This window comes from Cricetulus griseus, chromosome 10 (genome assembly GCF_003668045.3).
Source record: "Cricetulus griseus strain 17A/GY chromosome 10, alternate assembly CriGri-PICRH-1.0, whole genome shotgun sequence".
NCBI lineage: Eukaryota > Metazoa > Chordata > Mammalia > Rodentia > Cricetidae > Cricetulus > Cricetulus griseus.
Genome location: NC_048603.1, coordinates 20,893,072 through 21,037,250, shown reverse-complemented (window position 1 = coordinate 21,037,250; position 144,179 = coordinate 20,893,072). Strand labels below are relative to the sequence as shown.

The 144,179-nt window shown below is 40.9% G+C and overlaps 1 long non-coding RNA gene and 1 pseudogene across 1 annotated transcript; both read right to left on the bottom strand.

The window, feature by feature from the left end:
* Positions 1 to 63,359: 63,359 nt before the first annotated feature.
* On the bottom strand, positions 63,360 to 124,079 carry LOC107977627. The gene is made up of 9 exons (XR_004771275.1): positions 122,116 to 124,079; positions 82,386 to 83,228; positions 81,288 to 81,432; positions 80,737 to 80,802; positions 79,055 to 79,196; positions 74,959 to 75,108; positions 72,086 to 72,167; positions 65,659 to 65,897; positions 63,360 to 63,419 (listed from the first exon to the last, which is right to left on the bottom strand). It is a non-coding gene; the product is annotated as an uncharacterized LOC107977627 (long non-coding RNA).
* Positions 124,080 to 137,572: 13,493 nt separating this feature from the next.
* LOC113837456 overlaps positions 137,573 to 144,179 on the bottom strand; it is a 244,937-nt pseudogene continuing 238,330 nt past the window's right edge.

The following is a 144,179-nucleotide window of genomic DNA, read 5'->3' as shown; positions in this document are numbered from 1 at the left end:
AGGCATGCCCCACAAGTTGGAGAACATGAATTTGGATCCCCAGAGCCCATGTGAACCCCAAAGCAAAGTAGAGATGCGGAATTCCTGGAGCAAGCTTTGCAGACAGACTAGCCACTGTAGTGTGTTCTGGGTTCAGAGTCTTCCTGTCCCAGATACAAGGTGAAGAGTTATTGGAAGACACCTGAAATCAACCTTGAGCATACACCCCCCCACACACACACACAGAAATAGAGAGAGAGAAACATGCAAACACACATACACACATGCATGCACACTACAAATGTATATTCATGCAAAAAATAATAGGATGTTGATGCCACAATGATAATCAGCATGGCATGGTAACCCTGAGGGTGCAGGGGTAGCATGCACACCTTGGTGGTCACCAGCAGCTCTCTAGCAGTACTTAAGGCCCAGTCAAGAAGAGGGAAATCACATCTGGTACTGGAAACCAGATGTGAAATCATGGGTCTTGGAGGAGAACTTACAACCACCACCTTATCAAACTGGTAACAATCCTCAACTACCTCTCACTCTGTGTCCTTATACCCACAGGTAAGAGTAGGTGTCTCCTCTTATAGGAAACTTTTCTTTGCAACAGACATAGATCATTACAGAAAATACAGCCAACCAAAATGCAGAGTTGTGGAGCCCATTCCAGATGGATACATCTACAAAATAATTTCCATTTCTAAGGCTCAGGGAACAGTGCGCAAGTGGTGATGGATCAGGGATTTATTGTGAGATTGTATTTCCTGGTGATGTGAGAAGCTGTACACACAAAGGCTCAGGAACATGACTGCCTAAACATGAGCTGAACACGGACATGCTAAGCATGACGACACGGATGAGGAAAAGCCCAGGAGACCTCAGCCCCACACGAAGAACTACAGGCGACTATGAAATGTTGAGATTGGGAGAAACAGTCTTGCTCAAGCAAGGGCACACCAATTGAAGGCATATGTATGTATGTATGTATGTATGTATGTATGTATGTATGTATGCATATAACTCTACACATGTAACAAACAGTGAAAAACCGAAGTTGTAAATTTGAGGGAGAACGGGGTGGGGGGGATAGAAGAGCTCTTGAAGGAAGGGAAGGAGAAAATTATGTAATTACACTGTAATCTCAAAAGTAAAAAGTGGAAAAATGAATTCTCCAGGAAATATCAGTGATTCCGTGTAGAACCAGGTATGCGTAAGCATGTGAACAAAGAGGGAACTCAAGCTTGTACTGGAAACTGAGCTGGCTTCTTGGGGCTTGTGAAAAAGTCTTTACAGCAAATGGAAACCAGCAAATCACAACTGGATACAATGCAGAGATCAATACATTACGGGGAACCCAGCCTTTCTTTCCAACTTTACCTGTTCTCCACCACCACCACCCCTTAAAAATACCCACTTAGTGTAGCCTCTGAGTACATGGATGTAGGAGCATGAGTGGCCCTTTGGGGGTTACATCCCTGAAAATAAATGTATTCCCCTTCTGCAGCAGCCTTGGGTACCAGAAATCAAACTCAGGTCCTTTTGCATGTGTGGAAGCGTTTTAGGAAAAAGCCTTCTCCCTAGACTTCAAGCATCATTTCTTACTGAGAGGAAATAAAACTCCTTGAAAATGTTCCAGATAAGCTATGTGCATAGTGCAAATGGGGGAACAAGAAAATTTTACTGGGCATGTCCACATGACAGAAACCCTAACTGATGGGGGTTATCACCAGGCAAAGATCAAGCGATCTAAGCAACAGAAACCTGAGCAGAAAGACATTGGCTGTTCAAACCATTTAGGATGACACCAGGAAAAACAACTCAATCAGCTACACTGACAGATGCCAAGAAAAAGAAGGCAACTTTCTTAGAGAAGTCCACAAATATATTGTCTAATGTGTCTGTATTTCTTCTCTCTTCTCCCTCTCTCCCTCCTCTCTTCCCTCCTTCCCTCCCTCCCTCCTCTCCTTCCTTCCTTCTTTCTATTTGTTCATTCCTTCCTTCCTTTCTTCCCCACCCACTGTATCTTCTTCTAACCCTCATGCCAGAAATCTTGGTTAAATATGTCTTTTTAATAAATCTCAACCCTGCTTCAAAACAATAACAACAAACCTTAATGGAAAACAATCCAACCATCTTCTTTTCCTTATGATGTTATCATCAGTGAGTTACTACATGTTTAATGAAAGTTTTCAATACAAAATTGTTTCAGGTAAAACAAGAAGAATAAATGATAAAATGGGATCCCATCATTGCTAAAGCTCATGGATATAGGAAAGAAATTTTTTTTTCGGCTGCTAAAATCATAAAAGAGGCCATCAGGCATTAAGTATCCACTAAAAATGGAGATATTCCATGTCTACAGTACACTACTCATGACACAGCCTTGATCAAACTGTGAAATTTGAATCTTATCAAGCTTTCATACATAAGGACACAGACAGATGGGAAATTCAGTGGGCATCCTGGGAACATAGCCAACGAATGGCTACAGGATAATTCCTCTGGTTCCTTCTAATATTCCTTGTCATGATGGGTGCAAGTAGGGATAGGTTATGGAGGATAAGCTTATAAGACACCAACCAACTGAAATGTATGGGCATCATTTATATACTGGTGTTTTAAAATGGTTGTTTTATTTATTTATTCATTCATGGTCTTATGTGTGCTAAGCAATTTTCTACCTCCTACCTTTACCAACCCTATAACTAATAATTGATATAATTTTATATCTGTAACATGAGTAATTCCCATCCTGCAGGTCCCGCCGCCCTTCTCTGCCCCAAATGAACATGAAGACACTATATTAGTCATGAAATTGTTGCCCAGTGACTAGGGTTTCTTATTGGATAGCTCTGTTTTATTTATTAACCCATAACTACTAATCTAAGTATTTCCATGTGGTCTTATCTTACCCAGAATGCCAGACCTGCAACTCCTCTGCCTGCTACATCTCGACTGCTTTGCATCTCTGTAGAGAAGAGAGCGATTTCCTGTTTGTCCCTGCTTATATTCTGATTCTGTCAGGATACATCACTTCCTGCCTATCTGTCCTTTATGGTTAGCTAGTGACAGTTTCTGCCCAACTAAGTCACTTTGTGGGATCACATGATGATTCCTCTCTGCCTACATTTCCTTACATATCTTAGTCCCACATAACTTGCTGCCCTATTGGGCAACAATGCTTTATTCACCAACCAATAAAACAAACATATACACAGAAGAACATTCCCCATCATATATCCAAGTATATATGATACATATGTGGATACAAGTTTTTATTTGCATATACTCAAAGCTGGAAATAACTGTATTTGATGATATAACACAATTCTATTTATTAGGTATCAGGAGTGTTCATTAATTATACCTTAGCAGGAGGGGCTCATGAAGCCACACTCCTCCATGAGGAACTACTGGCAGTTAATGGTTGCTGGGAGAGAGGGAGTCATTTGACTCGATGGAATAGTCACCAGCATCTTGCCCATGTAAATAACTCCCCACCCATGCTTTTGTGAGAAACACTAATTAAATTCAGTGGGTCACAGAACAAAACAATGGCACTAAGAGGCATCAAAGTCGGGGGTATACTTGTTGGGAAGAATAAGGGGTTCAGTGGGACTTTGAGGTAGATAAGACAGGTTAATGGGAGGTGAAAATGACCAAAATAATTATAGACACATATGAAATATTGAAAAATAAAATCTCAATTAAACTTTTAAAAAATATCCTTTAGCAAAACACATTATAAAATACAAAGTGAAAATATATACCTAGTCAAATACTTAAGCTATCACTTTTGAGAATAACAAGAACACATAAAACCAGGATACTGTTAGGAAAAATTCAGTGTGTGTGTGTGTGTGTGTGTGTGTGTGTGTGTGTGTGTGTGTGTGTGGTGTAGGCATGTGCAATTTTGGGTTATTGTCTTACAGAACAGATGAGATAAATGGAAGTTATGGGTGATGGTTTTGAACTTTCTCCCCTAAATTCTGCTTCTGAGAAGACAAAAGAAAACAGCAACAAAACCACAGACCTGATCTGACTAGCCCTTCCCCAACTTGACATGCCTTGACTCTAAGCCAAAAACTCGCCACCCAGGAGATTCAATTTACAAAGTGGAATCTGTGTGGCATTTTCTCCACTGTTACAATCAGAACCAAGTGAACTCTTTATTCTCATTCATGGTTGTGCTGCTCGGAATCCACAGGTGTCATTAAATCCATCTTTGTGGGTGGGGAAGCTACATGTGCTGCTCAGAATTGCTCAAATTGGAACCAGCTTTCCTAATCCTCTGAGTAGGCAATAACCTTGAGGCTGAGATAGCCACCGTGATCCACGACAAATATCCCTCCTCATTTTGATCAAAAAAAAAAAAAAATCCTCTGATGGGAGATACCAGTCAAGGTCCTTCTTGATCTATTCTAATCTTTCTTTTTGTCTGACAGGATTGCTGTGAAAACTGAAATAATCTCACAGTGAAGAAGATAGGGATAAATAAGGGATGAAGGGAGGAAGGAAGAAACAAAGAGGAGAGAATACTGAGGAAAGACGCCTTGGCAAATACTGCAATTTTCAAATATCAGCAGAGATCTGTGATGTGGGCAAGACTATCCCCGTTTTATAACTGGCAGAATTGAAGCTTAGTAACAAGCACATCACCAAATACTCCCATCCACAGTGATTGCAATCAGATTTGAATATTGAATTATCTACTTCAAATTCACACTGTGTCGTTCTACCACTAGTTTTCTCTCAAATTTCAATCCACCCTCCAGATCCTGCATCTCCCACCCACACCAGGGGGCTGTCTGAGTGTGGTCTCTCCATCCTTCTTCGGTTGTCATCCTCCTTCTAGTGTCCCTTCCACTGCTCCCATCAGTTCTGTTTTTAGAGACAGATCTGTCAAAGGCATCGTGTTGCTGGGATGATAGCTGAGAGAACTTCTGTTGACTTCCATCTGGGTACCAAGCAGTTACAGATGGGGAGACTTGCTGCAACCTTGAAGATTCAAATAAGAAGATTTCTGCTCCTCACAAGGTTAATGGAGAGAGAGAGAGAGAGAGAGAGAGAGAGAGAGAGAGAGAGAGAGAGAGCCAAGACTGTCAGGCAGTGACATACATCAAGGCCATTTAAGATGTGAGCCGTGTTCACCTAATGGGCTCTGCAATGCTCCTATTTCATGGCCCCTCACTCTTTTCCCTCCATGTCCGTGACACAGTAACTTCTATGTATCAGCTGTCTAATCACACTACTAAAGCTATAGATTTAAGCAAAACACTGTTGGACTGTGTTACAAGCTATTTCTCTCACAGATAGATACACACACATATACACACACACATACACAGACACACACACACACACACACACACACAAATACACACACACACAGAGAGAGAGAGAGAGAGAGAGAGAGAGAGAGAGAGAGAGAGAGGGAGCACAGAGACAGAGACAGGGAGAGAAGAGGGGGACCTAGAAGGGATATAAAAACTATTTATATTCAAAATCATAAAGTTTGCTAAAAGTTTTAAATAGTACACAGATGTAAAACCTGAAGCTGAGAGAGCCACATTGCTTTCATGCTATTAACACAAGTACATGACAGGCAGTTCTTTGGATATAAAGATTCGTGGATTGTGAGGAAACAAGAATTTCCACTCTATATTGGGGAAAAATGATCTTCTCTTTGCTAATAGCTGGTAACTCTATTTCAACTCAGTTTCCAAATTTGTGAATCAGACATAATTCTTATACATTAATGCCCCATTACTGATGGAAAATAAATGAGGTCATAAAGGTGTCTGTAAATATACTGAGCTCTTCAAGCTATAAGTTACACTGACATGCCAAAAAAAGAAAAATAAAGCAGAACAAATGGAAAATCAACAACTTTTCTTGTATCCACTAGAGAATAGAGGTCACAGGAAATCTAATGTCCACCCCCCCTAAGTGAAAACACAGAACAGCTGGTGCAAAGAATCAGTGTGTTGGGGTGGAATCAGAGTACAGAAGATACCATTGGAAAAAATAGGATCACATGGTCTGTAATTATTGGGTTACTTGGGGCTTAGTGAGGACAAGCCTGAAAGTAAAATATGACGGAGGTGACAAGAGAATGAGAAGATAAGCCAAAGGCTAGAAGAACGTATCTGCCAAAGATGAACTTACTAAAGAGATATCCAAAATATGCAAAGAAAACTCAACAGAAGAATTGATTAGCTCAACTAAAAAATGGCCAAAAAAGGCATGAACAAAGAAGACACACTGACACTGATGACAAATGAGTATATGCTCACTACTCACTGACGGTAGGGAGGCAAACACCAGAGCATCCTTGAGATAACACTGAAGAAATGTTAAGACTAGCACAGCCAAGAACAGCAGCCAGTGCTGGGGAGGTGAGCAACGGGAGCACTCAGCCACTGCCAGTAAATTCAGCCTTTTTGGAAGACATCTGGATGGTTTCATTAAAAAAAACACAACTAAATATACCCTTACCTTATGACAGTACAACCCTGCTTCCCCATACTCACTCAAGGAACTGAAATCTTGCATCCACACAAAAACCTGCACATGGATGCTTATGGCGACCCAAGAAGTAGAGGACAACACCAAAGGCACCCTTCAGCAGGTGAATAGAAAAATAAAATGTGAACCATCAGAATTGGTGGAATATTATTCAGAGTCATAAAACAGTGATCTGCCAAGACACGAAGGGATCTTGACTACAGATTGCTAAGAGAAGCCCTCCATTACAAAAAAAGATGCACACAGTATAATTTCAACCACATGTTATTCTGAAAAAGATACAATGACGATGAAGACAGAAAAAGGATCATATTATCTAAGGGTTAAGGAGACAATGTGACCAATAGGTGTAACTCGACAGATTTTTCAGGGCTATGAATGAATTTGTGTGGAGTTATCAAGGTAGATACACACCATTAATGTGTATTAAACACATATACAACACTGATGTAGACTATGGGCTTAAATGTACCATATCCAGGCCACAGCATTAGTCATGTGGGAACTCTCTACTTTCTGCTGAACTTTGCAACAAACCTAAAAGTGTGTGGAAAATAAAATACTAAAAGGCATCTCTGCTGGGGTTGGAGAGATGGCTCAGTGGTTAAGAATACATCCTGCTCTTCCAGAGGACACACATTTGCTTCCTAGCACCCATATCTAAGTGCTCATAACTACCTCTAACTCCAGCTCCAGGGAATCCCATGCCCTCTTCAGGATCCTGCAGGTACTACACACACACACACACACACACACACACACACACACACACACACACACACACACACGAGGCATACATTCACAGACACACTACTGTGTAGCCATTTCCTCTGAGATAAACCTTATATCCTCTGGAGAAGTTCATTCAAGCATGGTATATTCTAAATGGAGGTGAAAAATTATATCCTTCATGGAAGCTCTTAAGTTCAGGAAGGAAACAACTAAAAAGGTTTAAGAAATCCCTGAACCCTATCAGATCCCTAGGCCCTTCCCTCGTCAAGAATACATAAGCAGTAAAAACCGCTTAGAGAAACTCTCAAACTAGCCAACCTGCTTGCAAGAGGCTCAGATAAAGAAGCTACTTGGAAAAGACAATTACCAACCTGTTGATCTCCTTGCAAATCGTGCAGTGTGTTCCAGGTTTCAAGCCTTCATGAGCCATCTCTTGTGCTGGTGGATTTGGGGGTGATACAGCTGTCTTTGAGCCATTTAAAGTCCTGTAGGTAACCACTCACACACACTCTGGTACATAATACTCATAAAACTCATTTGTTCACCAGGACAGTCTTTGGTGGTGTCCTTACTTTAGTCTGTCACTTGCTCTTTGTTTGGAGCGAGTAGATGTTTGCTCATATCTACCGAGCACACACAGCACACACACATAAATAAAAGTAAAATATGAACCTTTTTTTTAAATCCCAGGGGGACCCCACATTTCATGGATATTTACCAATTAGAGCAAGGCTAGGCTACCACGTGAAGATTGGAGGAGAATAATCTCTTGGACCCTGGCAGCAGGAGGGAAAGTATCCAATTCTTACATGTCCTGAGACTATTCTGATTTTAAGAAGGTCTATCCCAAAGGAAAGCCATTTTATCAGAGTCTCAATTGCTGGATTTCATCAGAACTTAACTGCGCTGGGAGAATGGAAATATCAAATTGACCAAGTAGAAACAAATTAATACAACATGAAGGGCTTGTGAGGGTCACAGCCTGGGAGCACTATTCATAGGCTCATACAAGGCTTTCTTTCTCCCACACATCACTACCACATCATCTGCCGGGCTCCTGTTGACTGGGAGATAAGATCATACATGCAGACAGAGGTTGGGAGAATAAAAGTCACACAAATCAACATTTTAAATTCAACTGACGTTCTAGACACGGAGGTGAAAAGGTGAGGAATTCAGAATCCAATTTCCAAGACTCTGATTATTAGATGTTGGTGACTATGGTACACAAGTAACTATAACACCATACAATATAGAGCAATGTAGTACTTACCTGATGTGGAGAGTGTGCCAAGTACCCTTCGTGTGTCTATTGCTTTCTACAGGCTCCTTGTGGCATTGGTTATAATATTATCTCCATTTACCAATAAGAAAACTGGTTCAGAGAAGGCCCAAGGTCATAGAGTTAGTCAGTGGTAGGGCTAGAGTTTTAGTCCATGAGGTCTAACTCTGACTAGAGTCCTTAATGATCACCAACATTTATAAGATAGATAAGCTGATAGGTAAGACCAGAAGAGAGGTGATAAAAAGCAGAGCCCATAACCCATGCAGGAAAGAGATAAGCTTATATCACAGGATATATAGATGCTTGTCAATTTGCTTTTTTTTCCCCCTTTGGTTTTTCTAGACAAGGTTTCTCTGTGGCTTTGGAGGCTGTCCTGGAACTAGCTCTTGTAGACCAGGCTGGTCTCGAACTCATAGAGATCCACCTGTATCTGCCTCCCGAGTGCTGGGATTAAAGGTGTGTGCCACCAACACCCGGTGTCAATTTGCTTTTTAAAAACCATTTTTCATTCTGTATTTTAAATTTTTCTCTCATGCGTTATATCCTAACCACAGTTTCCCCTTTTTTCACCCCTCCCAGTCTCTCTTCCCACCTGCCATCTCTCCCAGATCCTCTCCTCCTCCATTTTCCTGAGAGAGAGAGAGAGAGAGAGAGAGAGAGAGAGAGAGAGAGAGGAGAGAGCATACCAGGATGAATGAGGCAACAGTAAGAGGAAGAGTCAGGCAAAAGAGTCAGAGACACCGGATGCCCCCAGTCCTACTGTTGGGAGTCCCACAAGAATATTAATAAGGTATATGCAAGTGACCTAGCTCAAGCCCATACAGGGTCCTTTTTTTTTTTTTTTTTTTTTTGTCTTTTCAGTCTCTATGAGCCCCTATGAGACCTGCTTAGTTGATTCTGTGGGCCATGTTTTTGTAGCCCGAACCTTCTGGCTCCAAAGATCCTTCCTCCCTCTCTTCTGTGGGGTTCCCCTGACTCCACCTAGTGTTTGGCTGTGGGTCTCACATCTGATCCCATCAGTTGCTAGATGACAACAATTGGGCTAGCGATCGCACCTTCAGGTATTAACTTAAGAGTTTTCATTTATCAGAAACTTTTAGTATTAAAAACTTAGTATTTTCTCTGTGCTAAATAAGAACTTGGCAGGAATGAGACAGCCTGAGACATGATAGGAGGGTCAGAATTGAACTCATTCTGTGGATTTCCACGTGCTCAGCTGGCATCTGCGACTAGGGACTTCTGAAGTGTCTCAGGACAGGCTACTGCATGGCTTAATCCAAAATTCACAAGGAGCCTTGCCAAGGAATCCAATCCTTGTTCCATTTTCTACCTCAAAATCACTGCCATATTGAACAGACATGCTGAGACAGAATCATGGCTCAAGAAGACATCCCAAATGGTAAGAGGCTTGACAAACAAATGACCCAGTTTAAGCCACGTTTAAGTCCTTCACTTGAGTTATGCAGGGCACTGTTGTTACTGTTGTAGAATATTAAAGTTCACAAGTTAAACCTACAGCCATCTAAAAGTGAAACTCCCATTAAACAAGAAAACTAAAACTACCCTTTTCTTAATTTCACAGTTGTTTTCTCTCCAAGCTGTACCTGTATGGTAGGAATAATGACCACGTTCCCTCCTAGAACCTGCTGTGGGAACTGAAATACTGCTGAGTGAAAGGAATGCTGCCTTTTCTCGAGGGTTTCTTCAGTCAGTGATAGGATTCATGACAGCTCTTAACATTTGAGCAGTGTTAGCCTTGGACCAAGTGATCTACCAACAGGCAGGGTACCCCATACCTGAGATCTAATACATATCTAGGGACAGAGATCCCAAGACCAGAATTCCACACACCCTGTGGTGAGAGTTGGGCTGATGGATCTCCCACATAGAGACTGAGGGCAAGATGGTATAACCTTCCTGGTATCTAGTTGTCTCCCTGAGCCCTGCCTAGGTTTCATATTCTGTAATTTTGGTCACCAGGAGCTGACCACAGTGCAGATGCATTAGATTAAAAATTCCAGGCCGGACGTTGGTGGCACACGCCTTTAATCCCAGCACTCCGGAGGCAGAGGCAGGAGGATCTCTGTGAGTTCGAGGCCAGCCTGGTCTCCAGAGCGAGTGCCAGGATAGGCTCCAAAGCCACACAGAGAAACCCTGTCTCGAAAAACCAAAAACAAACAAACAAACAAATGAATTCCATAAATAATCAGTTCGTAACTATTAAGTCAAGAACTGTTCTGAGTGTCATGATGAAATCTCATTTGGTCCTAACTCACTGTGTTCTCTGTCTCCACAGTGTATATGTGGACTTTCCGTTAACTACTTAATGTCCATCTTGGTTTTCAAATCAACTGTTGTGGCATGGCAGTTCTGTGTGAACTTTTATTTTATTTAACAGTGGTTCCGTATCCCAAGAGTAGAAGCTATAACATTTTTTTATTTTAAGGAAAAAGCAAAAGATCTTGACTCAACAAGGGAAAAAAAATTGTGCTGAGCTTGCAGACATCTGTATGAAGAATGAATCATCTATCTGAAATCCTGGAGAAAAGAGAAACTCATGCATATTTTTCTGTCACAGCACAATCTGTAAAACTTATGGCCACCGAATGTGATAAGGTTTTGGTTAAGATGCAAAAGGCATTGCATTTTAGGGTTTAATGGTATCTACATATAGTTTCCTGTTTCTACTCATGTCTTTGAATGAATAGCCTCGCTATGGGGGGTGACTGATGTGACAGAACAGGCTTAAAAGTCCAGAGATGGCTGAATAAAGACACGAACCGAGGGCCTACATCTTAACCTCTTTCTCCCTCCGGCAGTGGCAGTGACCGGCTGACTTGTGTGAAGCTGAATCGGTCTTGTGTAAGTCCAGTCTCCAAGCAGCAAAAAGAATTAAGCAGGCTTTGACAGTCTCTTCCTGTTGTTTTACCACCGGAAAGTAAGGCCTTTAAAAGTCAAAATGTTTCCAAAAGAAAAGCTTCTGTGCTCAATGAGCATTACAAAGCTTCTATACCACACGGTGTGTGGCCCCCAGGACCGAAGAACCTCTGTGTCGTGCCAGGAGGGAACAGAGATTGCAGCATCAGACTGCAGCTGCAGTAAATGGTGTTGAGTTTCCGGGAGCACGTGGCCCGCAGAAGCCTGGATGCTTGAATCGCTTTAAAGATATTTCCCACCTCCATGGGTCCTAAAACTTCTGCAGGGGGAAATAAAACAGGGTTGCACCATGAGCCTTTAAAGTACAGCCTGCTTTCTTTTCTTTCTTTCTTTCTTTCTTTTTTTTTTTTTTTTCATCTCGTTTGTGATATGTCCACACTGGAGTGTTTCCTTCCTCATACCAAAGTAACAAAGGCTTGAATTATTACCCTTCAGGAAAGAAGGCATTGTATCCAGCTTTATGTGCCTGACATGTTGGCTATTAATGAATTATTCTATAAGTAACTACATGGATAATCTAGTCTTCAGACCTCAGATCACATTCACTGTTCTGGATAACAGGAGTAGATCTATCTTGACCTTTTGGGGGCAGATCCAAGTAGGCCTTTTTCTTTTTTCCCCTATCCATGTCTGTTTCAAAATATGACCCATACTGTGCTTAAAGGAGGAAAGGAAAGAGACAGAAATGAAAGCAAGCATAAAGCAGAGGTCAGAAGATGCTGAGCAAGGCAGTGAGTGTCAGGGCTTTCATTACTGGGCTCCTATTTTTTTGCCAAGCACCTCCATGACCTGCATGCTAAAAGCTGTGAACAAGACCTCCTCCTGCCCGGATTCCCTTGGAAACCTATAAACAAATATTCTGACTTTGATATTGACATATTTCCTATAAACCAGAGAAATAATTGCGGGGTTGCCCTCGTTGGAGTAAAGGCAGCCAGCCATGCCAGAGCAGACAACATCTCATCAATATCAGGAGGGTTCCTATGAGAAGCCATGCTCCCCTGTCATCCCCCAATTTCAATTCCTTTTCTCTTTTCCATTTCCCCTACAAATGTCGGGGGACAGTACACCGCTTGAGTGCTTTGCAGTAAATCTTTTTCTCTTCTACTCCGACTGAATCTCACCGACTCTTCGTTGGTTCTTTGTCTTTCCTGAAGATCATTGTTACCTAGAATCTTGCCTGGAGAATTTATGGATCCTCGGCTTGTCACTTGTTCTTTTAATTGAGTTCTTCTCGGTCAGCATTTTAATCACATGGAATAAATGGGATCTTAAATGGGGGAAATCATAATGCCATTTTATAGTGGAGGTGAACTTAATGGTTCTTAGGTTCTCTATCATCCCAACATAATTTTTATAGTAAGGAGTGTTATGGTACTTGAACAAGGAGGAGATACCATACTGTATCTGAATTTATACCAATGGCCATTGGTACTTAAAAAACAGAAAGACAGGGTAGTTCTTCTGAATCTGTCACTCCCGTCATCTAGAACAGTGGATATGCTCTGGAATATAAAGGTCAGATTATTTATATACTTATTTAAATTTTTTATTTCATTTTATATCCCAAACACAGTGCTTCCTCCCACACCCCTCACCTCCTCCTACCCTTCCTCACGTTCCCCCCAAATCCACCCTGTCTCCACTCTTCCTCATGGGTGAGTGCTCCCCTGAGGAGTCATCACATTCTGACATAATAGGTTGAGGCCGGGCCAGTCCCCTGTCCCAGGCATTAAGGATGATCACGGCATTGCACTATAGGGAGTGAGCTCCAACAAGCCAGCTCATGTTCCAGGTTTGTATCCTGGTCCTATTGCCAGGACCCCTCTGATAGTCCAAGCTTCACAACTGTTTCCCACATAATGGAGGTCCTAGTTTAATCCCCTAAAGTCTTCACAGACACAGGTCTAAAGTTCATGAGTTTCCATCTTTTTTTTGTTTTGTTTTTGGCCAGTTAAAATTGGCAGTCTGTTTCTTCCACACAGATGGGCACAGAACAGCCCCAACACAAGAATTCAAGAGGAAAAAATATAGGAAGATCTCAGAGCTACCAAACAGTATAACACATACAGTCCCACTTTAATGGGAATTTAATGTAATTCTTAAAAGTTCTTATAAAGCTTTTAGTATATATCATACTAAACAAATTTGATTTTTTGATAAAGTTCTTTGAGATACGTGTTTTGTTTTTGTTTTTGTTTTTTAATTTTCTTTATAAACAAAACCAAAGCTGCAACCCAGGGAGGCTGGATTTGTGCAGTGCAGTAGAAATGACATAAGCTATGGAAGTGAGTGCAACAGGCCTTACTCCCAGGGATCTGCCCTACTGTGGAAGAAGATCCACAATCCTTATCAATTATATAGTCACTATTGGGAAGCAATTACTGAATTGGTTTCCTTAGAATTTCCTCCTTCCAAATTTCTCATTTTCCTTAAAAACAATATTAACTGAGCACTTTCTAAATTTCTCATTTTCCTAGAAAACAATTTTCAGTGAGCATTCTCTCTGACTTTGGCCATCTCGGCTGCTTCCCTTCGGCAGACTGCTTGACTTTCATTTAATAAGAGGGCGGGGACAAAAACAGAGGCAGGATAATGCAGTTTCCAAAGATGCAGACTTCTGAACCATAGAACCAAGAGGGTGGCACACCTCATCCCATATGCAGGTCTGTAACCAGGACAGGCTTGTCGTTTCCAGTGTGGTCAAGGAGATCTGTGAACACCACCATTTTACATAGGAATAGTGCTGCGATCTGATCCCAAACTGAGAATACTTATAAAACAAAGACCCGTGAACTTGACATCCCAAAAGAAAAATCAATGAACACGTATCCTTGGTTGTATAAAGTGGTCCAAAACAGTGGCTAGAGAGCATGTTTGTCAAGTGACAGAATGGACTTACACAGGACAAGGAGAAAACGAAGATTGTCTTAATAGAGACAGTTAGGCTACTTCCTACTCACTGATCTATTGTTTTGAAGAGACACTATGACCATGGCAACTCTAACAAAAGAAAGCATTTAGATGGGGGCTGCCTTACAGTCTCAGAGGCTTATTTCATTGTCCTCATGGCAGGCAGCATGGCATCAGGGAGCATAGCTGCAGACAGGCATGGTACTGGAGAAGGAGCTGGGACCTGCATCCTGGTCCATAAGCAAGGAGAGAGAGCTGGACACAGCATGGGCATTTGAAACCTCAAAACCACACCTAATCCTTCAAATCTTCCAAAGAGCCCTCTGCTTGATGACCAATCATTCAAATATATGAACATATGGGGGTTATTCCTATTCAAACCACGACAGTCACCAATCCCAAAGGGTCAGCCCTAAATACTTATACATATGAACAACAATAAGTGGAGTCAGAGGTTGTGTAGAGGTTATATATGTGTGCGTGTATGTGCATCCATCTATGTATACATATGTAACAATAGTAGTTAAAGAAGAGATCATGAATTTTAGGGGGATTGGGGGTTATGGAAGAAGTTAGAAGGAGAGGGGAGGTAGAAATGGTGGAAATACAGCACTTTGTATGAAAGTCTAAGAAATGGAACACAGGGAATGGAGAAACACATTTTAATTTAAATATATATATATATATTATATATATATATATAATATATATATATAATCTTCCTAGAAGCTGAGAAGATTCAGCCTGATTGATTAATTAATAATCAAATTGAATAAAGCCAAGCATATTCATATACCCCCAACTGTGGCAACTGAACCTAGAGTCTTACACTAGGCAGCCACTACATCAATGGTAAATGTTCCCAGCCTTCATTACTTTTTTCTATTTGTTTTATCACTAGGTTGTCCAGGCTGGCCTTCAACTCACTCTGTAGCCCAAGAAGTCATATAACTTATTGCCCTGCCTCAGAGTCTCTAGTACCACAGATTATCAGTCTGCTGGTTCAAAGTGGGAAAGCTTGATGAGAGCATAAGCCTTCTGAAGAAGCAATTTGGCAGCGTCTATTAACATTAAATGTTCAGTGTTTGGCTGACCTAGCAACTCTACTCAGCTCGTAAATTCTCTCATTTAATCAAAATTTATTTTAAAGTGCTATGTGCCAGGACTGTAGCGGATATTTGAAACGTAGATGTGAGTTAGATAAAGCCATTGCTTCTATTTTGCCTTCTACTTTTAAGCATGAGGATTTCTAACAAACATGAAGACACATGCTGTAATACCAGTGATAAGTACCCTGGTGAAAACAAAGCAGATTGGAAGGCAGATGTGTGTTCCTGGTCAGCAAAGACCTCCTTGGTGGTCATTTGGGGTCATGTGATTTGGAAGAATTTCCAAGACCTAGAAATAGTGCCTGGAAAGGTTCCGAGAGAGGAACACACTTGGTATGTTTGAGGCACATTAGGGTCAGTGGAGCTCCAGTACAGTGATATTTCCTTTTAGATAAAAATAAGTATAAAACTGTATTTGTGAAACATTTTACTTGGTTGTTGTCTTTAGTTCGTTTTTACATTGCCATAAAAAATGCCTTGAGTTAAGTTGCTTTATAAAGAAAAGACATTTACGTAGTCCATAGTTTGGGTGTCCGAAAGTCCAAGACGGACTAGCCATAGTGTCAGATGAGCATCACAGGTCAGAGTATGTATAACAGCATGTATGTTATACTATTATTTTTTTTCAGTTAGGAAAACTGAAGCTCAAAGCAATTACGACACTTGCATCTCTTCACCCTCTGATATATGCCCTGGAGGAGTTCCACCTATTTAACTCTGATGGTCAGATTTAGGTTCCTGGGAATAAACTCCAATTTCAGAATCGTTTCATAATGGCAAGAACACTTCCTCAGTATTGTATTTCGCCTTCGCCTTTTATGATAACTGAATAAGCTCATGGATGAGAAGCGTTTTGCAACATAAAACACAGTGTAAGATGAAGGTGCTCAACTGTGGTAGAAAGAACTCTGGAATTTGGTGGCCTGGGTAGAATTTATATTTTGACACTTGTCATTTATGAAACTCATCTTTCCTTTCCTCTCTCCTTGTCTCAGAGTTTTATTCCAGTAATAATTCAGATAATATAGTAATAATTCAGATAATATACTCTCCAAGTCACACATCAAAGTTCATTTCTATCCCAGCCATCACAATTGCTGTTTATTTTCATCTCTAGTTATTGTTGATATGGCTAAATATTTTGAGCTCAACGATTTATTTGGCTCAAATCTTATTTCATTCTGATTCCATTCCATTTTTTATTGCTACTATAATAAGTTTCTGACACTACCTAGAATTAGAAGCAATTTCACAGATAAAGAGCACATTCCTTGAGAAGTCTTCTCTACCTTCACAGAGCCGCTACTAGTCTAGGGTTCCTAGACTAGTCATGGCTCCTACCAACGGACTTCAAAAAGCTAATAGGATTTTTCTTATCCTTCAGGTTCAATAATTCAATAAAAATACTCAGTAACTTGAACAGTGACTATCTGTGAGATTATAGTCTTGTTACAGCACATGAGGCCATAAGCCAGGACCAGACACAAGAAGAGTCACATAGAAGATGACAGAAGCTCTCAAAAACAAACACTTCTTCCACAGAATCTGTGCAACTCAGCCAATATGCAGCAAGACATGCAGAACTGACTTATCCAAGAGTGCTTTTGCCCTTCAGCTCATGTCCTTGAAGCTCATGCTCAAGAGCTTCAGTGTCCAAAGATTTTTATTAAGGATCTATTATGTGAGCATGATTTATTGAGCCATTAGTCAAAGGTTGAACTTAATCTCCAGCCCCTTCCATGTTGGGCTGAATGTCAGGGTACATTGAGCTATATTAATCACATATTTCAATGCCATAATTCTCTACTCACAAATTGTGTTGCCATAAAGTGAACTGATTTCTTCCTTAGGAATGCTATTTTTCCCTTTGCCTAAAACTATTATTTTCTATACAAAAATCACAAAGATATTCATGTGTACCCTCTAATATTTCAAGTACTACATTTTGCTGGTTGACCTAGTTGGGGCTTATTATTTCTCATTACTTTTCTGGGCTCCTAGCATCTCCTGTGAAATTAATTTATTGGATTAGTTAACTGTTAAGATTATATCCAGCTTTAACTTCAGCAGTACAAAATACTTACCATTTATGTATTGCTTTTTTAGAGGCTGGGAATCACTCTAAGACCTTGACATTTTTCTCTCTATATAAATCAATTATCCATCCTTTATAGGCCAGTAACACAGGAAAGTTTCTAAGTGATAGAGATCAGTTTGAAGCCAAGAAACTTGGCTCCAAGGTTTGCCTTTAAGTGACATATTATGTTCATCTTCCGAACTCTAATATTCTACATTGAAACCATTAGAATCTTTACCCTTCCATTCTCCAGGGTTTAGTGTGTACTCATACTCAGGGGAACCTTGAGTTTAATGAGGCCAGCTACCTTAGGGCACAGTTTAGTAACCCAGGACCTTGGTTTTGGTTATGCTCACCCATCTCCTTGTAAGAATGCACTTGACATACTTGGTCCTTCATCATTTGCATCTACTTTGCACACACCACCCTCTTCAAACGATGCTCTTAAAAGCCTCAGAGCCTTCCCAACCCCCACCTGCATCAGGCTACACATTCTCCCATCTCTGAAAAAATAGTATAGATTTCCTCACCACTAGCAACAATCTAATTTAGACAATTTCGATTTAAGCATATTCCCAAAGTATCCGGGTCTGAAGAATAGAATGCTTGCTACAGCCTGAACTGGTTTTGGATGCATGCACAGTAAAGCAAAACTGTATAATCTACATGGGAAGTCCCCTATTTACCAGATGCATTATGGGAAAGAAAGTGGGCAAGAAGAGGAAGTGAATATATGACCTAGTCTGTCAATCAAAAGATAGAACCACCCAACTCTGACCTTTAGAAATCCATAAAAGGAAGCCCGAAACACTTCCTGGGTTTTGTTTGTTAGTTTGTTTGTTTATGGGTGCTCCAATTGGTGTAGCTGCTGTCATTCTTGGCAGTGTACACTTCTTTGACATTGCTTTGCTCCAAATAATGCTGTCTCACTTCTTTTACAAATCTGTATGAATCCATGTTTTCAATTCTCTAGGCCAAGAACCTTCAAACACCTGGCTGAGAGCCAGGAATTAATAAGATGTAACATTAATATATTTTTGATCAGTTAAATTAAGAACAAATATTATTAGCTACCCATGATGTTTATAACACTTTATAGGTGATCATCAGCTCTTGGATCCAATTTCAAATATATTCATTTGAGAAATAAATGATGATCTATCCATTCAGAGACTATATATCTAGCATCCTGTGGTCAGCAAGCAATGAACATTGTTTTTGTATATTAGTCCATTTTCTGGAGAGATGGAGACACTAGATTCATCTGGCTGGCATCCCACTTGGCCAACCTATCTATGGATAATTTTCTCCTACCAGTCTCCCCATAATAACAAAAATCGTGTGCCCTGCATGCAAAATCAAGAGGCAGTAAATTCATCAGAAACTCCAGGGATGAAGAATAACAATATTTGTCTAGAAGATTGAATTTAGAATTCAAATCCTATTTAATCTTCTACAGGAAACCCTAAGATGACCTGTCCTCTGAATAGGAGGTCTGTTTTGTTTTTATATGATATCTCAGTCATCACAGTGTGAGCATATTATGGCATTGTTCTTTCTCAGGAAGAGTACCCTAGAGGATGGCTGGAGAGAAGCTTTGGAAAATAAGAGAAACTTGATTCGCAGTAGTTATGACAGCGTTCCTTTATCAAGCACTTTCTACATGTCTCGTGTTCTCTTAGAGGTTAAAATTCATGATAACAAACCCTCAGCTCATTGCATGAGCCCCACTACATAGTTTAACTTGGTCTCAGAAAATATGATCAGTTCAGAGCTAATGGCTCCATCACCTCTTGAGAACTGGTAATTCTTCATTCTATGTCTGTTTGACTTTAGAATACCACTTCCTTTCTCAGTTTAATGCTGTCCAGTGGTAGAACTCACAAGGGTGCAGCTAGAAAGAAAGCCAAAACACAACCTGTGTCATGTGTGTGAGTCTGTAATAGAAGCATTTTAGGGGGAGAGGTTATTTCTTGTTTCTTTTTTTCCTTTTATTACCAGCACTTCAGAAATCTCTTCTAATTTAAGAATATGGGCTTTGGAATAGATGGACAGACATGGAGACTGAGGCAAGACACTTTGGCATTTAGACCTCAGTTTTCCCATCATAAACCAGGATCTATTTCTTATGGTGCCTTCGTCTTAATAATGGAATCTTGTATACTGAGACTAAGGGATTATAAAGAACTGAACGTGGTTAAACATGGGCAATGCAGAACTAGACAGCATCATGAAGGCTCCTTGTAAAATCCTTGTGATATGGCCCTAGACAATTTCTTCAGCTCTTTAAACCCCAGGCTCCAATTCCACAAACAGCAGGAGATTTCAGCATCATTTCACAAGGTCATCATAGGCATAAAGTAGTGCCGAGCAAAAGGCAGTAACAAAAAAAAATTAGTCACCTTTGGAACTATTGTCGCCTTAAAATACGTGAGCAAACCAGATATGGTGGTGCAATCTATTGCAGATCTCTGGGCTTAAGGCCAGCTGATCTACAGAGTAAGTTAGGGGCTATCCAAAGCTACATAGTTAAACTATGTCTCACATAAAGGGTAGGTGCCTTTCTTTTCCATCCAGGGAGCTTTCAGAAGACCACATCAGGACCTGACCTACCAACAATTCTTCAAAATGCTCTTTGTATTGCGGAAGCCTTTCCAGGTTCACCAGCTAGTCCTGTCTTCCAGAGTTGGTGCCAACTCTATGTAGTTCTTTGGACCCTTGCTTCCTGTTAAAAATTGCACAATTAACCCTTCCTTGATCCCTTTAGATGTGAGCTGTCCTTGCTTAATTCCTAGTCAGCAGATGATCATTAACTAAGATGTTCTTTTCATCTTAGGCTTTGTGTGGATGAGTTGTTTTGTGAGGCAACAAACCTCTAATTTAATCCTTCGAGAACCAGATCTCAGCAACTTTTATTTTTATTTTTAAAGAGCTTTACAAAGAAGGCTATTGCAGGATTAGAGATATTGATTTTATTTAAAACCGAATATGTATGGAAGCAGCCAGAGTGCTTCTGGCATAAATTACTTTGATATACTGAGTGCAAAGGCAAGAGCAATTTCTTTCTCTCTTTTAGCTTTCAGTGTTCAGCAGAGGGGTGTTGATTTATCGTTTTTTTCATTTCAACCAGACATAGGCTGCTTTTAACTCTAGAGAAGGGATGAACTTGTAAGAGATAGGAAGGAAGGAAAGAAGGAAAGAAGGAGAGAGGGAGGGAGGGAGGGAGGGAGGGAGGGAGGGAGGGAGGGAGGGAGGGAGGGAGGAGGGAGGGAGGGACGGATGCAGGGAGGGAGGGAGGGAGGGAAATATCCACTTTTCTAGCTTTTCCTTTTCCTTCCAATCTAATTTGGTACACTTGTGGAAGAAAATAAACAACAAAAAATAATGGAAAAGCATCTCAAATAGGAATCAATAGACAGTTTTCTAGGTAGTTAACTAAAGGACAATTTTATACAGCCAACTATAATTACAAAACACATCAAACCCTCCTCAGTGAGAAACAGGTAAAACAGGTACTATTGTAATCTAAGTTTCATTTCTCTTTTCCAGGTTCTGTGTATCTCTTTTATATCCATGAAATGGATACTGAAAAGTTCATTGTCAAATACCAGAAATCCTCATTACCTAGCCGCTGATTTGGGAAAGTTATAGGGGACCTGGACATTTACCTCTAAGTCCTGCCTCTAACGCCATCAATCCGAAGAAGCAGCTTGTTTCTTCCCACTGTGCTCTGTAAACTCTTGAGTATCACATAAAATAAACATTTGGAGTTCTGGATCAAAAAGAAATAAGATTTCATATTGCTGGGCTCCTCCGAGTTTTAACAATGATGCTTCTACGTGTAAATTTTTAATTGTGTACTATGATGCCCATTTGCAATCTTTTGTTGGGAGTTTTGGTTCTGTTGAGTGTCACTCAGTCCCCACGCTCAGTCAAATACACTTGGGAACAGCTCCAGCTCCTTGAAGAAAGTTGACCTGGTCTTGTCCACATCAGTCCAGCCCCTTTTGTTCCTTTCCCAGTTAGACTTACAAGCACACGGAATCCCCTCTCATCACTGAACACACTCGGATTTTAATCCCTTGTTCTCCCACATGCAGGGATTTTTTTTCTTCAAAGTCCACTTCTCCTGGTAGTACTCTTGGTAAATTCTGACATCTTTCAGAACCCATTTCTTAGCTCCTTCTTCAGCGCCTTCTTCCTCAGGCAGAGTTCTGATGGCTTCGTGAGATGCAGATGGCTCCTGGGGAGCCAGCTGGACACAGGCACAAGATCTGGCTGTCTAGAGGGGCAGATGGCATGCCGTTTCAGTAGTGGAGTATTGCTAGGATTTTAAAATTTTGTTTCTCACAAACTAAATGGCATCAGCTGTTTTGCTCCCCATCAGCAAAGATATTTTTCTGGGTTTAGAAAAATATTTTGGAAATATCCTGAAGAAAGAGGCATTTGAGAGATCCACAACTAGACAGCAAACAGGTTATCTGCAAAAGAAGTTGGTATGTTTCTTTGCTACAAAATTTTTTATTTGCTGGACAAACTCTGCAGGTTTGAGGTGACACACAGCTGAATTTTTTCAAGGGAGGGGATGCTTAAAACTAACTCCAGTAGCTTCTACATCAACCTTTTCCAGTGACCAGTCATTCTCAGAAATGGAAATTACACTTACTAATGTCTAACAGTGTTAAATTGTTTGTTTATCAGGAGCACCTTCCAAGGGTGAGTCAGTCTGGCCTCTCAAGCATCTCCCATTGAATGACATTGACTTGAAGCTGACTTCCAAAGCAGTGTGAGGAGGATACCATGCACAGAAATGAGACACTTAGGACATAGAAAATGCCCCAGAGCAGGATGGAGAGAAGCTTAAGAGAATGGACAGTAAAAGGAAGGAGTGAGATTCTGACTTTCCTGAATGGTGTGAATTTCCATTTCTACCCTTATAGGAAACAATTGACCTAGTTAATAAATTGTTTCCTCTCTAATTTAGCATGCTGCCAAACTATTGAATGTTTGTCCATTCAATAGACAAAAACTGCTGTAAAGTATGTAAAGCAAAACAGCTGATGCCATTTAGTTTGTGAGAAACAAAATTTTAAAATCCTAGCAATACTCCACTACTGAAACAGCATGCCATCTGCCCCTCTAGACAGCCAGATTACCTTTTATAGTCAAAACTAGAGACATATTTTGAGTAAGGTGTTTATGCTTTTATTTTTAAAACATCAGTAAATTCCTGTTCTTGGCTTGTATTTTTCCATTAGTTTTGTCCTTATCAATTTTACTCTTTCTGTATTAAAAAACTGATGTCTTGTTTCCTTAATTTCAATATTTTTCAGATTATTTTATTTCTTTCTGTATTGTTTGTCTGTCTCTGGTGCAGATGTATGTTTGTGTTATCAAATTCATCAAACTTTCAGAGTCTAGATTTCATGCAATGCTTATGCTTTGCTTTATACAGGATATAACCTCTCTGTCTGTCTGTCTGTCTGTCTGCCTGTCTGTCCATCTGTCCATCCCTTTCTCCTTCTCTCCCTCCCTCCCTCCCTTCCTCCCTCTCTTCCTCAAAGCAATCACAGGCCCTTAAAAATAAACCTTTGAGTCATCTGACCATCTAGACAGTTTGAGGTATCCTACTCCAAATCACTACCACTGAACATAATTAATCATAAAATCAGCTTTATTTTTTTTTCATTTGACTTATACCCTCAGTTTTGTCAAATGTCAAATGCTGATATTTATTTTTGGTATAACTTTTTGTTCCATCTCTTGTGTTGTTTATACTCTGTTTTGATGATGCTCTGCGATGAGTCAGGGTTTTTCTAGCCTGATCAATAGATTCTCTCTCTCTCTCTCTCTCTCTCTCTATATATATATATATATATATATATATAGTGCATAACTGTGTGCTCATCTTTAAAGTAATTGTGACAATTCTTTAGAGAATTTATAAACAAAAAACAAGAAAGAAAAGAATACCACTCAAAACATAAGTGAAACATTGAGATTGTTTTTTCTGTTTACTGATAATTTTAGGTGGTGTGGAGACATCTTTATTTTTGTGTGAAAATATTTTGACATACACTTTTTAATGGTCTTCATTTTTATTAATTATCACCTACCAAAATTAAGAAAAATATTTGGCAACAATTTTTTAATTTAATTTATTTCATTTTACTTTGTTTTTTTTTTTTCAAGACAGGGTCTCTCTGTGTAGCTTTGGAGCCTATCCTGGCACTGGCTCTGTAGACCAGGCTGGCCTCGAACTCACAGAGATCTGCCTGCCTCTGCCTCCCAAGTGCTGGGATTAAAGGCATGTGCCACCACCACCTGGCTACAATTTTTAAAAAGTTGTTGGCATATGTGTTCCTTAGAGGGTAGAGGAGAGATCTACAATTACATAGACTTGGGATCTTATAGCCCTGATCTTAGAATATTGGTATTTTCTTAATCACAACAATGGTGCTCAGGATAACTTAAGTTCTTAGTGTTGGAATACCATTCAAAAATAATAGTACTTATTGATCCGCATTTTAGATATAAGTTTCTAGATTTAAATGCTGATTTTGTGCTAAATATCTGTGGTTTTCATTTTTGTAAAAGGGAAATGAAAACCTATTATCTAGAAGATTCTTATCTATTATAAAATCAAACCCAAGTCTAGGCATTTTTGTGAACTTTAACAATTCCCCTAATTTTTTTGTCTTTTCCTACATCAATAAAGTAGAAGAGAATGCCTCATAATAATGAACTCCTTCTTATAAATCAGGCTGAAATGATTAATATTTGCAAGTGTTCTTCCTACTGCAAATGCAGAGTTCAAGAAGGCGCCAACCAAGAAAGAAGAGAAGAAAAAAGAGGAAAAACCTGTGGGGAAGATATTTAATTTTACATCTATTAAAGAAGGCAACCTTTTTGGAAAATCACGTGGAATGTTTCTTCTCTTATTCAGCCAGGCAATTGTGGCTCTCTTATTGTGCAGGCAATATTCGGCTTCATTTGACCCAGTCACGTCTTCAATCTTGTTAAACTACAGAGCACAACAAAACCAACTCCAAGGAAGGTTAACCGAGGCCTTCAGATTGATGGAAAGCTCTTGTCAAGGGTGCTGTCCCTCACGGTGTACAACGGGTTTTCATTAGAATTTTGTTGTCTGCCTTGGCGTACTTGGAAACATTCACATGATGGATTAATCAATTTCTGAACTAATGCATTCACATGTGGTAATGACTTGCTCAAATGCCTCTCTGGCTGGCTGAATGGGCTTAAAGGAATTAAGCAGGACCACGAAGGAAACAAACTTTCAATTAAGGAAGAAAGTTGCAAAGTATTCTTTTCTAACCTAGGAAATGAACCAAGCCTGATAATTTCCTTTTATTTCCCCATGACATATTACAAGGTTAAAAAAAAAGCTAAACCTATAAAAAAAATATAACGATCATTTACATCTTCAATTTGTAGTGCTGTTGGACGCACCATTAAGTATAAATGGACTGCAATAAAAACACATTAATTAGTATAAAAACAGCAAAAAGCAAAATTTCAAGTTCATTTCTGTTCTCAGAAAGAAAGGCATATATTTATTTATTTATGCATAATTAGAAATCGCTAACTCATTTTTTTTCTGTAACAAATGCAACAGGAAGAACTAAGCAGAGTGGTCATTTCCTTAAACCATGCACCTCAGGCAAGGGCAGCACTTCTCCTGGTTATTATCCTCATAAAGTACCTATAAAAATGACTTCCTGTAGCTCCGCATTTATTGTCTGTCATTGTCCCATGGATCAAGTTGGGTTTACAAGCCAGGAGATGGTTCTCTTCCCATTCCAGTGGCTATCCTTTTTGATGTCTTCTGGGCTCTTCTAGCACTGATCAACCTTTGGACACATTTTATAGCCTAGGCCTAATGACGAGTCTATGATTGAACTGGAGAGTTGGGGGGATGCGCACTGAAGCCTGAACCTCACCTGGTGCCACTGACACATCCTGTTTATAGTTCTGAGATCAGTGATTAACTAGGCTTCGGCTGAGGGACCAGCAGTTTTCATAGAAGGTGACACAGAAGGTCATTCCATTTGCAATTGCCATTGACTGGCCAGAGTTTTCAGATCAGTATCTTTGAGGGTGGATGTGAAAAGTCTTGGGCTCGTAAAGCTATTGAAGGGACCAGCTCCCCATTTTGGCAGCCAAGACAGTCTAACCCGTGTTTGCCTGACCTTGCCTTGGTCACTAGGAGGTCAGATGCCTGCCTTGTGGCAAAGAACCAACCAATTAGCTGGTGGTGCTATGCTTTACAGCTCTGGGTGTGCTTTACGGACAAGTACACAGCAATGATTCGCAGAGCATAGCAATCACCCTGGGAGGGCCTATGGGCCATAACAACCAGTTGACCAATCAACACGGGGCAAGCCCTTCAAGCCTGGAGGCACACCAATCCTGAGCCTGTTTGTACCCCTATGTCCCAACCTGCAGGACATCAACTTGGGGCAAGAGAATCAGGGATAGGGAATGGGGACAAGAGACGCAGAAAGAATGACCACAAGACAGGATTCTGATCAAGTGGCAAACTTTACTTTTTTCTCAGGCTAGCTTATATAGTTGGCAGAGCAGGATACGGGGAGGGTCAGAATGGGTTGTTTGCACACCAGGTGTTAGTGTAGGCAGGATATTAGGAAGCCACAAAGAGGATGTTTGGCAGGGTAAAGAGTTTATGAGTAAGAGGTCCAGGAAGGGTTGCTTAGGTGACTGAGCCTGTGGGTGGAGAACTGGGTCAGGTTGTTTCTTTTCTTGAGCTAAGGTTCTAAGAGGCTGCTATGTAAAGGTTAACTATGTGGCCTGCCAAGCATGGCCTAGGATCTCATGCCAAGCCCTGAGATTTGGCTCCCAACACCCCTAGACATTCCCCTTATGCTGCCCTGTAAGATCTCTATGCTGTGGCTTCTCGGTGTCTTTCCTACCCATCCGCCATGGTGGATGGATGAAAGGCCCGAGCTAACATGGGGTTAGCTCGTTAAACAACTGCAATAAAACCTCTTGCTGTTTGCAAGCTTGGGGTTTGGGGTCATAGCGGTCCTGGGCAGAGATCCTGGGGGCCTGAGCCTCTGGAGGTTTTTCACTATGCATACAGAATTCTACAGGTATTGAAAATTAAATGCCAATGTCCAGTTTATTTATTTATTTTTTTTAGCAGGAGATGGGGATTTGGCTAAGTCAAATTCTAAAAGAACTTGAAGAGGATGAGGCCTTTCAAGAGAGCCCTTCCCCAGGATAAAATTTTACGGGCGGTACATGCTCCAATGTTGTATGCGTCCTTCAAGGTTCCTGAAGGCTGCGTACTTAAGTTTTCCTGCTGTGAGGTGCTCAACCTCCCCCCTCGCCTGCCTATTCAAGGCTGAGACCACCACAGAGGCCAGGCTGCAGTGAGCTGTGGGAGATGGTGGCTGCCCACAGTGAAGGGATGCACCAAGATTTGTGCCTAATGTCCCTGATCCAAATGTGCTGTCCAGTTGGATATGTCTTTCCCTATGAACAGGGTAAATTTTTAAAATGGGTAAAGCATTTTAGAATTTGGGCTGTCAAGACATTGCGGTCTGAATTTTGGCCTGGATTGCAGTCCTTTGAAGTCCTGACTGGGACTAGGGGACCAGCTTCCAGTGTGACTCATGCTCTTCTTGACAAATTGTTGGCAGGAATTGAATGCTGGGTGTTGGCAGGAGTCTTCAGGTCCTCTCTTTGTGAGGATCCTTGAATGTCCTCCCAGCATGTGTCCAAGAACCTGACAGGTTATGTAATCCCAAAGAGAACAAGACAGAAGTCACTTGGAATTTGGGATCCACCTTCACAACCAGATTCTGCTGTCTCCATAATATTCCTTTTGTCATAGCTCTTTTGGAGAGCATGTAGAGAAGATAACTGGAGACTGGTTGCCATGACTAGGTTTAGATGATAAGGGATTATAAGGAGCCAGGAGCACACAAAAGTTAGTTCTATGGCTCAGAATGGACTAGTGGAATTAGGGAAGTATGTACCTTGTTCATAGAGATATGAACAAGGTACATATGACTGAGACCAGAATTTGTGTGGCAGACTTTGGTTAAAAAGCTGGAAGACACGATAGGTGATTCATCTCAGATGTACAGAGTGCAAGTGTTTTTCGAATTAAAGAAAAATCCTGCAGAATAGAGTCTAAAAGTTACTGCTCTGGTCAGCAAGTATACAAAATATGATAGCATCTAGACAATGCCAGTAACCGGCCTAATAGATGGTGTCGCCTGAATTGGATTTGTAATTTACGTGGAAATAAAAGGATAAAAGACATTGTGGTGATGAGAAAGCAATAAAACCCTGGTTCCAAAATCCAAAACCGATAGCAGCGGTATCTGTGGGGAGGGGAGGGGGAAATAATAGCAGGCAGATCAACAAATCTGGGTGAAACGTATCCCAGGAAGCTCACAAGCCCCATGTCCTTTGTAAGTGGAAAAGGAGGAAGGAGTGTGAATAAATCGAGAAGGATTTCAAGCAATAAATGTTGCAAAGAAGTTGTATTGTTTTTACTATTTTTTCATCTCAAGCTCAGGTGGCTGCCCTGTGGTCCTTTGCAAACATCCAAACACTGGTCAGTACATGAACATCTCATCCAGTTTCAACTCTGAGTGCAGAATCACGTGGGCTTCTCCTCCCAGCATTCATGCTGAGAAACAAATCTTAGTCTGCACTGCAGTATAATTTATTCTTCATTAGTCTAAGCCAGGGCTTGCTCACAATCACATTCAATTTCAATGTTTACAGATTCATTTTCATAATATTTCCTCTGGGCTTATTATTTCCATTTGTAAAAATGAACTAAATCTTCGGAGTCGGAGGGAGCTAAGATCATTTGCAAGGGGTTGCTGCTCCGACTCACACTTGGGCAAGAGCCTTGTGGCAGCAGAGGATGCTCCATTTGAGAGAACTTGAGTTTCAGGTCCTTGGGGGTCTCTTATTTTTAGCAAGCTGTTTTTTTTTTCTGCCCTGGCTGTCTATGGCATTTCATACATGACAGTGTTAAGAGCTATGACCGAATTTTGGGAAAAACGAGTGTTCTTTAGGTATGGCTCAGCTTCTTTGTGGATGGGTGTGTTTAGATCCTTCCAATGGCCTCTTTGACAGGATGCTGGCCCTTGTTAAGACCATCCTCACAGTAGCCAGGGGGAATATCCATGTAAATGTTAATACTTGTGTGGATGTTTTGGGTTACACAATATTTTATTTGCCTCCCTGTCCTTCTACTGCATTGAGTTCTAAATCTCTAGGACATGATCAGCTGTGCAGTATCTTTAGTCACTCATACATTCATCCAATAACATGTTCCAAGAGACTCTTGTACATTAGGCTTCTGGTTAGGATTCGTATAAACAGTGATGCTATTCTCCAGTTCTTGAGAGTCAGTCATTGATGCCTTTGTGTAGCATCTTGAGACCTCATATATTGGAAACAAAAGACTAAAGGATTTATATATTATATTAATGTCATGCCTTAAAAGTTTTCTTGGAAGCCACTTCAGAAAACCCATGTGGATTTCCTCTGATATAGGACATCCTTATACTGATAGAGCAAACAGGACTAGGAAATTACCTATAAACTTGATCAGAACCAAACCAAATAGTCTTAAGTATTCTTTCTCAAGTTCTCTACTGTACTGTAATCTTTTATTAATTGAGGTTTTTTACTGTAATGTATAATCTCTTATTAATAAGGGTTCTCAGTCTCAAAGAACAAAAACCTTGTTTGAAATTGACTTGTCCTTACAGGGGGTGTACTGTGACTCATACACCCTATATTCCATTTGACTACAGATATGTTTTTCAGAGGTGCAATATCCTGAGATCTGTTTCCTTTTCTTTGTATCTTGATTCTGCTTCTGCACTGACCCCATTTCCTAAGAACACTTGCCAGTCACCTGTTGGGTCACTAAGTTCTTAGGCTGTGCACTGGCTCATTTTATATCAACTTGACACAAGCTAGAGACAACTTCAATTGAGAAATGGCCCCACCAGACTGGACTGTGGGTAAGTCTGTGGTCCATCTTCTTGATTGATATGAATGTGGGCAGTGCCGTCCCTGCCCCTTGGCTGGGGGCCCTATCTGCTGTAAGGAACCAGGCTGATCAAACCATGGAGAACAAGGTGCTTCAATCTGCCTCTGTCTTCCTGCCTTTAGTCTTGCCCTAACTTCCCTGGACGGAGCACTGTAAGCTATAAGATGAAGTAAACCCTTTCCTCCCCAAGTTGCTTTTGGACACAGTGTTTTATCACAGCAAGAGAGATGCTTGCTAAGATAGGCTACCTCTGTCTTAGGTCAAAGTTCAGCATGGGAATGATGGTTCACTGTACATCCATCTGAAGTCTCACAGCTCATGGAATCTACCTGACTCAGATCAAAGTCTCGCTTACTGTGACCTGCTGGCAGGCTCTCAGACCCTCCTCTAGGTCTAAGCAAAGACCTCCTCAGACCACAAAGTTTATGACTGTATGGGGAAAGGGGCCATCTCCAAGTAACAACTGGGAGGTCAGTGCCTCCCAGCATGGGAAGGAATGTTTCCACCAGATACATTTATTCAATTTTAATTATTATTATTATTATTATTATTATTATTGTTGTTGTTGTTGTTACTACATCCTGACTGCAGTTTCCCCTCCAACCTCTCCCAGTCCTCCTCCCACCTTCCCTCTGCCCCTATCCACTCCTCCTCCTCTTTGGAAAAGGGCCGGCCTCCCATGGATATCAACCAGAACATGTGTATCAATGTGCAACAAGACTAGGCATCTCTTTTCATTCTAAGGCTGGACAAGGGACCCAGTACTGTGGAGCAGGGTCACAAAAGCTGGCACAAGAGTCAAAGACAGCCCCTTCTTCCACTGTTGGAAGTCTCACGAGAAGACCAACCTACACAGCTGTCACATATATGCAGAGGGTCTAGGTTAGTCCCATGCAGGCTCCCTGGCTGTTGGTTCAGTCTCTGTGAGCCCCTATGAGCCCAGGTTAGTTGATTTTGTGGGTATTCTTGTGGTGTCCTTGACCCCTCTGGCCCTTATCTTTTCTTTCTCTCTCTTCTGCAGGATTTTCGGAAGTCCACCTAATACTTGGCTATGGGTCTCTGTAACAATAAGTCTTTCCACCAAGCCACCTGGGTCCTGCCACCACGTGGGTGCTTTCTGCCAGGCCACCCAAGTTCCGCCCACTGCCACTTTATGGTTCCAAGTAACACACAGAGACTTATATTAGGTACAAATGCTGCTTGGCCAATGACTAGGATTTCTCATCTGCTAGCTCAGTCTTAATTATCACAAATCTATATATTTTATAAGACTTATCTTATATAGGACGCCTTCCACTGGCATCCTCACCTGGGATCACATGGCGGCTCAGAGCAGAGAGCAGGAGGAAGAGTGCAAGGGATGACTTCCTTCTTGCCCTTGCTTATATATGAGTCTGACTGCTATGTCACTTCCTGCCTGTATCTCGAGACTTCTTTACTACATTTCCCAGAATCCTCCTCGACTCCTAGTCCTGTCTAACTTGCTGCCTCATTGGCCAAACAGTACTTTATTCAACAATCAATAAGATGAACATATACAGAAGTACATTCCCCATCAGGTCTCTGCATTTATTTCCATCAGTTGCTGGATAAAACCTCTCTGATGACAATTGGGCTAGGCACCAATCTGTGAATATAGCAGAATAGCATTGGGTATCATAACATTGACATTTTTCTTGGCCAATTATGTTTGATTCTATCCTAGGTCTCTGAGCCTTCCAGCCTCTGGGCACTTAAGGCAGTGTCACTGGTAGGCTCTGTCTCATGGCATGGGTCTCAGACTGCACTGGTCATTGGTTGGTTACTTCCATAATTTCTACCCCACCTTTACCAAAGCACATTTTGTAGGCAGGGCAAACTGTAGGTTACAGGTTATTGGCTCGGTTGGTGTACCAATCCCACCACTGGAAGTCTTCCCTGGTTACAGGAGCTGACCATTTCAGGTTACATAGCCCCTAATGCTAGGAGTCTTAGCTCAGGTCATCCTTGTAGATTCCTGGGAGTTTCCAATGCACTAGTTTTCTGCCTTAACCTGAAATGCCCTCTTTTCCAGTCTTCTCTTCCAGTACTCTTGTCTTCCATCCTACCCCCTACCTGATCTCTCATGTTCCCACCTCCACCTGTCTCCATTCATTTGTTTCTTCCAAGGGAGATCCAAGTGCCCCCCTCCCCCTTGAGCAGTCCTTGTTACTTAGCATCTCTGGGTCTGTAGATGGTAGAATAGTTATTCTTTACAGCTAATATTCACTTATAAATAAGTACACACCATGCCACCATGCTTGTCTACCTTGCTCTTAGTTTCTAGTTCCATCCATTTTCCTGCAAATTTATTCAATTTCACCACTGATGGGGGAAGTGCTTCTGTGTGTATGTGTTTGTCTTACTGGATGATAAATAAAGTACTGTTTTGCCAATGAGGCAGCAAGTTAGTCAGGACTAGGAGTCAAAGAAGATTCTGGGAAATGTAGTAAAGAAGTGGTGATCCACACAGGAAGTGACATAGCAGGGAGACTCATAAGCAGGGACAAGAAGGAAATGGGCTCCTTCTCTCTTCCTCCTGGTCTCTGCTCTGGAGTCGCCATGTGATCCACTGGCAAGAGAGGGCGCCAGCAGAAGGCATCCTCTATAAGATAAGTCTTATAAAATATATAGATTTATGATTATTAAGACTGAGCTAACAGATGAGAAATCCCAGTCTTTGGCCAAGCAGCATTTGTACCTAATATAAGTCTCTGTGTATCATTTTGGTCATCCATGTGGCAGGCAGAACTCAAGCGGGTGACAGAAAGATTTATAGCAACACACCACATTAAATATTCCCTCCAAAAATGCAAATCGTCAAAGGAACCCGCAGGATGCAACTGGATAACTGTGTTTAACTGAGTGAGACCAATTTTGGAGTGAGTGACTCGAGCGTATTCATGGTCTGAAGAAACAGGAAAAATGTCTACTCCCCCTAAGTAGGACAACACCACCACCACCACCAACAACAACAAAAACCAAAGGAATGATTTTACCTAAGTCCAGCTTAGTAAGCCAATGGATTGATGGGTCTTATTTACAGAAATATGGGTAAGAAGTTAATTTCAGTAGTGTGGGTGATTCTGAAGCAGCTGTGTCACTGTAAGTCCCACCTAGAGATGGATAATTACCTCTTGAAAATTGCATGATTCATTTCGGTTTAGTTAATCTTTTACTTCCCATAAACCCTAGCACCACTTGAAACTGAGGCAGGCAAGCATAGGGAAAATTTAGCATCTGGGATTCCACTTGGTTTGGGCTATACGTACTTCCTTCTTCTAACAATGGACTCAGCAACCTATGACCCTCATCTACAAGGACTATGTGCACACACCCCTCTCCTAAGAACATGCCTAATATCCCATCCCCCCTCCAAGATGAACTATATGTCCATCTCACTCAAAACTATGGAATAAGGATACCTTCCCCTGGCAGGCATGAGTGGCTCCCCTGTGATGGACGGTTTCTATTCAAATATATTCCTGGATATATCTGGCTATGGGATTGAAGGACCCTATTCAGCCTGGATTGGTTGGTGTGAGGTGCATGAAAACTGTGTCCTCTGGATGGACTTTTTACTTATCATCTCATGACTGTGCATAATTTAGCATGCATAGGATTAAAATCAGATGCATTTGCGGTAAAGGTCATGAGCAGTAGAGAAAAGCTTATTTAGCCTATATCTGTACTTCAAAGCAATGGATGATGTAAGCTGTGTCCTTAAGGAGTCAGCCCCTCCTCACTTTAGACTCCATGAGAAAGATGATCAAGGCAACAACCTACTTTCTTACTCCGTTGGCCTGCAGTCTCTCTGGGCAACATGTCTAATCTGTACTTTGCTTTTGAATTAAGTTTCCTTGCCCTTTCCCAATCTTGGCATGCCCTTTTCAGTTCCAAGGGCCTGGAAACCACAACCCAGACAGGGACCACTGGTCACAAAACCATATGTGTCTGGGATTATTACATACAACTAGTTGAGAGGGCAGGTAGATTGCGCCCAGGAGTAAAAGAGTAGCTGAAATAACAGAGGAGAATCAAATTACACTCACCCTCCATTCTTTCTATGAGGGATGACAACACACTGGACTTAACAAAGGTGTGTTGAGGAAATATCTCCAATTAAGATGGTAATGGCCAAGTTATCCTCACAGGACAGAACTGAGCAACAGACCCTATAATGAGAAGTGGAGAGAAAACCAAAATAATCTGTCATAAAATCTTGGAAGAGCTGCGGTTATTCAGCCCAAGGGGGTCTTCAATACAATGCATGAAGGTTGACGGGGATAATAGCCCATCACTTATCTGAAGGCTCTTAGATAAAAATAACAACAGACACACTGGATAGGACTTGAACAGTGACAAACAACAGCCCTTTTAAAGCTGTGTCCCATCACTGTGTCTGTTTAACCATAGTTTCATCAGACAGTCTGTCAAGGAGGATGCAGACTAACAAAACACGGAACCAGTGAGAGAGTGTGCTAACAATGCTCTTTGATGGTTATATACACCAATGATTAAAGAACTGCTAAATTTAGCAGGGAGAAGGCTGGCAGCTAAAAGGAAATTATTTTCCGTATAGATTACCTGACGGAAAGAAAGCAAGCAGATTGTTTCAGGCAGGTACATGGGGAATGGAGTAAGTTAGAATTTTGGTCTTGACATATAAAAACAAAGCAGGAATAAAGGGGAGGCACAGTGAATGGAAACAGCCGACTCTGAATTTTGCAATTTCTGTTTAATACGCTGTTGTTTGGGGGGCTTTCTTTCCCTATTCTGAGTAGTCAGTAGAAACAAAAGGCACAGAGCTAAGTCTCCATGGTCCAATACAGGAATCTCAGATCTTCCTACATAAAAGGTAAATTTCTTCATCTTTTTCATTAAATTGATCGTGGCTCATCTCCACAGTGCCTGGAAGTTAAGATCTTAGAAATCTTGCTTGATGGATATTTAATACTTCAAGCATGAGGACTGTTTTACTCATCTCTATTGTTTTCTCTATATAACCCCACCCCACCCCCAAAATAAAGGAGAGAAAGAAAATCAAAATATGGAAATCCATCCACTGTTTCTTGGTCAACCTCAACAATTGCGATGAAGAGAGTTGTTCTTGGTACCAGGACACAGGTATCAAGTCCTACCCTTAGGCAAAGATCCATCCACATATATGGTACTAGCCAATCTTAGAATCGAAAGGGATGAAACCAAGCATTCTACTCTATTTCCCGAGTCCCCCCTCAGACTCACCCCGCTGTTTAGATGCTTTGCACATCACTCTGAATGAAGCTTTCTTTATTCCACTGACTGCATCTTGTACTTAGGCTTAATAGAAAATTGTTTTGTGTGGCTACTATTTGTCTATTGTGAGTTCCCTGTTGGATAATGACCTCTGCAAATAACTCAGTGAGACCTTGGGAAAATGGGCTGAGATTATCCGAGGCAGCAGAGACACGGAAGAGCATGAGAGCAAACAAGACAGAAACGTTGAAAAGTTTCATTGGTTGTATTTGGGGTGGATGGGCATATACAGGTGTGTGTGTGTGTGTGTGTGTGTGTGTGTGTGTGTGTGTGTGTGTGTGTGTGTGTGTGTGTGTGTGTGTTCGCTTGTGAAGGCCAGAGGGTTGGATCTCCTTGGATCTAGAGTTAGAGAGGTGGTTGTTAGGAGTCCAATATGGTTCCTAGTCACATGGGTTGCCTCAGACCATTGGAAAACACAGATATTTACATTACAATTCATAACTAGCAAGTTTACAGGTATGAATTAGCAGCAGATATAATTTTATGGTCAGGGGGTCAGCACAACATGAGGAACTGTATTAAAGGGTCTCAGCATTTGGAATGTTGAGAACCACTGCTCTAGGCTCCACACTGCTTGGTCACAGTGTTCCCCTCTTTCTTTCTGGTTTGCAGTAAGATATTCCTTTCATTTCCTTTCTCATACCCCACAGCCCTATTTAGTCAATCTCACAGCTCTGAAAACAGCTTGGTCCTAGCAGCTTCATTATATGTGCAGCAGCCAAAGGCATCATGTTAGGAAATTGTATGTTCTGGCAAGAAAGTGCCCAAGGAATCATTTTGAGATACAATCTACTGGAAACTTTGCATGTTAACAGATCAAAGGGAAGCCCACAGAACATCGTAGAGGAGCCACTGTGTGATACAAAACCTGCTTCCATTACTGCTTCTGCCCTGGTATTTTAAGCCACTGATTAATTCACAGGATACGTTTCTTTGTTCCCAAATGGGTTAAAAAAAATATGTGTCAAAAGAGAAAAGAAAGGAAGACACACTGCCCTAGTTCCCTTCAATTAAGAGTTTGTTAGCACATAGTTACAGAAATATCTCTTGCTTCTAGAAACTATATTCCCAGGAGAGGAGCACTTCTAATGGATAAGGAATTTCACCACAGCCTGCCCTCCAGAGCCCCTTCTTTCCATCTTTCCATTTAGTTTCTATATTTTTGTTAGCTAAGGTGTGTGCTTCATTTACAAGTGCCTGTAGCTAGCTCCTCAAGGCTTGTTACAGAGAGGAAAGAGGCGGTTTCCACAGACCACACCCTGCCTTCAAAAGCAGCCAGCCTTGAATGCATGTACCCAACTTGCATTTTTGAGTCATTATTTTTTCTTGGACTTATATGCTAGTTTGTATGCAAGACTTTTTCTGTTCTCTGATATTACAAGCAGATGAATGAAATGCTGGGCAGATGTTCTGTGACAACTTTATTAAGACCCCCCACATTTGATAGAAAATAAGTGACGTGAGGGTTGGAAAGACATTGTTCCATTTCTTTGCAATTTTATGTGGATATGAGCAGTCCAGTTTCACCCTGTTCTTAACCCTGCCTATAAAAATTGTTTTCTCCCTTCTCTTTGGAAGCCTGTAAACCATTCTAACTTCAGAGTTGAAACATTCTTTTCCCATTGCATGAACTTGAAGTTTACAACCACACCCATTTAATTATTTTTATGATTATTTCACAGCTGTACAGGTCAGACGCTGGTCAGAGCAGGAAACAGGGGTCTCTGCTCAATGTAATACAAGGCTGAACCCAACTATCAGTCTGGGCCATTGACTGTGGGTGTAGCAACTTCCCTGGCTAGTTGTCCGCAAGGGCTGCCCACATCCATCCCATCACATGAAGCCAGGAATAATCTATGTTCTTTCTTAAGACTCCAGTCTGTCATTCTCTACTATAAACAGCACAGGAAATATTTTACTTTTAAAAGGCTCATGTGTTTAGATCCAAGTCACAGAGGTAATAAGCATATTTTATAGTTTACTTGGGTAGAACCTCATCAAGGGAGTCAGGTTCATTATACCAAAATGCACCATTATATTGGGGTTTACCAGATTATGGGATCCTCCCAGAATCCTGTCTGCTGAGTTGTTAGAATGATGAGATGATGTGCCTTTTAGGTGTATGCTCTCTGTGCCACAGACACACACGTGTGTGTACACACCAGCATTGTTCAAACTTTAGGTGTACTCTTACAGTCTGAGAACTGAAATTATACATTAATCATTTCTTCTGGATCTCACTGATTCTTCTTCTTCTACACTATTTTCCCTGTTTTTTCAAAACTTCTGTATTGTTCATCCCATTTTCTATGCTTTCTTTCCTGTTATTACTCAATTAGTCTTTTTGTTTTATAATCTAGAAAAGCCACTCAGCGTCAACTTCTAGTTTTATCATGCTTTATTTATTTGTGTAATTACATTTCTAGTTTCTAAGACTTCATAGTATTATCTATATTTTTTATGAGAAGTAATTTTTATGTCTATGGTCTTTTCTAGTCTCTCCAGTAGCTACTTTTCTTTTTAATCTTTCTTCTCTGAATTTATTTTATGTTGTTAGTTCTCTTTTCTAACTTTGGTATGGACTACTTCTCAGATGTCTAGGAGTGAGTCCTTGGAAATTCCCGTTGTGTGGTGATGTTTTGTTTGTGATCTAATAAATAAAGCTTGCCTGAAGATCAGAGTGTGGAGTTAGACACGTGAGTTAGCCATGGACAAGTGGTGGCCCAGACCTTTAATCCCAGCACTCAGGAGGCAGAGACAGGTTGATCTCTTTAAGTTCAAAGCCACCCTGGGTTACTCGAGATTGATCCACTCTAAAAGAGAAACAGAGCCAGGCAGTGATGGCTCAGACCTTTAATCCCAGTACCTGGGAGTCAAAGCCTTTAATCCCAGCACTAGGGAAGTAGAGACAAGAGTGACACGGCTGGGTCAAGAGAGGAATATGAGGCAGGAGGAGTCAGGAGCTCATTGCATTAAGTCTGAGGATTCATAGGGACAGGGATTCAGGGTCTAAGGATTCAGTAAAGGTAAGAGGTCTCTCTTGTGGCTGGCTCCTTTGGGCATTTACCCCAATATCAGACTCCAGGGTTGTTGTTTTTTTTAAATTAAGACTCATTAGAACTCATGCTACACCACTCACTACATTTCATAGTATAGTCATATATAGCTACTGTGAAAGAGTGAGGTGTTACTTTGGCAGGTCAATTGAACAGTATTTCAATAACATCAGTTCTTCAAAAACAATGGGGCAAAACATAGTATCTAATCAATCAAAGAAAAAAAATATTTTGTTTTTATTGACTGGAGAGCAACATACTCCCAGGCAGGCAACTCTGAAATGCCAAAGGCATTTTCGTGCCACCAAAGATTTCCCTCCATTATCATCAAAATTGATGCTGTAGTCTCTTGAAATGAGAATAGTTATTAAAATTTTAACACCAGGTAAGCATCAAAGTGAACAGTAAGAAAAATATATTGGGAGGTAAAATGAATCTTGAGAACTCTTCAATGCTGTGCATGGTGTCATATCTATTTCAAGTTGTTAGATGAGAAGCGAAAACCCAGTGCCTATTAAGTTTTCTTTCAGTTGAATTTGAAATAAATTTTAAAAATTAAAAGTGAGAAAGTGAACAACAATACCTTCGGTGATAGAAATGATGAGAAGCTATTCATTAGTATGCTATCTATCCATGAAGCTAAGATATTCTACTTGCAATTTTAATAATATCCATATGATATTTATTATACTTTTCATTCTCATAAGGAGACTGAATTTCAGGGAAGAAGAACAAGAAAATCAATACTAGTTACAGAATAGTGTCAATCACAAGGACAAATATTTGCATAAAGCCTAAATCTTTTTTTAAAAAAATAGATTAACTTTTTATCCAGGGAGAAATGGTGTGAATAAATGATATTCAATGTATGTTGAGACTCAGCGTTCCACAGACCTGGATTAAATTTTCATCTCTGCAGCTTAGTGGTTGGGTTATTGCTGAATAGGGGAATGGTCTTCTCAAGGATCCAGTTTTACTGTAAGATGTCATCTATCACATAAAGCTATTAAGAATCACATGAGATAAGTGGAAAATGCTTCACACATAAAAACAGCTCAATGAATGAAGCCTTTTGTCAGTATCATGCCATAATCCTCACTACTCTTTTATTTATGAAAATATTAAAATGTGTAGTGCATTGCAGGACTGATGTTCAATACAAGTCTGTCCTTTGTTATCTTAATTTACTGTATGTTTGCCCTTGAGGTAATAGACAATGATAAAAGTGAGGGGTGGTTATAGAGATCTGGAAGTTTACATACACTATTATTGAATTCTAATTCATTTAGTTTCATTTCACTTAACCATAAAATTTACATTTCATTAAAAGTAAAACTCTTATGCATGAACAGAAAGTAGCTTATATATATGAACATTCATGCTTACTTTAGTTGTAAGTATACACTTCATGAGTGCCTAATTTTGCAGAATAGTGGCATTTTCTATAAGTTTAGTGAACAAGGAAACTTCTTGGAGTTATTGTGACAGTGGTAATTATTCTTAAAAGAATAGAATTTGAAAATGAAGATGGGGTTATTGGCTTTACAAAGGGCATTCCAGACCACACTGAAGCATTAGTGAAGTTAAGAGGTCAAGCAAGCATTGAAATGTCATAATACTAGCTGTAGCCACTTTATCTTAGTATTAAGTCCAGTATGAAGGATAGAACCATATTGAATACAAAGACTAACATCTTGTACAATACCTAGTTTGGACTAGGTATTTAGTAGTGGTGAGTTCTCTTTGCAGCAAAGGATGAATTATAAAGACTGGAAAAAAACTGGTGGAAACACAAACTGCGTTCTACTTATAATGAGAGAATGAGGGGTTTTCTTAGCAGAAAATCCAGCTGTTAGTCATTGAGTGATTGATTGAGTAAAAGCACGGTATGTTGAAATCACCTCAGCCAAGAGATCCACCAGTGAATAGTCAACCACCATTCTTGATTTCAGAGAGTTTACCAAGGGGAAGAAGACCCTTGGATCAGTTACTTATTATAAAATTAGCATCTGTCACAAAAGTAAATTATTGAAGCTTAAAGATTATCCTGAAGTAAATCTAGAAGGAAGATAGGGTAGAAACACCAGAAATCACTCTTTGCCATTAAGCTTCAGCTGCAGAAACAGAAGCAGAAGATATCTGTTCATCATTCTGGACCCGTGGAATCTATTGTAGAAAGGAGAATTCCCTGGGAAGTCTTGGGTCTTGGGTGGTAAATTTTGGTCAGTTCTATTCAACCTTAATCCATAATAGCAGAGAAGATACCCATTGTCCCATATACATCTTCACAGAAGCAGCTATGTATACATGCAAGGAGTGGTTAGCATGATTGATATATATACAGTATATATATATATATATATATATATATATATATATATATCAGTTCTCGCATCCCTATTGTTGTTTTATGATCTCAAGGTGCCTGCAGAGGTGGGTAATTGTTTTCATAAGCCCATCTCTTTGGCTGAAGCAACTTCTATTTGCTGGATTAGAATCTAACATCTTTTCTCCTTCATTTTTTTCCTTCCCTTTTAAAGACAATTGTTCAAAGTCTAGGACATTCAAAAACAACCACAGAAGAATTTAGAAATATACTATACATGCCCTACAAAGACATAGACTTTTAAAAGAAAGACTTAAATTTACATTTCAAGCTACATCTTATACAAAGACAACATAAAAACACTAGACTCTGAAGATGCATAAACTTGGACCCACGGAACTGTATTAAGTGAAATATCCAGTCTTCAGGAAAAAAAGAAAAAGAAAAACCACAAGGCATACAAAGAAACAAGAAAGACCAACCTACTGAAAAGTAAATCCACCAAATCCATACCTGATAAAGGTCCCTATCCTTAGAGCTTCAAGACAGCTGCTGCAAAATGACCAAACACCTAAAACTAGGCATAAAAATAATCAAAATACGAGTGACGTGGAACTATCAATAAAGAGAGATAAAAACAAAAATAGAATAAACAATTCTGTACCCGAGGAATACACAACCAATATGAAATTTTCACTAGAGGGATTCTAAAGACTTGAAAACTGGAGGAAAAACAAGTCAAAGGATTTGAAAATTATATAACTAAAATAATACAATCTGAGAAAGATAAATAAAGATAAGTAAACAGATTTTGAATTTGTGAGACATCAAACAGCAATGCACAGATTGTAGGAATTTAAGGAAAGAGAAAAGGGGGGCAGATATTATTTAACAAAATAATGACCAAAAAATTCACATTTGGTAAAAGTCATGAATATAAATATGTAAGAATTTCAGTTTACTCCAAGCAGGAAACACTCAAAGAAGCCACAGCACATGATAATCAAGTCATTTAAAGGCATTCTTCAATGTATTAGAAAACAATTGATTCATTGCATATCAGGTGTTTAGTATTTAGGGATTTTACTGGCCTGCCTTTGGGGTTCTGACAGGACACTCCCTCAGCTGCCACCACTAAGAGCACCACCTGTGCACAATCACTGTGTTCCCTTTTAAAAGGGCCCTGCCCACCGCCCATCCTTCTCTCTCTCTTTATTTCTCTCCCTCTCATTGTCTGTTCCTCTCTCTATGCCTTTCTCTGTTACTCTTTCCTGTTTACTGCTGCTCCTATCCCTGAGGCCAGTCTCCCCTTCCCCGTCGCATGGTGTATTTCTCTCTCAAGCTACTTTAAAAAAATACAACACCAGGGGTCCCAAAAAAACTATCAGCAAATTTCTCATGGAAAATTTCAATGCCAGAAAGTAGGGGATTAGTATTTTTAAAAGTGCAGATCTGTCAACCAAGAATATTATTCTGACCTAGCTGTCCGTCAAAAGTGAACATTTTGGTGTGCATTATTTAGCTGGTCTTTATCTGACCAGCTAAATAATATTGAGATTTAATTGTAATTATTGACCTAAAAGTCAGATATGGGGATGCAACTCCTGAGAATGCTCCAATTACCTAACGAGGAAGAGGGTTCTCAATACTTTTCTTGAGTGGGCAATTGTTAAGTACTTATAAGGTTGAGTGGCCCACCTGTCAACCTGTAATCACTTAAAAGGGAAAGTTCTCAGAGTCACATATCCAGTGTCCCTCTTATCATTTTCTGGAGCCAAGATGTTCCTACTCTGGGTCTTGATCTTTCTGGATCTTTGTTAGATACCTACAAAGTTTCAGGCTGATTCTAGGTTTTAAATCTTTTTGTACCTGAGAGACTGGTGAACTACCAAAGAATGCTTTGCTTTCAGACTTAGCATCTAACTTGTTATAAATTCTTACAATCTCTGTAGGACATCAGTCTAACTTATTAATGTATAAACCTATAATTTTCATAAGCCGTGTACTTCTTACGGATCTATCTGATCCCTGAATCATTACACACCAAAAAGGCATAAGAAGATAGTGTTTTTGTAGATGCTTCTGATGAACTCTTCAGTAATTTGAGTTCCACTTTTACTAGACTACATTTCGAGTTCTTTCTTGATCAACTGTTTTGTTTTTTAATTTGAGGATTTCACATATGTATATTCTGCATTTGAGTCTTTTCCATAGCTCCTCTCCTCTCATGCTCCCTCAATTACCTCCCTAAAAACAAATTGATTATATTTTCTCTATATATATACAATATATACACAGATATATACATGTATTTTATATATCTGTGTATACACATGGTCACTTATACACATACACACATATGCACATACATATAAAATGTGTGCACACACACACAAACACACAGAGTCAAGTTAGTGTTGTCCTTATTTGCATGTGTTGAGGGATGACCACGAAGGATTGGGATCTTGTTCCTGAAAAAAAAATAGAAGGTAAAAAATGGATTCTCCCTCAATGGTTATTGACTTTAGCTCTTCAACTAGGCGTGATGCCTTGTGAAATTATCCTTCTTCCATACTGGCATGTTGACTGCTGTAGTCTTTGCAAGTCTCGTGCCAGCAGCCACGTTGTTGAGGAATCGTGGGATTAAGATCCCTGTCCTGTCCTAAAGAAATGATCATGCAGCAGCCATTGAAGTCCCCAGACTCTTACCAATCTCATCTTCTACAGTGCTCCCTCGGCCATAGGTGTAAATCATGTTATCCATGTTCCAGGTGGATATGGGAATCTCACGGTCACTTACTTTCTGCACCTCAGTTCATCATAGATCTCTCTTATAGTCTCTATCTACTTCATAAAGCTTCTTTGATGTGATGAGAGAGCTGCACACAGTTATGGGTATAAGGATTGGTATTTATATGGCATGTGGAAAATATATTACTTGGATCTTATCTTCTGTCCCAGAAAGGTGGAGTGATCCACTCCTCAAGCCCCATCCTACCGCTGTTATCTCCATCTATTCTCAATAACATTTTTTTATTAGTCTCAACCTCGAAGAAGAAGCATAAGCTGCACTGGATCAGATATGCAGGAAATATATCAAAGGAAAGACCTATTGTAAGTAAAGTAGCGAAAGAAAAAATAATTGTTAATGGGTTTCAGACTGGGTTTCGTGCCGTTGATATCAATGGGATGAAAGAGGGAAGGAGAAGTTGATTCTCAGAGCTCATCATATTTGTGACTCACACTGAGGTGAGTAAGAATTTCTCAAGCAGAGGCTGTCTATTGTGGAGTTCAATATTAGATGGAATATTCTGGTTCTGATCTCCTGGCAGTCTGGCTATCGGCAAGTCCTCTAGGAGATTCTGTTGAAATCTGAGGGGGGGGGCGGTATCACTTTGGACGTCACACTGATTTGAAAATACATCTTGACAGTGAAAACAGGAATAACTGAGGGGTGCATGAAAATGATGAGAAAGTGGGACTAACTCTTTGCTTCTATAACTGAAAAACTAAACAAGTCAGTTCTCCAATGTTACTGCAACAAAAAGAAGCACTCACCCAGCTCACTGGCAGAGTGAGCAGATCTAGGAAATCCTATTAATTTTCAGAGGTTGCTATTATCGCCAAGGATGAAAAGTCTGCATGACGGATTTAGGCTTACTACACTCAGATTGCTGTTATATGATATTAATAGACCCTTGATTGATTAAGGTACTTGTAACTGGGTGCTATTATGTTTATGTGATGTAGATTCAGGTTGGATAGGGTTTTATTTATTTATTTTTGGCCATTGTTTGTTTGTTAGCTGGATAAATAAATCGGTGTAACAGAAATGAGAGCCCCCCAAGACAGATTTATGATTCCATGTGGATTTTATATTTCAATGGATGCCATAACAAATCAGTGAGGAAAAGAGGAATAAATCTCTTTCTGACTTTGGGATAGCTGTATTTAAGGGAAGGAAATGTTACTTCATACAATACATAATGAATCAGCTTAACTGGGATTATAATAAATAGTAGAAGAAATATAGGAGAAGTTAGGTGATAGACATTCTAAATAATTCAATAGATTCAGTATTCTCTGGAGCCCAAAATGTCCCATGATCAAACTTAAAACTGAGAGGCTAGCAAAACTTTCTTTTTAAATTTTATTTAAATTAGAAACAATCTTACTTTAATAGTAATGGCAGTTCCCTCTCCCTCCCAACCTCCCATGCACCCCACCGACCCCCCATCCCATCCCCCATCCACTCCCCAGGAAGTGTGAGGCTTTCCATGAGGGATCATCAAAAAAAAATCTGTCAAGTCCTTTGCAGCAGAGCCTAGGCCCTCCCCCATGTATCTAGGCTAAGACTATCCCTCCATGGGGAATGGGCTTCCAAAGTCAGTTTGTGCACCAGGGATACATCCTGGTTCCACTGTCACAGGCCCCATAGACTGCCCAGGCCTCCTAGCTGACACCCACTTGATGCATACAGATAGTTATTATTTAAAAAAAAAGTATATAAGGTGCCCATATTCAGTGGTAAGGCAAATCAGCATGCCATTGTGAGCACCAGTTTTCAGAAGAGAAATTACAATTAGTGCAAGAAGCAGGTAGAGATACAATCTACCTTCTCATCTCCCTAACAATTAGGAAATGGCTATCATTTTACCCTACGACACGGGCAAATATTTTTGAAAGAATTGATAATGTTATGAGTTGAATTGACAAGGTAGAGAAGTAGATACTTGCATCACTTTGACGGAAGTGCAAACTCATAAAGCCCCTTTGACAGGCATACAATTAAAAGTAAAATGCTCGTAATTTACTTTAGAAAGGACAGAGGCTGCCACCACCATGTCACCACGGAAGTTCATGAGATACGACAGGTTCGTCTGTGGTGCAAAGGCTCTAGGCTACACTAAGATATGAGTTGTGCTTTCACAGTTGCTTCCCATATAAAGAAAATGATGAAGGAAAGTAATAACTTCATCTATGTGTGTATATATATGTGTGTGTGTGTGTGTGTGTGTGTGTGTGTGTGTGTATATATATATATATATATATATATATATATATATATATATTATATGAAACCATATGATACTTTAAAGAGAGTAAAGGTTGAGATAGCCAGAAGAGGCAGTGAACTTGGATAGGGGTTGATAGGTAAAAGAAGCGCCTAAGCGGTGAAAATTGTCACCTGTCTTGTTACGAGCGGGCTTGCTTCAGGGACTGGTGTAGTATGCAGAAGACTTGATGAGAATCTTTGCTTTGACACACAGGAAATACTGAAAATTTGGAGGAGGGAAACGGTGAGAAACAATGCGTCAGAAAGTCTTCAATCTCCGTGAAAAGTTCCTGAGGGAACAATGTTTGGATTTGTGGTTTCAGAGCTTTCTACCTATGACTGGGGACTCTGATACTTTTAGGCCTGTGGAAGAACAGAAACAAAATTTAAGATAGGCGTGGCAGAGAAAAGGGGCCCATCTCACACATCCAGGAAGCAATGCAAATGGACCCGGGCCAAAAGAGACCCTTCAAAGACATGCTTTGAGAAACTTAGCTACTCTAACCAAGCCCTTGCCTTCCATACTTCTGTCACCTTCAAATGTATTCAAATGTATTCAGATTTGAAGTGTATTCAAATCTTCAGACAATCAGTGAATTAAATTATTGATCATGACAGAGGCTTCATGATCTGACCGGGAAACTTCTCACTATCTTATCACAGTTTACTCCGAGGTTGAAATGTTGCTTCTTGCAGGAAAATGCAAGGCAGGCAAATGGCTTAAAATAGCTTCAGGAAGTCCCTGAAACTGACTAAATGTTCTAGGCCCTTCCTAGAGTAAGTAACAAAGTTGCTGAGAATCACTCTTAGAAAAACCAACCCACAAAGAAGAGTCTGAGACCAGACCTGCTACCTGGAAGAAGTAAAATCCAGTCAAGCTGCCTAGAAGAGATTTAGGCCAACTGAGTCATTTGGGAAGAACACTATACAACCTGTTGAGGTGCCTGTAAGTTGTTCAGTGTGCTCCAGTCACTCGTGCTGGGGTGGACTTTGGTGGTGCTGTGTCTTTGAGTCATTTCTCCTCCTATAAGTAACCCTTAACCTTTATTCATATAAATGACCCCAATAAAACTCATGATTCGCCAAGCTGGACTTTGGTCTGCCTGTGGGTTTCCTCCCTAGGTGTTGTGTTGAGTCTTCCCAAGAAAAGTCTTGTCACTTCACATTCACAGGCATACTTCAGTAATTTCCTAAGTGTTCCTCTGTAAATCAAGTTGACAATAATGAATAGCCATCAGATGTCCCTTATGACACCAAAACAGATCTCAAACAATACTTGACTAAAGACATTAACAAAGTCATAATTATGCCTAATATGGCAAAATTATGCTGAAAAATAAAAAATATACTGCATCTTCTACAAAGACAACAGTTCTAAAATTGCTCAGAAGTACATGTCTAAAGTTTCCTCTGATATTATTTTAGCTATGAATCCCAATAAAATCAAAATGAGGGCTTGATAGATGGCTCAGGGGACACATACTGCCACACAAGCATGAGGACCAGAGTTCAGATCCCCAGAACCCACCTAAAGCTGAGTAGGCATGACAGCTACATGCAATCCTGGGCTTCCAAGGAAAACAGAATTCATGGAGCAAGATGACTAGCTAGCATAGCTAGATTTGGTGAGCTCTTAGTTCTGAAAAAGACCCTGCCTTGAGAAATACACAATGATAAGGGAAGGCACCATCCATATACATATAAAGGAAAACAGAAATCCCTATTCCCATCTGAAGCCTCATGATCACCTTTCTGGCTGAGTTCGTCCCATCTTTTAGTCTTCTAAGCCATCCCAAGAATTTCCCAGTAGCTTCTGTTTAGAGACTTCTACTCCACTGGTCCACATATTTTTCTTCTCCCACAGAAGTTCAGTTCCAAAGACTTCTGAACATTACACAGGGTTATAGAAGCAACCTTACTTCTCTGGATATCAGTATCGTATGGCTGTCACTCTTCCTGTTGCTATGACAAAGACCTGGAACAGTTTGAAGGAAGGTGATTCACTTTGGCTCATTGTTTCAGAAGTTCCAGCGACTGGCAGCTTGCACTGTCTCTGGGCTAATGGCAACATCCATCCGATCACGGCATTGTTGAACAAAGCTGCTAACCTTGTGGTAGCCAAAAAACAAATGGGCATGATGGGAAATGGACTCATAACAAGATTTCTTTCTAGAGAATTCTCCTAGTGACACAATTCCTTTTAGTTTCTGACACTTCACAGTAATGCCATGAGATGATGAATCCCATCAGTAGACTAATCCATTGATGTTAAGGTACCAAGGATACAATCACTTCTGTCCTGGCTCACATTTTGTCACCCTGACACAAGTTAGACTCTGAGAAGAGAAGCCTTGATTTAGAAAATGCTTCCATTGGATTGCCTGTAGACAATTCTGCAGGGCATTTTCTTGACAAATGATTGCCCTGGCCACTCCTGGGCAGGTGGTCTTGGGTGGTCTAAAACAGTAGGCTGAGCAAACCATGGTGAGCAAGCCTGTAAGTAACATTCTGTCATGGCTATAATCCCTGCTTCCATGCTGCTGCCTTGAGTTCCTGCCCTGAAAAACATGTCAACTAAATAAACCATTTCTTCCCCAAGTGGCTTTTGGTTATAGGGTTTTGTCACAGCAATGGAAACTTAACTAAGACATTTTGCAAAAGCCTGAGTTGTGAACACAGTGGGGTTAGGGCCTTCAATACACTAGCCACACTGTATGTGTGTGTGCACAGGGGTGTATTTCTATGAAATCAGCAACAACTAGAGCCTAGGAAAGAACAGGGAAAGAGAGGAGTTCCTTGAAAATGAGATTCACTCACCCAGTGTCAAGACTCACATGACCCGAGAATAACAAGTTCCCTTTCTTCATACTAAGTACAACTGGGTCTAAACAAGATTATTCTGTAATTTGAATTTGATACAACTGTGGAATTGAAAAATGGATAGGCTTTGAACTGCATATACACTGTAACCAGATTGGTGACTACCGTAATTGTCATTAGAGATACTCTATCCAGTAACTGATGGAAGCAGATGCAGAAACCCACAGCTAAGCAGTGGGCTGAGTTCCAGGAGTCTTACTGAAGAAAAGGAGGAGGGATTGTATGAGACAGAGGGCTCATGATTCAGGAACCCACAGAGACAACTCATGGACTCTGGACCAACAGTTAGGGAGCCTCCGTGGGGCTGATTAAGGCTCTCTGCCCCTTTGGAATGCTCCTAGCAGTGAGATCAGAACCTGTCCCTGGCACTTACATGGCTTTTGGGAATCTCTTCCCCATGCTCATGCTGAATTAGCTTACCTAGCCTTGACCTAAGAGGAGGAGCTAGGTCCTGCCTCAACTTGATGTGCCATGCTTTGCTCAAGCCCATAGGAGGCCTGCCCCTTTCTGAATGGAGTTGGAGGAGGAGTGGAAACAGAGGGGTAGATGGGAAGCCAGGGTGGGGCTTATAGGAGAGGAGGGAGGACAGTTGGTATGTAAAATAAATGAAAAATGTTTTTTAATAAAAATTTTAAAAAGAGAGAAATGGGTAGGCTTAAAATCAAGTTAGGGTTTCACTGCTGTCTACTTATGAGACACTGGACAAGTTTCTTCACCAACCTAATTTTCAGTTTTCTCAGTTACAACATGAAGAAGACAACAAGTATGTCATTGTCATCATGACGTCTAATGATGTCATCATTTCTCTAAGCAAAGCAATATATTAGAGGGATGATTGTTCAAACCAATGCATTTTAAAATATTAGTAGAGTAATCAGTATGTCTGGGTTCCAAAGGTTTTCAGGAACACTCTGGTAAGCATGGTGAAACAAAATACAACTGCATAATTCACTGCTTACTCATGGCCTATTTGGGGTGTTAACCAGTTTCTGAACATTTCGGTCTCCAATGAGTGCAGCTCCTTTTTGGATCAAGCCTCTCTTTTGTTCCTCCTTTTGTGTCAGTGCACAGAGCTGAGCTTACTGTGTGGATGTAAAAGCCGCCTTTGTACTAGGCATTTGGCGGATGGTACTCCGTAGGGTAGAAACTGTTGTTTCGGTTTTAATCCGAGGAAGCTGGTGTTCAAGAAGTTTATTGTCTCAAAACACCCAGTTATCAAGGAGAGAGAGATGGGATAAAACCTCAGTATCACTGACTGCAAAATTTACACTCAGTAAAGAAGTAAATTAAGCTGTATTTGATTCCTCGGTGAAATTATCGCATAACAAGCCTGAGCTTATAACCTGAGTCATGCCTCTGACCCATCTCCACTAAAGGACAAGAGATGCTCCCAGGTGACTTCCATAGTTAGATACATGATCTACTAACCACAGAGGGGGAAAGCACTTCCTAGTGTCTTCATGGTCTGATTTGTTGCTTAATAAACCCAAACATGGAAAATCAGGAACGTTAAAATAGTCTGAATTTAAAACCCTGCAGGCATCTGATTGGTTGCATCAGTGAAATGAGAGAACACTAAACTTAACATGACCTTCAGGATTCCATGGTGCAACTGTCTCTGGTATGAACTGAGAAAAGGGAATCTCTGTGATATAAAATGACATATCCAAGGATGTACAGTTCTGGGTGACTCTGGTATATGCCAACATGACAAAAAAATAAAGAAAAAAAAAACAACAAAAACAACCCTGTACATGTGACCCTCTGTCAACTTGACATACAAATAGATCACCATTAAATTATAACATTTCTTCTTTTGTTTATCCCCAAGATTTCACGTAACTAATCCTAATATAAAACATAGTTATACAGCACTCAGGAGGCAGAGGCAGGTGGATCTCTGTGAGTTCCAGACCAGCCTGATATACAAGAGCTAGTTCCAGGACAGCCTTCAAAGCCACAGAGAAACCCTGTCTTGAAAAACAAACAAACAAAAAGCATAGTCCCAAAGTCTTAGGAAAAAATTCAAACACTTAATATTTATTAAGTTCAGGGTTCTTTAAAAGTCCAAATAGTCTTAACTGTGAGATCCTGTCATATCAAAATTAAGAAACAAGCTAAATACTTTCTTACTCCAAGAATGAAGAACCAGAATGCGGTAACAATTGGATCAAAGCAAACCCAAAATCTAACATTGTGAAAAGCTCAAAGCCTGGAGTTTTGGACTCATGCATGATGTTCTGGGTTCCAGGGAGCTTGGCAAATCCCACCTTTGCCGTCCGTAGCACACACGGTTTATCTCATAGACTCAGGCTGCCTCCACTCCACACCTACTGCTGTCTTTGGTAGTTACCAAAGGGGCGGGCATCTCCTGGATGCTCGCTCTCCATTACAGCTGAGGTTTCACGGCTACCACTAGTGTCTCCCCTGGCCTCTTCAGGGTCTCTAACCTCTCACATGGTGTCAAGCCTCGGCTTCTCTTCATGACCACTTCATTCCTGAGCGTTCCACTCCAACCAAGGCTGCACCTTCACCAACAGCCACTCATGCACGACCTTTCTTCAGGGAGAATCTAGCAATGCCCAAGCGTGCCAAGCCTCTGATGTTCTCAATAATCCCTTGATGCTTTCACAGTGAGTGCAGTGTGGGAGACTCTTACACACTACCAAGGTTGGCTGCTGAAGGGTCAGCTTCTCCCCATTGCACCTTAGACCACAGCCGTGCGCTGACCCTGATGAAGTCCCGCCTTTTGTCTCCTTGATGGTGTTCTCTTATTAATCAAAGATGATTTTTCTGCTCCAGCCCACCAGCATTGTTTGTCCCGGTAAAACACAGAGGCTTTCACTTCCGTAGCCTCTTTTTTTAATATAAGAGTGCTTTGATGTCGGTTTACCACGTGTCTGATGCCTGCTTTGATGTCTGTTTACCAAGTGAGTGAATGTAGCAATTCCTATGACGGTCAGAAAGAGGCATTGGATCCCCGAGGGAGTGGAGTTGCAAGCCACTAGGAAGGTATTGGAGATCCAAGAGGTCTCTGCATGTGGGCGACAGTTTTGTAACCCGGTGTGTTTGCGGGACCCCTGACAGTGGGCAGGATCTATCCCTCATGCATGAGCTGGTTTTTTGAAGCCCATTCCATACGGTGGGATGCCTTGCTCAGAATGTGCCAGGTTTTGTTGATTCCCGTGGAAGGTCTTACCCTTTTTGAGGAGTGGATGGGGGTGGGTTGGGGTAGGTGGGTGGGTGGGTGGAGAGCAGAAGGAGGGGAGAGAGGGGGAACTGTGGTTAGTGTATGTAAAATGAATTTAAAAAAAAAAGTTTCTGGGACTAGGCAAACCACACAGGAAGCACTGGGCACAACCTACAAGGCCCATTTAAAAACAAACAAACAATAGTTCCTCTGGAAGAACAGCCCCTGCTATTCACCACCGAGCATCTCTCCAGGCCCTCTGTATATTCTTAATAAAATATAACACAAACTTCCCCAAGAGCATCTGGGGCACTCTGGGACTTTCTTCTAAAATCCGACAAGCCAGGCTCCAATTGTCTGCAACCTCAGCACTCTCAGCTTCCAAGCTGCCGCAGAAAAGCCTGTGAAGCACTGAGAACTCAATGGCTTTTCCAGCCCAATGTTCCAAATACTTGCACAGTCCTCCCCCAAACAACCCATGAAGTCCATCTCAGAAACATCCTGTCCCCTGCTGTCAATCTCTATCCTATTTATTCTTTCTGTTGCTGCGATAGATGCCATGACCAAAGGCAACTCGGGAAACAGAAATGGTTTATCTTTCATGTTGCAATCCACACTTGAGGAAAGTCAGGGCAAGAACTCAAAGCTTTCTTGTGAATGGAGAAACTGAGGCAGAGGCCATGGACGAGCAGTGCTTACTGGCTTGCTGGTCATGGCTAGCTCAGCTTGCTTTTTATGTAGTCCAGGGCTACTTGCCCAAGGGTGACACTGCCAAAGTGTACTGGGCCTTACCACATCAATCATGAAAACATCCCATAGACATGCCCACTGACCAATATAGTGGAAGCAATTCTACAATTGAAGTTCCCTCATCTCAGGTGACTCTCGTGTGCGTTGAATTGACAAAAAACTAACCAGGACAATAACAGATCCTGTGAGTTGAATTTGATTTGTCCTTCAAATGTTGTGTGCCAAAATTTCGGTCTCTGGTGTGTCAAATTTGACAGGTAATAAAATATGTAGGAAGCAGAGCCTAGGGTCCTGAATTTATCTTAAGTGGGGTTTATGTGGTCAGGAGTGTCTTCTGACACGCATGAGATGTCCCAGATTGGCATAAGCCAGTGTGTTGCTGCCTGTGAATATCTCTTCCTCCTTAGCTCTCATACTTCTGCACCTAGCCAGTTTCCTTCCTACTCCTCAGCCTTGCTGTGATGCACCCAGGAGCAGTCACCAAGATAAAAGTATATATTGGTCAACTTCTCCATCCACCAGAATCATGGATCAAATAAAGCATTATAGCTGTAAATTATCTTATCTAATATGACTTACAAACAAGAACACTTCCTTTCCACTGTGTATGTTGGCAGTCCAAGATGAAGCATTGAGCCAGCACCATTCTTAGAGTACATTGAAGCATAAACAGTACTAGCATATGGTGACCTTCTCTTGCCACTTACAGTATTGTATTGCACAGAGTGGTTCAACAAGTTATTTGTTAACTGCTGAACCAAGCTATTAAATTGAAATGTTCTTTTGGCATTTACAGAAAATGTAGGGGCGGTTTTTGCTTGCAGAAGGCCAAGTGGTTCCTACAAGGTTATAACATCCCTCTCACATGTAAGTTACAATAAGTGATGGAGATGGAATTGAGCAACCAAGCATGGGTCAGAAGCAGTAGCTACAGGGGCTTGCTTTTCAGCTTCTAGCTTGAGAGCAGGCTAAAGTCAGTGCTGTCTTGGGGTGCTTACATGAAGAAAGTAAATTCAGTGGAACAAACAATTAATAAAAAAAAAAGGAGAAATGAGCTGTCCCACCTTTCTGGCCAAAGAAAAAGAGGACAGAGACACAGATACCACAGTGAATGGGAAGTGAGGAAGGCGGCCCAAGACGGCAAGAGAGAGAAACCTCCAAACTCAAGTGTAAAGTTTGCTGGTATTTCCTGGGTGAGACATGACAGAAGGGCGTGGGGAGGGGCAGGCAGATTCTAGCTAACAAAGGAAGTAACAAACGTAAGGTAAAATCCAAGCCTTCACTCAAGAGCCAGGACTTGCAGTTTGAGACTAAACACATTTAATGTTCAATAAAATAAAGGAAACAAGGAAGCAATCAAACAAAATCACATTTTGCCAGAGCAGAACAGAACCTGGACCTTCCAAATATAACACTGACATGTTCAGGAAATGATAATTTTTTTTAAAACTCCCAACAGATGACATCAGGGGATGCCACCTATCATCAAGAGGAGAAATATCGTGAACCAGTTTTAGAGTAATTAGGGCTAGTATTACCCGAAAAAGATTTTAAAGGGACAATTATAATTATAATCAAAGAACTAAAGGAATTGAAGCTGCAAGGAATTTTAAAGCATGAAATCTCAGCAGGGCGATATAAAAATGAAATTTTAAAAAGGATTTTCAACAGTTGAACAGCATTTGATAAATCAAAAGGGAAGCATTATTGTTAGAATAAATGTATCTCAGATAGATGGTTTGCATGTCTCTTTAATCTTAGAAATGGGAAAATAAAGAACAAATATGATCAAACCTCACTGGGAATGAAGGAAGCAAAGAATGTCACCCACATGGATGCAGGATTTGATGAGTGTGCTGCAGCGATAGTTTTACTTTGACTAGAACACTTTCCAAAATCACGTTCCCTGAGATGGCAACGAACATTCCCAGAAAAAGAATATGTGGAATGCATAAGCTGAAGAAATTGAAAATGTGAACTTCTAAACCGTAGTGTTTAAAGCTTTAAAATAAACATGCAAATGTGTGATAGGAGTCTCCAAAAGGCAGACTTTAAATCAGGCTCTAGACTTAATCTCTCGCAGAACTCTTCCACACCAGAGCACACAAAGGACCTAGCATTCCACAGTATACTCTTGGGAAACAGTGGAATAAAAAAAAAATCCCATCTTCTCACCATGGAATTCAAGGGTCTGTATCACTCAGTTTCATCTATTCAAATGCATCACCTCCCATGAATCTTGGTTTTTAAAGATTTACTTATTTGTATGAATATTCGGCCTCTATGGACGTGTGTGTACTACATGAATGCCTCGTGTCAGCAGAGGTCAGAAGAGAGCATTGGATTCCCTGGAACTGGAGTCATAGACAGTTGTGAACTGCCATGAGGGTGCTGAGAATCAAACCCGAGTCCTCTACAAGAGCAGCAAATGCTCGGAACAACGGGGCCATTGCTCCAGCCCCATTTTCATGATTGTCAATAACATTCAGACACAGGGGAAAGTATTCCAATGACTGAAAAGCATTTTCTGCCCCATCATTCTATATTACCATATTACTATATTGCCTATGTGACTTCCTCTATTATTTCCTACATCAGTTATGCCCCTCTCTGAAGGGTGTAGGTTCCAATGTGAGTTTCATGATAATTCCATTATCATCCGAGTGACTGTGAGCTAGGTAGAAAAAGGTTAGCTTATGTTCCAAGAAAGGCCACAGAATTTTCAGAGTCCACCAGGACTCCTCCCAGACTGGATGAACAGGAAGTGTGTGGCCAACGCCATGGGTTGGAGTGCAATCAAAAGTGATGCCCATTCTAGCTGTTGCCCTGACATTTTGGAAGAAATATCATGATTGATTAGGTTCTTTCTTTGAAGGGTAGAAGCCAATGAGATGGCACAGTGGGTACTCAGTACCAAGCATGGTGACTTAAGTGTGGTCTGAGTCCCACATGGGAGAAGGAAAGGAGGGACTCCTACAAAGTGTTTTCCACATGTGAGTCATCGCAGGTGTGCATAAACATACATAGACAGACAGACAGACAGAAAGACAGACAGACACACGCACACACACACACACAGACACACACACACACACACACAGACACACACCAAAACAAAAAAATAAAAATAAAACATAATTTAAAAAGAAGGCATCTGTATTCTAGAAGTCTACGGAGATGTTGGCAAGCCATTTCCCCTGTCTTTTGTGGAGCACTTTAGATCGCATGCCCAAGTGAGTAGAGTAGAATGGTCACATCCCCACAGTACAGATGAGGACTAGTGAGTGTGATGGCTAATTTTGATTGATAGTTTGGTAGGATTTAGAATCTCTGTGAAAACAAAGGGAGGGGGTTTCCAGACTGAGTAAATTAAGGGGGAAAGACCCACACTAACTATGGGCAACACCATTCCATGGATTGGGGTCCTGAACTGAGCAAAAGGGAGACAGTGATCAGAGAACTAGCATCCATCTCTAATTTGTGACTACAGATGCAATATGATTGGCTGCCCTCAAGCTCCTGTATCCATGCCTTTCCCGCCATGACGGTCTTTACCCTCAAACCGTGAGTCAAAATCATTCCTCCCTTCTTTAAACTGTTTCTGTCAGTCTTGCATTACAGTAACGAGAACAGTAACTGACAGTGTGAGGCAGTCTCAGAGTAAAAGTAAAGGAGACATCCTGGCTTTAAGCAGGACAAGCTACTGACTTTCACTATTTTATATTCATCAACTATGAAGATTCCCCCAATGTGGTGATTCTCATCCTCCCTAATGCTGTGACCCTTTAATACAGTTCCTCAGGGTGCAGTGACCCCCAACCGCAAAATTATTTTATTGCTACTTCCTAACTGTAGTTTTGCTACTGTTATGAATTGTGACATAAATATCTGATATGCAGGCTATCTGGTGTGTGACCCCTGTGAGAGGGTTATTCGACCCCAAGAGGGACTACAACCCACAGGCTGAAAACCACTGCCCTAATGCTACTGAGAGCTGGCTTGGAAATCTTTAAGCACTCTTTATGGCAGTTTTTAGTTTTAGCATTTATGGGGTTTATTATCCAACCTATGTTTGAAAAACTTCTTTAAGAAGGCTTTTGCTTTGTTCATTACTCTATAATTTGTAATCAAGTTTTTTGTTTCTTCTCAAATTTCAACATGCACTCAAGCCACCCATGATTCTCATTAAATTCTCTTTCAGGCATTTCTAACAAAGTTCAGCTATATTGGTCACAGAGCAGTAAATCCTAGAGCCTTCATCCAGCAGCTGATGGAAGCAGAAGCAGACACCCACATTTAAGCACTGAGCTGAACTCTTGGAATCCAGTTGTAGAGGGGGGGTGAATAATGAGCAAAGGGGTCCAGACCAGGCTGGTGAAACCCACAGAAACAGCTGACCTGAACAAGGGGGAGCTCATGGACCCCAGACTGATAGCTGGGAAACCAGCATGGGACTGATCCAGACCTCCTAAACATGGTGTCAGTTAGGAGCCCTGGACAATCTATGAGGCCTCTAGTAGTGAATCAGTATTTATCCCTAGTACACGAATGAAACTTTTAGAGCCCACTCAACATAGAGGGATATTCTCTCAGTCTAGACACACAGGGGAGGGCCTAGGCCCAGCTCCAAATGATCTGACAGACTTTGAAGATCCCCATGGATGGCTTCACCCTCCCTGGGGAGCAGAAAGGGAATGAGATGGGGGGGGCAGGGGAGGAGGAGAGGGAGAAGGAACTGGGATTGACAAGTAAAACAAGCTTGTTACTAATTTAAATTTAAAAAAGGAAAAAATTCAAAAGAAAATTTCCAGAACTGTGAAACACTGTGAGAAAGGTCTTAGTGGCCAATGAGGGCTTTGGAACACTGATCATCATCACAGTTCCACAACAGTGTAGATGACCGGAGTCTCCGAGAAGTACTGAGTGGGTTTTAACAGTTTTACAAATGAATTTCAAAGCAATTAATTCTTCTTTTATTGTCACCTTTGTGTGTGTGTGTGTGTGTGTGTGTGTGTGTGTGTGTGTGTGTGTGTGTGTGTATGTGTGTGTGTGTTAGTGACAGCTTGTGGGAAATCAAACTCAGGTTGTCAGGCAACAAAATCAAGTGCTGTTAGCCAGTGAGACATATCGCCAACTCCAATGAAGCTCTTTTGTGAATAAAAAAATCTATTCCATAACAAAAATTGGTGGCATGTAAAATAGAATTTGGGAAAGCATTTCATTAAAAGAGCATATTTGAGGAATAAATTAACCTATATTTTCTTTTTTTAATTTTTGTGGTCACTTCTATAAAATATTCTTTTATATTTTATATTGCATCATTTATAATCTTTTCTAAATTTTTTTATTAGTTCAAATTAGGAACACGCTTGTTTCACATGTCAATCCCTTCTCCCTCTCCCTCCCCTCACCCCATCCCTCCTTCCCCACCCCGATCTACCCCCCACCCCATCTACCCTTCACTCCCCAGGCAGGGTAGGGCCCTCAATAGGGGCTCCGAAAAGTCCACCATATCATCCTGGGCTGGGCCTGGCCCTTCCCCATGTGTCCAGGGCAAGAGTGCATCCCTTCACATGGGATAGGCTCTCAAAGTCCCTTCTTACACCAGGGAAAAATACTAATTGACTACCAGGGTCCCCCTGGCGTGCAGAGGCCTCCTCATTGACATCCATGTTCAGGGGTCTGGATCAGTCTTGTACTGGCCTCCCAGACTGGGGGCCATGTGCTCCCCTTGTTCAGGCCAGCTGTTTCTGTGGGTTTCTCCAACCTGGTATCGACCCCTTGGATCTTCATTCCTCCCTCTCTTCAACTAAGTTCCAGAGTTCAGTTCAGTGTATATCTGTGGATGTCTGCCTCTGCTTCCATCAGCCACTGGATGAGGGCTCTCAGTATGGGACAGGTTGGCAGAGCGGGAAGGAAGAGTGAGGTGTTTCTAGACTCAGGGAACTCCTCCCTGGCCGGGCGTGTCTACTCCAAGCAGGCGCAGGCCCAGAGAGATCAGGGTAAATAGGGCTAGGTAGGGGTCAGGTTGTTGGAAGGGGCAATTAACCTATATTTTCATGTAATTCCGTAGTTCCTATATCTGCTACTAAATGAATCATTTTCTTAGATTTTTTTATATCTGAATAATCAAATACCAGCTGCCCCTCCTCACTTATGGGTTTCATATGTATGGATTCAACTGGATGTGCATAAAAATATCTTCAGAAAAATTCATCTGTACTAAGCACATTCAGAATTTTTCTCATCATTATTAGATAAAATTAGGGGACCATTCACTTAATTTGACAATCTCTAGTCTCAGAAAAATAACGAATTTTCTTTCATTCATGGTTCCTAGATTTCATAGACACAAAGTCATGAGTTTATATTGCATGAGTTTATATGGCATGAAAGAAGAAGCAAATGGGACAACAGGGTATGGTGGCAATATGTCCTCAACATACAACATGCACTCATCTGGAACTTCTTAAATAAATTGATGACCACATGTTATTTAATAACAACAATTCATATGGCATTCACACCACACTGAGTAGTCTAAGTCATCCACACATAGGTACATTGACTCACCAGGACACATTGTATACAACTATGATAAAGGACCTAAGCATGAATGGATTTTAATAGCCACATGAAGACCAGTGCCTCGTGGATACCAAAGGACTGCTGTATTAGGCTTCCTTGAATTTCGTTTGACATTTCAAATGTCAAGTCCAAAGGCATCTATCTGTGTCAGATGCTCCCTTAACTAGTAAAGAAGCTAAGGATGATTGCAGTTCTACCAGACACATTGATTTGGTTTGGAGATTGCAACACACCCTTCTTCAAAAGATGCTTAAGTTCTTCCCTGAAACTGGATTGATTATTCCTCAGGTTAACTCTCCATTATCAGGTACCTTTCTGTTGATGCAATACAGCAAGCTTGACCACAAGCAACTAGCAGAAGGAAGAGTTTATTTGTGCTTACAATTCCTGAGGGGGAGTCCATAGTGTCCAGGAAGAAATGTCACCTGGCAGCAGGAGCAGAAAGCTCAGAGATTACATCTGTGGCCACATGCAGGAAGCAGATAGAATGAGCTGGAAATGGGGCAAGGCTATGAACCCTCAAAACCCATTTCCAGTAACATAGTTTATTCAGCAAGGCCTCCACAGTTCCCACAAATAGTGCCTCTAATTGGGGATCATGAGCTGGAATCCCTTCCCCAGTGGGGGACATGTCTCATGGAAACTACATCTTCCTCTTGCCCCCTGTTTTCACATAAACAGGCTCTTAAGAGGGAGGAACGTTGGCTTGTTACCATACACTAGTAGAGAAAAGTTGACATGCTTGTTTGTTTCTCTAAAGCCATAGAAATCAGTTAATAAAACAAATGCTACCATTGTCTGACATGTCTGTGACCTTCCCAGAGTCTCGTAATAAAGTTAGCCATGGATTGCCTCCATCCTTGATAGAAGGAGTTATGGCAGATAGAACAAATTACTTATTTAAGAGTTCTGTCTACTGGGAGAGCTGAAATTGACAGACTTCTCTTATGTGCTAAATACTTCCAGTGTTTGATTACTTAACCCCTTTTTACAGATAGGAAAACAAATCATTATTCCCAACCGCCCATTAGAAGAAAATGACGAAGCTGGGACTCAACTGCCTACATGATTTCAGTCCCTCTAGCATGGGGGACTTCAGTATTTCTTCATCTGTTGGCGATATTGGCAGCCAGTGGGCCTTGAGGATGAGGGAAGAATGTAATAATGAAGAATGAATCAGACTCCTGCTGGAGAGGAATTTCTTTTCTGCAGAAGTTTGCCCAGGGCCAGCTCAGCATTGCAATACATAGCTCATTTTTTGCCTTTTAAATATGCTGTATAATACCTTGTACAAAATGGTATTGTTAACATCTCATGATTCCTTAATATCTTTTAATGAAATACTTTTTCACAGGGTACATTTTCACGTCATTCATCTTAGTAAAAAAATTTTTAGGCCCATGACATAAAATCTACATTTGAGAGTGAATAAATGAAGAGTTCACAGTACCCAAACTTTTATTATCTGGGGTTTCAGAAAAAGATTCTAAGCAAAAATAGTAGCCATCAGAGGAAGAAATTAAAATCTTCTAATGTTTTAAAAAGAAACCTGTAGATGTGGTTCTTTGGCAAAGTAGACTCACAGATCTAGAGAAATATAGGGTGAGCAGACCAAGGGCATTCACAGACCATACTGGCTGGCAGTTTACATGCATACAACAGGCTGAGAGTAGACATCCTGTTTCTCAGCTCAGAATATCCTTCTAGGAAGAAGAGACTTCCAACCATCTGCCTAGGAGTCCATCTGCACACCCTCATAATATCATCTCGGTATTTCTCATGAAGTTTCACACTCTGTGCATTAAATATATCTCTAGAAATCATTTAAATTGCTATTCATTTTTTGCTCTTATCAAAGTGAGAAAGCCATGTGCTACAACCAATCATTTTCTAATTTTTCCCTTTTCGTGCAGTCAGAGGCTTCATGCTTCCAGAGAGATGTGTGCCAGGCACAGAGCTACATGTTTTCCTTAAAGCCAGTAATTGCAATAAATGATAACAGTAGTCATTAGTGACTACTAGTCTTATGCACTTGACTTTGTATTAGGATGTGTGCATGATGTATGACTTACTATATCTACTATAACCTATGAGACAGGCAGAATTTCCCATACCCAATTGTCCAAGAGAATCAACATAGGAAAGTGACAAAAATCTAGTCTCTCTAACCAAGACCTAGTGGATCAGAATATTTAGAAAAGAAATTATAAATCTCTGGTTCTTTTTTCCATAGCATTCCCAGGAATTATGAGGTAGTCTGAGGTTAAAATGAACTGAACTTGAAGATAAAAATCCTGCATGGAAGATATGAAGGGTGAGTTGTCCTTGGCTGTGTACCCTTCAGAGCATCTGCTAAGTGTAGCTTTGTGGTCTGGAGACTGGCAGGACAAGGCTCACATGGTAGCTGGTGAGGAGTGCTATATGTCTATGAGCACTGCCCATATTGGCTGAGTTGGAACCTGCATCTCAATCAGATCCTCTTGGGGCAGTTTGGGAAGTGCTCTTTTGTCCCATCAGAGCAGGAGATTAAAAACTACATGGTCTGTGAAGAATTGTGTTGGGATTTTTGATGGGGATTGCATTGAATCTGTAGATTGCTTTTGGCAAGATTGCCGTTTTTACTATGTTGATCCTACCTATCCAAGAGCATGGGAGATCTTTCCATTTTCTGGTATCTTCTTTAATTTCTTTCTTTAAAGACTCAAAGTTCTTGCTATACAAGTCTTTCACTTGTTTGGTTAGTATTATCCCAAGATATTTTATGTTGTTTGTGGCTATTGTAAAGGGTGACGTTTCTCTGATTTCTTTCTCAGCCCTCTTATCATCTGTATATAGTAGGGCTACTATTTTTTGAGTTAATATTGTATCCTGCCACTTTGCTGAATATGTTTATCAGCCATAGGAGCTCCCTGGTAGAGTTTTTTGGGTCACTTATGTAGACTATCAAATCATCTGCAAACAGTGAAAGTTTGACTTCTTCCTTTCCAATTTGTATTCCCTTGATCTCCTTTTGTTGTCTTATTGCTCTAGCTAGAACTTCAAGTACAATATTGAAGAGATATGGAGAGAGTGGACAGCCTTGTCTTGTTCCTGATTTTAGAGGAATTGCATTGAGTTTCTCTCCATTTAGTTTGATGTTGGCTGTTGGTTTGCTCTATATTGTTTTTATTATGTTCAGGTATGTTCCTGTTATCCCTGATCTCCCCAGGACCTTTATAATGAAGGGGAGTTGGATTTTGTCACAGGATTTTTCAGCATCTAGTGAGATGCTCATGTGGCTTTCCTTTTTCAGTTTGTTTATATGGTGGATTACATTGATGGATTTTCGTATGTTGAATCAACCCTGAATCAGGGGATGAAGCCTACTTGATCATGGTGGATGATTTTTCTGATATGTTCTTGGATTCAGTTTGCCAATATTTTGTTGAGTATTTTTGTATCAATGTTCATGAGGGATATTGGTCTGCAGATCTCTTTCTTAGTTGTATCTTTGTATAGCTTGTGTATCAAGGTAATTTTACAAGCTAGTTTCCAAAACACCAAATAATCCAATTAAAAAGTGGGGTATAGAACTAAATAGAGAATTCTCAATAGAGGAATCTAAAATGGCTGAAAGACACATAAGAAAGTGTTCAACATCCTTAGCCATCAAGGAAATTCAAATCAAAACAACTCTGAGATACCATCTTACACCTGACAGAATGGCTAAAATCAAAAACACCAATGATAGCTTATGCTGGAGAGGATGTGGAGAAAGGGGAACACCCCTCCACTGCTGGTGGGAGTGCAAATTTGTACAGCCACTTTAGAAATCAGTATGTTGGTTCCTTAGGAAAGTGAGAATCAGTTTACCACAAGATCCAGCAATTCCACTCTTAGGCATATACCCAAAAGAAGCACACTCATACAACAAGGATATCTGTTCAACTATATTCATAGCAGCATTATTTGTAATACCCAGAACCCAGAAGCAGCCTAGATGCCCCTCAACTGAAGAATTGATGCAGAAAATGTGATACATTTACACAATGGAGTACTACTCAGCAGACAAAAACAATGGAATCTTGAAATTTGCAAGCATATGAATGGAACTAGAAGAAACCATCAACATGCCAATCCCAATTCCCTCTCCCTCCCCTCCTCTCCTGCCCCTCTATTAACCCCCTATCCCATCCCCTTTCTGCTCCCCAGGGAGGTTGAGGCCTTCCTTGGGGGATATTCAAAGTCTATCATATCATTTGCAGCAGGGCCTAGACCCTCCCCCATGTGTCTAGGCTGAGAGAGTATCCCTCTGTGTGGAATGGGCTCCCAAAGTCCATTCATGTACTAGGGATAAATACTGATCCACTACCAGAGGCCCCATAGATTGCCCAGGCCTCCCAACAGACACCCAAGTTTATGAGGTCTGGATCAGTTATATGCTGGTTTGCCAGCTATCAGTGTGGGGTCCATGAGCTCCCCCTTGTTCAGGTCAGCTGTTTCTGTGGTTTTTTCAGTGTGGTCTTGACCCCTTAGCTCATCACTTCTCCCTCTCTGCAATTGGATTCCAGGAGTTCGGCTCAGTGCTTAGCTGTGGATGTCTGCTTCTGCTTCCATCAGCTGCTGGATGAAGGCTCTAGGATGGCATATAAGGCAGTCATCAATCTCATTATAGGGGAAGGGCATTTAAGGTAGTAACCTCTCCACTATTGCTTAGATTGTTAGTTGGTGTCATCCTTCCTTTCTTTTCTTTAGTACCCTCTAGCACATTGGTAAGCAATTCCCAGAATCACACTGTATTCTCCTTAAGAAAGTGTACTGATTCTCTTTTCTTACCTAGCGACTAACTTGGATGATAACATAGTTATTCTATGATAACTGTGCTTTAGTAAAAGGACAATAAGATGGAGATTCATCCCAGAGCCTATGACTTAAGTTCATGTACTTAACTAGTATCAAATATGTCAGAAGCTCTATGAAATACTAATGTAAGACAAAGGAGATGTGCTTCACTTTTCCTTCTCTTAATCACTTGAATCATGCATGCTGTGAATTTGTTTTGTGCTGACCACTGTGGTAAGTTCTGGGGATCCAACAGAAACATACCTTTGCTGCCATTAGGAAAAAACAGATGCACAGGTAATTGCTTATAAGAAGATGTGTTAGGATTGATAGCTGACTGATTTCTAAGGGAGGGCCAATTTAGCCTTATTATTACTCTGACAATGTCAACAAAACAGAGTATGATGTCACTTAGGGCAGGTACATCATGGGACAAGAAGTTGTTCCTGAGAAGAAAGCAGTTGCTGCCCAGGAGTTGACAGGCATCGATTACCCTCCTTTCCCAAGGCCACACCTACGCTCGACCCTCATTCATCCAACCATCCATTTAGCCATTAATCCCTTCGAAAGCACTGAGTGCTTTCTATCACAGTGAGGTCTCCTTTGTGCCTTGTGAAAAGAGAACTTGAGCAGAATAAGCAGCTCTTGGATCTTGTAGAATTCTACTTCTAAAGAGACAGTAAATTAGCAAATAAACATCACTTCACTTTAAAAAGTGTTCCAAATGTAATAACTGAAGTAGTCTCTCTCTCTCTCTCTCTCTCTCTCTCTCTCTGTGTGTGTGTGTGTGTGTGTGTGTGTGTGTGTGTGTGTGTATGTGTGTGTGTGTAACACTGTTTGAGACAGCCCTGTGTTAGAGAGGACTTTGGCATAGAAGTCACTGTCCTTGTCCTTCAGCAGTTAGTAGATGAGGATATGAGTCTTCCAGGCAACACTGGTAAGGGTCAGTTACAAGCACAAATGTGAGTCAGACTCCTGGAGAGCCACCATTTCCCCTTTAGCACAGGGCCATCACAGACAGTATTCAGGATACAGATTCCTTGGTACAGAGATAAGCTTTTGTGAGGAAGAGTACATGGTAACACACGGCAGAGCACAATGATCAGAGACATCTAAAGGCTCCAACCTGGATCCAAATGCTCAGTTCAATGCTACTAATTATTTGTGTGTGTCTCCATTGAAGTGTCTATAAAATGATTCAGCCCACAAGATTATTGTGACAATTGAATTATGCATTTGGTGAATATCACCTAGCACATTATCTGATGGGTCAGCAATAAATATTCTAGAGTTCTCAGTGAATATCCAATTTTCTGACTTTAATGTCAGAAATCCTTGTACTTTCTTCACAAAGTGATGGATCTGTCTCAAAAGAGATGGTGGAGTGGGCATGAGACACCCTCCTTCTCCTTCATCCATTAAGAATTCATAAGAAGTGATAAGAGACATGGATGGGTCTTCCTCGTGGAAATCTGGCCATCAAGATTTAATAATTGCTTCACTAAAATGGTCTTCACTGGTCCTCTGTCAGTCACAATTCATTTGGATACCGAGGAAAGGGTAAGTGGGCACTGAAGTTAGTTAGGAGACTTTCTCCAGCTCTGCTCTGATTAATTCATTATTGTGCATCTCAGATTTTAAAATCGGATATTGTGAAGGAGTGAGAAGAGCATTAACCATAGACACTCTGAGTTGGAGAAGCCTTGAAAGTCAGACAATATAAATGGCTGAAGTGTCCTTCTTGACAGGACGAGATGGTTAATTTGACTTGGCAGCTTAGCTCAACTATGGAAACCTATAGTTTACTACAACAGGACCTAGGTGCTGCTCTGAAGGCATTTTGTTGATGTGGTCGTCCTCTGACTTTAAGGGAACATGGTCATCCTTGGTGATATGAGTGGGCCTCATTACCAAGGTCTTAAGAATGATCACTAACATTTCCCAGAAAAATAAAATAAATCCTGCCTCCAAGAATTGGATCCTTATAGAGTTTCCAGCCCCCTGGTTTCCCTACAGATGTCACTCCAACTCACATATAGGATCTGTAGGCTCCTGTTGGGGCACATCTAGACAATGGGAGTTGCCTGTCTTCTGAGGAACTGTACTTTCCACTGTTGGCAGCCTTCTCTATTGGAACATAGTGTTGCCTCGATACTTGTACCAACAATAGGCTTGCAATAGGACACACCCAGCTGGTCCTCCACGTTCTTCCCCTTCCCATTGGCTAGTACTCTTGGAGACTTACTTAATCTCCTTGACTCTTCTTTTTCATCTGTAGGATGAAAATACTGCAATCAGCTTTTGGCATTTGCAGGGATACTGAAAGCTGAGTGATTGCGTTTGTCTTCTTTTACTCTCTTATCCTTCACAGTTGTCCCTTGATTCAGAAATGCACACATGTGTTGGTTAAGCATATCTGAGTTCCTGTAGTACAGTGGAAACCAGCAGGCAAGAGTCTACAGCTGAGCCATCAGTAAACAGATAAAGGAACTGTTTAGCCTGATAATGTTTGTGGAGTATGGAAAAATTACAAGTGGCACACTGTGAGGCATGACTGGGGGATGGAGGCTGGCTTTTAGATTGAGTGGAAAATAAAAGAGGGAAGGAGCAGTCTAGCTCAGAGTAGCATGGCTACAAGATGATTTAACTAGGACTTTGTTATTATGCAGTGAGATGCTTTTAGAGAGATTTAAAAGGGGAATGTGTTACCATAAATCTTTCCGCCAAAAGCCACCCGAGCCCTACTGCTATGTGGGAGATCTCCGCCAGCCGCCTGAGTTCTGCCCACCATGTGGATGGACAAAATATTACACAGACTTGTATTAGGTATAAATTCTGCTTGGCCAATCACAAGGATTCTCATCCGTTAGCTCAGTCTTAATTATCATAAATATATATATTTTATAAGACTTATCTTATCGGACACCTTTCATTGGTGTCCTCCCTTGCCGGTGGATCACATCACGCCACTGGAGGAGGAGCCAAGGGGAAAAGGGACCACTTCCTACTTCTCTTTCCTTAAATATGAGTCTCCTTGCTATGTCACTTCCTGCCCGGATCACCACTTCTCTACTACATTTCCCAGAATCCTCTTTGACTCCTAGTCCTGCCTAAGTTGATGCCTCATTGGCCAAACAGTACTTTATTTATCATCTAGTAAGACAAATATATACACAAAAGCACTTCCCCCATCAGGAGTGGCTTTAAATTCCCTTTTTATAAAGTGGGCAATCAAATTCAGAAGGAAAGCTTGAGAAGAGGCATGGTCAGTGATGAAACCTCCAACATGCCCAGAACAATATCCACAGGACTTGCTGGAGCCAGCCCTATCATAGAAATATGACCAATAATAACAATACCTTGCCTCTCACAGAATGGAGGGTTTTCTGATGGCTACCTTAATCATTACTCTTAGGACCAGATCTATGCTTCTCCTCTTCTGCAAGGACTCCCATTCAGAAGAATGTTAGCATTCTTCTGAAACTGTTCCAAGAGCAGAAAGAACCTTGAGACTGATCAGACCCCAAATAATTAAGCAACAGATAATGGACTTCTCAATGGCAATAGGAATTTAGAACCCCTATTAGACTGTGGATTTGTGCTAACCATGCAGTTACTTGGCACTGGTGTATTATACATAAATACCTAGGTGTGAGACTATAGAGCTAGCTCATTCAGTAAAATACCTCCCTCCTGTTCAGGCATGAGGACTGGAATTTGGATCTCCAGCACCTGATGAAAGTTAGGGGAACAGCAGTGTGATTCTAGGGCAAGGGGCAGAGACAGGAGCATTCCTGGAGCTCACTAGCTTGGAAGGGTGAGTTCTAGATCTGGGGATCCTGTCTGAAAAATAATGCAGAAAGCAAAGGAGAAATATGTTTGACATTGACCTCTGGTCCATACATATGAAAACATGTGAACCCCCCAACACACGCAAATTTCTAGGGTACCAACCTGACCTATTTCTGCACCTATTTATTTGTTTTTCAGGACTCCATATCTGCCAGTGTTCTTCTAAACTTTATGAAGATCCTGAGGAAATGTGTTTATTCAAGGAATCATATCCAAAGCTTTGTACATTAAGTGGGACACAGAGTGAACATTTATTAAACAAATAACTGTTACGCATTTGTTCAATGAATGACTGCTTTAATTAGCATGAAAGGAAAAATGCCTTATTAAAAATGGAGAATTTAACAGAATCAAGAGAACAAAAGTGACTCATAGCTTCATGCTATGACATATTTGCCCTAAATGCTGTCACCTTACCCAAGTGTTTGTGTATCCTGAGCTGACTTCCTTAGTGTACGGTTACGTTAAAAGACCACATGACAGGAAAGAATTCTCTAACATGATTTGAATAGCTATAAAATAAATAATGACATTGACTGACTGTACATTACTAAACAGGATTTATTTGAACAGACAAAACTCTTAATCCTGCCAAGTGTTTCCAGCCTTTTCTATTTATTTTTCACTATTTTAAAGATCTCTTTATATATACATATATATGTATATATATGATCATTTTCTTAGCACTAAATCCTAGAAGAGGATGTATTAGTTCAAACCAATTTAAATTTTATTATTTATTGTTTATTAGCCCTCAAAAGCAATGTTAAGCAATACCTTTTCTCAAAGATCTTTATTAAGAATAAGTGAACATGAAGAAAATGAAAAAGTCTTTGGACAATCTGTGAAAACCTGAAAGTAGTCAAGGTATAGTGGGTGGATATGTTCTGTGCTGAGAACAGTAGTTCTATTACTCACCACCTGACACCTACTTAGTATCTACTTAATTATTACATTGAGAACTGATAATGAGAAGCCTTCTGAAGCCACAGGACCTCATGGAAAAGCACAGTCAGTGTTTGCTTTCCAAGGCTCATGTGTGTGTGCACATAGGTAGAGGTCATGTGATATTCTTACCTCATCTCAGGAAGGTTGCCTTAGGACAGAGTCTCCTGGTTGACCTAACACTCACTGATTCAGCTTTACTGGATTTCCAGGGAGCACCAGGGATTCTCTTTACAAATGTTCTCTAGATTGAACTCAGCTCCACATGTTTACAAGGCAAACACTTTGCAGATTACACAGATTCCCACCAGCCACACTTCCCCGTATTCTAGGACTCTAAGGAACACTTGGTAAGGTGGTAAAGAGCCTGGGCTTTAAAGTCTGCTTCGTGGTAGGTCAAGTTTGAGTTCTAAAACATGCTATCTATATGAGCTTCAACAGGTTACATAAGCACATTGGTTTTTAAAGATGGGAAGACAGGAGAACAATAGAAAAGTAATTCAGTTTATGGTAAGAAGGCAGGTCATTGACACACAGAAGGGATTGCTTGAAAATGATGGTTGTATTATCAATTATCACACCTAAACTGCCTTAGAGATGGCTACTCCAGCTGGCTTTCTTTAAATTAGTCCATCCATTGTGACAATCAAACTTTGAGGTATTGAAGGGAAGGAGGGAGGGAGGCAGGGAGGGAGATAATTGTGAATTAGACAGAGTATATATGAGATCCTCGAGCCATTCTTGGAACCTCTACATTATTATTGAATCAAATCTAATATAAAACTGTATCTACCTTTGGAAGTTTTCCTTCTCTTGATCCAGCCTGTTTTTGTCCTACTGCTCAAAGTTCAGTTGAGGTCCTGTCCCTTCATTTACCCGATTTGGGACCATTGGTTCTTAGAACGCACACCTTGCTCTACATAATTTACTTGATGCCTTGGTTGGAGCAAGATTAGTTTCCTAAGAAAGCAACCATAAGGCAGGGATGGAGAGAAGGCTCAGCAGTTCAGGGCAGGTACTTCTATGGCAGAGAACCCAGCACACACACCCAACGGTTCCTAAACTGTAATTCCAGTTCCAGGGGATCTGACATTTCTGGTTTCTGCATCATCAGTACTCATGTGCACATACCCACACAGAGATACACAGGTGTAGACATAAATAAAAATAGCACACCTTTAAGAAAAAGCAGGGACCATGCAAAGTAAGTTCTGCCTGACGGAAAGCACACTTATTTTGGAATAGGTCTCTTCGATGCAAACAATTTGCTGATTAACTCATAGAATTAATGGTGTCCCTGCTGATATCTACACTAATGTTCCATTTCTTTCTCTTCTCATCTTTATCCTCCCATCCCATCCCTCCCTTCCTCTTATCCTCCCTACCCTTGTTCATTCCTGGCTTTAAATTGCTAGAACCGTTGTATTGCGGGTGTCCTAAGAATTCTTATGACATGTGTTTTCTCACTCTGCTTGTTACAACTTTAGCCGAACTTCCAATGACAGACAATGCTTGTCTTTGGCAGCACACAGTTTTCCATGAGTCACTTTAGAGTTGGTATTGTCCTCTGTGATGCGGTTCTTTTTTTTTTTTTTTTTTTTTTTTTTTTTTTGCAATGCCCAGCAAGCACTCCTAGAGCTGCCGTACAATATTCTATGTTGTCTGTGTGTTCTTCTTATATGTCCCAAGGCACTGCCTTTTGGGGGGAAGGGGCTAGGGTTAAAGAAATTTCTTCAATGATGATTTTCTTTCCTTTAGCTTAACTTTTCCTTCTCTGCAAAATATTATTTTAAAATACATTTTAATTGACATATTATATGGCTTGCCCACTTCCCTTTCCTCCCTCTAACCCTCCTATGTCTCCTCCTATGCTTCCTGGAAATCCAGTAACCCTTCCTCATATGATTCCCCGTTCCTTTTCAATTTGATTATTGTTACACACACACGCGCACACACACACACACACACACACACACACACACACACACACACACACACACACACACTATCATTTATTCTGACTTAAGTGAGTATGATTTTAGGGCTGAGTACTTTGTATGCATAACTAATCATAGGGCTCATCTTCTATTTCTCCCTCTCTCTCTCTTAGTAGTCATTAATTGCCTGTAGTTTTTTGTCCAGGGGTGGGACACTATGAGATTTCCGACTTCTGAGTCAGCATGCCTGCTGGTGTTATCTTTGTTCAGGTGTGATTTAGGTAGCCACAATGTTGAGGTATCATGGATTAAGCTTCTCTATCACTTTTAGGAGACACTAACTATCTCACACAGATTTTCCAGTTCTCTGGCCCTTAACAATCTTTAGGCCCCTCTTCTACTCTGAGCTTTAGGTACAGGAGTCATGTTATAAATGTATCCATTGCGGCTGGATACCCTATATCAGTTGATCTCTACATTAGGACAAGTTGTGGTTTTCTGTGATGGTCTCCATTTGTTTCTGCAAAGCATTCTTTTTTATTTTATTTTAATTAGAAAGAAAATTATTTTACATACTAATCCCAGTTCCCTCTCCCTCCTCTCCTCCCCTGTCCCCCACAACTAACACCCTACCTATTCCATACCTTTTCTGCTCCCAAGGGAGGGTGAGGACTTCCATAGGGGGTCTTCAAAGTCTATCATATCCTTTGGGACAGGGCCTAGGCCCACCCCCTTGTGTCTAGGCTCAGGGAGTATCCCTCCATGTGGGATGGGCTCCTAAAGTCATTCCTATGCTAGGGATAAGTGCTGATCCACTACAAGAGGCCCCATAGATTTCCAAGGTCTCCTCACTGACACCCACATTCAGGGGGTCTGGATCAGTCCCATGCTGGTTTCCCAGCTATCAGTCTGGGAACTAAGAACTCTCCCTTGTTCAGGTCAGCTGTTTCTGTAGGTTTCACCAGCCTGGTGGTCCCTTTTGCTAATCAGTCCTTCTCTGCAACTGGATTCCAGTTCAGTTCCAGGTCTTAATACACATAAAAATGTTATTGTGATCTTTGTCATGTTTTCAATTTGTTGTCTTTATGTAGCTTCGATTTCTTCCACTTTGGATGCCATTCATCCTCAACTCTTGTATATTCCAATAAAATTGTATTTTCTTCTCAATTACATTAAATTTCCTTAACTGATGTACTCTTCTAGTTTTACTTTTTCCAATTAGTTTAATTGTTTTAATTTCTCTTGCTTCAGAGGTCTATGAAAAAAACTAACTATCCTATTCTGGTCATGATTTTCAAAAAAAAAAAATACCACACACTGGATTACTTTACAGAAGGTATGGAGTACATCTACAATTTGTAATGATGGAAAGTCCAAAATCGAGTTCCTAGTTGAAGTGGTAAGAGTTTGTTTGTCTTTGAGACCACTGCAGTCTCTCTGAGTCCTCACCTGGCAAGGGAGACCTTTTGCCCCTGTTCCTATTTCTATAAGGATACAAATCCTACTGTATGATTCCCACCATTCAGGTTTCATCTAAATTCATTTTCCTCCCAAACGCCTCTCTGTGTCTCATCACATTGGAGTCACAGCTTCACCATATAAAATTTGGGATGACATGTTCAGTTTAGGGCAATATGGAAGACCAGGCTGTGATAAGGATGTGGAGCTCTGAACCTTAACATGAAATGGCACAGCCATCTTAGAAATTAATTAAATATATACTCACATGTGTATTTTATGCAGAGGGTAGATGAAAACAAAAACCTGAGCATGACTGTTAAAACACTTCATTAATCACGGCGTTCTTTCTGGGAAAGAAAGATTATCATGTTAGAACCCCTTTGTGAGAAAACTGTCCCATAAAAAAATTGGGTTCTTTGGAATCTACTGAAGAGAAATAAAGATGCTTGTGTATAAAAGTGCACATATGTGAGCTGGAGAGATGGCTCAGAGGTTGAGAGTGATCACTGTGCAAGAACAAGAGTTGAAGTTCAGATACCAGCACCCACCTAAGAGCTGGGTACCGTCTTGTATATACCTGTGACCCTAGCACTGAACAGGCAGAGGCAAGAGGAGGGCTGTGGGTTGCTGTTTGACAGCTTATCTCAAATGTGAGCTCCAGGATCAGGCAGAAGATTTTCCTTTGATATTAAGGCATAGTGAGGGAGAAGGGCCCCCGATGTTCTCCTCTGGCCTCAAGAATGTACACTAACTTGCACATATATGTATGCACACATCTCACATACAAACACTTTCCTATACATATACACATACAACAAAAAACATGTGCAAATGTTAACATTGTCCATAATAACTAAAACGGCAAATAGACCAAAGAAACATCAACAGTTGAATGGATAAATTTGTGATACTCAATGTGTTATGGACTTTTAATCATTAATAAAATTTATAAATGAGTGATAATGCTGCAAAATGAAGCCTGTTACGATAAATCTTTCTGCCACCCGCTTGAGTTCTGCCTGCCACGTGGATAGCCAAAATCATACACAGAGACTTATATTATGTACAAATGCTGCTTGGCCAATGACTAGGATTTCTCACTTGCTAGCTCAGTCTTAATTATCATAAATCTATATATTTTATAAGACTTATCAGATACCTTCCACTGGCATCCTCATCCCCGGGATCATATGGTGGCTCAGAGCAGAAAGCAGGAGGAAGAGCAACCGGGAAAGGAACCACTTCCTGCTTGTCCTTGCTTAAGTATGAGTCTCTCTGCTATGTCACTTCCTGCCTGGATCACCACTTCTTTACTACATTTCCCAGAATCCTTCTTGACTCCTAGTCCCATCTAACTTGCTGCCTCATTGCCCAAACAGAACTTTATTCAACAATCAATAAGATGAACATCCACAGAAGTACATTCCCCATCAGAAGCCAGTTAGGAGAAAGCATAAATCATGCTTCTATTCATATGAAATTCCTGTGAATGGCTAAGTTTTATACATACAGACCAGTGGTTACCTAATGTGAAGGTCTGGGCTATTTACACATATTTGAAAATGTTCCAATACTGACTTTTGTTTGTTGCAAAATTGCAAACATGTGTGGATAATTAATGATACAGATATAAATAGATAGATAGATAGATAGATAGATAGATAGATAGATAGAGATTGCAATGGTTGAGTTATATGTTAATTACATATTAATGACACTATAAACACATAGGGTAACACTTATTATACATGAAATAGCTAGAAATTGTGTGTGTGTGTGTGTGTGTGTGTGTGTGTGTGTGTGTGTGTGTGTGTTGATGCCGAGTCTCCTCCTCTATTTCTCTTCATCTTACTTTTTTGAGACAAGGTTTCTCATTGAACCTGAAGCCTGCTGATTCAGCGACACTGGCCAGCTAGTGAGCTCTGAGTATACTCCTGCGTCTCCTACCCTCACCTGACCCCATCACTCAGCATTGGGATTTCATATGTGTTCTAGGCATTCAAACTCAGGCTCTCACACTCCTGCAGCAAGCAGGTTATTCTCTCAGCCATCCCCTGTGTCCTGTCACTTTCTATTTTATTCAAAGAACACTGTTTGTAATTCAGTAGCACAGACTGGTCTCGGGCAGTGGCATGTGCCATCTTTGTACACCTTACATCATTTCATTCTGGTGGTCAGGTCTAGACACCCTTCTGTCTCTGACTTTGTAGCTCCTTTCAAATCGGTTTAATTTATTTCTTTATCTCATGACCTCAGTGAACAGGAACACTTCTCACAGCTTGCCTTTGCTGTCGGGCCGTAGTTTGGAATAGCCCATCCTTTGCTCACAGACCTGACCAAGGACTGACAATGAATATGCTTTATCTCGTTATCACCATCCGGAGAAGCAGAGCACAGCAGGCTTAAAACTGAGCAATAGTTGGCCAATTTATTTTAAACGAGCAAGCTCATGCTCATTTTAACTTACTTTTACATGAGAGATAATTTTATGAGGCAAATTTAGCTTACAATTCATAAGCAGCAGCATTAAAGTGAAACAGAATTGATTTTTACCTACCAGAGCTTGTTGATCTAATTTGTGGAGAATAGTATAAGAAGTCCAGGAGATATTTTGTTAAAAGCAGATTACAAAAGTGTGACTTGGTCTCTTCTCTTTTGCTGATTCTGATGTCTTTAAAAGAAAGTGTCTGTGTATAATATAGATATGTATTTGTGTGTTTGGGTGTGTGTATGATGTATATATGTATTTGTGTGTTTGTGTGTGATGTACATATGTATTGTGTGTGTGATGTTTATATGTATTGTGTGTGTGATGTTTATATGTATTGTGTGTGTGATGTTCACAATTGCATACAGACATTTTATTCTTCCTTTACTGTTGATCTTCAAATGTAAAATTCATTGACAAGGCTCCTAAATCAGGGCAATGGGTCACCTTTTTTCTCTCTGAGCAGCCATTTTCTATCTGGGGGAAGTAGTCATGACAAGAGGGATCTGTAAATGTCTCGAGGAACAGAGACAGGACTCGGGCAGGTGCTGTGTTCAACTACTTTGACTTTATACTGTGTAATTGTGGATGAGGTTGGTTTAGGGAACATTGTGCCCTTTGGAGAGATTGGACTTGAATCTATTGCTCACCTCCATTCATGTACCTTTTTCTCTAGCCATTGTGTGAGTGACGTTTTGAATCTTCTAGAATTCATTTTGGTTCAGAGAGTATGTCCAATAATTCATGGAAGGTCTGGTTATGTTCTTTTCTCTGACACACGGTTACCCTGGTGTCAGGCCCTAGGAAGAACCAGACGTTTCTCAGTGTACCCATAACAGTTACAATTTAATAAATTGAATTTATTTTCCCAGGATTACCTTGTAAGGCTCATTGCTACACCTTCCCAATAGTCCTAACAATTTTAGCAAGGAATCCCCTTCTAGAAAAGTCCATCCTTAGACCTTTAGTATCTGCTAATCTTCACTAGCTGCTGAAATGCCTCCTCCCTCCACCCCACACCTCTGATATGAGATATGAGATTATTCTAGCCTGTCTTCAGCAAGAACCAAATTGAGTTGTTTTAGCAAAAATTTTTCATTGTGATATATCCTCCTGGTGATTTCCCATTCACTATCTGCCTCCTTCCCTTACTGAAATAGGAAACCACATAGTCCTTGTTGGATTCTGAAATGAGCTCATTTCTAGACCAAAATCCCCTTTCCTCTATCGAAATTGTTTCTGAGTAAACTTTACTTTTACCACTTTGATGTCTGGTTCTAGTTCAACATTACAGAGAGAGTAGGTCAAGCCTAGGAAGAGAAATAATGACTAAACCATGAAGGCTTAAAGCCATAGAGAGCTGTAACAGTTTCAGAATGTGTGTACTGTGGTTTATTTGAATATTTAAAAAAATCAGTCCCACTGAGTAAAAGAATGAGAGGCAGACAAGTGCAGCAGACCAGTCAGGAACTTAAGTTAAACTAACACACATAAAATTATTCTATTGCTATATAGCAATAAAGAGGTCAGGCCCTTTAATAATCCCTGGCATTATTATTACAATTTTAAAATAAATTTTAAAAAAGTCTAAAAGGCAAGATTCGGTGACAGGAAGTCCTCCAGAGGAAGTTCCCATTAAGTAAAAGTGTGTCGTACAGGTGGAGGCAGAAAGGAAAAGTCAGAACGAGACTGATGAGCTGCATGGATAAAGTCTAATCATGGGAGACTTCAAAACTGGTCGGGGAAGTATATATGTTTCTCTTATTGGTTGATGAATAAAACATTCTCTGGCCAATGAGACAGGAAGATAGGTGGGACTAGGAAGAGGAGAATTCTGGGAAAGGAAGGCAGAGGATCCACCAGAACAGTCGCCATGTGAGCCATCAAAGGAGTTAGAGGTCCAGACCCTTCTCCGGTAAGATAAGACCACTTGGAAATACTTAGATTAATACAAATGGGTTAATAATTAAGACAGAGCTAGTCAATAAGAAGCCCTAGTCATCGGCCTATAGTTTTATAATTAATATAGAGTTTCTGTGTGCTCATTTGGTGCTGAAGCTTTGGGACCTGGAAGCACGAGAGAACCTTCACAACACAAGACAGTAGGAAAGAGTGTGGGAAGAAGATGGCCCAGAAATTCTGTGAACTGGAATCAGTATAATAGTAATTCCCCAAGCTCTGTGAGCCCAAAAGCAGAGAGCCAACATCATTCATTTACTGTGCTCCCGATAGTCACCCGACACTCCCAACACAGGAGCATCATTGTAGGTATCTTAGCCATGCACAATAATCTGTGAAGTAAGAGGCTAGACTTTACATCGTTCTAGAATCCTCCCACCTCCATCTGCTGCTAGACAGCTCCCACAGTTTCCTGAGGTGTGGAATGAGGTTAATACAATGAGCTGGAGAGCTGGTACACCCTCCTGGCCATCAGATGGGTGAGAACCCTGCTGCTTTGTGTTACTTTTCAGCATTATTATGCCTATTTTAGGTCAGAACCATATTCGTACACTAAATTATTGAAGCTTCCACTGGGTTGCATGCAAAAAATAACAACATGGAAAGGAGCTGCACATGCCATGTAATAGCATGGCCACCTAACCAAGACCTGTGCATTGATACCACCAGTTGACATGCCAAAGGCTGGATAGGGAAAATTTTATTATCTTCCACCCTTAGATTTAATACGTTAGGCAATAATGGCTGCTAAAAGAAGGCAAATCAGTCTTCTCCAGGGACAATCACTCTGATAGGTTATCCATTCCCAAGTGGTTACTCCTAAGCATATGTACTTAAGACCAGCACTAAATGGACTCAGTGTGTGTGTGTGTGTGTGTGTGTGTGTGTGTGTGTGTGTGTGTGTGTGTGTGTGTGAAGTGGTCATGAATTTGAGAGAGAGAGTAGTAGGAATGGCATAGGAGAGGGTGGGGTGAAAACTATGTAAATACTCATGCATGAATTTCCCTAAAATAAATGAAAAACAAAGATAATTCTGATGTAGAAAGAAAGAAGATATTTCTGGATGAGAATGAGTATTCAGTTGAAGGTTTGGACTCTGAAACAGATAGCTTTCAGATCCTGGGCTGTTTGTTTGAACTTGGGACTTGCTAGCAGAGAATAAAGACACAATTCCTGTCTCCAGCTTTCAGAGAAAAGTATTTTTGCAAAGCATCCATCACTGTCTGCAAGCTAGACCCCTTTTTAAATTCTGTAGTTTCTTTGTCTACATTTGATCACATCTCAATCTCCCCTGTTCGGGAGGAAAACAAGAATAAAACAATTTAGAATTGTTGGTGTTGAGTGCACATTTAAAGAGCCCTGTTCCAAATAATTTAACAACTCTCTAAATGCAAAATAAAGTAGATCAGAGAATTCCAGAGATGGGACTGCAGAGAGGACAAATACTGGTGCTCGAGGAAACAGGATTAGTTATATCTCCTTTTATACTACAATTCTTATTTAGTAGACTATTCTGCTAAATAATATATTTTTATTGTTTTAAATGTCCTCTTACTTTCCAAGTACCTTCCAGTCTCCCTGTGCATTTTATTCCAACAATTTCATGAGCTTGGTTAGGAAGGCTTTTAAAATTCAAGTTTACCAACGGAGCAAAAAGCAAGACTGGCTTTAGAAACAATGTAACTTTGAAATTCAGATTTCATAAAACACATTTCAGAGACCTTTTTTTGGTGGACAAAAAAGGAAATGAAGTTTGAGCTAGATTAGACTCCAGACAGATGCTGGAAGGAATGGAAACACTGGAAGGCCACACCCTGATTTATCAATTAAAATCCCTCTCCTGTTAATCTAACTGAATCTTTTTTCTTAGAGCACCACCTCAACAGTTTTCACAAGGTTAATTATTATAATTAAAATGCGGAGACTTCTGGGAAGCTGTTGGAATTGAAGAACTCAACTCTGCACCACATTTACTTTGCTTGTGAATTATGTAAGGAGCCATGCATACATACGGGAAACCCATAGACAGAGCACAAAAGGTATTATTTCACTAGAGTTTTTGTACGGCTGGTCCAAAGTATATAGCCTGGTTCAAGGTCTAGCAGGTCTTCATTTCTTTTATTGACTTCTGATTCTTGGGATTTGACCATCCACCAGTGTGTACTTTGGGGAGAGAAAAGGTGGAACGGTGATAAATTAGAAGTATAGGGAGGTGCACTTATCCTCCCGTAGATGCCGAAAAGTAGGAGGCAAAAGTGGGGGTCAACTGAAGCTAGGGGAAGAATTATTCCTGTCGGTGCCATTTCTGAGCCATCAATAGTACAGGGAAGTTGGTGGAAGCCTGAGCTAGGGGAAAACCACATAGCAGCTTCCTGTTACCTTCTCTTGAGGGACAGAGGAAGCAAACACCCTTCTTTGGACCATGGTAGTCAATTTGTCTAGATTTGGGGTCACTTGGAAGATACACTGCTAGGCATATCTGCTAAGGTGTTTCCAGGGAGGGGAACACCCACCATGAATGTGCCTTTTGCCATCCATGGGCTGGTGTCCTCTATTTAACAAAAGAGCGAAGTTGATCCGAGCCATAGAATTACCCTGCTTCCTGACTAATGCAGATGTCAGATTGTCCAGCTAGATGCTTCTGCTACCATGGAGTCTGCAATGCCCTCCCCACCACAATGACTAAAAGATTCTTTCTCTTAAACTGTGGGACAAAATAAATCTATCTCCCCTTAAGCCACTTCCCGTCAACCATTTGGTTAGAGCGCCAAGGAAAGTAATCGGTACCTAGATCTTGATATCCCGCTGGTTTCCAAACTTGGGAAATTGGTCTTCTAAAATCTGTCCATTCAAATAAATATGCTTCTCTGGGGTGAGAGAAACAAGGAAAGATGAGGCAAGATTCTTCACCAACCCAGAGTCCTGTATTCTTGATAAAAGGAAACAGATAGGAAGTTATAGGTTATTTTTCCTGTTTCAGAAGCTTCAGTTAATAATAGTCACAATTCGATTCCAAACACAGCCCACTGGCAATTTCTGAAAACAAGTAGCTGCTAGAAATAAGTGTTTACTGTCCTCTCTGCCACCAAGAAATCTGTCATTAGCATTTTAGTAACCCTTGGTTTTGGAAAGATACAGGAGCATGGAATCGTGGGTATGGATTTGGATCGACTTTCTAGCGTTGAGCCCTTTTTTCACACAGACATCTGAAGTCTCTGTGGTTGTACAACGTAACAGTTTGCATTGTATCCTTGCAGCATCCCGCATCCTGGAAAGCAGGTAATAAGGGTCTAATTCTGCTAGATGTGGTAAATTTTAAGAGTCATTGTGGATTGGGAATTGACTGTCAAAATATGGGCTCTCTTGAGTTCTGCATCCGTGACATCACAAAGAATAGAGTCTTTCCCCTCATCTTCTTTTTTGCTGGAAAAAAAGATTTCAAGAACACAGAGACTATCACTTGCTATGTTTTAATACCTTCTGCAACTAGGGCAATATTCTGTTTATCTGGGATGAACTCTTTCTTATATGTTAAGAGCAGACAGTAGTATTCAGCCCTGTTCCCAGACATATGAAGTGGAGACAGGTTTAGGTAACTCTCCAAACATTTGATACAGAAACTTGCTTTTTAAAAAAATAATTGAGGTACATGTTTTCCCCGGGAACTGCCTTTCAAATGGAAATTGTGGCTGTTTTCACAGAAAGCTGTTTTAGGGACTGTGATCAGAATTATCTCTGAGAACCAGCCAAGCCCTCCCATGTTCGACTGCTGGCTTTGTGAGCTTCCCTCTTTCAGATGGCCACATAACACAGGGCATTCTCTGGCTACATTCAGGATCTTTGGTTTCATTTATTTGGTTCCTTGTCTTCACTACTTTTGTGAGTTTACAGAAACCATTGAGACTTGTCCATCACTTCTCTTCTTCATTTGAATGAAGAGAATAGAAAAAAAGATACTGAGCTGGGTGGCGCATGCCTTTAATCCCAGCACTCGGGAGGCAGAGACAGGCAGATCTCTGTGAGTTCGAGGCCAGCCTGGTCTCCAGAGTGAGTGCCAGGACAGGCTCCAAAGTTACACAGAGAAATCCTGTCTCCAAAAACAAACAAAAAATGGATACTGAGATCAATTTAAAACAATCAAAAAATAAACTCTACATCTTGGGGAAACATTAAAGTAGTTGTTAAGACTACATTAATCTCATTTGCATCCATTTATCACTCTTTGTTTATACCTAATTCTCCCAAACAGTGCACGATAACCTCAGTAGGGGTTTTCCTTCCCAACTATGCTTCCCAGGAGGCTGACTCCTTGTATTTAATTATCACTGCTACTTGTAGTGTTTGATTTAGAAACCATATATATTTTATATGGTTGAAATAAATGAAAGACTATGGATGTATGGATCAAGATTTACAAGACTAGGCTCAATATAGCTTAATATAATTTTACTTGGGGAGAAGGCACTTACACAAGAAACAGATGACCACTGCAACATCTGCTCCAAGGATCCACCCAGGCTCTCTCTGTGACCCAACTGGAAGCAAGAGAGAGCAAGCTGAGGTCGGCACCCCAGACGTAGTCCTACCCTCCCTCATGTCTGCACCTGTGACCACACCCAAGTGGGCATGGTCAGGGTTACAGATGGGGGTGTGGATATTTCCCTACAAGGGATATTTTGATATACAAATATTTTGTATTCAGATATGTGTCCATAATAAAATTTTAATGGAACACAGACAGGTGAATCACTGACACATTGTCTGTGGTGATTTCACACTATAACCAAAGAGAGTTTAGCAGAGGTTGTAAAGGCACACAATATTCTCAAATATTTATCATCTTGCTCCACTTAGAAAAGGTATGCCAGCCTCTGTTACGGGAAAGGAATCATGACTAAACCTGGCTGCTAATCCCAGGCTGCTGCTTGCTAGCCATATGACCACAGAAGAGTGACCTTTAAGTTTCTTAGGTTAAAGCAAACACACTCTGTCATGAAAAGGTGTAATTTTAGATTCTTACAGAGAAAATTCCAAAGATTCTTAAGGAGAAAAGGTAGTCACATGCTAAGGATACCATGCCGCTCTCCCACCGGACCAGGTGGCTATGGGGATGCACAAAGCCGGAACGCTTGTACTCTTTTGAAGAAGTACGGGAATTTTTTCAGCTTAAAAGAACAAGATAAAAATATCACTGAACAAGCAAGACTATGGGCATTCGTTAGGCCAGCTTGGTTTTCCATACCTTTGCTATGCATTTCATCAGCCCTCATTAGGAATTAAAAAGTGAAATCTTCACTGCATATTCTCAAGGGTTAATAACTGCCACTCATGAATGTTGTGAGTTTTCAGAGCCATTCTCCTGCCTGTGTGGTAGGGGAAAAGACTCTAGAAATATAAAGAAATTAACCTGAGCTAGTATATGAAGCTGTTCTTTCTATTAAAATGCCACAACACAAATGTAGATGAAAGTTTCTGTTTTGCCTGCCACCCTTAGTCCCAAATAAATACGCAGAGGCTTCTATTAATTATAAAACTGTTTGGCCAATGGCTAGGCTCCTTACTGGCTAGTTCTCTCTTAATTATTAATCCATTTCTATTAATCTATGTATTGCTATGGGGCTGTGGTTTACATGTAATCAGGCATGTTACTCCTTCAGCGTGATGGCATCTCTTCGAGGCCTCTTCTCTGCCTTCCTCTCCCCAGCCTTCTCCTGGTCTGATCGCCCTGTCTATCTCCCTGCTTGGCTACTGGCCAAGCAATGTTTTACTCATCAACCAATAAAAGAAGCATACATACAGAAGGACATCCACCATCATAGAAACAAAGCAGTTTGAGAGGATAATAATGAAGGGAATTGTACTCTACAAGGCTGTAGGTTAGCAAAAGCTACAGATAACATGGGGGAACATTTCTGGTGACCCGGTGACCCTCACAGCAATGTTGAGGGCAGAAACAGGATTTCTTTATATCTACACTCACAGATGTGTGCTTCCTTTGAAATGTGCAGACTTTCCTGGAGAAACTGACACTTTCATTGTCGTTTACTAGAACATGTAGGATTGGGGGTAATTAAAAATAACTCAGTTTTATTAATGTTTTAACAGCATGTTTTCAAACCTTGTTTTTCCATGTGTCTTCTGAGTCAGCAATGTCTTTGAAGTAATCAAGATTCTTTAGGTGTTGCTACATGAAATGATTTAAATTTTCAATACAAATTCAGTTTGGACTCTGCAATGAGTAGACTAAACAGAATACAGCTGGTGGAGGAAGAGGGGATCAGTCACTTGGGCACCCTGTGTCTGCTGTACTTCTAAACCATATTTCTGCACTGGATGAACTGAAGGCCTCATTTCAGTCCTACATTGTAATTCCACGGTATTCATTTCAGTGTTCATTACAGTTGAACCATTTTTATTTCATTTCCATTTGCTCAGATACAGTGCATTTGGGGACTGAGTGAGCTATCGTCATTTGTGTGCTCATTATAGTCTTGGTTTTCAAACTGTTTTTCTAACTTGTGGAGAGTATAATCATTGCTGTGTTATTTCAACACCAACGGAGCCACACAGCAGCAATAATAATACGAATAGCTACCGATTACATGTGATGTGCGCCAGATAGGGCAATAAGCAATATCTATGCAGTTATATAATTTAATCTCTGCAAACAGCCCTGTGACATAGCTCTGATTATCATCTCCATTTGATTTATGAGGAAACCAAGAGTCTGATAAATGAATTAATTTATCCAAGTCTGATAAGTAGAACATAGTTTAGGCAAGCTTGAATTCAACCGCTTTGCCTTTAAAATGTTCACTGTAAATAAGATTTGGGTATTATACGAGGATGCTATTACTACTCTTATCCACATCATGATCACACAGGCACAGAAGAAGTCTACAGCATCAAGACGTGGTCTTTGGATCCTAAATCTTCAGCTTATCCCATCAAATATCCACACCTGTATAATCACAGAAAAATTGAAGAGTGTTATAACCACATGGTTCCACTATGTAAACACTTACACCACCCAATCATGATGTTTACAAGGTACCAGGAGAGATAAACCAGTATTGATGATGGATGAGGAAATTAAGGGAGAGCTTTGTGCAACTCTTCTTTAGTTAGCTAGTGGCTGCACTCAATGGTAAAATAAGATTTACTAAGTAAAATAATCCAGAAGACTTTTAGAATATCATAATTTCCTAGTAAAGGCCCTCTGAAGCAAACTGTCCAGAACACCATGTTTCCTAGTATTGAACCTCCAGAGGCAATAATAATAATTAATAATAATAATAATAATAATACACAGGTTGCACTAATGAGTTAATGTTCCAACCCCTTGTGGGCAGAGGTTCTGTGATCTCTCCCATGCTGAGAGAGCTGCTTTCAGAAGGCACCTCAGAGATGCAAGCCAGTCCTCTGAATGGACCAAAGGGAACAGAAGAACGAGCAAGCTGTAATGACTTCCCTGAAGACCGGATTATCTTCACTTTATGACCAGTGCCGAGCTCCATGTCTGACTCACAGTAGGACCTGAGTAGAAACTGTTAAGTGTTTGGAGTGGGTAAGTTACATATGACATTGTGTTGTGCTCTTGTTACTATAGATACCACTAGTAACACACATCAGAAACTCATGAGGCCTTCTAATCCACAAAACCTCCACAGCAGCTCTCTCTCCTTTTTAAAGAGACCCTTATTTTATACACAAGAAGTTCATCTGGGCCAAGTTAACTCCCTCAAATTTTTCCTAAGACTGGACACAAGGCATTCTGGATTTAGAAATTTTAAGACTTGGATCTCACATTTGGGTTAATAAGAACACTATAAAAAAATTTAAGAGTCTTATTCCATAATAAAGGGAGGGCTCATGAGCCACCCCCATTGAGGAACTATTGATAGTTGTCCATGGATGGCCTCTAGGGAAGACAGAGTTGTTTTTTTTTTGTTGTTGTTGTTGTTCTTTTTAAGAGTGTAGCCTCTGGGATGTTGACCACACTCCAGTAGATGCCCCACACCCATGAGTAGGTGTGCAGCACAAACTGGATACTTTGAACTTTAAAAACTAGAAGAAGACATAAAGTTTGAGAGTGGGAAGGTGGGGGCGTGTCTGGGAGGAGTTATAGAGAAAATTGGGGGAGCATATGATCATGGTTACATTGCACGTGTGTCTAAAATTTTCAAAGTTAATAAAAATGTATCAGAATTTTGTATGTTTTCGTCAGTCATATGGCCACTTGGTCTTCCTAAATCTAAACCATCTTCTTTCTATTTAAAGACTTTTGTGTGTGTGTGTGTGTGTGTGTGTGTGTGAGAGAGAGAGAGAGAGAGAGAGAGAGAGAGAGAGAGAGAGAGAGAGAGAGAGAGAGAGAGGTGAGGTGTCTGCGGTACCTATGGAGACCAGAAGAAGACATTGGTGATCTGTGTGTCTAGAGATCTAGAGTTGTAGTTTGTGAACCACCTGATGTGGTTGCTGGAAATGGAACTCGGGTGCTTTGCAAGAACCGAGTGTTGTGTGCTCTTAACTGCTGAGTCATCTCTCCAGTCACCAATCCGTCTACTTTCTGGTAACCAGTTAGCCTTGGAGCTTCTGCACATCCACCCAGTGCATGAGACTAAAGAGGCGGCAAAAACAGAAAAACTAAACTGTTGCCACCATTTCATTTACCTGAAGGTACGGGAAGGTGGAGGTGTATTTCAGGATGTTGCCTAACGGAGGGGGCATGCACTTCCTGTCTAATTTATGGAAGGTGGCTCCACTCGCTCCCTCAGAGTCCAGCATTGGCAGTGAAATTCCAGCCAAACCAGAATGGTAGTAACCATATAACACACTAGCTTCCATCCTCACCAGCTTTAAGGACATTAACATGTAAGTCCTAACTGTTAGTATTCAGGCATCTGTCCTGGCCTGTCCTTGGGATTCTGACAGGATACACCCTCAGCTGCAGCCACTAAGAACATCTGTTCCCCTCTCTCCTTTCTCTTTCTCTCTCTCTCTCTGTTCCCCTTCTCTTTCTCTTTCTTTCTTTCTTTCTTTCTTTCTTTCTTTCTTTCTGTCTTTCTTTTTTCTTTCTTTCTCTTTCTCTCTCCCTCTCTCTCTCTTTCTCTATGTGTGCCCCCTCTCTCTGTGTGTGTATATTTCCCCCCTCCTCTCTCTCTCTCTCTCTCTCTCTCTCTCTCTCTCTCTGCCCCTCTTTCCTTTCTCCTGCTGCTCCTGTCCCCAGAGGCCAGTCTCCCCCCTTCCCCTTTCCCCCTTTTATGATCCCTTTCCCTAATAAAAAGCACCTCTGCTTTTACCCTGTTGTCTGGTGTCTTCCTCTTATGCGTACTGCTTTTCTAGAATTACAACACTTACTGAACCTCTCCAGGATAGAAAGCATACACTCTGTTACATAATAAATGGGCACTGTGAGATGGAATTAGAAAACATATCCCATTTGTTTCTCCAATTCTCTCTTCTCTAACTAAACAAATGGATAAGAAAGAGGAACTGATCTTAAGGAAAGCTAAATCCCAAGTGCTAATATTTCAGTTCTTTTTCATTTATATTGACCAATTATACTCACACGTGTGTGTGTGTGTGTGTGTGTGTGTGTGTGTGTGCATTGACACACACACCTGTCTTTTTCAGTTAGGAAAAGGCCCGCAGCAGAATACAGTGTCTCAGGCTTTGCCTTAGTGACTGATACTTGCTGTTCCTTGTCTTTACCCCACCCCCTGAATCTGCCATCTCAAAGTTTCCTACCTAGAGTTTGCCCTTGACTCTACTTGATCTATATATCCCACACTTGGTTGGTTTTGTCTGCTTAATATTAGTAGGATCCATTACATCTGCTCTTAATTACAGCTGCCACCACTTCCGGTCCTAATCACTGAATGCGCCTCCTCCACGGTCTTCCTGATTGTGGTGCTATAGCCTACTTGCGATGCACCTGGTTGGCACGGGATCCCTCAGATCAGTCACCTGCTTATTGGCTACTAATTGTTCATAGGATAATACAGAATATTGCTTATCACTTCCCATTGGCTAATTGTCCATAGGCTAATATACAATATGGAAATACTTATGTGGCAACAGATCAGAGATCAGAGAACAATTGGCACAATTCCAGTGAAATGAAACTCAGGTCTCTGTCATCTCTCATTAAGATAAGGCTGGTCCCTGCACATTGATCAGTGTTAGGCGGGGAAGTTGTTTTCCCAATTTGGGGGCCTCATTTTCAGAAGACTCTTAGAGCCAGGCGCCACCATGTAAAATATCCAAGCACTAAAGAGATCCGCAGAGAAGTCCTGGGTTTGCACCGAGACAGAGAGGTCCCCAGACTTCCTACACACACCCTCGGGGTCCTGGGCACAAGTGAAACTGAATGAACTTCTCAGCTTCCCAGTCACCAAATAGGTACCACGGGACAACTTGGCCATCTGAAGAAGAAAGGGAAGAGATGGCTGAGATCAGAACATGACGCTATGTAAAGACAGACACAGAGGGTGCGACTTGAGCGTAGATGTCATGAATATGGGCCCTGCATGAGGGGAAGGGGCCACTGCATCAGGGAATGCTTCATACAAGAAATGAATATGCATGAACTAAGATCTAAAATATGAATAGTCCCATGACATATTTTACATATGGGGGAGGCTGGTGTGCAAGGCTGTGCATTATTAAGTCTCTGAGAGCTGGAATCTCTTTTCATATTCTAGGGCATCCTTTCAATATCACTTTTGATACTTGCCTTGGCTTGCAACGGAGCCAGTATTACCCAGGGATTGGGCAGCATGCCCCCCAATTTGATACACCCATCAGTTCTAATCACTGTACATGCCACTTAGATTTATGGCTTCAGTTCCAAAGGGCCTCCTTGGGGAAGCAATAACTTCGAGTGTGCTGCAAATTTAGATGCCCTTTTAATCCCACAATGAATATTTACTGAACCCACATCAGAAAGTAAATCCTCTGTTGGATACAGATGAACAGGAGACAATACAATATATATGTCCCCACGTCCCAGAAACTTACAGGAAATTTTTCCAATAGTAAAGACTACACATGAAATCAGAAATGCATTCAGATATTGGTCCTACCTTCATGATGGAAAAAGTAAGGCTAGATGAAGAAGGAAGAGAGAAGGCAAGACAGAGTTGGGTCACCGAAGAGCCTTTTATATATAACCTGACTCTGGGCTCAGTATCAGAGGCCACAGGACAATTTTTTCACCTGGGGTGTATACTTTTTTACAATTTGTAAAAACATATCAACATCTAAAGATCTCACATAAATATGCAAAAACTGAAAAGTGGGGAGACATAACAATATAAGGCCCAAATTTTGATATGAAAAAAAGACAATTGGCAACTGACTGATTTAGGATTCTCTGCTTTACCACACTCTTCAACATTTCCTCCCACTTACGGTCATATTCCATTTGTTCTAAACCCTGTAGGTATTTGTGATAGTTGTTTTGGCTGTGTCACAACCATCCTCTAAAGTTGTATGTCTACAACCAGTTTAATGTTTTAGGCCACTTTGTGAGTCAAAATTTCAGATATGGTTTAGCTGGACAAATCTTATATTCTACCTGGTATTAAAAGGAATTTTATAGACAACAGAACAGTGACCCTTTCCCTCAACCATTTCTTGCTCTGTCTCCAATTTTTGTGAATTCATCCAAAGGCCTTGCTAGAGTGGTTGCTCTGCTTGCCTTGATCATACCATTTCACGACCATGTCATGATATTAAATGCCGCTCATTGAGCTCTGCTGCTCACTGACTTCACAGGGGACAGTACCCAGGGAGTTATACCTGTACTGGGATAAGATATGTACACTGCCTTAACTCCAGTTCAAATGATTCTGTTATAGTATTGTAGAGACCCAAATACTTTATATTTTACAGGTGTGTGTGTGTGTGTGTGTGTGTGTGTGTGTGTGTGTGTGTGTGTGTGTGTGTGTGTTAAGTTTCTGTAGACATTTTAAATTTTATTTATTCTTCTCTCATAGATTACATCTCAGCTGCAGTTTCTCTTCCCTCCTCTGCTTCCCAGTCTCCTAGAACATTTCAGGTTCCATATTCCCATCTTAATTCCATCTTCTGTTCGGCGGCCATTCATTTCCTTTAGCTCAAGAATATGAGTTTTCACAAGGTTGACAATATAGTCTCTTTTTCAATCTAGTAGAACTGAGACTCATCATGGCTTCTGAGTTATTAGCATAGTGTTTGAACAGACCAATTAATGTCTCTGGGACTCACTTTTTAATTTCTAGACTAGAGTGAAATTAAACACCAGGATCCTGAGATATCCAACAAACTTAATATTCAAAGTGTTTGCCATGGCACGTCAGGGCCCATGTGGCCTAGGCCTTGTCTATCTTTATGGTGTCTTCTTCTTCCTCTTTAGTAACAGCAAATGTCCCTCAGGTTCCTGAGTTCCCAAAAGAACAATTGCACAAATATTGTCAACAAATTATTTAACGTAATATAACATAATCACTGTCAATAACATAGGGTTTCCCTTCAAAAGGTTTTCTTGAATCCTCGAAAAAAAAAAAAAAACCCTTCCATTGATCTTGATTAAAAATTTCAAACCTGTGATTTTATTGAATCCTACCAGATGGACTGTGACCACCTTCCACTTAGAGATCAATAAATAGTTGATTTTCTTTCTTAAGGGTACAGTCTACCTGTTAGCTTTCAGGCATATGCCCTGGCCTATACTTGGGGTTCTGACAGGATTCACCCTCAGCTGCAGCCACTAAGAGCACCACCTGTGCATATTCACTGTGTTCCCTTTTAAAAGGGCCCTGCCCACCTCCCACCTTTCTCTCCCTCTCTCCCTCCCTCTCTCCCTGTCCCCCTCTTAGTTTCCTTCTCTCTCTCCCATTCTCGCTCTCCCTATCCCCTCCTGCTCTCTCTCTCCTCCCTCTTTCCTCTCTCTTCCCCTCTTTCCTTTCTCCTCTCTCCTGCTGCTCCTGTCTCCAGAGGCTGGTCTCCCCCACTTCCCTTTCCTCTTTTTATTATCCCTTTCCTGAATAATAATTTTAAAAAACTCTACTTGAACCCTGCCGCATGGCATCTTTCTCTTGCATGCCCCTTTTCTTAAATTACAACACTACCCATAGGTGAGGAAAAGCCAGGAAATAGAAACTTAAACTCTCTGTTCTCTTGTATGAGATTAGAAACTATAATTGACATATAGGGCAAAAGTGAAGGAGTTCTAAATATCTGCAGTGGGCTTTTACTGGCTGTCATCTTCAGCGTTGCTTAGATACCCATAAACTATCTTGAGCTTTATGTCTTTGCTGGAGATCCAAGCCCTTCAGGGTCAGTTATATGTGCCTCATGTTTTACCTCTGTAGGCCATGCTTTCACCTTGTACTGTGACAAAAGCCAAAACCCTCAAAAATCTTTGAAGATATTGTATTGATGTCACTCAAGGTATTCTACAGCTTGGTAAGGCACAGATGGAAATAAGACTGACTGTGGATATTCTACAACTTTCTTCCTTACCTGTAGAGTGAACTGATGTGGCTATGCAAATTGCTTTGGCCAGAAAGGAAACTAACACAGGTAATTTCTCAGAGGATGCCTTACAAACTAAAGGGCAGTTATTTCATTTTCCCATCTTGTTATGTGATAGTGGAAGACCATATGTTTTGTTTTGTTTTTTGTTTGGGGATATTTTTGAGTAAGCATTTGAGCCTAGGAGCCTGGAATAGTCTCAAACACACAGTCCTCTGGCCCCATTTGTATAGAGGTTCCAGGCAAACACCAGGAAGTTATGAAGACTCGTCTGGACATGGAGTCTGTATCACTGGCAGTAATTCAAAAGGTCCCCTACTAATCTGCTCTGTGCATGCAGTTTGAACAATCAGTAGGCATGTGCTGGACTCATCAGGGAGATGTCTCTGAGCAACATGCTATCATAGTGTCTAACCCATTTTCATTGAGACAAAAAGTTGACACCCAATACTGAGTGTGCTTCTGTTATAAGGCCAAAAAAGGAAAAGCATTACTGGCCTGCTCACAGTTTGGCGGGTGAACAGTGAGAAAGATACTATTGAGGAATGGATAATGACAGTCTGTTCATGCTCTTGTTGCCAATGTTTTATTGTGTAGAACTCAGAATGTAGATCACACAATGCACCTGTAGTTCTAGGGGAACTGATCAAAGCAGATCACGGTATCATTATTATTGAGAAACAAGAGAGAATGGTACTGGGGAGTGACTCAGGCAGGGCTTTCTACTTCAACACATGGGCATGGAAGCTTGAGTTGGTGTCATCCTGGGGATGGTGTCTTGTTGCACATTTATAAATAGTGAAGTTGCTCATAACCCAAATGGTCAGATATGCACGCATCCTTCATAAGTTTTCATCAAGTGCTTCTTGAGCATGGGTGGTTTTCTTGGGTTGAGAATAGACCTTGCTTCCTCTCAGGGAAAACAGAGAGGTGTTTATAGCCTGACACTGAACTTGAGCTCCAGTCATAGCTTCACCAAGCACCAGCTGAACGACCTTGAAGAATTTCCTTTGCCTCTCTAAGCTTCAGTTTCCTTAGCTATAAAAACAGAGATGGGAGTATCAATCATAGTAGGTTGATGTGACAACCAAGAGACACCCAGTGGCTGCTGCTATTCATACATAGCTAACTTCTGAAAATGGAGAATGATCAGTGTTATAAGGAAGAGACAGCCAAAAGCATGCTTGAATCAGGTGTGAGCCCTCCATTTCCCATGGGACACAAGGAGGCCTGCTCAAGGGAAGCATTTGATGAAGATTACTAGATGGGAAATAGGAACAAGGTGATTTAGACAAAGAGTAAAAAGCATGCTCAGAGGATGGTGGCTGGGGACAGAGCTGTGCATACAAGGATACGAGGGAATTATCTTGGCTAGATGCAGTAGGTCAGCTGAATGGCTGACAGCTAGGTGGGAGGGAGAGCCTAGAGGAGACTTGGTGCAAACCTGAACACAATTTTAGAAAAGTTTCTCTTCTTGTCTTTTGCTCGGCAATGGATGCTTCCTTACTTAAACTAATAAGGAGGGAAAGAGTACATAATTAATTTCCATTCCCTATGCTGTACTTCTCTGTTCAGTTAGGATCCATTTTTCTGTCTAAATTTATACCTTCTTGGGCAAGCGGGAGCAAGCTCCATGACTTTGGATGTCAGTTGTTTCTTTGTACCCAACAGGAAGATTTTTTTCATATGAAAATTATGAGATGAATCCTACCCCATGCTCGGAAGGCCTCCTTATTCCACTCCTTATCTCAGTCGTGAAAAATCATTCCAATTATCTGCCTGACTCTATTATTTGAAACAGTTCCCTATCAGCCGTTCAACCCAGATAATTGAGCTAAACCTTGAAAATGGGTTTTTAATGTGGGAATGAGGCAGTGGGGAATAAGCTGATCACGGTAAGTAAAGTTCCCCAGAATCAAAGGCAGACTAATTAAAGCTAGCCAGTCCATTTGAATAGACACAGTTGTATGCACAGCTCTATAGAGACTATAGAGATAAAATACTGCACGAGACATACTGCCTGGTGTCCATGTCTCTCTCAGAGGCCGTGGAACACAGTGTTTGGGGGCGCCATGTACCGCTTCTTACTTGGTTCACAGCTATCAAACCCACTCTGCTGCTCCCACCGAAGGCTTCGTAACACAATCAGAGTGTTGAGCACATCAACACATGGGTATGAGGGCTCATGGTTTCCATACAGATCCACCCTGGTGTCATACATCTCCCATGTCAAGTTCCAAAGCTTTGGAGCACATGGCAATAGTGACTGAGCACCAGGCTGGGAGTCTTATCTCTGATAGGCTTTTGGTTTTAGGCATTTGAGGTTTAGCGTCATTCTCTGCTAACTTGGGTTTTGAATGAAGCACCTTGAAGACACTTCCTTGTTGCCTCGTCTTAGGAATTCAAGTGGATTCCCCAATGCAAAGGGAGCTGTGTTCAGAATTCGGCTGCTTTTCAGGGTCCTCATTCATATGCTTAGTTTAAACAATGTCTAGCTCCTTTTGAGGCAGTGAGTTGAAAATCTACTGTCTTGGGAGCAGAAAGGATATGTGACAGGTAGGGTTTTAGTTGCAGGGTGGGGGACGTTAGGGGAGGAGGAAAAGGAGGGGGAACTGGGTTTGTCATGTAAAACAATCTTGTTTCTAATTGAAATAAAAAGAATCTGCAAAAAAAGAGAAAATCTACTGTCTCTATTATATAGATAAAGAATATGAGGCCAGGTGGTGTCTCAACATCCAAAAAAGCTTGCATAGCTCATAAGACTATTGCTAGCCAGTCCTCTGGCTCTACTATGCTAGCCAGATCATGCCTTGGTGAAGGTGAATCTACCTGTGGCTGGGTTTCAGGTCTTTCATTTTAATCATATGAAACATGCTTATGCATATATTTCATGCTTGGGTTATACTATAGATCAGAAGCAAAGCCAAAATTTGGGGAGAAAATAGTTTTCCTTTTGATTTAGCTAGGAAGACAGCTAGCAATTTAGGTGAACTATCTTCAAACACAGCAGACATTTCCTATGCAGTGAACAGTAGGTGCTCAAGGTTTTCTGTAAATCTACACATTTACTGAGTCTCTGAGACAGTGAGCTAAAACCAGAAGGGAAATGTTAAGCTATAAGGTCTTTCTTAAAGAACTGCCTTCTTGACTACCACTGTCTGATGTTGAGAAAGTTCAAACACAGAATTGAGCATTAGAGGAAACGGGAGGGAACAGATCTCAGAGAGGAGGGACAGGAGGAAAAGAAGAAGATAGAGAAAAGAAAGAGTGGGAGGGAAAAAGGAAGGGAAACGTGATCTCTTTTCTCAGATTAATAGTTAGCTGCCATTCGCCTCTGACAGCTGCAGACAGGGCTGTTCTCCCACCTTGCCCTGTGCTTCTATGTTTTTGGTACCAGCTTCTCTATCAAGGAGGGCTTTCTCCTCTGTCTTAGACTTTGTGTTCTTCCTGTCCCCAGATGATGCTCCTTGAAAGTGCAGAGGGGCACAGAATGCCTGATTGCCATTTACTAGCTGTGTGTCCTTGAGCAAGAAGCTTCATTTTACTCAGTTTTGGTTTCTGCATCTTTAAATAGGGGGGTTAAGATTTACCTCCAGAGAGCCATGGGGAGGGTTAAGTGAAATGACGCTTGCACGGTGCTTGTCACACAGCAAGTATTCAATAAATCCCACACTGTTCTCCCGCCCCTTAAAATACCCTCTCCTTATCCTTAGGGCAAATCGACCTGAACGCTATTTTCTTTGGGAGGAAGGCAAAAAAGAATGTGGCTTATACAGGGAAGGCAGAGAAAGCTGCAATAGCAGACACAGGCACTGGTAGCACACCCTTCCGTGACTTGGCACCTTCTACTGATTTTCTTTGCTGAGCAATGATTTGAGCCTCAAATGTCATTTGGTTTGCAGGCTTGGGGGAGTAATAAAATAACTCTATGATGGAATGAAATGGCCTGTGATCTCCTTGAGGAGCTGGGGAGAGCTGCAGGGCAAGGTCACTGTCCAGTGTAGCAAATGACCCCTTGCAAGAAGAAAATGTAGCAATTTCTAAGACAAAGCACAAGTGCAGCTTCTAGGGCAAGGGACCCTGTGTTGCCATCACAGGGACCGGGCTTGAAAAAGCAACTTGGTTTTTTGATGAGCCGAGCACAAAGCAAAAGTGGCAATGTCTCCCCAAGCTTGGCAAGTTTGGAGAAAAAGTCAGCTTGGATAAATCGCTGCATTCCGGAGAAATCACAGCTTCTTAAGGAAAGCTGGAGAAAATGGGCTGTTGCAGGCTGTGCCTCCTGCTGCTGCCATCTGATTTGACTTGGTTTGAATAACAATGGAGAATTATTGTTTATCTAAGGACTACCCTTTCACATTACTGTCACTTGTAAAATAACCACTTGTGTAATACTGGAAACCTGACCCAGACTTGGCTAGAATATTCTGTAATTTCTTTTACCTGGAGCTTAGACTGTCAGCATGGTATTTGCATTCGTGAGGGTCCTAATGTCAGAACTTGTAAACTCCTGGGGGATGAATTGCAGATTGCAGCTTTGTGTTATAGACCTCTAGGGACCACTTACCATGGCTGGGTGCTGTCCTAGGTGCTGAGACAACATTGCAGCTTGAGGACATGCATGTCTCTGTCTCTGTCTCTGTCTGCCTCTCTCTCTCTCTCTCTCTCTCTCTCTCTCTCTCTCTCTCTCTCTCTCTCTCTCTCACACACACACACACACACACACACACACACACACACACACACACCCCTCCTTCATTTTAACAGTGTGCAGTTCATTCTACCTTTGATAGTTCATCTGGCAGAAATGTTCCTCATTCTTCAAGGTGCCACCTAAGTGCTCCAGACTTAGAAAGCCCTTTGTATTTGTGAGCAATGTGTAGAGAAGTCTATGATTTAAGGTCACGGAGAGGGCAGGAAATAAACAAAGAAAGATACAGCCATGCGTCCTGTTCTATGTCCCTGTTCAGTCCCATGGAACGCTTGCTCCAGTCACTCAAGCTAAATAATAAACAAAACTATGTGACCTGCATTGGATGGGGTAGGGCTATGCAGAAACAAGTAGGAAAAAACATGCAGACAGTTGGTGGTGGGAATGCATATTCAAATGGTTTGTAAAGGTCACCCTGCTTAGGGCAGCTGAAGTATGACAGAGAACTGGTTTAGCCGGAGACTTCTCAGCAGAATCATAGTGAGTGCAATGGTTCTGGGATGGCAAAGGACTTCATTTTATAAGTTGATAATGAACCTAGGATGGCTGGAAAGGGGGCAGTGAGAGGCCAAAGAGTAGAACACAAAGTCAGTTAAGTGATGGGAGTGTAGCTCTTCATTTTCATTGGTAGTGCAGTTTAGAGACTATTTACAAGGGAAAGGGGGAGCATGGTCTGACTTCACATTGCAAATGATCCCTTTGCCGTGTCAACAGTAGCCAGTAACAACAGCCAAGAAGAGGAAGAATTAAACTGGAGGATTCACAATCCATGAAGGTGAAAAATGGTTTCATTCCAGATGTCACTAGCATTGGGGATGACAAGAAGGTTGAATCTTAAAATCGTTTGTCAGTAGAATTAGTTTCCTACTAGCTTGTGTGTGAAAAGCAAGGAGGTTAAGGTTAGGGTCATAAACTTGGATCTATGAAATTGAAAGAGTAGGATTCCACTTGCATAAGTTGTAAGAGGAGAGAAGGGTCTTTGAGGTCAAGAGAGAACTGAGATTTTTGAATCAAGGATGTCTTTGAAATGTAGTGTGTTTGAAATGGCTAGTAAACACCCCAATGAGAAAACAGATACTATGCACTATGTCACTTTGCTGATTCTAAAGAAATGTAAATTTTCTACCACATAATACCTTTTTATCAAGCACAGACACCTTGTCCATCATTCCTTCTGCTGAAACCCTTGCCTGTTCTTTAAAGCAACTGCCTAATACATACTGTCCACCAGATAAGGGGCGGGGCAGGCCAGCAGGAGAGCCCATTCCAGGAGTCACCAGGGCCATTGGCTCCATCCAGCAAACAGCTCAATCAGCTGTTGGGGAGCTTCTTGATGGGGGTTATGCACATTCAGCCACTAACACTGGAATGGGAACAAGAGGAAGGAAGGAATGAGGACTGCAAAAGGGAGAGATGAGTGTCACTTAGACTTTCACCCTGACTATGAGACATGACATAGACACGAGACTGCTCACTGCCAGTGAGACACAGAAATGGAGATGTACAGATAGGAAGAGTCTTCGGATCTTGAGGGTAACCTGACTTACTCCAACCCCCACTCCCTATGTTAAAACAATTCAGTGTTCCACTGAGAATTCTCGCTGGGTCTCAGGTTTGGTCCACCAAAGGGTCCATGCCCTTTGGTGATAGGGACCAGTGACATTGACATGGGTGGCCCTTGCTAGTTTTGGACTCTCTGACTTCTAATTAACTCTGGGTAAGTTTACAATACCTTTTCATGATGGACGTTAGTGGCACATGCCTTTAATCCCAGCATTCTGGAGGCAGAGGCAAGTGGATCTCTGGGAGTTCAAGGCCAGCCTGATCTACAGAGTGAGTTCCAGGACAGGCTCCAAAACAATACAGAGAAACCCTGTCTCAAGAAACCAAAAAAAAAAAAAAAAAACAATACTTTTTCACACATACTGCTTCCTGTGTGTGGATCTGTGCCATGCAAATCTCAAGTCCATTTCAGAGCATTCGTGATGCCTGATAAATACATCATTCCAATGGGGCCTTTTGGATTTGCAAGGTTTAATTCTTGTGCTTCTCTGGAATCTCTCGTGGGTAATTGCAACTGACAGGTTTACGCCTCATGACGGGCATTTTGTCACTCAGCTTCAGCTCCTGCAAACGACTTTGCAGTCTGTCAAGCCTAAACCCCTTTAAGCTGTGGCAATTGATGTCGGATAGCGTCCGCTGTTGTGATTCAAGGCTGAAGCTTACTCTGGCATGAAATAAACTGACTCTTCACCAGGAAGGAAAAGGAACAATTGGAAAAGGAGGGGTTTTCTGCACAGAGACGAACGGAAGCTGGCAGGTGTGATCGGTACAGATCAGGCACTCTGGGTGTTGAGAAGCTAGCTCGCTTCTGTTGTTAGGTATTAGGCTGCTGGAAAATACATGCAGGCTTTGACCTTGCCTCTGGTGCTAGAGAGAGATGGGGGCACTTTGGATAAGAGGGGCCAAGCTTCTAATGCCTATGACCCTGATGCTCTTCAATATGAGAAGGAAGGGATTGCCTATTGCATGGGGTACTTGGGATGATACATGATACTTACTTAAGCATTGACTAGGCAGCAGCCACAGATCTTGGAAGAGTGAGAAATAGCCATGGAAACAGAACCTGTCTTTGTAAGGCTTTGGTGCTAGGGAAGGTTGCAGGGAGTGGGGGTGCTTGCCAAGAGAGTCACTGACTACAAAGAAGACGCACAAAATGTCAAATGGGGAATGAGTGCTGTTAGGAAACGTAAAACAAGGTATGGAGGATAGAATAATGGATCCAGGAGGCTGCCAGCTAGGACTGTCTTGCTCTCATTGGTACCACAGTCTTCAGACTTCTTAGGGTTCCTTGGACCTCTTGGAGCTAGGTGGGCCCTGCTTTTATCCCATGTAAAACACATCAAAATCCTCTTGGGGTTCAGCCTTGCCAACTTCCTCGTTGGCTGCATCTGCCATTAACTACTCTGAGAAAGTTCTCTGTGGATCACTCTGGATTAATTCAAGGTCATCTTCTGTTTTAAGGTTTGCTCTGTAATTACTTCTGCAAAAGCCTCTTTTGGTAAGTAAGAGAGCAAACTCAAAGCATGCCATTCTTCTCCCCCTTAAGAGCCTGAGACACAAAGTTGTGTGTCCAGGCAGGGGAACTTGCCTGGGCAGCTGGGTGGTCTATGGAGACCTGTATAACAATAAATCTTTCTGCCAAGCCTCCCGAGCCCTGCCGCCACGTGGGCGCTTTCTGCCAGCCACCCGAGTTCTGCCCAAGTTCTGCCTGCCGTAATTATTATTAGGGTCCCAAATAATACACAGAGGTTTGTATTAGTTTACAATGCTGCTGGTCAATTGACTACGATTTCTTATATGATAGCTCAGTCTTAATTATCATAAATCTATACATTTTATGAGACTTATCTTATGGGACACCAGCGGCAGGCGTCTTCTCTTGTCGGGATCACATGGCAGCTTCACAGAAAGCAGGAGGAAGAGGAGGAACAAGAGATGGATTTCCTGCTTATATTCTGAGTCTGCCTGCTATGTCACTTCCTGTCTGGAATCTTTACTACATTTCCCAGAATCCTCCTTGACTCCTAGTCCCACCTATTTTGCTTTCCTATTGGCTAACAATACTTTATTTATCAACCAATAAGACAGACACATACACAGAAGGACCTCCCCCATCAGACCCGATTCCCATCAGATCTTTCCACCAGGCAGTCCTTCTCCAGGGCACCTGCAGGAATACTCATCACCTGAGCGTGGCCTTTCTCAACCTCTCCAACTCCTTTTCTATGGCTGCAATTCTTGTCTCTGTCACCCTGACAGAGTGCCTGACAACGTGGATAACACTAACGTGGAAGAAGGGATTATTTAAGCTCACACAGATCTTCACTGTTTAGTCCCAAGGCCTAAATGTGTGGCTAGGAAGAGCACATGGCAGACGCTACTCACCGGAAGGTTGAGCAGGGAGCACAGAAAGAAAACTACCTGCTCCATGGAGCCCTTTCCTTTTCTTCAGAACCCCAGAATTCAGTATGATGCCATTTGCATTCAAGACGGATGGATGCTTTCTAAAGGTTAACTTGAGTCCCTCCTCTTACACAAAAGGGAAATAGATGTCTTTGTTGGGTGTCCATCTGCACAACACTCCTGTAGTTTATGCCCTATTTAGAGACAGCCTGCTAAACAACCCACATCGGATCCAACAAAGTGCTAAATTTCACAAGGTCACATGACACTGATGCCTCCTCCCCCGTTACCTTCTCCCACTCAAGAGACCATCATTCTCTGCAAAGATTGCCCTTCATCCACCTCAATGGATACTGTGCCACATTCCCTGCCCAATTCTCCATTAATGTCACTCAAGCCCCTGCCAGCTGCACTTTTGCTGGCTCCTCCCTGGCCTGGCCTGGCCTTCCCTCCTGTGAACATACAATCTAATGATCTAATGAGATCTGGGAATCCGAAGGGCACATTTCTGCACATGCAGAAAGAAGTGTTCTTGTGCCCCCCTTCATCTTTTTAAAGAACATTTGCTCGGGGTGAGGAAGACAAAATTCTGAAGGTTTTCTTTTATTGTCCTTGCAATATTTAGCTCAGAATCATCCTTCGAGATTTCTGCCAAAGACAAAATTTAAAAAAAAAATATTAAAATTGTGAGTTGGTAGGAATATTCAGGGTAAACAAGACCACTTGAAGTCGAGGATCATAATTATGTCACTAGACCCAAGATAAGTGATAAATAGGTGTGTATTGGAGAACAATTACACAGAAAAATGTAAAGAACCTCGGGAGCATTTCCCTGTTCCTCCTACCAGATCTGCTGACCCTCCAGAAAAAGCATGCAAAGGAAAGCCACGACTCAAGCTCCTCTCTTTCCACCCAAATGGGTGTGGCCAGCATTACAGGTCCACATATGCGATGCCTACAACCACTCACAGGGTTGTGGTCTCAGCCTCATGCTAAGTGAATAGAACAGAGACCAACCTAAGCCTGTTCACTAATCACTTCTTTGTGCCCATTTTCCCTAGCTTTGCTCCCTCTCTCTCTCTGATGAGAAGGATTTGCTCATAAGAATTTCCCCCATGGATCTCTAGAAAGACACATTCTAAAGAAAACAGGGTGGAGGGCAGAGCGTCCTAGCTGCTGTATCCCACTGACTTTGTTACCAAAGAATCTCAATCTAACGCATGTGCTTGTGAGTAACTTGATAGTCTGACTCTATGACAGGAAAATGTAGAGTCAAAGTTGAATCCCAGTTGTCACACCAGGAGCATCAATACTTGTGATTTTTAAAATAGACATTTACCTGCTAATAATCATAGACCTGAGGTTGGGGGGATGGCTTAGAGGTTAAGAGCACCTGTTGAGCTTACAGAGGATATAGGTTCAATCCCCCAGCACCCACACAGTGAATCAGAACTGTGTATAACTCCAATTCTAGGCTATCTGGTACCCTTTTCTGGCCTTAGAGAGTACCAAGCATAGATATGCAAAGTAGGCTCTTGGTGTACATATATATATATATATATATATATATATATATATTCAAAACACCCATACACATAAAAATTAAAATATATAAACACCAAAAACATAACCTTTCATTCTGTTTGTATATTGAAATGTATATACTTGTACACACAAATTGCCATTAACATTTCTGTAATATAGGAACACTGTATGTATGGATACCTATTGAATAGACACAAGGATAGGCAAATTATGGTCTGTGAGTTGAGTGGGCAAGGAAGATGGAAGACTGTAGGGCTGAGGATGCAGCTCAGTGTAACACGCTTGATTAGCATCTTCAAGGCTCCAGGTTCAAACCCCAGCTCTGCGAAATGGCAATAAATAATTATATGTCTATATCTGTAATACATAGTTCTTTAGCCTCATTGGTGGATGCTTGCTGCTAAATACTGGCATTCTATTTTTCTAGGTTGCCAGGGGAAAAAAAAAGAATAAGGAAAGCTTTACAGAAGGACAAACAAGGCCCACCGATTTGCCTGGCACATGCAATCCCATTTATCTTGATTACTGCCCTGTCTGATGGGCATTAGGAAAGACATTATGGAGGCTCAGCATGGTAAGTTGAGATTGCCTTGCCTAAGGCTGCACAATGACACTGAGATTGGAACCAAGGCCTTCCGACGTCTTCCAAAAATTCTGTGTCACTTTGTTGCTGAAGGCTCTGTCCTGCCAAGTCCCACCACCGCTACAGCCCCAAATGAACACACAGAGACACTATATTAATTATGAAACCATTGGCTGATGACCAGGGCTTCTTATTGGCTAGCTCTGTCTTAATTATTAACCTACTTCTATAAATCTATGTATTTCCATGAGGCTGTGGCTTACAGGGTGATGCCCCAGAATGTTGTTACTCTTGGGCAGCATAGCGATTCAGTGGTGGGCTCCCTCGGCTTCCCTTTTCCAGAATTCTCCTTGTCTCCAAGTCCTACCTATCATCCTGCCTCATTGGCCAAACAGTGTTTTGTTCATTAACCAATAAGAGAAACATATATACAGAAGGACAACCCCCATCATCACTTTTTAGAAACATTAGGGAATTAATGCTATCCGTAACTGCTTCATGCCACTTGCATACAGAGGAATGAGTTGGCCGCTGCTGTTGTTAAGCTCTGTTTTGTTTGATTCACCTGCCAACCTTGTCTCTGGAAGACAAGCCAAAGCCACCATACCTCCATACTTTCATCACTATCAAAGCTTCTGATCCCATGTTTCTACAACACCCTTCTCACTCCTGCTTAGACAGCTTCCTGCTGCCATACATTGAGGAAGCTTCTTATTTTCTTAATCCCTTGCTACTTTTTTGACACTATCGAAAAGTAAGTTCCTCTTCTCTGTAGTTTGTACACCGTGAAAAACAACCACCTCTTCATTTTCACAGGGAAATGCATAGTGTTCCTGCATTGAAAGAGTTGCATATTAAGAGCAGCTCACCCTTCAAGTCTTAAAGTTTCATTGGGTTTAGGCCTAGGATGGCTTGCAAATCTTTATTTTACTATAGCTAATGGTATGGGCCCAGCATTAAGCAGTGATGTCAATAGATCATTGCAAAATAAAATATCTACAGTTGCTTCAATATATTTCTCTGAGCACCAAATTTGGAAGGAATTGGCCTTTTGTGTGCCAAGACTGAACTTACTTAAAAGGAGTTATGAGCAAGAGGGTCTCTATAGGAAACCCCAAACATCTGCATATCAATATAAATACTGTGACATGGGCATTTATTAGCTACTTGAAAATATTGTTAGCTAATTGGATGATCACATGTTCCCCATAAGTCTCTGGCATTGGGAAGGATTAAGAGATGTGATCTTCTGGTCTACAAGAGCTAGTTCCAGGGCAGCCTCCAAAGCCACAGAGAAACCCTGTCTCGAAAAACCAAAGAGAGAGAGAGAGAGAGAGAGAGAGAGAGAGAGAGAGAGAGAGAGAGGTGATCTTGTTAACCCCATCGTGGAAATACTTCAAGATTTTGAAAGACTAGTGCTATTTCAAGCTATCTCTCTCAGCTCCCTGTTTGTGGGTCAGGATGGGGCTCCAGCTTTTTGCTGCCTGTTACCTCCACTCCTGCCACCACTGATCTAACAGTAAACCCTTCCTTCTGTAGGTTTCCTTAGTCATGGTGTTTTATCACAGCAATAAAAAAGTCACTGAGATGATAGTCCATTAAAATACAAAGGATAAACTGGTCTTGAAAAGTTCCTAGATGCAAATATGGATTTTGGTTTTTTTTTCTCTATCCCCCCACCTTGTGAGTAGGGGTCAAAACAAAGGATTCATTTAACTCTTATTGGATAATTATGCATGAACTGTGGGGCAGATCATCCTTCTCACTTCACAAACAGCTGGGTGAAGGAACTTGACCATGATGATAATACTAGAATCAAAACCTCATCTCTGTGATAGAATGTTTTTGTCATTATGTCCATTGCCTTGTGTGAGCTCTCATCTTGCAAAGCTAATCACTTTACATCTCCATCTTACTCTTCTCCAATGCCATGGAACTCTTCATGCTGTGTTCAAGTCATCCCACCCATTATGCAATGTATGATGTCACAGTCAAATTACAGGGAGAATAGACTTTGGCCAAGAGGGTGTCACAGCATGTGACTTTGTGATGATTCTTTCAGCTGTGGCTTATGTTCATCCTTTACATTATCCTTCAGATAACCTGACTCTGTCTAGAATTCATGTTCATTCAATCCAACTTATGTAACTAAAACATATGTAGTAGATGTGTTATTAGAGCAAGACTCAACATTTTAGGTCTATCCCTTCCTCTTGCTGACTCACTGAGTTGACATTTTTTCACTGGAAAGACTTTGTTGACATAGTTGAAAATCTACCTAAGCAGAAATATCTGGCTTACCTGTTAACAGTTCTAGCACATGGTTGGTGAGGGTAGCAGTCATACAAACTTATATCAATATCAGAGATGTCTATTAATCCTAAAACTGTCATCTTCAAAAGCTATTCATTCTTTTCTCTTACAAATTTATAAAACCAAGATTGGCAGATTTTTCCCTCTATATGCTTGCCTGTTGATAGTTGTGTAGATTTTTCTCACCGAAGAAAAGAAAATTTTATCTATACTTTAATCTCTTTCAGTCTCTCTATATATGTATGTATACATATTTATATATGTGTATATTTATATGTATGTGTGTATGTCTCTATGTATATCTCCTCTGTGTGTGTGTGTGTGTGTGTGTGTGTGTGTGTATGAGAGAGAGAGAGAGAGATTTATACATATGATCAGGAACAGAGAAATGTTTTCACATAATTCCAATAAAGGAGGTACAACAAGTACTATAAGAGAGAATGGGAAATAATCTGCTTCTGTCAGAGGTGAGGAGAGGATTCCAATAAAGAAAAGACCAGGCATGACCTTCAAAGCTGACATTCCAACCATTTGATGAAAACAGGAAAATATTGCTACATATAAGCTGGACCCGGGGAAGCAGCTTCCAAAGTAGATCCCACTTCAATGTGCATCCTGAAAAAATACATACTCTTACCCACTCTCTACAGATAGTCTGAACCTCCCTACGTATTGTGTCTCTATAACTCTTCTACCCTCTGTACACAGCCCCGAAGCAAACAGCTTCCATCGCTATAAACAATCTGACTAATGTGCTTGGTGATGATTGTTCTACCCTGTGGAGATGACACACATTGAGCCATTCTCTGATAAGCTAACGACCCTCTATAATTAATGCTGGCTCAGCACAGAGTTGGCAATAAGGCATTGTGAGAGGAAGGCTGTGTTTTCTCTATGAGAATTTTAGCTGTGTGGGCTTCAAAGGGAAATTAAAGAGCTTTGTGATGACAACTCTTTGTCATAGGTGGCTCAGGAAGAACACACTATCAGCTTTGTGCCTTCCTTCTGCTCCAAGAAGTACAGCCTGTGGCTGATCTCCATGAGAGACAAATATTGGGAACACAGTGAGTCTCCACCAATTGGCATTTTTCAGGATACGGGAAGGGTCAGAAGGTGAGTGAATTCTCCCTGATGCTATGTAGGTCTCTGGCCATGGAGGTTTCCCTAGAAGATGAACACTCTGGAAAGATGATTATGAACTGGTGAATGAAAGGACTTCATTTTCTGATAATAACATGTCAAACCTAAGATGTTCTTTTACAGGTAAATACAACTTCTCAACCAATATTTCAACTCATTATTATACAAATTTACAGGAAAGAGAGAGAAATGCTCAGAGCTACAGAGGTAGCAAGACATCAGAAGTGGAACCTGAAATGGAAACCTTGATGTGGTTGCCATAGAGGCCATAGGCGTTGTTAGGGTTACTACCTGCCACATCTTCTTTATTTGGAATCACAGGAGGACATTTCTTTTCCATCCTCTCTGACCCTCCTCTCCATAATGAGATGTATATAAAGAGATCCTCTAAAGCCATGATGAAAGTCAAATCTATACAGTTAGAAAATACTTAATATTACAAAGGAAAACTATGTCACAAATCTCCATCTTATGAGTTGAGCAGAGGAGAGGATGAATGGCTTTTGAGTATGATGCTTTTGCACCAGGGTTGAATGCACAAGACAGCCTAGCAGGGAGACACACTACTCTACTTGGGAAGGTGTCAGAATAAAGAGCTTCTCACAAGGGTCATAGAGCTGCTGAAAGGATCTCTGGCCCCAAATCTGGGAGGAACTGAACAGGCTGGCAGCTGGGAAGGCAAAGGTGGGCATGAAATGAGAATTGGGGTGAGCTGGGACCACGAAGGACAAGCTGGAACCTACATGTGACTTCTGCTACCTTCAAACAAGATTCGACTTGCAATGCTCAAGACCCTGTAAAGAACATGTTGTGTTGGTTAAGCAGCTGCTGGAGGAGTGCTGGGCAGCCACTTCATGCCCATGACATGAGTAGACCATGACAAGGTGACCACACCTAGACCTGCTGCATACACACATGGATGGTCCCTTACAACCACCCCTAAATTTTTGACAAAATGTTTCTTGAGAGCAAGTTTAACAAAGAAACTTTGAGGGATGAGACTCCTGTGGATAGAATTCCATCCAAGACAGACCATAGAGTCACCACAGCGACCTGTGACCTTTGGTTATGAATGACAGCAGGGGAGGAAATTCTGGGTCCAACCCACTTGGGAATCAGAACTTTCACCTCTGTTAAAGCTCTTCATCCATAGACAGGGACGAAGAGGCAACCTGGGATTTCTTGCTCTACTTTCCAACTAATCTGTCACCTTTATTTAGTTGTAAATATTTCATAATCTGAGCTATGGTTTTCACTGCCTGCCTCATTTTAAGATTTCCTTTATGTATCTTCACAAATATAAAGCAAATTAGGTCTAGATTGGAGATATCATAGTCAGGAAATTATGAGTCAATTTATCACCATAGTAGAGGGGCAAGATCAAAGTTTCATAACAGTTACAGCCTGTAACAAGACATAAAAGACACAGTGTTACAGAACAAACAACATAAGCATATTTGTTATGTGGGAAACCCAGGGAAGACTCAAACCACAAGTTAGGAGACCTGACACTGCAGAGCAGTTGTGAACATTTCAGTATAGTTAGAAAAGGCCATAGCCTACTTGATCAAGTCAGTTAGAAATTCGGGTCCATGATGACAAGATAAGGAATGCAGATTTAGCTTCTTTTCATGCTAACAGGGATGCTCATATTTGAGAATATTTTCCTTTTTATCTAAGAAGATATATCGACAGGCTCCGAGTTAATCTTCTCAAAGAATCTGAGTCAACAAACTCTCCATTTCCACAGCTTCTTTATTAACTGTTAAATGAGTTTCATTTAGATATTTAGATTCTGCCTTGGCTACATTTTTTTCCTCAGCCAAATAAAGAACAAGGTGCATATGACTCAAAGTTTCCATGGGGTGGGACAAAAACAACTTTGGAGGAGAGAATTAATTTCTTCCAGAGTCCTGGCAGGAATGCTAGAATCTTCCTGGGGAACAGAAAATTCAGGACTGGTCTTCTGTAGACCTGGGGCTCCATGTGACATGCTCTGTGTGGTTCTGGAAATTGCACACAAATAAAGCCACTGGCCATGGGCTGAAGGCTCCCACCGGAGTTCAGGATTCTTTTGCAGGAAATACTTGTACCAAACAACGGGAGAGATTTTCAGGAGGAAAAGAAGCTCAGCATAAGCCCTTTGTACTATGCCAAGTCCATATTAAAAATAAACAAGAACTACAAAATTGAAAATCATCACTCTACAGGAGTCTGTGGACAAAGCAGTATTAGTTTGCCCAGAGGCAGAGAGAACAGTCAGAAAACAGGCACATTAAGCATATGGCTAAACACATAAAAGTAAAAAAAAAAACAATTAAAATGACAATATGGAAAACAAAGTAACTAAAGACAGTAAGTAAAAAAAAAAAAAAGAAAGAAAACAACAAAATCAGACAAAGGATACAGTTGATGTTCTGTAACAATCTACCATTGTGTTTTTGCTGATTGATCGGCCATGTGGTCAAACCACATTCTCAATATTTATACCGATAAACCTGAACTTTTCTCAATATTGTGTCTTTTTTCAGTAGGGGAAAATTAATGCAGACACCCATAACTGACACTCAAGTGCTGTGAATAAGTGACGGTTAGTGCTTATTCTAAAGGGGACAGCTCTGTCACTACCGCACTCATCTGCCAAGGTTCAGGGAACTCTATAAATGAGGAACCAGAAAGAAATGTTAGCGCCACTGATGGGGACAAATGCTGTAGAAAGCTGTACTCTGGCCATGACAGTGCTACTGTGCTCATCAACTCACATATCTGCAAAAGGGCTGCACTAGATCAAGACAGCCAAAGTTCCAGCATGGACGGGAAAGGAATTCACAAGGCCCCACCCCTGACTGAGGCAGTACAGGCAGTTGTGGCTGCTTGGGGAGAAAGAGACATTCTTTGGGGGTTTGTGGTCACTGGTAAGATGTCTACATGTCAGTGAACAGCCTCACACTCACATGCATACATCCAACACTAATCAGAACTAGTGGGTTATCAAATAGAAAGAATGGATAAATGAAAGAGGGAATAAAGAGAGGAAGGGCGGGAGGAAGGGAAGAAGGGAAAGATTAGGGATACAGGGTTGGGAAGAGGACACTTTGGGGAAGTCTGGGGAAAGTTGTGGAAAGCAGTATATGTAACCATATTACATTGTACATATCTATGAAATTATTAAAAAAAAAAAGAAAGAAAAATCTCATAGGAAAGACACCTTCAGGGAGTGGGTAGGTTAGACAGCAGATTAGTGGCAACTGAAAAGAGAATTTATAGACTGGAAGGCAGGATGAATTACCTGGACCAAGACAAAATTTTCAAGAATCAGAAGGCCTAGATAGCAACATAGCCAAAAGGTCCCACTTGCCTCACAGATTGTACAAGCAAATACTAGGGAAATAAATATGTGTTCTCCTGTCATATGGATAGAGTCTCACATGTTGCAGGGAGATAGAGGCAAAGTGACAATTCAGAAGCAAATGAGTTACATTGCGAACGTGTTCTCTTGTAGTCTTATTTTTAATGGGGTTGCCATCTTATTGTTAAGTTATACATTTATTTATTCATCCTGTATAGAAGTATTTCCCCCAGATGTATGTATTGCAAACACCTTCTCCTGTGTCTTCCCTCTTCATGTTCTTAACAAGCCCCCTTTTTCTGAGACTTTTTTTAAGCTCATAAAGTTTAGTTTGTTATGTTGAATGCTGAGTGTTTTCCCAACAAAACTTGTTAAAAAAATATAGAGGCCTATTCTAACGCTACACACACACACACACACACACACACACACACACACACACACACACACGCACATATACACACACACACACAAGTTTATCTTGTGTTTTCTTCCTAGGAAGTCTAGTTGCAGCATTCATGTTCGGATTAATGATCCATTTCAATTTCCTTCTTCGTTTGGTATGATGACTTAAATTTCTGTTAGCCACCGATTGAAAAGCCTTGGTCCTGAGCCCTATTGTGGGAGTGTGGATTTACTTCTGATGTCCTTCACATCTCTGATGCCTTTGTCTTCCTACCCTTTCAGCATCAGCACCTGCCGCCATTGCAATGGGTGTCTCAGCCCAAGTATGATTCTTGTAGTTTTATATCTTATTGGATCAGAGAGACAACTAGGAAGTGTCTAAAACCTTTTCTTGCTGCTGACCTGTTGATAATCTCTGTTTAAACAGGAAACTAACAGTAGAGAATTCTTAAATGCCTTTTTTTCTCATTTAGAAACAATCAGTTTACAGTATTAATCACCCCCACCATTTCCTCTCCCTCCCATCTTCCTATGCCCCCTTCCCAAACACACCCCCCACCCACTCCCCAATGACAAGGGGCCTTCCATGGGGGATCAGAAAAGTCTGTCACATCATTTGTGGGAGGGCCTAGGCCCTGCTCCATGTATCTACTCTGAGAGAGTATCCCTCTGTAGGGAATGGGCTCACTAGGGACAAACCCTGGCTCCACTGTTAGAGGTCCCATAGACTGCCCAGGCCTCCTAGCTGGCACCCACATTCAGAGGGCTTGTTTCGATCCAATGCTGGTTCCTCAGCTTTATGACTGGGGTCTCTGTGCTCTCATTAAATCAGGTCAGCTGTTTCTGTGGGTTTCTCCAGCCTGGGGTCTTGACTCCTTTGTTCATCCCTCCTCCCTCTCTGCAACTAGATTCCAGGAGTATGGCTCAGTGCTTAGCTGTGGGTGCCTGTTTCTGCTTCCATCAGCTACTGGACGAAAGCTCTAGGATAGCAATTAAGGTAGTCATCATTCTTATTATAGAGGAAGGATATGAAAAGTGACCTCTCCACTACTGCCTAGATCCTTAGGGTCATCTTTGTGGATCGCTGAACATTTCCCTAGTGCCAGATCCCTCTTTAAACCTATACTGGCTCCCTCTATTAAGGCATCTCTTATCTTGCTCTCCTCTGTTCCTCCCCTGACTTAGTTTTCCTGATTCTTCATGTCTTCATCCCCTTTCTCTTCTCCTCTTCTCTTTTTCCTACCTCCCTTTCCTCTCCCCTTGTGCTCACAATTTGCTCAGGAGTTCTTGGCCTTTTCCCCTTCTTCAGGGGACCATATATTTTTGTCTTAGGTTCCTCCTTGTTTCCTAGCTTTTCTGACGGTGTGGATTGTAGGCTGGTAATCCTTCTCTCTATGTATAATATCCATATATGAATGAGTGCATATCATGCTTGTCTTTCTGTAACTGGGTTACCTCAGTCAGGATGGTTTCTCCTAGTTCCATCTATTTGCCTGAAAATTTCAAGATTTCGTTGTTTTTTTCCACTGAGTAATATTCCATTGTGTAAATGTACCACATTTTCTCCATCCATTCTTTGGCTGAGGGGTATCTAGGTTGCTTCCATGATCTGGCTATTACAAACAATGCTGCTATGGACATGGTTGAATATATGTCCTTGTTGTATGAATGTGCATCTTTTGGGTATATGCCCAAGAGTGGAATTGAGGTAGACTGATTTCCATTTTGCTGAGAAACCGCCATACTGATTTCCAAAGTGGCTGCACAAGTGTGCACTCCCACCAACAATGGAGAAGTGTTCCCCTTTCTCCATATCCTCTCCAGCACAGATTGTCATTGGTGTTTTTGATTTTAGCCATTCTAACAGGTGTAAGATGGTATCTCAGAGTTGTTTTGAGTTGCATTTCCCTGATGGCTAAGGATGTTGAGCACTTTCTTATGTGTCTTTCAGCCATTTTAGATTCCTCTATTGAGAATTGTCTATTTAGTTCTGAACCCCACTTTTTAATTGAATTGTTTGGTGTTTTGGTGACTAGCTCCTTGAGTTCTTTGTATATTTTGGAAATCAGCCTTCTCTAAGATGTGGGATTGGTGAATATCTTTTCCCATTCTGTGGGCTGCTGTTTTGTCTTGTTGACTGTGTCCTTTGCCTTACATTAAGGAAATGTACTCCCATGACTAGTCTGTGGATAGCATCATAAAATAATGAGCATATTTCATAGTTTTCATATTTATTGAAATCATATGGTTTTTCCTTTGGTTGTAAGTCTTATAGATTACGTGTATCAATTTCCATGGTCTGCATTGCCCTTGTACTCCTACAAATATCCCTACGAAGTGACAATACAGCCTTATTTTATGCACTTTTGATTTTATCAGCTAATGTGCTGCTTAGAAATTCTGTGCTGCTGTTCTTGCTGCAGATATTTGTCTGCAGTTTTCTTTTAACATCATGTTCTGGTTTAGATAACAGAGTTACACTTATATCATACATAATGTGTGATATAAGAGAGAAACAGTAAACTTGGAACTGTTTTTCAGTGGCTACAGAATCAACCAATGAAGAGATATAGACCCACCATGTTCTTCAGGGCAGGAAATATTTTAATTAAGATTAAAAATTTTAAAAGGGCACTTATTTTATATTTATTATTTTTCTAATGACATTGTGGTTTTACAAGATTTTTTTTTTTTACATTATTTACTGGCACAATTGTGTGACTTCCTCTGGGGTGATACCAGCAAACATCTATTCACCCAGATCACTCTAGCTACAAATAAAATAATTCCATTCAAGTCTAGCTTATGGAACCCTTGAGTTTTAGGGGTTCCCTACTAGAGTTTGGGTAAGATTGAAAGGCAGCAGTGGGACAAAAAGTTACCTAACCTCTGCCCCAGTATGAGTGACAACTAATAAGATCTGTGTCCCTACAGCTCTCTGCATGACATGCAAGCTGCTCAGGTGGCCAGAGTCCCTCCCTCCCCAGACAATTGTTTTATATAGCCTTGAGAGGGTTGCTTACCCATCTTCTAAGTTTCAGGGGTTCCCCAGGACTTGTGAGTTTTCTTTATTTCCTGAGCCTAGTAAATTTCATTTCATTTTAACTCTTAGCATCTTCTTTTCAAAACAGAAAGTCACAATTCAGAGGAAATATCTGTATAAAAATATTTTTTTACTGTCTTTTCAATGCATAGAATTTTAGTGACTTCACAGTTTTAAATTTCTGATATCATTATCCTACATGCTCTTCATCATTCTTCATGAGGATTTTGCAATGGTACTGTACTTAAATTTTGACCTTATTTATTTTCCTACTGTTCATTCAATTTTAGGTTTCCTGTTTCTGGTCTGATCTGTTTTTTATTGTTTAATTATTTTCTTTGCTCCCTGTTTGCTTAAGCTGCTCTTTCATTTCTAACTTCCAGCTCTGGCAATATTCCTTGTGAGTCTTGGGCAAGTTCCTTAATTACTCTGTCTTGGTTTCCTTATTGTTCAGCTAGGGATAGTGCTGTTGACTGTTTTATTTGCTTTCTGCGTGAGATGAACATGATGGTTTCTGAGACACACAAATACTGAGTGTTAGAAGTTGCTATCCATTTAATAATAATCACAGAAAATCCATTTATTGATTTCTTATTAATTAGATAACAATAATCTCACAGTAAGGCACTGTTTTGCTGCAATTTTTTTAAGTGATGGAAAAGCAGAAAGGAGGAGAAATAATAAATGGAGCCACTCTGAATCCAAAATCTGTGCTCTTAACCAACACAGATGCTGCCTCCTGTTGGATATTAATGTAAAAAGAGTTACATTCGTTATTGCAGGTCCTTTTTACACACTACTGTGATTTGGATGGTGCTATGATTTGGAAGTGTCCCCCACAGCCCATGTATCAGAAATATCTTCCCAAGTTGACATATGGTGTTGAGAAGCAGGACCTCTATGAGATGATGAGGTCCCTACAACAGAGCCTGCCTGAATATATTAGATTTATCATGGGAGTGGGTTCCTGCAAAACTGAGCTTGTAAGGGTGGTGTCTGTTGCTTTTATGTTTCTCTGTAGCTCTTCTCACACACCCTCTACCCCCAGTAATGACTCAAGCAGATTTATTAGCCTCTTCCCTTATTTGTGTAAAGCAAGTAAGGGAAGTCTCATGCTTTCTTCAATATGTTATATATCTTTTGTCATTTTTTAAATTTCAAATGTGTATTTGAACTGGCTAGATTTAATCAACTTGACACAAGCTACAATCACCTGGTATGAGGAAACCCCATTTGAGAAAATGCCTCTATCACATTAGCCGGGATACAAGTCCATAGGGCATTATCTTGACTGATTGATATGCAAAGGCCTAGTCCACTAAGAGCTATATAATGCCCGGGTAAGTGGTCCAAAGTAGTGTGAGAAAGCAGAGGAGGCAATTCAGTAAGCAGTGCCCCTCCATGGCCTCCTCTGCTTTGGTTCCTGACACCAGGTTCCTGCCTTTAGTTCCTGCCCCAACTACTCTTCATGGAGAACTATAATTATAAGCTGAAACAGCCCTTTGTCTCAGTTTGCATTTGGTCCTGTTGTTTATCATAGCAACATATTTTAGACAACACTTAGCTTAAGTCTGGAATACTGCTATAGAATTTCACACCCCCATTTATTTAAGATTAATGGTCATATTTCACCTTTTCTGCTACTATAAATGCTAGAAAAGTATGTGTGTAGTGGGTTTATAATAAAGTTATAAAAACCTCAAACTCTATGCCACTCCCCTTTGTTTCAACTCATTCTTTAAATTTGACAGTCTGGTAGGTATAACTAGCCTTCCATTGAATAATTACAGAGAATTGAACTACAGCAACCCTTCCATAGCTGTTGTTGGCATGGTTGCTTGGCTGGCTGTTAGTTTAGTGAGGGAACTTGGATAAGGACAAAGCTGGATTGTTGGTCTCATTTATTATTAATGGAGAGTCTCTGTTGTGCTTTTAATCAGACTACCACTTCAGTCTCTCAAAGCTCTTGTAAATCTCTGCTTCTGCTTCCATCAGCTACTGGATGAAAGCTCTAGGGTGACATTTAAGGTTGTCATCAATTTCATTATACAGGAAGGGCATTTAAGGTAGCCTCTCCACTATTGCTTAGATTCTTAGTTGGGGTCATCCTTGTGGATTCCTGGGAGTTTCCCTAGTGCCAGGTTTCTAGTTAAGTCCATAACAGCTCTCTCTATCAAGGTGTCTCTTTTCTTGCTCTCCTCTGTTCTCCCAGCTCAACCTTCCTGATCCCTCATGTGCTCCTCCACCCTCCCCTTTTCCCCTTCTCTTTCTCCTACCCCCTTTCCCCTCCCCCATACTCTCAATTTACTCAGGAGATCTTGACCCTTTCCCCTTCTCTGGGGTCCAGGTATGTCTCTCTTAGGGTCCTCGCTGTTTCCTAGCTTCTCTGGGGGTTGTGCAATGTAGGCTGATTGTCCTTTGCTCTATGTCTATGCACTGAGCCAAACTCCTTGAATACAGCTGCAGAGAGGGAGGAGTGATGAACAAAGGTGTCAAGACCATGCTGAGTAAACCCACAGAAACAGCTGACCTGAACAAGTAAGAGCCCTGGACCCCAGACTGACAGCTGGGGAACCAGCATGAGACGGAACCAGGCCCCTTGAATGTGGGTGTCAGTTGTGGGGCTTGGACAATCTATGGGGTCACTGGCAGTGGAACCCGTATTTATCCCTAGTGCATGAACTGGATTTTTGGAGCCCATTCCCTATGAGGCTAGCCTAGATAAAGGGGGAGGGCCTCAGTCCTGCCCCAAATGACGTGACAGACTTTTATGATCCCCCATCCCAGATAAGCATCAATGTCAGATCAAAGAAATGATCCCACCCAAGCATAGCTTAATTAAACCAGTGAATTTATTGGGGTTTCCTACAGGATTGTGCAGGACTTTGACTCGAAGGCACCTGTGTCACCAAAATGTCCACCGTATCATGGGTGGCATCCCTAGATTTCCCTGTGTAACATGGGGAGGAGCCTTGAGAATCTTGTAACCTTAGTTTTTTTAAATATGTTTTTATGTACGCATATATCTGTATCAATGAATATGCATGCTGCATGAACACAGGGGCTCAGGATGGCCAGAAGAATTACAGGTGGCTTCCAGCTCTCCAGTCTCAGTGCGGGAAACCAAACTCTTGTCCTCTGCAAAAGTGGCAAACACTTTCTGGCACTGAGCTATTTGGCAAGGATCTTTCCTGAGTCCTAAGAGTTTCACCAGCTTCCAGAGTCTTCAGAGAAACCTCCGAAAAAGAATGTTTCAATGTGGATAAAAGTAGTCTCTGTAAAAGTTTGGCAGCTAAATCCCAGGAAGCCAGAAAAATGGCAAGCAATGGTATATGATGAGGATGAAGGTCATAGAGGTTGTTTGGCACTTAACTGGGTGTTAGGAACTCTTGGTAAACATTTAAAGTGGATTATAACAGCTGAAAGAGTAAGTAGACATTCACCTATGCCTGGCATAGAAGGGTCATGACCAGTCTTCCTTTTCTCCTTCAGAGAATTCACATAATTTCTTAGTTTGACATTTAGTCTAACTGCCAATCTAGAGCAATCTAGAGATAGTGAGTGGCCTTTCCGTTTTGGGGGGTTGAGATCAGGAGATCAAATGAACTCCTTACCAAGGAAATACTCAAGCAAAGGGTCTCACAGGTAACACATGAATAGAAAAAGACATTTATTAGCCATTTAATGTCTCCAGGGCACAGAAGTGACTCCAGCAAGACGCATGTCTTCTGTGCCCTTTCCAGCTGCCACTTTGTATGTTAATTGCTCACCCTTAACATTTATTATCAAATCTGCCCGTTTGAAGTCCTCAAATGAAGGGGGGGAAGGTGCTCTTGGCTCAGGGGACCCATCTTCCCATTGCTTTATGGAAATGAAACTTGGAATTTGTTTACTGCTAGTCTGTGAAATCCCAGGTGGGGCGATGCTAACTGTAAAAGATAGGGTGGTGGAGGCTGTGTTTCAGCCACGAGTGTACCATAAAATTGGATGCACTGCATGCCTGAATTCTCATTCTTCTGCACACATGTTAGAGTGATTATATAATGGCATCTCTTTTTGGTGTTCCTTAGGCACTTTATATCATTCTAAATAGTAGATAAACAGAGAGGCACACCTTATCAAAAGTGTTTCCTTAATCAGCCTCAATATTCACAGAGGAAGTAGTAAACAAAACCAACAAACCATCAAAATATATTGTGCTCTGCTCTTCTTTGTAGTGACAAAATTAATTCTTCTTGGCCTCATTTAGATCCTATTTACCCTTGCCTTAAGCAACTAATAACACAGTCAGTATTGGTTAAGGAAAAAAGACTGTAACAACTGACAGCTGCTATAATATTTAAGAAGTCAGGCTATAAAGGGAAGACACAAACAATAATCAGAGGACTATTTAGTTTAGGGACAAACAGCCCAAGCCACTACATCAGATCTCCTATAGCCACTCTCACATTCCATCTGCAATCAGTTCTGAGCACACCACTGTATTTTGGCACAATCAGTGATGACATCACGCTAAACATTTCTCTTGAGCCAATATACAGAGAACATGAGTTTTGTGACCACATGAAATAAAGAATCAGAGAAATAGTTTCTGCAGATGTGGTTCCTTGCTGTTTATTAATAATTAATATTATGTCATCTTCATATTTAGGTAGTTAACCAAGCAATTGGGTTTTTAAAATGTGTTCATCTGGAGATCAACTCTTCCAAAGAGAACAGGGTTCATTTGAATCATTCTTCCTGTAACAATCTTGAAATGTCATATTTGTGGGCAGGGCTGTGACAGCTTACTCTCTTGTCTGGATAAAAAGAAAGCCTTTTCATGTTGAAAAATTAAGAGGCATTTATTTAATGCCAGGGATTTTGATAATCCCCTTATATTGCTCTTTTACTTTTTCCTTTTAAAAAGTTATTCAGTTTTATTTTATGTGCATGCATGAGTGTTTTGACTGAATGTACATAAGTGCACCACATATGCACCTGGTGCCTGCAGAGATAAGAAGCAGGTATCAGATTTCCTGGAACTGCAGTTGAAGTTGTTTGAGAGCTGCCATGTTGTTTCTAGGAATTGACCTTGCAAGATCAGCAAGCGTTCTTAACCACTGAGCCAACCCTCTAGTTGGCTGTATTACACATCCTCTTACCTACAAGTGGTTGTTTCCATAATATAACCATTTGTATACTTTTAAAAAGGTCAGTGTGTGACTGTGTGCTTATTCCACCATAGTCTACCCTGTGACATAGCAGTACGCTCAAAAATTTATAAAATCAGAAGAAAGAAAGTGATTGATTCTGCCAGGATTATTTGGAAAGGCCATGTAGACTCAATGACATTTTAGTCTATGGCTTCAGAAATGATACATAATTGTTATCATCTCATTTATTCTCATCAAATCTAGGATTTTATGGGCATGAAACTTCATCTGAATTTCATTTGCTATGTATATAATATTGGATTTTAGTACAGTTGAAGAGAGATAATTCTTTCTATAATAAATGTGGAAAGAAGACCTCTTATCAGCTCAATGTTAATGAGATGCAAATTCTTGCCAAGACAAATGTCTAAAATGCCTTCTTTAAAATTTGAATTTCTCAGCTAGCTCTTGCTTCTCTTCTCCCTGCGATGACTTTCTATATCATAAAATGTGAAGTAGATAAGAAATATTTCCAAACTATTAGACTTCTAGGACGTGGTTTCTGAAATCCTCTTCATCTCCAAGAACCCAAGAAGAGGTTATTGTGTCTTTATATCTTCTAAACATGCGATTCAGTTTAGAATGTTTAATTATCATTGCTTTGAACTTTTAACCATTTCTAACTACTCCAAGAAACTCAGGTTTTGAAATGAAGAAGAGAGACAACGTTATTGGATGACGGGATGCCATTCATTTTTCTCTTCTTGAAGAATCGTGAACTTCATAGGTGCTTTATAAACACCTAGGAGTAGCTGAAGACGAACAGGTAAATGGTGATAGTGCCAAAGAAAAGGAGATAAAATATGGATGTGAAATCATCTTGAGAAAAAGGAGATAGTTGACTACGCAGTGGTAGGCATTTGTTGGACAGGGTCACTCAATGCAGTAAAAGAAAATAAGGATTGCCGTCAAATACTCTTTTGATTAGATGATTTGGTGTAGGGGAAATAAAGGAAACTGTTATTTCCTCACGGGACTCAGTGAATGTTACAAAATGCTGGAGACATTGAGAAGGTTTAACTAATAGATCTCTCTCAAGATGTGGGTTCTAGAGATAACACCAACAAGCTGCAGAGATGATGGGCTCCATCATGATGCTCCTTAGAGGAGACTCATTTGCATTATAGTGAGGCTTCTTGAATAGACATTGATAAGATAAGAAATGTGAAACCTATGAGTTGCTGAACTCTACTGAAATCCTTCTTGCTACTGGTAATGTCCAAGTGAGGAGAAGAACTTTGTAGTCTTGGGCATCTTACCCAGTTCAGCTGGCCTCACCAGGAAAGATGTCTGCATCTGACAGCCAGGGACCTCTCTCTTCTCAGCTTTGCTCTTAGTACTTTGTTGATAAATCTCTTTAACTATGGATCTACTTGTGTGTGGCACATGCCCTGACCAATGACATTATATATCCTCATAGGGGAAGACGACTTTTTTGCCTAAGGCTTGTTGGGAAATGATCCGAGAAAAGCCTGATAACCGGATTTACTTGGGTTGTATACACAGCTTTGAATAAAAGAGAAAGCAGGGTTTCCTGGTTAGTGCACTGTACACTTCTGGCCAATTGCTGTAGCTAAGAGGGAAAGCCATGCACAGAGGTCAGTTATCATGAGAAAACTAGGGGACCTTCTTAAACAGAATTCAGGGAAGTGTTCTATCAGTCCAAGTAAATGTTCTAATCAGTAGACTCTGGCTCCTTCTAATGTCCCAGAAAGAGTCCCTAATTCTCATTTCCACACCTCAGAATGTTGTCCTATTTCTTTTAGAATCTTGTCTCCCACTGTTTCTTTCACACAGTTTGAACTTCCTGCTTGGATATCTTTGGTGTGAATCATGCCCATTCACTCGGAAAGCTCTTCCTTTCCACACAACCACTGACATGCCCATCTCTACCATCAAACCATCATCAGTTCCACATGGCAGTGAGATTTACCGCTACAGAAGCTGGGAGAAGATTGAAATATCGTCTAGGTTAAGAATCATTTATGGCCAGAAGGTCAAGACATTTCCAACACAATATGGAAATGGACAAATCAGCCTATGAGAGAAGTATGGCGTTGCCAGGCCACCCTGGGGGTACCAGGGGAGGTTTCCTGGAGGGAACCAGCCTAACTGGAATCCTAATGTTACAGACATGGAAATATAGGAAATAGGAATGGTAATGCATGTAACAGTTGGATACCATTTTGAAAATCCAGAGTCACCTGAGGGAAGAGTATGCCTGCCGGTCATGAAAACAGACTAGTTGCAGTTCCTTTCAGGAATCTTTCTCCCACTAGAGGAAGTTTAACTAAGTGTTTGCTCTTAATATGTCTGCCACTTTCTCTATATCTCGCAAACATCCTGATTAGTCTTCCTCCCTCCCTCCCTCCCTCCCTCCCTCCCCTCCCTCCCTCTCTCTCTCTCTCTCTCTCTCTCTCTCTCTCTCTCTCTCTTTCTCTCTCTCTCTCTGTGCACTTATATTTGCTTCTTTTCAGTTTTCCAAAATTCAAGCTCTTTAGACAGTTGCTATATACTCTGTTGGCATTCTTGCTTCATGCTGACCCCTCCCCCTGCCAACAGGCAAGATACACATCAACCTTCAGGCAGATACTTAGACAGCTCAAAGGGCCCTGCGTTGCGTGGCCATGTAAGAACTCTGTACGCATGTGCAAGTTTTCCCTTTTAAGCGAGCACCGTTGGCCCCTTCTTCCTTCTCCTTCTCTGATCTTGGTTGGCCAACATCTACTCCCCACAACTTTGTTCCCTTCCCCCAGTAAACTTCACGTGGGTTTGTTAAGCTTTGTGGTTCTTGTTTCATCGCCTGCAGCTGCAGCAAAACAAAAACAACCACAACTAAATGTCTCCACAAGATATTAATTAATAAATGCAGCTATTTGCATATGTAAAAAAAAAACTTGTAAATGCATTTATTCAGGATAGGTGAAGGCTCTCCCTGAGTTTAACATAGAAACTGCCCAAAAGCTTCCCATAGCACGGTGCACATGGACAGGTTCCTACTGAAAGGTCTATTGGTCTTACAAGGAAGTGGTGATGCATTTGGGGTGGGGTGCAGAGGTATTTTTATCTAGGCTGTAGATCATTATAATGGGAAGAATGGTGAAAGCAATTTCGCATGGAAACAATCTCCAGCTGCCTGTAACTTTGGCTCAGCAAATGTCACCCCACAACTATTTACTACAGTATTTATCGCTCTGTCATTAGTTCATAAATAACATCAACCTAGCAACCGAGGGACAGCGATGCCACACTACAGCAACCACGATAAGAATTTCAGAAGGCAAAATAAGCCCACGTTCATATCTAAGGAGGAGGCGTCGAGAGTAAACTCTAGCAATTACCAAGACTCATAACTTTCCCCATAAAAACAATCTGAGCAAAGCCTAAATGGTGCTTAGAATAGCGTTCCTCGCCAGAACTCCCTCATAAAACCACAGAACCCAGTGGATATAGTTCTATCTGTCATAGGCCTGAGGCAAATAAACCTCAAACTGATGGGGATGATGTCAAAAGGAATCCCTTTGGGTTTTCATATTCACACTGAAATTCTGATTCTGAGCACCGAATGAGAGCTGAGCCAACTGTTTTGTTAGTAGTTGTTTCTAAGCAAGAGCTGAGAGACATAAGGGAACTTAGGACAGAACCCTCTCATCTTAGTTTTGTATACTGTCTTTTAATGACTTGGAATGCCTTAACTGTGCCTCTCAGAATCAAGTTTACATCTTGCCAAATCATTTTGGCATCCTTACTTGAGCATTAGGAAAATAATTTCTGGAAGGAACTGTCATCAGGATTCTCCCTTTTTTTTTTCTCCAGGCTCTGTGACCACTCGTTTTCTTCTAACCCTCATGGGTTATCTTATCTCCACTTTAAATGTTGGGATGACCCATGCCAGAAGGTCACTCATAAAAGAAGCTGGATCTCTTTCATCTTCAAATCTCCGGGGCCCATCACTGATTCTCTTGGAGTAGAATTCAGAACATTTGGAATCAATGTGAGCAGAGGGGTGGAGGATGCGTTTTCTGGAAAATGAGTCATTGTGGCAACAAGCCCAAGCAGTTCATTTTGGCCTCCCCTGATGCGGGATCCAGGGACCACTCAACTATTACTAGTACTTGCAAGCTGGATAACCAGAAGACACATACTGAACCTACCTGCATCTTAATATCTGTAATTGCAACAAGAGTATACAATAACCCCCTCATTTTGCTGTTAGGATTAGGCAAAGGGGATTGATTCTGAGCAGTGCTAGTGATGATGCCTGGCATCCAAGAAGCACACTGTAGATGAAAGCTCTCCAAAGTTTTCCCTGTCTTACCACTTAACAAATGGCAGGTATCTTGAAAAATTCTAGAGTAATGTGCACTTTCTCAGCCAACATAGAGTATGGAATTGTGAATTGACACTGACCCGTGGCTAAGCCACATTGACCTCAGAGAGGGGGAAAGCAGTATCTGAAGCCATGGACTCTGTCTCTCCATGCCTTCTCCTTTCGTAGCTCTACCACCGAATTGTTCCATCAGCTCCTCTCATCCTCCCATGTAGCCCTTCTTTCCCTTTGTCTTCAGAATTTAAGCTATCCAATCCAGAGAGCTTGTTCCCTTCCCAGTATGTCCACGTAGTACCACACCCTTCCTCCCTTCTGAACCTTTCTTCCCCAGCGGGAGGAAGTTCCTGACACAAGACAGTCTAAAGGGTCTACCCCCACCTCCTTGCTTGTCCCAACCATTCATTGTGTAGCTTCACCCAACATAACAGCTAAAACCCTGCTTTGGAAAACAAGAATGTTAACAATACCCATCTTATAGCATAGTGAGGTGGGGGGGTCATACTTACTTCATACTCACTATGACAAAAGTCAACAGAGATTGGTTGCAAATAAAACCCAGTATGATGTGGGAAAATATGCAGAAACCATGAACCAAAGGTTTAATGTCTGTGGATACTATGTTCTTCAAGTGTTCCAGACACGTCTCCCAGCCCTGTTTTCCCATATGCATCTATGTAGCACAGACAGCTTTATTAAACTGAGAACTTAGAATCTTATTCTGAAATTTCACATGGCACATTTGTGGGTAAATGCCTGTCCTTCCACTACCCACCTCCCAAATATTGCTGCTAAAACCTTTATGCTTGTCAAGGGCTTGGGGATTTGGACATTTTCATCAGAATCCTGGTTTAACAGACACCACACTGTCAGGAAAAATATGAAGACCCCCACAGTAGGACCCTCAAAATCATCTTGCTGAAGTTTTCCTCACTCTGATTATGTCCACGCCTTTCCTTTGTGAATTGCGTTTCGTCCAAGCCCTTGACCCATCACCGTTTATAAATATCACCAACGAGATGTATGTTTCACCTTTGTGACCAGTCACTTCTACCCTATGTGTGGTGCCTGTCAGTGAATAAGCAGTCTCAAGTTTATTATCTGGAAGAGTAGGAAATAAGAACAAACTTGGCCCTTAACCTTGCTTTGGTTGATTTCAAAGACAAGCTAAGATAAGCTTAAAAAAAAAAAAAAAAAAAAAAAAAAAAACAGCTCCTGAAGGCACAGAGGTGGGAAGGCGGAGGTTTTCTTGAACCTTTACAAGAAAAAGCTCAAATTTTCTTGCCACATTTGATCCTGACCTTGCCCCTACCTCTGACAAAATGCTTTGTTCCCTCTGTAGGTACAAGTAAGAAAAAAGAAATGAAATAAAAAGGCGATAGAAATAGCATAAGTCAGAGTGAGACCTGGAAAGGTCTGCTCTCTTACAGTGCACACCAAACTCAACTGTCAGCTTGTGACATAGATGTAATGTTGAGAGTGGCATTGGATTGGCAGTGACATGGAGCCACTGTTGCTTTCATATGCCTTGTGGGAACTACCAGTGAAGGGCATAGGCTGTCCCAGGAGGGAGATCCCAGCCAGAAAACCTGCACCTCACACAGCTCGTGTGCCTCTGTGCATTTTAAGTGCAAGTAATTAAGTTAATGAATAAAAGTTGCACATATTTATAAAATACTACATGATGTCTTGGTGTATACCCATGTTGTGCAGCATTCAGAGCAGAGTGAGCAGAGCTGGCTTCTCAAATGCTTACCCTTTCCACGTGGTTAAGAACTTCTCTTTAGTCTTCATACAGAGGGTATCATTATCTGCGGACATGGCACCGTGCCACTGAACACAAGAGCTGATTTTTTCGACATAGTTGCAACTTCTGTACAGTTTTTAATTAATATTTTTGCAAAGGCTTACATAGTCTTTGTCAATATACTAATCCAGTAATTAAGTCATCATGACTTTCCTTGGTCCTCTTCCTCGTCCTCTTCCTTGATCTCTGGGAGATTCTGCCCAATGAGCTCTGTGGTTGATGGTGGTAAACCTGCGGTCACTGACTTCATGTCCAACTAGATGTATCTTTATTTCCTTTCCAGCAGGTGATTTATGGCTATCACAGCCAACCTTGTTGCTATCCTGTTGCCAAAAATAGCAGGACACTAACATCTTCCTTAAGCATCTCTCAGCTACTGACTGGTGAACATTGGCATAATGGTACCCAAGCATCCTTATTACATGGGTGGGATAATGCCAATGATCTTGGACCTGAGATTTCCCAAAGTGAAAACCTGCCACAAAATAACCTCATTGGTTTCTCTTCTCCCTCTCTGTGACCATTTTTCATTATCAGTGATCATCCAACTCCCATGTAGGTCTCAAGTTATTCTTTAAAGAACACAAAATTAGGACAGGAAACTATATAATTCTCCGCATAGTTGATTTATGGGAGTGGAGGAGTTAGGTTAAAAGCATATTTTCATTGAAAAACAAGGAAAAATTAAAAATAGAGTAATCTTGAGAATTTTGATGAAAAACAGAATCAGTGGAAATAAAGGGAAAAGGTCATTTACAGAATCCTTAGACACAGGTGAAAATGCAAATTGACAATGGTGTCCCAACATGGATGAGGATGTAAGACCAGAATGTCATGGACTGGGTGAATTTCAAACACAAACATGATAGCAATCTTCATACTATTTGTTTGTAGGCTCCACTTGACTCTACCTACACTGAAAATGAATAAGGAGTCATATTATGGCTAACATGAGATAAAAACCAGTATCAGGAAATCTTAACCATTTTAACCTGTGAAATGAAATCCCAAGAGGATATGTAGATATTGCAATAATTAGAATCTTCTTTCAATTTCAATTTAGACACAAGTTATTAATGTCTTTGCCACTACACCAAAGAACCACAAATTCAGCAACTTGAAGCTAACTGTATTTATTCTAGATCTTGGAAGTTAGAAATAAACATCACTGGTACAATATCCAGTTACCAGCAGGCTGCTTCCCTTTGGAGATCTCAAGAGAGTCTACTTCCTCACCTTCTGCCTATGTAACTGCCTACATTCTTTGACTTGTTTCCCTCACTACAACAAGAATATCCCTCCATTATTTCTTTGTTTTTAATCCCTGGTTCCTAATCTATTCCTCCTGTAAGAACCATGTAATCACACTGACCTACCAAGGATATCTGTCTACTTCAAGACCACTAAGAGTTCCAAAGTGCCCTCTGCTGTATAAGGAACTGACATTTTAATAGTCTCACTCCTTATCTACAAAACAATCACTCTCATTTTGATTATATCTCCTTTAGCTTCTCCAAGCAATGCATTGTAACTGTCACTGAAAAGCCATGGCATATATCATGTTATAATTTCACACCTAACACTTTTGTTGTTGTTTATTTTGTTCCATTTCCCAATTGGTTGTTCATCAAAGAGAACATTTCTGTTGAGTCTGTATTTCACAACTTTGAAAAACTTATTATCTTTAGAGGTCTGATTATTTTGTATTCCTCAAGAAATTTGGTGGTTGATTTCAAGGAAGCATCATCTACTGGATATGTCATGATGGCAGCACACATGGACTCACAGAAGTTTCCACAGCACGTGCAGAACCTGTGTGTAGGGGAAGCTGTCGCCACGCCTACTTAGGGCTGGCTACAGGTGTGCCTGACCATGCTTGCCAGGGCATGGTCAGGGTGATGTAGAATGACACTTTCAGGGGACTGCATTTCTCTTTCGATTTCACTTTTGTACTTTCTGGACAGACTGCTGCCATGCCGGCTGGCTAGGTCGCTCTGTAAGTAAGGCTTTTCCCTATTAAATACCCTTGTATTTCTACCTGACTCCGTATTGGTAATTTCCCACTATACCTGTGCAATCACAAGACAGGTCAAATTTCAGTGTGGAGGGGGGAGTTGGGCACACAATCTCACCTCCAGTTGTGACACTACAGGCAATTATTAGCTGTTCGGAAAGAAAGAGTGTAGCCATTCACAAGTCAACCATGCTTCAGTGGAAGACCACATGTCCACACATATTTTGCACAACACAAATTGAGACTTGATTTAAGGGTGCAAAATTGGATGCTTAAGGAAGTGGAATGGATCTGGGGAGATTTGGGGGTGAGTATGATCAAAACATAGAGATCAGTCAAAAAAACTAATTGAAAAAGAAATTTTAACATACAAAAACCTGTCAGTGAATACAGATATTCTACTTCTTTCTTTTTAAAAAAAATAATATTTCTCCTTGCCTTATCACATTGGCAAGAATTTTTAGGACAATATTTTACAAAGTCATGATAGCAGGCATCCTTTCTTTCAGCCTAATGTTTTCAGAAGTGCCTTTCCCACCAAAATGATGCTAGCTGTAGTCCTGAAGGCACTTTTGTCATTTAAGAAGTTACCTTCTATAGTGTTTTTGAGGGATTTTGCTATAAAAGGGTATCGAGTTTAGTCATGAATGGCTATTTATGTAAAAAACAAAATTACCACTCTGTATTCATTAAAATAATATTTTCTTTTTAGTCTATTAGTAAGGTGACTTGCCAGATTTATTTTGTGTGCTAGAAGAGCCTCATACTCTTGGGATGTGTATTTCTGAACTGCATATTAGTATCTTTGGTATATATCATTGGACATCATTTATTAATACCTGGCAATATATAGTGAACATGTTCTATAAATACACATGACTTATAGTGTCTTTGTCTTGTTTTCATTTCAGTTAATTGTAGCCTTATAAAAATTCTGTATGTGTGTAAAATGGAAGACTAGAAACTGCTTTCTTGTGACCCAGTTATGAGAATAATCAATGTGAGGAAATAAAATGTACTCCTAAGGGAGAAAGAAGAGGCACCTCAGAAATTCACATAGGTTCTGACAGAACACTAGAAAAGAGATGGGAAAATGAGGGATGCACAGAAATATCCATGCCAAATACCACTCCCAGCAGGAAGATGAGAAGCAGAAAACATTGACCAAAAGATAACCGAAGAAACGGTGATTTTAAAACACAAACAAGCTCACGGTCCTCAAAAGTCTCAAACCCCATTCTGTTTTTCAGTGAGATGATGATTTCTCTTGTCCTATAGGCCAGCCGGGGAGAGGAACCCAGTTTTGTCACTCTGTAAGACTTGAATGGTAGCCACTGGGTGCCATCTTGGCAAGGATTAAAGTCAAGAATGTCTGAAGTCCCCCAACTAAAATCCTACCTGTCATATGTCCTTTCTTCTAATCTACACCTGACTCAAAATCTCTGCTTCCTCATGACCTCTGCATTCTTCCATTTCTCTTGGGGGGGGTGGAGGAGGAAGGGAGGGAAAAGGGAACTGGGATCGTCATGTAATTCAATCTTGTTTGTAATTCAAATATATAAAAATAAAAATAAAAAAGAATGCCTGAAGCCTTGACAATAAGGAACAACCTCATGTCTGAGTGTCTGAATCATTCCTGTCCGGGTACCAGGATGATTTGCAGCATTGGGAAGCAGTTGTGCATTGTGGGAAGGTATAACAAGCTGAAAGAGACAGGTGGGATGAGGGCATAAGTCTGGAATCAGGCAGTGAGGTGCATGGGAGAAGGTATCTCTGCCCTTGGTGGCCCAGAGTAGACCTCAGAAACTGACAATGGCATCTGTACAGGTCTGTCCTTGGGGTTCTGACGGGATACGCCCTCAGCTGCAGCCACTAAGAGCCCCACCTGTGCACATTCACTGTATTCCCTTTTAAAAAGGCCCCGCCCACCCCATCTCCTTCTCTTTCCCCTCCTCTCTCTCCCTCTCCCTCCCCCTCTTCCTCTCCCTCTGTCTCCCTGTCTCTGTTTCTTTCTCTCTACCTCTCTCTGCTCTCCTGCTGCTCCTGTCCCAGAGGTCAGTCTCTCATCTCCTGTTCCCCCCTTTCCCATTCACTTTCCACCAATTTATAAAGCCTTCCACCTAAGCTCTGTCTCATGGCATCTTCCTCCCACACACCTCTTTTTTTTTTTTAATTACAACAACTGGAGCTGACCACCTGCTATGCAATGCTGTTGGTTGTAAATCTCTGAAGCTGCATGTTTGGCCATCGAGGCCTCTGATATGCAAAGAACAGAAGCTACTAAAGTAAATAGTTCTCTGATGGAGACCAGACACCTGGTCATTACAGGTTCAACACAGCAAAGACCATAGGAAAGCCAAAATCAGTGGTTTCATTTCATGTCAAGAAAGATCGATATTTTGAAGCTCCTGGAAGAACCTGCTTCAACCCTTCATCTTTTGGTCTTCCATCTGCATTCAGGATTGGACTTGCCCCATCAGTTAAAGCTTTCTTGGAAAACTCTCATAGACAGACATTTGCGGAAGTGTGTTCCCACAGTGCTTATAGATCAAGTAGACTGACAGTGGAGATTAACCATCATGGCTCCTGTCACCTGGTCACCCTTGTCATCCTGACACCCAAGCACACTTATTTTAAAGGTTACCATTTTCCTCCTTGATCCTAACATCTCATTTTCATCTCATAATGCAAAATGTATTTAGTCCAACTCTAAAATTCCCCATCACCTTTAACTGATCAAAAATATAAAGTATGAAGCCTCTATTGATATTGCTGACAAACTTTTAGGTAAGATCCCCTACAAAACCAAAAGTCAAATTGCGTGACACCTGGCTCTTATTATGAAGGTCTTGTTGAGGCAACCACATTGCAGCAGACGTCCAGGTTCCCACCCCTAGATGAAGAGCAACATTCAATCAATGGCTGCAGAAAAAGGGATAATCAGGTTTTTCCAGATAGATTATCTAAGGCCTAAACACAAATGTATACAAGCAACAGTAAATGGACTCATTAGGGTGTGCATGTGTGTATGGATATGTGTGTATATATATATAATACATGTGTAACTATACATGTAAAACAATAATAATCAAAAGAATAGGTCATGAATTTAAAAGGGAGTTGGGGAGACATGGGAGAGGTTCTTGTGGAGAAAGCAGGATGGAAAGGATGTAAGCGCATCACTTGTGTACAAAATTCTAAAAAAAAAACCATAAATTGCATAAAATAATAAAGTTGAGTACTTCCAATACATAATGGCATAAAAGAATCATTCCCATTCCATCAAAGAGAGGGATTGGAGGTATAGCAAGACAGATCAGACCAAGCAAAGCCCACATCCAGCAGGGCCAACAACAAACTCCAAACTCCATGTCTGACATCCTGGCATTATTGGGGAGTGGTCTAGGTTCCAATGGCTTTTGGGTGGCTGTTCCCTTCCAGTTCTGCTCGCAATAGCACATGCGACTTCCCTCTTGTCTTGGTTCCGCCCTGTGCCTGCCTGAGGCTTTGCTCAGTGGGCATCCTCCATTCATGGCTTCTCCACTGTTGCTTGGGCTTCATCATCTCCTCTTCCTGCAATCAGCTCTCAGGACTTTCTCGCCTCCTTAACTGGGAATCTCATTTGTACGATGCTTTCTTACCTCTTTAATTCGGAGTCTCTTTTGTAGATTTTTTTTTACATATCCAAACAGACTATTTTACTGCTTTTCTTTCAATTTTTATTGAGTAAGCTTTTTGGTTTTTTCTTCATTGCATTGACAATTAACTGTTCTTGGTTTCAAGGAATTTGTTCTTTCAACTTTAAGTGATATATTAATTCTAGGTTTATTTCATATGAGTTTGTATGTTCCCTATCAAGTTAAGAACACCCCCTTTCATTTTCTATTAAGTAATTTTTAAATTTTATTTTACTTTGTGTGTATGGGTGTTTTGCTTTCATGCATCTGTGTGCACCACATGTGTGCCTGTTGAAACCCCTGGAACTGGGATTATAGATTGCTGTGAGCTACCATGGAAGTGCTGGGAATTGAACTTGGGTCCTGTGCAAGAGAAACAAGTGCTCTTACTCACAGCAACTCCAGCCTGAGCTGCCTGTGAGCATTTTTTTTAGCAACAAGAAAATGAAAGGGTTTTTTTGCAAGTCTTTTTTTTAATCATTTTTTCTTCATTGTCTGTTGATATAGTGAATTTTAATGACTGATTTTCAGTATTGATATAGTTTTACTTTCCTAAGGTAAACTCTACTTGGTCACGTTGTGCTGTCTGTTTGGTGTTCTTATGTGGAAGGCAAACTTTCCCCTCTGAGAGTTCTGAAATTGACTTTACAGACACAGTTCAATAGAAGGAAATGCATGCATATTTATTAGCATGCACAGATGTCACAGGGAACATTACAACTCAGAGAAGGACCAGGTGGTTTCGTCTTAAGGATCCTCTAGGTAGAGAAGAGGGTAGTAGGTGTTATAGGCAATTTAGACCGGGTAGAAATGAGTTTTAAGGGGGATGTGTGAGCCTGAAGAATGAATTATCATGTAAAGTTCCTCTGGGCTTTACATGAGGGGTTTGATTTTGCATCTTTTTCTCCCATGTTATGAGCTTAACCCTCTTTGGTTAATGGCATTTCAGTCAGAGGCCTAAAGACAACTGTGATCTTTTTCAGACAGACAAGGGATTTCTGAGGAAGCCTCCCCTGATCTTATTATGCTAATGAATGAACAGTGTAAAGTCCAGAGTGACTTTTTTAAAATATCATTTTCTAAACTGTAACATATTGTTAATATTAACTTAATGGTATGTTTGTAGTTCAGGATTTTTACATTGCTATCCATAAAGGATCATTGCCTGGAGCTTCCAGATTTTGTATAGTTTTTTGTCATTTGTGTCAATTTTTACCTTTCAAAGAATCTATTTATTTTGACTAGTCTGTTTGTTGCATTTGTTGCTGTATTTTTAATACTTCATTCCTGGGATTTTAACATCCTGGCATTGAAAGTAATAACCCCTATAAATCTGGTGAGGTTAGTAACGTACTTCTAATTTTTTTCCTGTATCATTTTGGCCAGCACCTTATCAGATTTATTGATTTTCCTGAAGCTTTCCATTTCATTGGTGTTTTATTTAAGTAATTTGCTTCTGTCTGTTTTCTCATTTCTACTTCTTTCTATTTAACTTGCTCTTTTTTCCCCCTTTGATTCCTTTGTTATTATCTAGTTAGCAAAGTGAAAGAAATTGGTTACCTAATAGTACAGCCATAACACTTAATGTGTAATTAGCACTTCTAGCCATAGAACCTGCACTAAAGACCTGGCAATGTTTCATCTTGTGCTGGCTGCTGGTCAGCTGGCAGCCGCTCGATATGACTAGCTGATGTGACAAAGAAAATAATGAAACCACCAGAAGGGACTTAGAGTCTCGTGTCAGCTATGCTATAACTGCATGTTTGCTGAAGGCTGTTGATACACTCGGGCTGTGGAACATCGCTCTAGGCTTTATGAACACAGCCGAGCCTGGCCTAAGCAGAGATTCAATCTCTCACATGGTTCCTGCGGGTACAGGTATGTGCAAAAGAAATCCTAACTATTCCGGGGTGGGAACTAAGGAGTATACTGACTAGGAAGACTAGAGAGGTAGACTTGATGGGATGAACGGAGGGGACAGAAGAGGCACCGGATCACACTATGGTGGCTGCCTAAGAAAGTAACCCAGAAGATAACTTGACAAAGAATACAGGAAACATCATCTAAAGTAAAGGAATATGAAAGTTAGAGGGTATGGTGGCAAATGCTTTCATATGCTTAGAGTATACATGATGTTTTAAGGTATATAGATAGATAGATGCATACATACATACATACATACATACATACATACATCATTATATATGATGATGCAGATAGATATAGAGATGATGGATAGATGTGAAGTGGTCACTATAGTTGTGCGTAATATCATCTCACCTGAATATTTTTCTGTGGTAAGAGTACCTAAAATGTTCTCTCTTATCAAATCTCCAGGATACAATACAGTATTATCAGCATATTCAGCATTAGACAACTAGACTTCTTCATTCTAAATAACTACATCTTTTACATATTGTCCTAAGTTTTTCTCACCCATCTGCTTTACCCCCAGTGTAATCACCATCATTCTACTCTCTGTCCATATTATACCACTTATTTTTCTTGTTTGCATATATGAGGATTTTTCTTTGTGTATGTGGCTTATGTCACTTAGAACAATGTCATCTATGTTTATTTGTGTTGTTGAAAATGACAGGATTTTATCACCCGAATAATATCCTGGTGTGTGTGTGTGTGTGTGTGTGTGTGTGTGTGTGTGTGTGTGTGTGTGTGTGTGTTCTAACTATGTTCTACCACTCATTTGGCTGCCTTTCCCAATTTTTAGTCATTTCATTTCCTATGCTCAGACTTTGTCAGCAGATGTAACCCAACTTGTTTACTTTTGATTTTGTTGTTAGTATTTGTAGCAAATTTAAAAATATCACCATTAAATCTGATATGAAAATAACATGACTTTTAGTATTGTTTTGATTTCAGTGTCTGTGTGTGTGTGCGTGCGTGCGTGTGTGCGTGCGTGCGTGCGTGCGTGCGTGCGTGCGTGTGTGTGTGTGTGTGTGTGTGTGTGTGTGTGTGTGTGTGTGTGTGTACATATACATGGGGATCATAATGATGAGTTTTGCAGTGAGTGAAAGACTGGGCCCAACTCTGAATAGATATGGACAAGTGGAAATTCATCGACAAGGAGCTAGGTGGTCATGGCAGTGTTAGGGAGTAGTAAGGGAACATCAGAGCTAAGGAGAGTTCTGGCTCAGCTCACTAAGCTACATTGCCACTAATGCAGGGTAAGGCTGCTCGGACACCTTCTGGAGGATGATACAGGATGAGGAAGCTGGTCAGATGTTAAGAGTGACCAGGAATGATCTTGATGAATTTATTTACAAGGTTCTGGGTTTAGGAGAGACAAGAAGCTTGGGATATCTATGTGTTCAATATTTTTAGACATCAAATCCAAAGGGTACAAGGCTACCAGGCAAAGAATCTAGGTGAAGCTATGGAATGTAGACTTGGTTGATTATGGTCGGCAATTTGTAAAACTCAGGAAGTTGCATTTTACTGTATGTTATTCATAAGGGGATTTTCTGGAAATGCAAATGTTCTCTGATAATTGACTGCCAGTGACCATATGACATACACAAGATGGTCTCATGTGTCATTTTCTAATTCATGTCCCATGGATGAATACTACTTCTGAGTGCTTATCCAAAGAACTACAAATGAACAGATCCCAGAAGCACTTGCACGGCAATGTTTACTAAAGCACTAGCTGAAATAGCTAAGTTATGTAACCAACCTAGATGTTCAAAAAAAAAAAAAGAATGGATAAGAGAAATGTGATATATATATATATATATATATATATATATATATAATGAAATTTCTTCACATAAAAGGAGAAACAATAAGTTAGTTGTTTGCAGGAAATCAGATGCAATCATTAGATAAATCAAGCAAGCTAAATACTGTGTGTTTTCTATCATTTTTATGTAGACACTCACATAGATTTTATATGGGTACATAAAATCATGCATGTGTGCTTCACATGAAAGTGAAAATGTTCAGGGTACCTGAGGGGACTAATGAGGAATGAGAGAAGTGTTGAAAAGTGACTAGAGGGAAAGGGAGAGACTATTCTAAATACTCATACTTTTTTATAAAAATTACATTATATAATAGAGTAACATATATGATGAATATACACAATAAAAGTTTGAAAACAGATCCTGAATAAAGTTAAAAAGAGTCACATGATTTTTTTCAAAGGAAAATATTTTCATGAAACACACTTCACCAACTTTGATACGGCCAACAGAATGGAAAGTTTCACTGGGAAGTGTCAATGCCTCCCATAGGGAAGTGTCAATCCCTCTCATAGGAGATGGCTTCATGATTCATTTTTCATATCTCTAGGGGAGCACATGCACATGTTTCTGTTACGTCAAATCCTGAGAGGCTGTTACATCTGCCACACCTACTTGTTACCCTCTTCATCCTACGTCTTTCACTTTCAAGTCACCCATTCCCTACAGGCAACCACTTTGTCATCTGCTATGTTATGCATGTGTAACTGTTGCTGTTTCACTTGAGGTAGACTGTTTAGTTTCCAGGACTCCCACTGAAAGGCAGAGACCCTTTCATTTATATGACACTCCCAAGATACTATTATGTAAGTCAATATTCAGCGTTTAATGCAACTCTCTGGAGGGTCATCTGCTGGGTGAAATGTTGTCTTACTTTGTGTTGCTATGACAGGCATCTAGACAAAACTGATTTAAAGGAAAGGGGATTTATTTAGCCTACAGTTCTCCAAAAGTACAATTCACCATGGTAGGAAGGGAAAGACAGCAGACAGGGAGGGCATGGAGGTAGAAACAGAATGCCTTTTTCTGATGCATCTGCCACCAGGAAGCAGAGCTTGAAGAGGAAGTAGAGCTGGGCTGCCAAGCCGCAGATTCACACCCCTCCCCCCAACACCACCCTGCATACACAGTGACCAACTTCTTCTAGCAAGATTCCACTTCCTACAAGTTCTAGAACCTCCCCAGACAGAACCACTAGTTGGGGACCAAGCGCTCAAACATGACTTTATAACATTTCATATTCAAACCAAACTGAGTGGTATTATATGCATTGCACATTTTTTGGAGGGATTTTTTTGTATTATTATATATTATTATATCATTAAATGTGCTCATTATTAGACCAAGAGGGAAACACTCCCCTCAGTACTAATTCTCTTTGATGATCACACTCATTTACCCAGCCCTTCCTTACTGCAAACTTGCTTTTTGGTGTAAGTGAATGTGGGTTATAGGTACAGAGAGCCCCCAATAGCATTGCCTGTCAATGGAGATGGCTCCATATGGGCACAGTGAACTAGGGGAAAGGAAAATGAGTAAAATCTAAAGGAGAAGTCCATAATTAATAGTCTCATTCATCCACAGGAGAGTGAATTTCTTTCCATAAGCTAACTATTCTCTTACAACTTTCATAGTTGCAAACAATCATGACTACTTGTAGTTTCTCTTTTCATATTCTTTCTTTGAATTAGTTCCCTTTCTGCTACAATCCCACTTAGAATCATTTCCCGTTGACTTTACATCAAGTGGAGTCTACAGTAACCTGCATTTTACATACCTTTGAAAACCAGTATTCATTCTTTAATCATGTTTCCTTCCAGAGAAGATTCCAGGTACCTTGAAATGAAGTATATCTTATTACAAACATCATCTCAGAGCCTGTTTCTTCGGGAGCCCTTGCTCTTTGATGAATCCCATGGCTTCTGTTCCTACCCTGCCCTGTCCTGACTCAGGAAGGTCTTGCCTTTTTTGGAATTCACTATGGTCTGTGAAGACCCCATGGACCTGTTTACAATGGTTGGATGAGTTTGGAATTGTCACAGCTTTGGGCATCTTTCAGGAACATCTATCATTTGGGAAAGGAGGAGAGCAGGGGGACTGTCATACAGACCACACCCTTTGCAAGAAGTAAACTGCAAATCCCATACTTTACCCTCACCAGCTATGGAGGCAGTGTCACTGGAGAGCCAGGCCATTCCTCATCCCAGGACCACGATAAATCTTTCCAAAGCTGCCTACCACTGTAGAGTCTTCAAGTTGAGATAAACTCCAGCACTATATCCTTAAGGAAGTGCTATACCCAGAAGGGTTTCTCTACTGTGCTGAGAAATAGGTGTCAGAGGAGATAGGAATTTTTTCTTTCTCGCTTTCAATACAAAAGACATTGTCCTTATCCTGTAGGTGAAGCAGAGCAAGAACCTAACACCTTGCCTTAAGTCACCTCCCTTGCAATGTTGCAATCCAAATCCCCAGAAATAACCATGGATTTAAAACGATGAGATTCAGAGTCCTCAGCTCTAATTAGCAGAAGGCTGGATTTCTGGTAGTCAGGGTCAAAACTAGAGACTTAAGCAGAGTTGAATCCCAAACAAATTACTTCTCACATTTAAAAATCTTAACTGCATTCACACGCTTTTTTTTTTTTAACTCACAAAAAGAAGAGCTTGCAAGGCAAGTGTAAACATTACATTTCTTTTCTCTTCCTAACATGAAAATTTAAAGCTAAACTCATTATTCAACCATGCCAGACACGAAAATTGATTTCTGGCAAACTCTCCATTGAGTATTTATCTATTCTTCTAAAACCTGCTTAACTTTGCTATATGCTAGATCTGCCGATTCAAACTGTGAACCTAATAGACAAAGCCCTCTGTCCTCATGGAGTTTATGTTCAATAGATGAGGGGAAGGCAGGAACTGTGAAATGACCATGGAGCAGACAAGAAAAATTTATAACTTCTAATGGAGTGTGTGGGGGAGGGATGGAGAGATGGCTCAGCCATTAAAAAAAGACTAGGCTCTCAACCAAAAAAATATAAGGAGTGGTGAGATATGGGATATAATCAGTGCAATCATAGTCATGATTGAGGAAAGTTTATAATTCAGTGAACAAAATCCAAAAGAACTCAAGAGACAAAGTCAGAAGTTAAGGTAGGTATTGAGATGAAAAATTGAAGGAAAAGAAGCTTGAAACAGAGAATATAGGTCTGTGAGGATGCTAATGTAAGGAGATGCTGAAGAAGTCTCCAACTTTCTGCCTGTTCCTTCTGCCCTCCTGAGATAAATTAATCTTGTCACATAGCTTCACATAACCTGCAGATATCTTGAGGTACATTGCCATGTTATTGAGGCTATTGAGTTATCAACAGGGCTATGTCACATGGCTCTGCACCCCCACACATACAGGCTTATGAAATATAACTAGCAGCAAGCTTACTGAGAGATTTAAATGAAGTGCTTCAGGTTAAAATCCTTGCTAGACCCAGATACTTGGTACATCATGCACACAGGAGGCTGGTATCCCTGATCTAAGAATCTACAATGTAGATGAGATGTGGAAACAGGGGCTTGGGGTATGCTCTGGGGGTCAAAGACCATGAATGAGTGAAAAATGCTGTTTACCAAGTGTAGTTCAAACCCAACAGAGGAATCAAGCAACTTCCTAGTGATGAGGAAAGTACTTCTGTATATGTTCATCTTATTGATTGTTAAATAAAGTTCTGTTTGGCCAATGAGACAGCAAGTTAGATGGGAGTAGGAGTCAAAGAGGATTCTGGGAAATGTAGTAGAGAAGTGGTGATCCAGGCCAGAAGTGACATAGCAAGGAGACTCATATTTGAGCAAGGAGAAACAGGAAGTGTCCCCTTTTCCCCTTCGCATCCTCCAGCAGCAGGATGCGAACCACTGGCAAGAGAGGGCGCCAGCAGAAGGCATCCTCTATAAGATAAGTCTTATAAAATATATAGATTTATGATAATTAAGGCTAAGCTAGCAGATGAGAATCCTAGTCATTGGCCAAGCAGCATTTGAACCTAATACAAGTCTCTCTGTATTCATTTGGGCCCTAACTCGGGCGGGCGGTTGGTGTAAAGCACACATGTGGCAGTGGGGCTTGGCGGCTTTTGGCAGAAAGATTTATCGTAACATCCTAGGGAATACTGAAGGCTGGATGACCATCGCTAACTAGAACAAAGGTTTACGAACAATACTCCATGGTCCCTAATAGATGAAAGATGATTTATCAAAAACCAGCCTCTACTGAACCTGGGAGTTGGGTACTGGGAGGTTCATTATAGCTTTGTTCTATTTTAATCATGTTTTGGGCCTTCTTTGATAAAATATAAAAAGATTGACAGGAAAGATATGGAGCAAATGGTTTTGACCTTTGGTTCCCTAACTAAGTCATGACACAAGCTTGGTGGGTGAGAGTAGTGAGCAGTGCTACAGGCCAGAAGGATGTCAACAGGCAACTATCAGCAATAACATCTACAGATGAGATGAATCCTAAAATCCACACCAGCAGATTGAAGTATTTTACCAAGCTGTTCATCACATTTCCCCCTGCATTTTATTTTCCTTTTATGCCTCAGAAAGTTTCCAGAGTAGTTTCTAGCCAATAAAGGGTGCCTCTTGTTTTATTGGTGCTCTTGCTTTGACCACTCCTAAAATTCTCTTTGCTACATGAGTGTCTTTGCAGGGTGGTGTGAGAGCCAATTCCGTGGTTATCAAGGGAAAAGCAAACTAAGTCTGCATGAGGCCACAAACAGTGGTCTCTGGGGTCAGTATTATGCCTGTTGCTTCTACAAAGTGTAGGCTCTATTCTGGCACCTGGCTGCCTCTCCTTCTGCAAGTGGCTTCTTCCTAAGTGAATTGATTAATGTGACTCAGAGAGAAGGCACTACAGAATGCCATCCATCTTCTAAGGACACCTGGGTGACAATATGTCAAAGCTTACCCTAGAATCCCAGGCTCATAGACTTGGGAACAGCTGTACCTGTAAACAGGCAGGCCTCCAGGAGGCTTGGCTCATTAGTGACTAAACTCGAGGAGGATTTGTAAGTTCCACTGACTCTGCTTTCAATGTCACTTCTATTCTCTCTCAGCAGAGGTAATGAGAGCCTCAGAAAACACATTCATTTATTATTCCTCTTGGCCACTGTGACAGTTTGACTGAGAAATGTCCTCTATAGGTGCTGGTATTTGAACACTTGAACCCCAGGGTCTGACCTTGTCTAAGGAAGGACAAAAATGGACATGGGCTTTGAAAGTTGAAAGCTTCATGGTCATTCCAGCTTACTTTCTCTGCTTCCTGCTTGTGATTAAGATGTGAGTTCTCAGCTTCCTGTTTCTGCTTCCATGCCTGCTGCTTGTTGCTAAGCCTCTTTGCTACAATGGACGCTCTCATTCCTCCAGAACCATAAGCCAAAATACGGTCTTTCTTCCACAAGTTGATTTTTTGGTCCGGTATTTTATCACAACCATGAAAACTAACTAGTGACTCATTGACTGATGATTGACAGTTTATGCTTGACAGAACCTGAAGAGGATATAGAAGTTCCCCAAAGCAAGACTAGAGGTAAAATTGTCTCTTTGCCCTAAGGTAGCCTACAGGATAAAGGCGCAGGGATAGAAGTGTGGGAATTTTGGTTTTCAGACCACCCAAGCATGGTGATGGCCTTTTGCTGAGGCCAAAAATTAATACTGCTCTAGTTTAAGGTTTTGGGATGAATGACCCACTATTTTATGGATATTAATAATATCTTTTAGTAACAATATTCTGTCAAAAACAAAGATGGGAAGTGAGGGATAAATACAGATAGACTGGGGACTGCTTAATAGGACCACCTACAAATGATTTTCAAACAGAAATGCAACACTCAGCCTATTTTGAAGAACCAATTTTTTAAAAGCTGATTTCCATGTTTCTAAGATGTATCATCACCTTTCATCTCTCCATGACTTGTGTAACTTACTATATTTAGAGATTTTCCAAATGAGACTGAGACTTAAGAAAACAATGTGACACACCGGTCACAAGTGGCTGAACTTCCATTTCATGTAAGGTAAGATTCTTAGCAGAGTGAAATGTGTTTTAATTGCCAAATGCATTGGACACAAAGATCTGCATAAATGTTAGTTGCCTGTTTTATGAACTCATTTGAGTGTTAACATCCTCAACTATTCAAACACTTGGTCTCCATGTTGCTATGGCTTTAGACCCTACTAGCTCAGAAGTTACCGGATTTTTGTTAAAAAAAAAAAAAAAAAAAAAAAGAAGAGCTAAAAGGGGGTCAGGAGACTTGAGCTGAGGCACTGAAGGTTTCAGGCATTGTATGTTCTTTTGTTTCAGTTCCACAAAGCCTTCTGGGAATCTGATATGAAAACAGATGAAATACTGCATGAGAAAATACTAACTAGTTTCTCATAAGCTGTCCCCATTTTGCTCTTCAGTGTGACAGGAATGACACCAGTCAACTGGGAGTGATACACATCCTCTTTGCAAAATAAATAAATAAATAAATAAATAAATAAATAAATAAATAAATAAATAAATAAGAAAAAGAAACACACAACCAGCAGAAAAACACAAATACTGTCAAGGTTGGTCATGGAATAAATCTTTCATGATAGTACAGAAGGGTCCCCAGGACAGAGCCCTGGGCTACTTAGCTTTGAGAATAAGTAGTTTGTTATGACCAAAATTGTTTCTCCCCAGAAACTCTTGTTCTGTTAAAGTGAAACAATAGGAAGGAGATGAGCTGAGACTTGGGGATGGGACTCAAAAGAGACCCTTAGGCAGTTTTAAAATTGTAGCACAACACAACATTAGTACATATAATTCATCTAAATTTACATAGGCAATATGATCGTGATTACACTTACAAATAACAATGCACAGAAAACACTTCATGAAGAAATGACTCAGAGTGCCCAAAATAATATGTGAATGGATTGTAGATAATTGCATGAACTAAAATGTACTATGGATTTATCTGTTTGGGGTGTATTTCACACATTACCTTATATATTCTTCATTATAGCCCCAGTGGATACATCTCATATGCCATTTTATGGAAGAGAGAACTGACATTGGGGAGTTTCTGTTGTTTTTGTCACGGTGCATTTCTTTAATATTTCATTTAGTAAGCAGGAACCATTTTAATGTTTAAGCATTGACTGATTGATTCATTGAACCATCATAACTTTAACATGGCATGAGCTGTAAAATTGAGTGCCTCATGCATTGGCTTTCTTCCACCTAGTGAATGTTACCTTGCTCCCATTTCTTTTCAGAATTTACTGTCCTTGGAACTGAACTGAATCCTTTCATGTCTTCAACTGGCCACATCTCCCATCTCTGCATCCTATGGTTTACAAGTCTGGAGCTGCTAAAGCCACTGCTTAGGCACTCCTGTGAAGTGTTGGCTGGCTTCATTTTTTTTCAGAAAGCTTAGTTATGAAAGAAAACAGCATAGCCTGCCAACCATCCATCCTACATCCAATCAGTGTGCTTTGTCTAAGCATGGCCTTTGTACACCCCTAAAGTACCCATGTGGGGTCAGGCTGTAGCCTTCTCTAGGTTCCTCCAACTTCATAGAACAACAGCTTTCTGGCTCTGTCTATCCCTGAGTATAAATCAGCAGTTGGCTTCATTTTGAGAATGACTCCACATCTTATTTGTGTAAATGATCAACAACACCTGTCCAGCACAAAGGCAGGAAAACAGACTGATAAATAACTTACTTATGAAAACAAAATAGCACCACCTATGAACTTCTTGTTACTTCAGTAATACACAGACCCATGTGGGTATCAGAATCATATCAGATAAAGTTATTGAACACACATCAAACTGCTGAATGATGAACATCTCTTGTGTGGAACTGTAGAAAGAGCCGCACCCCAAGACATGCAAACTGACTCATCACCCAATCACGTCCTCATCCAGGAAGATCAGCAAAGGGAAGGGACTCTGCTCTTGTCCCAAGGGACACAGCTCAAATACAGCTTCTCCCATCTGGGAAACACAAACTCTTTGCATGACACTAAGAACTGCCTTCTACCCAGACTTGCGTTTGACAACACTATGCCCTTAACAACTGTGTGCCTGCAACTCCTTAGACTTCTACATCTTCTTCTTCTTCTTGTTTTTTTTTACAAGTGTTAATTCTGTTTTATTAGTCAACTGGAAATCTAGACAATTCTCCAGTCCAAGGAGGCATTAACTTAATCCTCTTCCTCGTCATCACCAGCTCCAGCACCTCCCTGGCCCTTCTTGGCATTCTTCCTTTTCACTCGACCTGGACGTCCACCACCATAAGGAGAACGGAGAGAGAAATCAATGTGTTTCTGGGAATCCAGGCGGAAAATGAAGGATGGGATGTTCACCACCTGCTTGCAGACCCTGATATGACGCTGGCGGATGAGCGCACGGGCATGGTGAATAGATTTAGCCAGGCCCAGCTTAAAGACCTGGGTCTGCAGCTGCCTCTCCAAGAAATCCTCAGTCTTCAGGCCCAGGATGTAACCCAGGTTCATCTTGCCCTCATCCAGTACCCCAATGCGAACAAGTCGCCTCAGCAGAGCATTGCCTTCGAAAAGACGAAATGGGTCCTTTTCGTCCAGGGTCAGCAGCTCCCGGGCGGCCTTGCGGATCTTGGCCAGGGTAAACTTGACCCTCCATACCTCGCGTTTGTTCCGGAGCCCGTATTCTCCGATCAGCTTCAGCTACCGATCAAGACGCGACTTCTCGAAGGGTCTCTGTGGGGTGACATAGGTTTTGCGACAAACCCAACTTGTGGCAACCAGCATGGCGGCGACTCAGGGCCCGTGCGCCTTGGAACCCACGCCGGTGACAAAGAGCAACTTCTACATCTTCTTTAGTTCTCATCCTCTATGTTCAGTATGGACCCCCTGAATTCTGAAGCTGATTCAACCCTGTCTTGGCAATTCTGCAACACGTGTGCACATATAATGTACCGCTTCTCTATATGTGTGTGCGTACATTATTGTGGGAAGCACAACATGTGAACTGAGAGGTGATAACAGTGATGAAGATTGAAATAAAAGGATGTCTTGTCACTGTTAGAAGCCATGCTTACCAAGAGAAATCTGCTACAACTGGTGAACCAATGTCAACAAGATCAACACAACCTATACACTTATTATTGTTCACTGAATTCTAACGTTGTGGCAGGACACAAGAATATATATCTATCTCTGCTTCTGATACAGCTCTCGAGCAAATCCTTCCCAGGTTTTTCAACATACTATCTCATGTAAAATACACGCTAAGCCTCTAGACATCCCCACACCACCCACTCCTCCCCCTTCTCTAGGTCCTATAGATCATTTTTTACCACAATCTAACTGTAGACTAGGATGAATCATTTAGTGTGTCCTTGAACCAAGACACTGACAGTAATTGTATTTCTAATTGTATGGTATTTGAAGGGGAGGCCTTTGGGAAGCCACCAGGATTAGAGGAAGTCATTAGAGTTGGCCCCATGGTGGCATCAGAGATGCCATAAAGCACAGAGTAGCAACTCCAACTAGCAAGCTTGAACCAGCATGCAACAACCACTGTTAGGATATGATGCAATGGGCCCTAGCCAGAAACCAAGCATATGTGAGACCCACATTTTTAGACTTCCAGGCTCTAGATTTTGTGAGCCAAATTAATTTCTATTCTTCATAAGCTACCTAGTGTTGGATATATTTGTTATAGCAACAATAAACAGACTAAGATACTGATAAATAGTATCATGAGATTTTTAACATATATTAAATTTTATATGTCTAATGATGATATGATCAGTAATTATTATTATTATCCCAATTTTATGAATGAGAAAACTGGTATAGACAATTCAATTAGCTTGTCCAAGATAATGCATTTATGAGAAACAGCCACTGTATACACATGCAAATACATTTAGTTCAGCTACAAGATAAACCTCTTCTTAGCTAACATAGCAGTGAGCAGAAATATCCTGGGAAGAAATACAGAAACCCACTCAAGCTCCAGATCCTTAAGAGCCAAATACTAAGCCTGAATGACAGAAATATATCATACACTTAAGTCTTTCATGATCCATTCAGTGAGAACATTGATGCAAAAACATGGGTGCTACTGACATACTCACATTTCAGTAATTAAGTAATGTTGTTGGACTTACATCTCAGCTGATTATATTGAACTCAGAGGGAATGGTGTGTGTGACCTTCATTCTTGGTGCTACTCAGTTGTAGACCAAGTGACTTGTTGGGCTCCAAGGGTACTATGGAAAAATATACATATTCTTGGCTTGGTCTCTGGTTTACACATTCTACAAAGCAAATCTGTGCATGCACAGTGAATCAAGTTCAGAGTGCTCAATTGAGACCTGAGGCTTTCTGGGCAATGATTCCATGATTCACCAACTTGAACAATGTATAGCTGCTTGAACACTGTCTCCTCCTCATTCTCTCCAATCTCTCCTACCCCACCCCTTCTTGTACTTGTATTAGACTTAGGTTGGAAGGTTCATTTCTATACCCATTGTCTCCTGTTCTCCGTTTTATTTTTTTCATGTTGCATTCTAGGTGAATGTGCTCAGTTTAGTCTTCCAGCTTCCTAATTATTTTTTCAATTGTGTGCATATCTAACATATCAATTGAAATTTTATTTGCAGTGATATTTATCACTTCTGAGAGTTCTACTTGGTTCTTTTCTGGAAATGCCTGTATTTTCTTACAGAGAAATTCATTCTGTCTGTATTTGCCATTCTTATTTTTAATTTTTAAAACATAAAAATAAATGTAAATATAATATATACTTACTTTCATATACATATACATACATACATATATGCCGTCTGAAGAATCTGAAGAATCTTACTTATGGGCTGGTCTGTTTCTTCTGCTCTTATCTTCAGGGTAACCTTGGGTATATTATAGTTTTTAATATGAGCTTATTCTCTATGAATCCATCTTTGTGACGCCTGGAAGACCTGGGCTTAGAGTGTCCCTTTCCTAAGGTCCCACTTACCCTGTGATATGGGAGTGATCCAAGTCTTGGTTTGTGTCTCTGTTAACAAATAAGTCCTGGGTGTTGTAATCAATAAGTAACTTCAAGCTCATTGTGTCTGAATGGTTCTGGTCTTCAAGTTCTCCATGTATCTTTCTTATGTTTAGGAGTAATGACAAACTCTGGAAACTGGGGGATCACTGCCATTAGCGGTGTAACCCCTGCTGAGTCCATATGGCTCCAGTAGAGCCTTCCAAGCCTAAGGTCACACAGAATTCCCTGACCAAATCCACTGGATCTCAAAACAAAACAACAACACATGAATATGGAAAAGGGATTTGTGGGAGGTGTTGGGATGAAAGGGAGGAGGAGACTAGGCAGAGTAGGGAGTGATTAGAATGGATCACATGCATGCATGAAATGCCACCTAACAACTCTAACAAATAATTCAAAAACAAAAAATCATTACTTCCTTTCTTTGAAAAACACATTCAAAATTAGTCAGGATTTTAAAAAATATATAAAAATATCTAGCTATAGCCCTGTGCTTTCCAAGAGGCAGGTTTCTGAAGGCCGAAAGACACCAGATCTATATTCCTATACTAGAACTCACTAGACAGAAGTTGTGCCTTCCTCATGATTAACCATAAGACACTGCAGCTCAGTGAGAGTCTAAGACACCCAGCCTTTCCCACACAACAGAGAGGGTCACGCTGCTTCTCTGAGGCCAAGTGTTTTCCTGCCACTCTGGGGAAAGTTTGGAATGCCTCTTATGGTACACAAGTTGTAAACAGCCAAATGTGGAGAAAATACCTTCCTGGCAACAGTTAGCTGTGTTTTCTCCCCAGGATCCTCACTGTGGATGACCTTGTCCCTATCCCATTGGAGAATTAGCTCCAAAGCAGTAAGAAATGTGACTGAACCATCCAGCAGCCTCAGGCTTAAGGGTTTCAAAAGTTCAGCCCCAACACAGCCCAAGAGAGGGCATTTCAATGACTCTCAAGCATTGTTTGGTCTTCCTGGTGTTTACTGATTTCAGAGGTACTGACCTTTTTGGTTAATTCGGCAGCATTTAAAGAGAAATCAATCACATGGCCATGTGACTTTAATGTCCGTCATCTTCTATCAGACATGTTTCAGAAGTACCAGTACAGCTGGACTTGGAGGTCTGTTAAAGCCACCCGAACCTCTCTGGTTTTCACTGGCTCTTGATTCTTTGTTGACACCTCAGTGCCCTAAACAAACCTCATTGGGGCAAGGGTTTCCATCATGAACAAAGGTTAGGCTTTCTTAATATCCACAGAGGTTTTTTTCTTGCTTGATATTTGATGTCTGGACTATGTGCCAAATAGTTTCCAATCCAGCCATCACAGGGCAGCTGATGAAAGCAACAGCCATCACTCTGAGGTTCCCTGAACTTAACAAGGATAGCCCTTTGAGGCTGTGAGTGTGACAAAGCTACTGAATGGTGGGTCACAGAGGGAACTGCTAATTAGCTTCAGAGTAGGAGGGCAAATTAATGGTGCCAGCAATTAGTTAAAAGAAAAAAAAAAC